General features: G+C 39.9%; 5 protein-coding genes across 7 annotated transcripts; 1 reads left to right on the forward strand and 4 right to left on the reverse strand.

The window, feature by feature from the left end:
• Positions 1-4,420: 4,420 nt before the first annotated feature.
• On the forward strand, positions 4,421-28,200 carry LOC135463833 (lysophospholipid acyltransferase 6-like). Its single transcript, XM_064741279.1, has 12 exons — positions 4,421-4,524; positions 10,801-10,946; positions 11,800-11,970; positions 12,720-12,830; positions 16,173-16,299; positions 17,414-17,464; positions 18,191-18,281; positions 18,603-18,704; positions 20,675-20,778; positions 21,800-22,000; positions 24,600-24,751; positions 26,408-28,200. The coding sequence occupies exons 1-12, from the start codon at positions 4,444-4,446 to the stop codon at positions 26,520-26,522; spliced, it is 1,452 nt and encodes a 483-aa protein (XP_064597349.1). The 5' UTR covers positions 4,421-4,443; the 3' UTR covers positions 26,523-28,200.
• A 12,830-nt stretch (positions 28,201-41,030) lies between these two features.
• Positions 41,031-54,947, reverse strand: LOC135463640 (squalene synthase-like). Its single transcript, XM_064741004.1, has 8 exons — positions 54,586-54,947; positions 53,864-53,961; positions 53,139-53,322; positions 50,205-50,333; positions 48,614-48,805; positions 46,396-46,572; positions 44,253-44,405; positions 41,031-42,852 (listed from the first exon to the last, which is right to left on the reverse strand). The coding sequence occupies exons 1-8, from the start codon at positions 54,682-54,684 to the stop codon at positions 42,631-42,633; spliced, it is 1,254 nt and encodes a 417-aa protein (XP_064597074.1). The 5' UTR covers positions 54,685-54,947; the 3' UTR covers positions 41,031-42,630.
• A 4,072-nt stretch (positions 54,948-59,019) lies between these two features.
• On the reverse strand, positions 59,020-74,619 carry LOC135463693 (probable peptidyl-tRNA hydrolase 2). 3 transcript variants are annotated; one of them, XM_064741076.1, is made up of 6 exons: positions 74,485-74,619; positions 70,197-70,297; positions 67,837-67,923; positions 64,349-64,563; positions 62,676-62,790; positions 59,020-59,847 (listed from the first exon to the last, which is right to left on the reverse strand). In XM_064741076.1, exons 2-6 carry the CDS (start codon positions 70,293-70,295, stop codon positions 59,758-59,760), a joined length of 606 nt encoding a protein of 201 aa, XP_064597146.1. In that variant the 5' UTR covers positions 70,296-70,297; positions 74,485-74,619; the 3' UTR covers positions 59,020-59,757. The 3 variants fall into 3 exon arrangements, with proteins under 3 accessions (XP_064597146.1, XP_064597145.1, XP_064597147.1); XM_064741075.1 differs by lacking the exon at positions 74,485-74,619 and adding an exon at positions 73,936-74,034; XM_064741077.1 differs by lacking the exon at positions 74,485-74,619 and adding an exon at positions 73,627-73,735.
• Positions 74,620-84,049: 9,430 nt separating this feature from the next.
• Positions 84,050-90,421, reverse strand: LOC135463385 (T-box brain protein 1-like). The gene is made up of 6 exons (XM_064740644.1): positions 89,631-90,421; positions 88,093-88,247; positions 85,642-85,757; positions 85,194-85,340; positions 84,713-84,774; positions 84,050-84,101 (listed from the first exon to the last, which is right to left on the reverse strand). Exons 1-6 carry the CDS (start codon positions 90,419-90,421, stop codon positions 84,050-84,052), a joined length of 1,323 nt encoding a protein of 440 aa, XP_064596714.1.
• Positions 90,422-108,771: 18,350 nt separating this feature from the next.
• On the reverse strand, positions 108,772-129,217 carry LOC135464072 (uncharacterized). Its single transcript, XM_064741556.1, has 12 exons — positions 129,107-129,217; positions 126,041-126,085; positions 121,126-121,259; positions 119,547-119,707; positions 119,025-119,212; positions 118,244-118,285; positions 115,980-116,161; positions 113,999-114,156; positions 112,389-112,573; positions 110,738-110,779; positions 109,438-109,641; positions 108,772-109,004 (listed from the first exon to the last, which is right to left on the reverse strand). Exons 1-12 carry the CDS (start codon positions 129,141-129,143, stop codon positions 108,850-108,852), a joined length of 1,533 nt encoding a protein of 510 aa, XP_064597626.1. The 5' UTR covers positions 129,144-129,217; the 3' UTR covers positions 108,772-108,849.
• Between the last annotated feature and the right edge of the window lie 14,962 nt (positions 129,218-144,179).

Raw genomic sequence — 144,179 nt, forward strand, 5'->3', positions numbered from 1 at the left:
TCCATACAATGACTTCCAGCCAATCGCTCATACCTACACATTGATATCCAGCCAGTCAAAATTACTGGTACACTAATGTCTAGCTGATCATATATGTCCTATTAATCATTAGTACCGGTTCACCGATCACTTCAGTCCAGCCAGTCAGATTGTCATATGTCTCACTTGTGTTGATGTATCATTCAACTTGGTTACCAATTTCACGAGATTGAATTTAGTGGAACAAATGTTTTAAATCTTAAAGAGTGTCGTGTTCTTTTTACTTGTCTTTTTAAGTACGTTAATTTCCTAAATCCTTAATTTAGCCTTATGGTTTGTTGTTTGAATTTCACACAAGGAAGCAAGAAGCACCTCAACCCTGAATTATAATTTAAATTAGTTTATGGGCACTTTTATACATTTAATGAAGCTTGTAGTTCATGTGCATTGTTGCCATTTTGTTTTTTTCTTTTTTTTTTTTTAATTATGTTGATACGTGCACAAGAATTGGTGTGTTTCTGCGCTAATTTCCCAACTCCTAGATATATACATGTATTGCTTTTTGCAAGTGAGTGTAAATCTGGTTTTATACAATAAATTATTGATGCTGTTATTAATAAGCCTGATAGTCGGTTTAGCGCGCTAGCGCAGCGTAATGACCCAGGAGCCTCTCACCAATGCAGTCGCTGTGAGTTCAAGTCCAGCTTATGCTGGCTTCCTCTCCGGCCGTAAGTGGGAAGGTCTGCAGCAACCTGCGGATGGTTGTGGGTTTCCCCGGTTTCCTCCCACCATAATGCTGTCCGCCGTCATATAAGTGAAATATTCTTGAGTACGGCGTAAAACACCAATCAGATAAATAAATAAATAAATAAGCCTGATATGTCTGTCTCCATCGTTAGACTTCTAGTCTTCAAGGTTCAAATCTGAGTTGAGGTTTTAAAAATTGGCAGCCTTAGCATTTCTTTACTGGATGCCCAACATAAAGGGATACGCCAATTACTGGTTAGTCCAGTGTGCGTATACTTTGACTGAATGGTTTGATTGAAAATGAACTTGTGTTTACCGGTGGTACACACTTGAAAAGCTGCATCCGAGGCTGGATTTAAACATGTGACATCATTGATACAGTAACCTCAGTTAACCAGCTGTCTGAATAGGGTGTCCGTTCTGGTGCCTGTGTCATGACATTCTTGTGAGCCAGCACTATAAACAGACTGCCCTGGTGCAGAGAGAGTGTTTATAATGATTATTTATTTATTTATTTGAATGTAGTTTTACGCCGTACTCAAGAATACACGTATTTCACTTACACAAGGGTGGCCCGCATTATTGTTGGAGGAAACCGGACAGAGCCCGGAAGAAACTCGCAACCATCTGTTTAGAATGAATTATTAGGGTTTAATGTCACCAAGGACTGCTGTGGTTGCCTAATGGTTAAGGCATCCAGCTCGAATTCGGGAGAGCTGGGTATCCATAGGGTCACATCAAAGGCTTCAGAAAGGCTTTAAGCAAAAACCAAAGGCTTTAAAAATGGCACTTGTTTCTGCCACGTTTGGTGCTCAGCCATGAGGGGTTAAACATGAGGAAACCTGACTAGTTGGCCTGGTGTCAGTATAATGTGACTGAATGGGGTGTCATGTTCGGTGTCTTCGGCATGATACTCCAGGGACGGTAGCACTTTGGCAGCATGGGCTCGACAAAACGCAATATATATATATACTACACACGCCTAATCTTGTTAAAGTACGACGTAAAAAGCTGAGCATACATGAATAAAGTTGCAAGTGACGAATCACAATCAAAGAAACCACACTGTATAAGTGAAATATTTTGAGGGCGGCGTAAAACACCCATGAAATAAATCGAAGAAACACCTTTTTTGAGCGCAGTGCATCTAACATTCGAGCTTCGGTCATTCGGGCCAATTCTTCATTGCTCTGCCTCTAGTGTTCCTCGAGGCCTGGGTTGACAGCAACTTTCAGGCGATGTAAATGAAGTTCATTAAGATCACTTGCCTTCCATTAATGTGGCATACACTCGAAGCACGCTCAGCAAGTGAAACCTATATACGTCACCTGTTAGATGGGTGGTTTAACTGTCCACTTTCCGCTGACATTGACTTCCGCCGTATAGGTGAAATATTCTTTTTATACATTTAATTCATGTAAAAACCACGTTTGGCTGTTAAAAATGTGGTTATAGGCCTAGTATTGGTGACCCAGTGAGACAGCACTACTAAATGACCAAATATCTCCCCCCCCCCCCCCACCCACCCCCCCACCCCGCCCAAAACAGCATTTTTAGAGGCAAAATAAATGCCACCTCTAAGTAGACATCTTACTTTTCTAAGAGGCTGCAAAACGGCTTTCCGTGTTCAATGGAACTTTCGGAATCAGACAAAACGTGCAACTAAGTCATGGAAGAAGTTTTAGGTCAACAATTGGCCTGCCTGTCACCAGGAGGCCTTGGGGTCGAAATTAACTAAAAGATAGCACCGTGTAATGCTAGGTTCAGTTTTACAAATTGATTCCAGACTATAGCCTAGAATTGTAAACAAAATTAAACTCTTACATACATGCACCAAACTGATAAGGCCGTGACCGCTAATTCTGTGATTTGGTAGAACGATTTTCTGTTACGTTTGCGCATTCAGCTTCCAATAATTATTTATTCACAGTTGGTAGAGCGTCCACTTCGGGAGCGGTAGATCCAGGGTCAATCCTGGCTCGAGTCAGACCTAAGACATTAAAAGAGGAAGCTGTAACTTCCTCGCTTGGCGTTCAGCATGAAGGGGATAGCGCAACAACTGGTTGATCCGTATCAGTATAATGGCTCGGGCGGGGCGACTTACTTACCCTTGGTAAGTCGTCTCAGTGAATCAACACTACATAAAAGAGCCGTGGCAGTCCGTTCTGCAACAAGGAGGCACATTAAATGCACTCTAAGTATTCCTTCGTCGTCATACGACTGAAAAAGAGTAAGATGTTAAGTAAGACGTTAAACCCCAAGCACTCGCTCCCTCACTCCATAATCATTACACAATAAGATTAATATTTTTGACTTTCGCCCAAAATAGTTTTCTGAAACGGGAGCCAGTACCTCCCTCACAGAAGTTTGAAAACATGATCAAATTGTTCTATATATATATATATATATATATATATATATATATATATATATCCTATGTTTAGTGGAAGCCATGTTTATAGAATTTTATTTTTTAAACAAATGCACGAAGGTTATTCGTACTGGTAACCGAATCAATGGTTAATAAATTACAGTGTTTGAAGGCGCTATACCGGAAATGTTTGACCAAAATTTGATTAGAACAAATCCAGTCGAATTATTGCTATTATTTTAGAATTCCGGTAAATTAAATAATTTGACAAAATATCCCCACGGGTACTGTTCACAATCGGCAGTAAAGTTTCTAAAATGTATAAAAAAATAAGCAATAATTTGAGCTTATTTATAAGCCAAGCTATTGTGTACTTCCCTTTCAAAGACATTTGGAGTCACCGCACCTTTTGTAAATAGAGGTAAAACACTGCCACAGTGCTTGTAGCCACCTTGGTACATATACATGGTGTTGGAAAATTTTGCCAAAGACTCCACATTTTTATAATGCATACGTAGATTTAAAGGGAATATATATTCATTTATTTCTGTGATTTGTGTTTGACGCCGTTCTCAAGAATATTTCACGAATGCGAAGACGGTCAGCAAAATAGTGGACGGAAACTTTGCAGATCCCGGAGGATACCGGTACATGGAGCACATTCTTATGAATTAAAACGAAACAGTTCAGGTGTCTTTATTTCTTGATATCATTTACATATTAGGCCTATTTATTCTCTGTTCTTCTTGCAAAAATAAATAAATAAATAAATAAATAAAAAACGTGACCTTAACATGAATAATTCTTGAGTGTCGCATTAAATTTATTTATTTATTTCATTTGCGACGAATATTTCACTTTTCACTACGTCGGTTTGCATTATGAAAAGCGGACAGAGGCCTCAGGGTGATGGAAAACTTTGGTGGGCGTGAACTCACAGCAACCATATTGGTGAGAGGATTCTTGGTCAAGTGTCAGTGACCCCCGCCCCCTCCCCACCTATTTTTTACATAATAATTTAAAACCTTTCCATTTCTTTTTTTTTTTTTTTTTTTTTTTTTTTTTTTTTTTTTTTACATTTGAACAAACGGACGAAAAACGGCATTTACTGCAGCTACAAAATTGTCTGAAACCTTTAAAGAGAATTGTTTGCAAATATGTCATAAACCACGTGGTTTTGTTTACGTCGCCATCTTGACCGCGGTGCATTGTGGGGAGATGCTGGGTAACCCGGTTCGCGACAGGAAAAGCGTTTTGCAGTCAGGTCCAGCGAGGAAATTTGGCTGTGTTTTGTTTTTTTTTTAACTGAGCATTTTGGCTCATAGATGCAGGGCTGACGGTCCAGGATGGTGATGAAAAGCAACTTTTACGCAGGCTCCCGACTTTTTACGCCCATATCGGACGTAGTCGGCCTGCCGATCGACAAGGTAAACTTCATTTGGGATGTTGTTGTTGTTTCATATTGTTGCTGTTTTCTGTTTGGATCTTTTGTACCAGTGCTGTACGCTGTCAAGACTTTCTTACACTGATGATTATTTGATTAAGGGCGAGGGTGCATGATTTGAAAACAGTAGCAATCTTCACTGAAACCTCCCACCTGTAATTTAACCTGAGTTACTAAGGAATCATTAGTGAGTTCTTATTGTTCACCTGTTCGACAGAGAGTAGTAAGACAGTCGACTTCAGGTATTTGTACAAGCACCATATTACAATTTATATTGATAACTGCGCAGTGAAAGCTCCAGTGACCTAAAAGCCATAGTCATTTCTGATTTGTCATTTCTCTTTTTCCCCTCGACCGTAAACCTATAATTTATTTACACCCCCCTATGCAATATTCAAACAGGACATGTGCCACTGGCACTATTAGAGGGCTAGTATGAGAGCTACATTATGTAATATTACAAAGGCTACATGAATATACATGTACATATATACATATATAGATGCAGTACTGAAGCTCTTCTATGGCAGGCTGATGAACAGAGAACCACAGAGTGAAAGGTGACAGAATTGGTCGGGTAACTTAGCTATTTAGATACGGATTCTTGGTTAACATTTCCAGCAAAAGTAAAAGCCTGCTTTTCATCAACATTAAAGTCCCATCTTGCATTGCCTTTCAAGGTATAGTTATAATTCATACACAACAGCATCGTATGCTAATATTTATGCTACCACGAGGGGTCTCTGTGGCTCAGTTGGTTAGTGTGCTAGCGCACCATAATGACCCAGAGGTCTCTCACCAATGCGGTCGATGTGAGTTCAAGTCCAGTTCATGCTGGCTTTCTCTCTGGCCATACGTGGGAAGGTCTGCTAGTAACGTGCAGATGGTTGTGGGTTTCCTCCCAGGCTCTGGCCAGTTTCCTCCCACCATAATGCTGGTCACCATCGCATAAATGAAATATTCTTGAGTACGGCGTAAAACACCAATCAAATAAATAAATAAATAAATTATACTACCATGACTTCTAGCGAGGTAGGCCTGTTCCTTGTTGCAATATACATAGCTCATGTATCTAGATCGAGTACTGCAGCCATGAGAGTTACAATGTGAAAGTCTCCCTAAAATCTTTCTGATTAAAGACGTTTCTAGGTAAATATTTTCAAAAAATACCATGCTGGAAAGCAAAAGTTTTAATTACAGACCACAGAGTATATACAGACTTAGCGATGCCAAATGATTTCACTAACAAGCTCTTGTTTTCATCTTTATGACATTTATGCTGTATTTCAAAACATGTTGTTGCTGTTGTCTTCAGTCTGAACTATGATCAAAAATAAAATCATAACCATTAAAAGAACAAGCTTGTCACTGGGATTTTTGACCTCAGTCAGTCTGTATATACACTCTGGACTCTCAGTACAACTTTTGCTTTGCACCGTGACTTATTTTTGAAGATATTTACAGATAAATCTCCACAATCAGAAAGTTGATATTTTAACTAAAATAAGATCTTGCATAATAGAAGATTATTATAATATATGTATCACAAGTGTTAAAATTTTGGTAAATGACTTTCAAATGTCACTCTTCCATAAATGTGCTTTGCATTGTGCATAAATCCATATAATGATCTAATACGTGTATCAAGGGATATTTTCTGGCAACAAAGTCGGACATGCCAAAGGGGAAGCGTCTGATTCTGTTTATGGGACCCAAAATTAATCTAGATTAGGCCTAGATGTATTCAACTTTTGATTAACACGTGATGCAGTATGCAAGTTAATGTATGACTTTATGACTCCATTAATCTAACAGATTTGTCAAGCTTGGTAACTGTTGTACATTAGTAGTAGCCAGCAGTTCAAAAACTTTTTTTCTATTTGAATTGACAGCATAATACTGGAAATGTATTTCTCTCTATAATTTTTATACAATGAACAAACAAGTAGACAACATTACAAGTACAACATTGTCTTTTGTCAACAGAAAATTTATTATGTATGGAATGAATTTGGAAATTGTACAATTGTATACCACTCCTATTCATTACGACACATGCTTCAGTGTATTAACACTGTGTATGTCACTGTGTTGTGACAACAAAATGTTTCACTAAGCTGTCGCACATATCTGTTCGTACTTTCAAAGGTTTTAATGAAGAAACATTCCGATTATGAGTGTGTGAGCGCTTGGGGTTTAACACGGTACTTAACAATTTTTCAGTCATATGATGATGGTATCCTTAGGGCGCGTGTAATGTGCCTCCTTAATGCAGGAGGATGGATTTCCACTGCTCTTTTTATCTTGAGCTGCTACCCAAGGCGAGTAAGCGGCACCACCGAAGCCGTTATACTGATATGGGTTAACCAGTTGTTGCACTATCCCCTTCATGCTGAATGCCAAGTAAGGAAGTTAGAACTTCCTCTTTTAAGGTCTGTGACTTGACCCAGGATTGACCCTGGATCTACCGCTCCCGAAGCGCTCTACCGCTCCCGAAGCGCTCTACCAACTGTGCTATCTGAGCCGGTCTGCTCAGAGGAATGCTATGACTCAAATGCCACCCACCCAGAGCCATTATACTGATATCGGTCAACCAGTCGTTGTACTATCCTCTTCATGCTGACATTCTGATTTTGTATACTTGTTTTACTATGTAATTATTCAGTGAAAGCTATGATATTGTGATGATTTGGCTTACATTTAACATCTAGTTTCACAATTTACCCATTTCTGTATTATAATTTATGTCACAGGCTGCCAGAGGTAAGCAGACTTCATAATTTGCCCTACTTATAGATTGGTAGGCAGATTTGTCTCCAAACATGAGGGAGATGTGTACATATACAACCAGGTGTATGTATGATTTGGTAAACGACCTAAAATTTTGTCCCAAAAATTGGATTTTTAGAGACAAATGAATGTCTTAAAATATTACTTTTTGTGCTGAGACTTGTAGTTTACTCTCCAAATAAACCCCAAATAACCTCTGTAAGATCTATACAACTCTGAAAAGCAGGTAAAATGATCGTTGTTATGAACGAAATTTGAAAAACAGAACAAAACACAAAAATGATTCAAAATATCAGATGAAAGAGCGTGGAAAGTTAATTGCAAATGTAATGTCTAATATTTTTTTCGTCTATTTTTTCTTCCAAAGAAAAGGGTATTTGAAAATATTTTTGTATGGTGAATATTTGGGACCACCTTTTGGTACCTATCGTCCTTGCATTATAATGCTCTATATAGGGATGTGATGGCGTGCCCCCCTTAAACAACTTAGTTTCAAATGTCTTTTCTCATTGAAGAAAATTGCCCAGAAAGTGTTTATCACCACATATATAACTAACAGTTTCAAACTCTTTCATCTAACGTCATGTAATTTTTATGTTTTCTCCACCTAGTTCAAATTATTTACCACATGTACATGTATGTGTACATACTATAATTGCACTAAAAAGTAGTCCAGAAAAGAGCAGTTTTGAAGCCAGATAATAGTCATAAATATTACTAATGGTGATAAAACCTACATTTTTCAGTAGTATATTATTTGACCTACATGTAATCCAAGTAAACCTTAAAAAACTATTTTGAGTTAAATGTAAAGCAGAAAAAGGTAAAAAAAAAAAAAAACACCCCAAAAAACAAACACCAAAACTTTTTTATGGCCGAGATTTTAAGTGAAGTTCAGTACAGTATTTGGAATAGCCTCCTGGGCTTCATGTTACATGTGTCTGTATTGAGGAGTTCATTATGTAGTCATGTGTGTATGTACTTAAACAAACACGGCAGATTATCCTGCAAGAATAGGAAGATGTGACAAATTTATATGTTGTTCTAATAATGAAGTCTATTGATAATGTCAACATTAAATCTGTCCCAGTCATGAAAAATGGACACACTCCAGTGTTAACTGTTATGCGGCTGGAGTTTGTGAGTATTGTCTTGATGTTATTGAATAAATGAGTATTCATTTGGACAGAAATATGGATATTTGACCCTGGAAATCATTGTAACCATTTGGAAATCACAGTAAATCCCATGCACGTGTAGGGTTGTTATTATTCATAGGTATTGTTGAACTAAAAAACTATGTTATGTGAATTGTTTAAAGGCAGATTGAACTCCTGGTGGGTGATTATTAAATGGTTTAGAACTGCTGTAGCGGTGTTGGTTGTGTAAACCGATGCTGCTAAACCTTCTTTTGTACCTCGTCAAATCCATTGAATCCTCGGTCAAGGAATTTAATGAGGCGTGAAATAAGGTTCAGGTTAGATATCAAACACCAAGATTTTGACAAGGTGCCAAACAAGGTTCAGCGCCTTTGGGTTACACAACAGACACCTAGGCAAAGGTGTTAAAGTCTGTTCTGCCCCAAAAAATTAAGGAAATGAGGCAAAACTGCATATTTCACGTAGCTTTTTTCTTCCGTCCTCTTTCATTCTCTCCACAGAAGTCATGCATTTTAGCCCAATCAGCGGCGAGCTTAGCCATTGAACTTGACTTAGATACATCATAGCTGCGTATGCATGACGTCGTGTTTTATTATTGCATGATGTAAGACAGTAAAAGCTTACCGTACATGTATAATGACGTCATACCACTGAGCTCAGGTTGGAACGTCATGAAACAAAGGTTTCTTTTTCCTAGCTATGGCATCGAGGTATAAAATATCAAAAATGTCAAAACAAAGGCGATATATATATAAAGTGTGCGAAGTAACACTTTTATCACTGAAGGAAATTCCGATAGTTTGCCTTTATATAAATCATAAAAGCAAATATAACAAATAAACAAACTCAACTTCTTTTATTTGCATTAGCGTGAATAGTTGACATATCGGTGTATGCAAATTAGTTCATTTGTTACCTTGGTCATATTTTTGGCAACTTGTTGTTACTTTTTTAAGCAAATAATGAGAAAATATGTTAAGGCATTTGGATGATAATTTTGCTCGGGCAGAGCATAATATACAGGTCTATTCGCCAGGGCTCTGTTTGGAATTGGGGCCTCCGTGGCTCAGTCGGTTAGCGCGCTAGCGCAGCGTAATGAACCTGGAGCCTCTCACCAATGCGGTCGCTGTGAGTTCAAGTCCAGCCCATGCTGGCTTCCTCTCCGGCCGTAAGTGGGAAGGTCTGCCAGCAACCTGCGGATGGTGGTGGGTTTCGCCCAGGCTCTGCCCGGTTTCCACCCACCCTAATGCTGGCCGCCGTCGTATAAGTGAAATATTCTTGAGTATGGCGTAAAACACCAATCAAATAAAATAAATAAATCTATTTGGAATTACATGTAATCCCTTTGATCTTTTTCCTAATTTGCAGCCACAAATGCCCCCAACTGGGAACTAATTTCCCAAAATGTACACTAGCTTGACTGTAAATACTTTTTGAACAATGGGTCTAGTGTGAGGTGTAACATGACAAATGAAGTTTTGTGTGTGTTTGATTATGGTTAACATAAATAAGGAAATCAGTATTGTCCCTTTTCTTGTAGTATGTGAATTTGTACATTTACCTTACTTGGAAAAGTAGGCAGGATCGTTCAGACTGTCCAGCTTAACTGATTTCATACGTGCACATATTCATGAGATTTTTCTGAGGCTACAGTGCCCTTAATTTCACATCTGCACTGTACATGTATAATACCTTTGATTGAAGATTAAAGGCCCGTGTTCAAACCCGACCAGGGAATTTGTAGATTCTAACCCTCTTATCCTGTGTGCAGCCTTAGTGACAATAAGCAGTCAGCAAGCTTTTGTGGCCGTTTCTGCCGTCTAATGCTTGTTGAAGACCACTTGTCCTTCACCAGTGTGGTGTACATATCTGTATGTTTGGGAAAGTTCGTCAGTAATTGCTGAAGGTCAGTGGTTTAACCTAAGTGCTTTGGTTCCCTCCATTCAAAAACTCGCCACCGTGATATGTACAAGTGAAAATTCTTCAGTATGTGGTTAAACAGCATTTAAATACATGAATAAATCTAATACATGTAGTCCTCGAACAAGATCAAATACATAAATAAATCAAGTCCTGTCATTCTTGAGCAAAGATCAGCAGTGATCATTCCTGAAAAACTTGGTAGGATAATCCTGATGAACTGAAGGATTAATCCTGCACAAATGCTCAGCACCTCTTTATCTGCATGATGCACATGTATGTGTATCATCTGTGTTTCAGATTAGCTTCTTGGTGTGTCAAATTGTAGCACTGGGGCTGACCATCCTGTTCCGCATCGACTTTCAACTACATGTACATCTGTGTTTCAGATGAACTTCTTGGTGTGTCAAATCGCAGCGCTGGGGCTGGCCATCCCATTTCGCACATACCTGTCGCCCTCCAAAACCAGCCCTAAGATCCGCCATTGTGTTGAGCTTGTCACTGGCCTCCTTCTGGCCGGTTTTTGTTTCGGATAGTAAGTTCTCTTTTGCATGTAGAACTAACCTTGTGGTTTGTCAACCCTGTTCACTGTGCTCAGAAGCTTGGCATCCATTTTTTAGGCCATAATTAAAAATATGTTAATGAATGCCCGACCCACCCTTCTATAGTTGGACATACTCTTAAATTTTTATTATGCTTTTTGATGAAATTTCTTTTTCTGTTTTTCTCTTAATGTTCATATCCTATAACCCATTCTTTTCAATTAGCCTGAATAAAGTTTACTGACCGACCTACCCTTTTTTTCTGTCATAGGGGTTGGTGCTTTGTTGGCAAGAAACGATTCACAATAATTGTATCACCATTAAAGTGCCTTTACATCGTTTGAGATACATATTCTTATCAGTACCTCGACCAGTATGGCATACAGATTTCTTTCTGCAGGTGAAAAATCAAATACCAATGCTTGCCAAAGGCCAGTGGTTTACTCCTGGCACCTCCTCCTCCCATACAACTGAATGCCGTAGAATATAAAGAAAGATTACAACTCACTGACACGCGTGTAACAGATTGCCAATAAACTGTGGAGAAGTAAATCACCAAATTTTGGCAAGCTACTATCAAACTTTCCCACTTGTGACATACTTCTTATTGGTGGAGGTCAACTACTCTCTGGCAAATTTCATGCAGAACTGCAAAAGAACGCTTCATGCCACCAAACCCTTGAAAACAATGAAGAGACAGTAATGTTGAAATTCTCGGTCAGAGAACGGGATTGAACCCAGAATGTGGGTGTTTGAAAGGCAAGCATGTTAACCAAGCCTCCACAACCTTCCTGAGTTGGTAATTCATTGTAAATTACACTTTCACTTTCACGTTTGTCTTTTCAGTCAAGTGTTACACCTCATCGTGCCCTCCAGTGCCAGCTATGCCATCATGAAGTTTGTGAACTGTCGAATCTCGCACAAAGTGGTGTTTGTGGTTGTCCTGGGTTATCTCTCTGTGGCTCACATCTACCGGCAGATTTATGACTACGGGGGCTACACACTTGACATCACAGGGTACTCTTTTATTCCTCTTACATACAAAGTGTATACTATGTAGTTTGTTAGGTTTAAGTGCAAATTAAGCTTTAGTTTTCCAGGCTGATTTTTAAAAAAAATAACATAATGAAGTTAAGAGACCTGGGTTTTATCCCGGGTCATGTCACAAAGACTTAACACTCAGCTAACAGGTTAGGGCAAGGAAACATGACTGGTTGGCCCAGTGTCAGTATAATGTGACTGAGTGGGATACATACATGTACATGTTAGTCTGTTGACGGTTTCGGTTGCCTAACAGTTAGAGGATCTGCCTCCAAGTTGGGAGACCCAAGGATCAAATCCGGGTCAGGTCACATCAAAGACTGTGAAAATGGTACTTGCTTCTGCCTCACATAGCGTTCAGCACTGAGAGACTAGAGAAAGAAAACAGGACTGGTTGGCCCAGTGTCAGTATAGTGTGACTGGGTGAGGTGTCATGTCTGGTGTCTTCAGTATGATACTACAGTGGCAGAGCACTTTGGCGGCATGGACTTGCCCTTCCATAAGAAGACACAGTACATATACACACACACCTAATGACTCCTCGTCGTCACATGACTGAAATATTGCTAAGTGCAACATTAAACCCCAAGCATTCATTCATCCATTCATTCCAACAGTAGGCACATGCATGTATATGATGCCATTGTATAAGTGAAAACTGCTAGAGAATGGCTGTCTCGCTGACCAGCTGACCTCTCTTGTATTTCTGGGTGTGTTCTCTACAGGCCTCTGATGATCATGACCCAGAAGTTGACCAGTATGGCGTTCAGCCTCAGTGACGGCATGCTGGACGACAACACCAAACTCACGGAGGATCAGCGCAATCAGGCCATCAGGTAACTGACACATTTATCTCCCCTCCCTGCTCCCTCCCACTTAAAGAAAAAGAAAGTTACAGATGACTGGAAACTACGTAAAAATACTTTCATTTATTTTTTCAGATGTTTTTAAGAGTGTTGAAAGGCATTTAAATATTTGAATACTATGGTGGGCTTTATGGGCCATACTGACGATATCGAGGAACATCACCTTTTTTCCTGATGTTCACCAGAAGGAAGGAATTTTTGGGAACATTTTTCAGTAATCTTGTAGTCATGGGTAAAAAGAGTTATCCAACTTTCAGTGTCATGCTTAAAGCTGGGTAAACTTCCTGTGACGTCAGAGTTCTTAACCTCTGATAGAATGGCCCATAAAGCCCACCTTAGAATTCACATGTTTGAGCACTTTAACTCTTTAACTCACAAAAATATAAAAAAATAAATGACTATTGATGCATAGTTTTAAGTGGTCTATTTTGGAGATGCCTGCTTCAGTTTTTAGAAGTCTTTTTCTTTAACCAACTATGCACATGTATATAATACATAGTGATATGCATGTGTTGTGATTGTACTTTATGGTGTAAAACACCAAAGGAAAAAAATAAAGAAACAAATGATTCTGTTGACTATACGTACCCACGCAATATGCTCGTGTATTAAATTTATCGTTTTTGAGAGCATTTCTTTAATTCGTGAATTTCTTTAATTCTTCAACTGTTTTGCATGTTTACAATGCGTTTATTCATGCATTTTCTGAAGGTAATACTTGATGTAGACTGATAAAATTATGTTTTTTGTGAATCCCTGAAGTTGGCCAATCCAAGCAATGTAGTTTTATCGCAATAATCAAATTAAAATGTTGGTTAGAGCTCTAGCGCAGCGTAATGACCCAGAAGCCTCTCACCAATGCTGTCGCTGTGAGTTCAAGTCCAGCTCATGCTGGCTTCCTCTCTGGCCGTAAGTGGGAAGGTCTTTCAGCAACCTGCTGAAGGTCGTCGGTTTCCTCCCACCATAATGCTGGCCGCCGTCGTATAAGTGAAATATTTTTGAGGAAGGTGCTAAACATCAATCAAATAAATAAATAAATAAATAAATCAAATTAAAATGTGGATAAATTGCACTGAGAAGTTGTTCTTTGATATACGAAAAAAGGTTGAGGAATTAGGGTAAGGTAGCACAGCTTTAATCTATAGTTTCTGAACTGATTTTTGAACATTTGTAATATACCTGGTGACATATTGTACTCTGCTCACGAGCTGCAGATTCTGATTCTGGAACGTTGTGCGTCACTGGTATGACTTTGCACTTCTACATGTACATACGAAGACACCCATGTAAAGGCACTTTGCACTCATGCTAATACAAAGAAATAGTTCAGTGACTCCTATTTTTTATTTGTTTTTCTACGTTTCCTGGATTAATCCTGTAAATTTTTAATTTCAACAAACTTGTGTGTGTTATAAGTGAAGTGAAAATCTATACATATAGATATATAGTGATGTTTTTAATAGTTGTGTGTAGTATGTCGGAGTAAAAGGATAATTATGAAGGCATTTCTTAATTGTTAATTAGTCAGAAAAGTATTTCAGTGACCCCCATTTACTTTTCTGTATTACTTGTTCTCACAAAAAATGCTGTCATTACACAATTGAAGAAAAGAAAAACCCTTAGCCTTACAGTGGGATGGTATATCAGCAACCTGTGGATGGTTTCCCTGGGCTGTGATTGGTTTCCTCGCGCCAAAAATCTCTGGCTGTCGTCGTAAAAGTGAAATATTGCTCAGAGAGCATATACTTACCTTAGATGGACAGCCAGTTAGTTTCACTCAATTAGTTTATATGTATAAATATATTGTAATGTTCAAGGACAAGCTACACAAAAGGTCCAAAGGGGAACAGAATCTGAATTGCAGTGCTTGTGCACTACCTAGGCGTTTCATGAGCACACATACACTGATAATTGTGATGTAATAAAGCGCTCACCTGGGGACCCCATGACGTCGGTGGTTAGCATGCCAGCTCGGCCGATGACCCAGGAGCCTTTCACCAATGTGACTGTTGTTAGTTCAAATCCAACCCATGCTGGCTTCTCCTCTGCCCATACATGTGAAGGTCTGCCAGCAACCTGCAGATGGTTGTGGGTTTCAACAGGGGTCTGCCCGGTTTCTTCCCATAATAATGCTGACCTATGCCATAGAAGTGAAATATTCTTGAGTAAGGCGTAAAACACAGTTCAGATAAATCAGGATAGTTCATAGCTTTGCACCGTATTGTTAATGACGGCAAAGAATTTTAAGGGTTGCCCATTATCTAAGAAAGATGTTACAAGATGTTTATGGGATGTTAGTCTGATGGGATGTTATGGGACATTGACTGCACAGAGAGAAAATACTTACCTACCTTAAGTGGACTGCTAGTTGGTCATTTTGACCCATTTTGCAAAGATGTACAATTTGATTGGCTAAAAAAGTTCTGCTGCATGTTGTTGTTGTCATTGCTGAATCATTAGAACTCTTTTGAACATGAAAACAAGAAAAGTATGTCAAATGCAGTAGCTTATTCAAGGCAGATTGATTAATCAGAAGCCTAGAATTTTCTCTGAATCGTGCTAAAGTACCGTACCTGTACAGCTTGTGAACTGATGGATGGAGAGTTAATACAGAGTGAAAACTGACGTACACTGTATATAACCATTGTAGGTCATGATGTTAAAAAAAGCTAGGATAAAAATGATTTCATTTAAAATACATTGTTATTATGTACTAAAGGTGAAGAAAACATAAAAATGATGCCAAAATCAGATGAAAGAACGTCAGAACTTAATTGCAAATATGATATTTTTTGGGATTTTTTTGAGAGAAAAAGGCATTTAAAAATATTTTTGTGTGGTGTGTATTTGGGACTAATTTTTGGTACTTATCATTGTTGCATAATAATGTTTTAAATAAGGATGTGATGCTTGTCTGATAAATTTATTTGAATGTAGATTTGTTGTTTATATTGAAACATATGCATTTAACCTTAATTATGATAATATTTATGAACATATTAAAAGTTTAAATATAATCCAGGTTGAAGTTTAATACATTTGTTAGCTGAAAAGAACAGATTCTAGTGCAAAAATCCTCATTTATGACAATATTAAACAAAGACTATAAATACCAAAAGGTGGTCCCAAATGCCCGCCATACAAAATTTTTTTTGAAGTGTCTTTTTCTCCTTATTTAGACCACATTTAGGGAATAACTTTTCGCGCTCTTTCATCTGAATTTATGTCATTTTTATGGTTTCTCCACCTTTAAATGGACATTTGGTTATCTCTACCTTCAGATTTGGTTTGATGGATGGGTTTTGGTTTCAGGAAGTTACCCGGCCTCTTGGAGTTTTTCAGCTTTTTGTTCTGTTTCCATGGTATCATGTGCGGTCCTCTGTGTTTTTACCGGGATTACATCGCTTTTATCGAGGGAACGAATTATACACCTCCGAAGGTACTTGTAGGCAGTTATCTCCCTTTGAGAAGTTCATAGTAATATGAAAAACTTAAGATAATTCGGTCTCAAAAAAAAAAAAACAACCTTTTTATAAGATATTTTCATTTGTGGCATTTCTTGGTAAGGAAAAAATGTAAAAAAAAAAAAATAGCAGAATTCAAAATATTTTCCGGACAGATCTTCTTCCACTGATTCTTAAAAGTACATGTACTTGAAATTTGTTGAAAGAGTTGTGTTGAATGAATTTTGGGAAGTTTTCAAAGTTCAGTGTCATATAATATCATTATGTATTCAAAATGATTGGTCCTTGAAAGTGCTTGGAAAACATTATGCCTTCTTATATGCAGGCCACAGTAATTTGAATTTCTTGTTTTATGAGCAGAATGAATCTTTTTCTTAATGTTGCTGTACGATATAAAAATGAAAATAAATTTGTTTGAAATTTGATTTGAGATTTGATTTTTTTCCTGTTGAAGACATATTTACGTGATCTGAATGCCTTGAAAAGTAGAAAAAGAATAAAGAAAGCAAGGGATTTTCAGTTTTATTTATATTCCATTTTTCGATTTTTATTCTTGGCTCACACGTAAAACACAAAATACAGTTCACCTACATTCAAAATTTTATAGGTTCTTGTCTTTTTATACCTTTCTTTCACCTAAGCATTCTGAAAGTCTACATATTACATGCGTTTAAATATTTTCTTGATGGTGTTTCTGGAAAAAGCAGTTAAAGCTTACACTCCTTTCGTTTGGTTCCAGGACCTTGTAATTGTGTTGGTATTGTCTCAGCCATGAGTCTTGATGATTCTGAACTTATATTCAATGGTGTGTTCCGTTGGTTAGCTCCCTAGCGCAGCGTAATGACCCAGGAGCCCTCACCAATGCGGTCGCTGTGAGTTCAAGTCCAGCTCATGCAGGCTTCCTCTCTGGTTGTACGTGTTAAGGTCTTCCAGCACCCTGTGGATGGTCATGTGTTTCCCCCGGGCACTGCCTGGTTTCCACCCACCATAATGCTGGCCATCGTCGTATAAGTGAAATATTCTTGAGTACGGCGTAAAACACCAATAAATAAATAAATAAATATTCAATTATGTTCTTTTTCCATGCAGCCAAAAAATGGAAATGATGTTAAAATTCAGGCAGAGCCTCCATCACCCAAGGTAAGTCTGTGTGTTTGTCAGTCTGTGTATTTGTCAGTCTTTGTATCTGTCAGTCTGTGTGTCTGTTAGTCTGTGTGTCTGACAGCCTGTGTGTCTGTCAGTCTGTGTGTCTGTTAGTCTGTGTTTCTGTCAGCCTGTGCGTCTGTCAGTCTGTGTGTCTGTCAGTCTGTGTATTTGTCAGTCTGTGTATTTGTCAGTCTGTGTATTTGTCAGTCTGTGTTTCTGTCAGTCTGTGTATCTGTTAGTCTGTGCGTCTGTCAGTCTGTGCGTCTGTGTATCTGTCACTTTCTGTGTCTGTCAGTCTGTGTGTCTGGCAATCATAAAATGTTTTTATTCAGGCTTTTACAAGACGAGGTGAAGACAAAACCGAGTTGAGGCTCTTGCGAACTAACGCACATGCTGACAAGGCTGTAGAGCCAACTGACCCGGCTGTGCGAGATGTGTATTCAGTCTAGCTAGTAGTGTAAAATCTCGCTTTTTAGCAGCTTTAACTTCACAATAATGAGTTACACATGAAGTTTTGGCATGTGCTGCTTAATACAGTATCAGCCAATATAGTTACATTTTGGTCAATTTGTTACATTGGTAACAAATAGCCATTTAAATGTAGTCTCCCCTGTTACAGTGGCAAAAACTCACTTAACATCCTAATCATCGAGTTACGTGTAACAAGTATTAGCAACAAGTTTCTCACTGCAGTAACAGTCATGTTGTCAATGTTTCCAGGGTCCTGTGATTGAGAAGTTGACCATTGCCGCAGTCTGTGGCCTCCTCATGATGTTTGTTGTACCTTATTTTCCCCCCGAAAGACTTACAAGTAAGTTGACGTGCAAAAATTTCTTACAAGACTTTTTAAAAGATGTTTCATTTTCTACCTCAGTGTGCAACCAAGTATGTTTTCAAACTTTCATACTCATCAGAGACATGAGAGAGGTTAAAAATTGGGAATGTGTTATTGTTTGTCCTCCACAAGGACACAATCGCGATGTATAGCTATTATAAAACTGGTGTAGAAGACGTTGTGAAGACAATCAAACAAACTTTTTGATATTATAAACAATCGTGACAATCTTCTACTTTCATTTTTTTTTTTTTTTTTTTTTGTGTTTGATTACCAACCCACTGTTCTTTTTTGCAGCCAGAGAATATCTTGAAGAGACAACGTTTTTACAGAGATCTATTTTCTTGCTCATCTGTGGTACCTTGGCCAGATGTCAGTACTACTTTGCCTGGGTGTCATGTAAGGGTTTGTTTTCTCATTCTTTTTGGTGTTGAGACTTGTTATGTGCTCGTTCTCAGTGTTTTTTCTCATTTTGATTCTTGTGGTTATTGTTACAAAAGATAGTAGTAAAAGAAAACTGAAGAATTTTGCCAGTGTACTATTAATCAAGGAAAAAAAAAAGAAAACAACAGATGTCTGATCTAGTCACAGGATGTAACATACATCCCCTAATTTTTCAGCCTTTCCAACCTCCTCAGTAACCAATATTTTGAAACATTCTGAGAGAACTTTGGGGTTTAGAGAAATAATAGTTTTCTGAAGCTGTTACCTTTAGTGACACGACAAATCATTGTTACATTGTATTTTCATAAAAAGTGTATGCATAAACTTCACTGAAAAGAGGGCTTTAGTGGGTGAAAAGATTTACAGTATGTGTATTTCAAAATTGCGCCCCCTCGCCCCCCATACTCTAGAGAGAAAATGCCACCCCCCCCCCCAACCAAAAATAACTGACATTGATTTCTATAAAATTACAACAATGTTTTATAGAAATACTTGATTTGAGGCAAAAGTTGGGGTCATAAACTGTATCTTTTCCGTGTATGTACGAGTTAGAGGTGACTGTAGTTCTTCGACCCTTTTGGATGGATGCAAGGTTTTTATTTTTAGCATATTCTGAAGGTGTTGTTCTTTTTAGAATGGTAAAATTATCCTTACAGAAATATCCAACCAAGGGTAAAATTATAATATTATACGCTCAGTGGTACGTGATCGACTCTTCAAAAAGGCCCCGACTGAAATTAATTTTTCGTGTTTTTTCAGATGCCAATTTTTATTTATTTTATTTCATTTAATTACTTGTTTTTAGGGGTTTTTTTGTCGGCCGTTTGAAACGTCCCTCTGTTTACAGGTGACAGGCTTTCTTTTTGAGATGTAAAATTTGTCTCCTGCTGTTAATGCAAAGCTGGCCTTGTAGCACTTTGACGGGTATACGGTATGTGATATCAAGTAGATGAAGATTCCCTTCAAGTGTTTTCACTGGTATTCATTTGGATACCCGTAAAGTAGTGTTGCCATCTTTTTTGGGGGATGTATACTTTACTGAACTGGCCAGTGTTCTTGTGTTCCCATAGGGAGAGGAGATTTCAAATAAATTACTCATCGTGTGAGATAATCATTGTAAAATGTTCAAGGAGATCTCAAAGTAAACATTGCAGCTGTCAGCGTCTTACAGCGGCAAAATATAGAATTCTCCGTGATCCAATTGTTTTTCCTACGCTATACCTTAACAATTCACTCCTAATCTCGCGAAATTGAATTGCTGAGAATTGCTGCGTTATCAAAGAATCCCCAACAGAGCCCCATTTACATGTTGGCATCCACCATTGTGTTTCTCTTATTTCACACATATCAGTTGTCAATCAGGTGTGTTTATACCTTCACTCCCTGTCAAAACTTTATGTGGGGGAGCATGTAGCTGGGAATATGTAGCGGAGAAAACGACGAGCGATAGTTGATTCTTGAACAAGGCAGATCGATTCTTTTTCAAGAATCAGCTGTTGTATGTTATTTCTCCTACATAAAGAGGTTTGTAGTAACGTAACAACTATTGATTTTTATTCAAGAATTGCGCGGTGTCATTTCAAGCAAATAATAAAAAAAAACTGTTACATCACAATTGGCGTCAGTGAATGCTCTTCCGTGCCCGCTAAACCGCATTATTTGCGTAGTGGAATATAATATGTAACATGGTTGATCTTTCGTTACAGTGTTACATGAAGTTGTAGTGTAACAGCATTAGAACTTTTTGGTGGGGGGTGGAGTGGGGGGGGGGTAAGACCCGAAAGATACATGTAGCTAGTACATTGTATTGAGGGAACTGAATAAATGTGTGGAAAAGCCTGTAACCAGGGTGTTACAGTACGTATAGATTAGATTAACATCTAGGAGAATATGCACCTATTATCGTGTGTCCTCTACTGTTGTAGCGGATGCACTCAATAACGCCGCTGGCCTGGGCTTCTCGGGGTATGATGAGGAAGGAAAAGAAAAGTGGGACCTGATTAACAACGTGGATATTTACAGATTAGAGGTGAGATGATTCGAACAGCCAAGTGTCTGGTAGAATCTGGTTCATTTAGAGAACGGACTGGTGGCAGAAAACCCTCCCATTACCACAACATACGATCAAGTGACTTCTTTTTTGTTTTGCCGAGTACGACCTACTGTCATGCCAGATTTCTCCGTGTTTAGTGGTTTATATACAAAGATGGCTCAGCACAAAACTCAGCAGCAGTCGGAGTATAAAGTGGGTCACATTAAAACATTTTCAATCATTTTAATACGATAAATACTGTAGTACAGGTACAAATCTTATATTTACTGAAAGTCAAAAATTCAGGCAGGTTGGCTTACTTGCCTTCGGTAAGTCATGTTAGTGAAGCAGCACTAGATAAAAGAGCGTTGGAAATCCGTCCCGCAACATGGAGGCACATCACACATACATGCACTGTAAGGATTCCTTTGTTGTCATATGGCTGAAAAATTGTTAAGTACGACGTTAAACTTCAAGCACCCACTCACTCACTCACTCTCTGGGTAAGAAGAAAAGAAAAAAAATCTGTGTCCATGGTGAAATCGCTAAGATCTTGACACTCAGGTTTCTTTTCCTCATAAATCTACATGACCTCTATTCTGTAAGTGAAAAATTCTTATGTGTAAGTACCCAAATTCTTCTAATTTTTGGGACAGATATTAGTAGTGTTGAATGTAGAATATTACATTTTCTTTACCAGCCTTTTGGAAATGTAAGGAAATAAGTGTGTTAGCAATTAGATGGTCTTACCATGTGAAAAAAAAGAAGTTCAATATTCCTGTTACAATTACGTGTATATTGGCTTAAATGAGCACACCAGGTGTCCGCAAAATTAGAAGAAACAGGGTTCATCACAGATTTGTAACTTGTAAGATGGATGTTACAGTGTTGCACATTTTTCTTGATTCAGACGAATGCGTCTCGGTTTTCACTTTTTCATAATGAGGTCCTGGCTTTCTAGGAAATTGCCTGTGCGATATTTGGACTTTTGCGACAGTTTCTGATGTCTTATTTTTAGATGGCCACAAGCTTGAAGGTCAACATAGACTGCTGGAATAAGATGACGCTGATCTGGTTACGTCGGGTCGTTTATGACCGCTCACCCAGAGCCTACAGCACATTGACCGTGTTTGCCGTCAGCGCCATCTGGCATGGCTTCTACCCAGGCTACTACTTGACCTTTGGCTCAGCTGCTCTCTGTACTGTAGCAGCAAGATTGGTGAGTTCTGCCTGGTTGTCTGCCCCTGAATGCATGGTGGTCCAGCTTAGCTGCTCTCTGTACTGTAGCAGCAAGATTGGTGAGTTCTGCCTGGTTGTCTGCCCCTGAATGCATGGTGGTCCAGCTCAGCTGCTCTCTGTACTGTAGCAGCAAGATTGGTGAGTTCTGCCTGGTTGTCTGCCCCTGAATGCATGGTGGTTTAGCTCAGCTGCTCTCTGTACTGTAGCAGCAAGATTGGTGAGTTCTGCCTGGTTGTCTGCCCCTGAATGCATGGTGGTCCAGCTCAGCTGCTCTCTGTACTGTAGCAGCAAGATTGGTGAGTTCTTCGTGGTTGTCTGCCCCTGAATGCATGGTGGTCCAGCTCAGCTGCTCTCTGTACTGTAGCAGCAAAATTGGTGAGTTCTGCCTGGTTGTCTGCCCCTGAATGCATGGTGGTCCAGCTCAGCTGCTCTCTGTACTGTAGCAGCAAGATTGGTGAGTTCTTCGTGGTTATCTGCCCCTGAATGCATGGTGGTCCACTCCTGAATTGGACATAGGGTTTGTTTAGATTGGACGATGGCTTAAAAGGAAAGACAACAAATAATGTAACTCCAGTTATTTCAGATGAGGGATGGGAACATACCTTAAAGGTGGAGAAATTTTTCTTTAAGGAGAAAAAGACACTTGAAAATATTAAACCTTAATTTGGATCATATTTATATTTTTAATATGTTCATAAATGTCATCATAATTTAGGTTAAATGCATATGTTTCGATATAAACAACAAATTTACATTGAAATAAATTTATTAGACAAGCATCACATCCTTATTTATAACATTATTATGCAACAATGATAAATACCAAAATTCCGTCCCAAATACCCACCATACAAAAAAAAAAAAAATTTCAAATACCCTTCTCTCTTGAAAAAAAAAAAATCCCCAAAAATATTAAAGATCATAATTGGAAATAAGTTTTGACGCTCTTTCATATGATTTTAACATCATTTTTATGTTTTCTTTTTTCTGATGTGCTTGGTACATGTACCCCTGTAAATCCACTTTTAATCAGGAGGTCTTACATGGTTTTGGGATGGGTCAAGTTGACGTGGTTGAAGCTACTGGAAACACTTATTTATTTATTTGATTGGTGTTTTATACCATACTCAAGAATATTTAACTTCTACGACAGCGGCCAGCATCATGGTGGAAGGAAACTGGGCAGAGCCCAGGGGAAACCCACAACCTTCTGCAGGTTGCTGACAAACCTTACCACATACGGCCGGAGAGAAGCCAGCGTGAGCTGGACTTGAACTCACCGCCACCGCTGGAAAAACTATGTGACATGACTCATACCCCACGGTTATATGTTTGAAAGGCGAAACAGAGTTCAGGTGATGTAAGCAGAAATAGTTGTACCCTTGGTTTATAGAGATAACTTGTACCTGATTGGTAAAAACTGATAATATGGTGGAGCTTTCAATTGTTTCATTTTACATGACTCTGCTTACTTTGAACTTTGGTATCTCTGTTGTGCTACATGAGAAAAAGCTTGAAGTTATGCTTGTTAGACTTCACTTAGGATACTTCATCTATGCGTATGATGTAGGGTTATTGTCTTTTGTTTCAATGGACTGATTTATACAGAGTTGGCATGAAGATGTTAAGTGGAAAATAAGCTACTGCCATGCGCAAAACAAACTTTGGGAAGCAGGTCGAATTGGCCGAATGTTTAAGTCTGGAAGAGGGAATTTGTGGATTCCTCAGCTCTCGGTAAACATGATGCTTTGTTGGCGGTCACCAGCTTTTGTGGGGTCGTTGCGTAGTGTAAAGTTTGTTGAAGACCTCTGATATGATGTGCATATGTGTATGTCATACATGGTATAGATCATCAATAACTGGCTAAGGGTGACAAGAAATGTTTGTGGATATTTCCAGTCCTCTTGTAATGTCTCAGTTTTATCTGTTTTAGGGGAAGAGGAATGTCGAGGGATATTTTTGGTCCTCCCATAAAGTGTCAGTTTTGTCCGTTTTAGGTGAGGAGGAACGGCCAGGGATATTTCAAGACCTCCTGTAATGTCTCTGTTTTGTCCGTTTTAGGTGAGGAGGAATGTCCAGGGATGTTTCAAGACCTCCTGTAACGTCTCTGTTTTTGTCTGTTTTAGGTGAGAAGGAATGTCCAGGGATATTTCAAGACCTCTCTTAGCGTCTCATTTTTGTCTGTTTTAGGTGAAGAGAAATGTTGAGGGATATTTTCAGTCCTCCCATAAAGTGTCAGCTTTGTCTGTTTTAGGTGAGGAGGAATGTCCAGGGATATTTCAAGACCTCCTGTAATGTCTCTGTTTTGTCTGTTTTAGGTGAGAAGGAATGTCCAGGGATATTTCAAGACCTCCTGTACTGTCTCTGTTTTTGTCTGTTTTAGGTGAGAAGGAATGTGCGGGGATATTTCAAGACCTCCTGTAATGTCTCTGTTTTTGTCTGTTTTAGGTGAGAAGGAATGTGCGGGGATATTTCAAAACCTCCTGTAATGTCTCTGTTTTTGTCTGTTTCAGGTGAGAAGGAATGTCCGGGTATATTTCAAGACCTCGTGTAACGTCTCTTTTTTTTGTCTGTTTCAGGTGAGAAGGAATGTCCGGGGATATTTCCAGTCCTCCCCGAGCCTCGCCTTCTTCTATGACTGCGTGACCTTCATGTTTACTCGCATTGTCAATGTCTATTTAGCAGTACCCTTTCTTATACTGGAATTGGTCCCTTGTCTGCAGTTGTTTTGGTAAGTTAAATAGAAAAGAACCCCTTGTCTGGTTTTGGTAAGTTATATAGAAAGAACCCCTTGTTTGCAGTTGTTTTAGCAAGTGAAATGGAAAAGAATCCCTTGTTTGCAGTTGTTTTGGTAAGTTATATAGAAAGGAACCCTTTGTCTGCAGTTGTTTTGGTAAGTTATATAGAAAAGAACCCCTTGTCTGCAGTTGTTTTGGCAAGTGAAATAGAAAGGAACCCTTTGTCTGCAGTTGTTTTGGTAAGTTATATAGAAAAGAACCCCCGTTCTCACTGCATAATTGTTGGGTCTTGGTGACAATAAACTGTTGAACACGACGCTCGCTGGGAAGTGTGCACAGTCTAATGTTTGTTTAAGATCACTTGTTATCCACCAATATTGTGTGCATACTTGTACATGACATACGGGGAAGATTGTTATTAACTTGCCTGGTTTTTTCTCCTCACCTGTGAAACAGACCACCATCATAGAAATGAAACATTCTTGGGTATGGCGTTAAACAAGTATCCCATAAATATACATGTATGAATTAAAAGAAATAGGTACTCTGATATCAGCAATAGCTCAGGGTCACAAAATGCTGTTTTATTATGGTACTAAAGATGAAAATGTTAAAATGCTTCCATCCAGTTATCATAGGCAGTTTGACTATGTAGGTGTAATAGTTGAAATGAAATATGCTGTTGCCTATAGTCCATTACAAAGCAACATGTTGAAACATTTTCTAGGCTTAGTAACAGGCCCCAAAGATAGAAAATAACTAGCAAAGCAACATTGTCCAGGGTACTGATCTTCAGGTTATAGGTTTTTGATGGCGTGTATTTTTAGTGTCTTCCAATTTGACAAAAATCATAAAATTGACTTCAAATAAAATTTCGTCCTCAAAAGTGCATTTTTAGGGGTCAATAAAACAACATTAAATATTATTTTTTGGTGATGAAACTTACAATTTTCCATCAGTATATCATCCCGTCTTGCAAGCAAACTGCAAAACACTTTTCTAAAATCAATAAAATCGAGTTGGTCATGGATAAAATTTATGGTCATTTAGCGTGTATCTTGTATTTAGTAGATGACCCAAAATTTTCTCCTTGGCTAAGTTACTCATTTTTCCGGATTCCGACAGTTCTGTTTATCTTATTAAGATGTAATTGAGGTGTGTTTAGAAGGTTGGATGTACAAACAAGAAAAACAGGAATCCAACAAGAAAGACAGGAAAAAGGGTTATTTTATAACGTTTATTTTCCCATAAAAATTCACTTTCTTGGAAGAAATTTTAGGGAAGTTACAGCACTGTATACGGCAAGGTGACCTAAAATTTGGCCAGTATTTCTAAGATTAATAAATCTAAATTAATAGAATCAAGCAAAATGAGTAACATTTGTGGTGGCCAAAATTTTAGATCACTTACCTTATAAACCTGTGTTTGACTGCCCCATATGTGGCCGTCCTAAAAAGTTCCCTATTGGGTGTAACCCAACCCAATCAGGAAAAATGGTTTCAGTGAATAGGGGATTGTTCTAATGCCAAAAATTTTAAGGAAAATTAACTCCGAGAGAAGTCATTTACTGCATTTACATATAAATACCTTGAGCTTATCACATGTATAAGTGTGATTCTTTATTATCTATGTTTCTATTTCTGTTTCAGGGCTTTTTATGCCTGGGTACATTTTGGCAGCTTGGGAATTATTATTTTCTTTATGCTTATCTGGCCGAAATTCACTAAAAGGAAGTCACCAAAACTGGAGGAGAAAACACAGTGAGAGTGTATTGCGTTTGGAAGTTGTGTCGCCAATATTTGACAGTTTCAACATGGAGAGAAAGTGAACAAAAACTGTATACACTGGAAAGCAAATCCAGTTAACATCACTTGACATTTTGTGAAACAAAGTGCAGAAATACTCAAAGAGATATATTTTAGAACTTTCTCAGGTGTGGAATTTTCTAAGTTCCGTCTAATTTGTGTGCCCTGTCATGGTATGGAATCTCTGGTAACCATGGTAACAAGTTTATATTTGGTCTCAGGCAGCCATCTTTAAAAATATCCACCATTTGGGATTTTTTTTTTTTTTTTCTCCATAACTTGGCTGTGATTGGCTGCTCTGAGGTGACCAACACCAGGGTGATTTATGTGAGTTATACTCTTTGTGATGCTCATTGGCCACCTACTTGTACAGTACTTGTGACAAGTGTTTTAATTGGCTATGCTGTAATAATCTTGTGTGTATATGTGTGTGGGTTTTTTTTTCTGCATATACTTATTTATACACTGACATGATAGTTTTATTTTGATGATGGAGCTGGAAATCAAAATTGTTTTAAGACCAATTGGTAATTTTAAAACATTGTATAATAGCCTTTGCTGGATCTACTGGTTTAGAGAAAACCAGTCAACATGCAGCTCAAAACACCTGTAGTTGATTCGTTAGTGTTTGGCAGATCTGGTCATGGACAACCACAACGACACATGGCAGCATCAGAGTTAGCTCATGCCTTTCTTTAGGCCTCACAAAACCCATTCTTATATCCTGGATAGTGTGTAGGACCATCCTTGTTGTTCACGACGTGACTTGCTCATTTCACCTTATTCTGAGAGTTCTTTTGAGTTCACAAAGGTGTTTAGTAGCCCGAAAATCTGGTCTAGTAAAGGATGGTTTTTATGACACGCGGAGACGGCTAGCCGCCCTATGAATGGTCATTACTCAGCGTTACAGCTGGATTCTTGGCTAGGTGTTTGGAGGTTTGTTTGATGATATCATATTGAAAGGGGCCTGCGGGGTTCAGTTGGTTAGCGCGCTAGCACAGCGTAATGACCCAGGAGTCTCTCACCAATGCGGTCGCTCTGAGTTCAAGTCCAGCTCTTGCTGGCTTCCTCTCCAGCCGTAAGTGGGAAGGTCTGTCAGCAACCTGCGGATGGTCATGGGTTTCCCCTGCGCTCTGCCCGGTTTCCTCCCACCATAATGCTGGCCGCCGTTGTATAAGTGAAATATTCTTGAGTACAGCGTAAAGCACCAATCAAATAAATAAATAAAAAAATCATACTGAAAAAATGTAAGTTTCTGCGGAAGAAGTAATATTTTATGGCATAACCCCAATGTTATAAACCATTCATTATCTTCATCTATGTATTAAATAGTAATATCTCCATCTAATCAGGTTAATAGACAAATATAGCATCTAAATTAAAAAAGTGCGCTTTTTAAAATTAAAATGATATATTTACATAGAGGGATGTATGGAATGGTTTATTATGTTAGGCGTTTTGTAGTCGTTAAAGCCATACGTGAGAGTTACACATGAATGCCAGTGGTTATGACCATGGTTATGACTATTGCCCTTAATAAATCCTGGATATACATACATGTGTTACCAGTTCTCTTTAAAAACCAGAAAAAAAAAAAAAGAAAACACATTTAAAGGCAAGGCACAAAAAAATGTGGAAGATGCAATATGAAGCAAAATTGCTTTTTTTGTTTTTTTTTTTCTTTCAATATTTAAAACAAACGTGTTGACTGACATTTGCTTGCTGTCATTTTCCTAATAGGTGTGTTCATTGGTGGAGAATACATTTTAGAACTGTGTAGATAAACACGTAAACACACGTATAGAAATATGTGATAGCTGTATATATACGTAAATGTGAACTACTGTATAGTGTACAGGATATGTGAACTTGCATGTACATATACACAGTCTAAATAGTATACACATGTATAGATATATATATATATACATACACATATATATAAGAAAAAATTCGACATAATAATAATAATAGTTTTTGACTGTCCATAGTTTGCTTGGACTGTACATTTTAGCATGTGATAGAAGTAAGTGTTTTATCGACAGGCATTGAGGAAGTTTTGTGTTACTTGTATTACATTAGTTAGTTGCTATAGTATATGTGAATGTGATGTTGTGCTCGGAGGTAGATGTAGTTGTAGGTAATTGTTAATAGGACTGAATCAGAGATGTTTTGGGTGATGTTGTGATATTTTACCATTATTGCTCTGGCTACAGAGTATGTGTAAGTACGTCACTTCCTCAAAAAAAAAACACACACACACACACATCAACATAACACATTTATGGGCTATTGAATGAGTTTGGTACAAGCTTGTTCACGCTTCGGCACCACCCCAAAATAGAGTGAGTCCAGTCAAAAGTGTACCCTAAGTCTTCTGATTTTGGGGACAGATATTAAAAGTAGAAAATTACATTTCTTTACCAGCCTTTTGGAAAAGTAAAGATATGAGTACGTTGTTCATTAGACGGTCTAACAGACCATGTGAGAGAAAAACAACTCTAATCCTGCGACAGTTACATGTATATTGGCTAAAAAGAGCAGATCAGGTGTCCCAAAAATGAGAATATCTTTGATAGATCAGTGTCTCAGGTCAGCGGTGTCGTTAACAGTGACTATAAAATCATGCCTGTTAGCCGTGTTAGTTTGCAAGAGCCCCTACCTTATGTCACCTGAACATGCGTGAGCTTGCAGGCCTCAGAAAATGCTAATTCAGCTTATTTAACCAGTGGCGCAGTGAAATACACTGATTTGGCTTACAGTTAACTCAATGGATTTATGCTGTTTGTTGAAGTCAGGCTATCATTGCTCAGCTACCCTGATATAATTTCTGTTTTATCAAAGCACACACATTTGCCACTGGACAACTGGGTTGTAATGAAGGAGAGATGTAAGCAGGAAAAATTCTGACATATCTGTCAAGTTCGGCCAAAGGAAATTATCATTGTTGTATGGTTAGAAAGATGAAGTAAGGATGAAACTATAAAATGACTCCGTTTGTTTGAACTGCTCTGGATGAATAACACTGAATGTTGTACGTTTGGATGGACGCCCTGTAGATTCTGTCCTAGGCTTGAGTCATTTCAGTCATGTGATGAATCAATACATAACAAAAGCCACCTCTGGGGCTGATAAAACAGGTTAGTAAACCTCTGTGTGATTTTAGCTGATCGAAATTTGCCTTTTGTTAACATTGTAACAGTTGATCATTGTTTTTGGGTTTTTTTTTTTTTTATTGCATTTCACGCCTGTATTGAGTTAGAACTACTCATACTTAGGTTTTGATCGGAATAAGCGATATTCCACTTTTTATGACCAACAGGATTTTGCAAATAGAGTTAACAGATGGTGGAAGATTGGTTTGGTGCGGGATTCAGCTTTTCTCGCAGTATCTCGACAGATCGGCGATGGTCAAGCCTACATTGCCTCCAAGAATCTCTGAGTCATATGAAGTAATGTTATCACCTGTAAATTTGTAATCGCAACAGGGAAGGGGAATCCCCAGTGATAATGAAACAAGGCTATAATCTACTTATACACACAGCTTAACATGGCATTCTTCTCTGGATAGATGAGTAAAGTCTGTAATCAAAATACCTGCCTCAAATGTGCCTTTTGACTTTCAGGCAAAATACATTTACTATGCCAATCAGTGTTGATTCTGGGACTTGACCAAAGTCTATAAGCTACATGTAAGAAAGGGTATAAGTAAGCTAGCATAAGGGACAAATGGAAATACCTGTAGTAGTGTATTTCACCTAAGTTTTGGCCTGTACTTTCAGAAGCACATACATTAAAGGCGTTAAAATGATACTTTTGAAACGAAGACTTAATCAAAGTTCATGAAAAACTCTCAGTTGGACGAACAAGGTTGAGGAATGGATCAGGTTAGAGCAATTAAAATGTGTCACTTGAGAAAAGCTAAACTTTAGGTGAAATATGATAATTAGTAATGCCTCTATCAGTACTTAAGGTTTAAACTTGCTTTATTTATGTTGTATACATTTAGTTTTTTTTTAGCAGAAACAAGCCGCTGTGTTATAGTCACTCACAGTCATCCGTCGGTCTGTCAGTCAGATTTTTGAAATCTTACATTTTAACATGGGCCATTTTGACTTAATGGGGGATCAGGAAGCAATTCCACAAAGCCACTTCTGACTTAAGTCAACCTTCAAAACCTTGTCAGAATGCTTAATATTTGGTACTGCAAGTTGACATTTTAGCAGGTTTGTTTCCAGATAAAATTCAGGAGGTGCTCAAAATTTGAATCTTTACAACCCAAAAATAAGCTACAAAATGGTATTTTAAATTTTTAACTTGAGGTCAGAAATGGCTTTGTGGAATTGGCCCCTGCATGGAGACAAGATGGCATTGAATTCTGGCAGAGTATTGCATCTATTGCTAACTTGCTCCTGTGAAGCATACTGGTGGAGAAGTGCCTAGAAGTGTGGGAAGATTAGCTCTGTATATGTACATGTATCATATAACATGTACCCGTGTCCATCTAGGTGTCCATGCAGGTGTCACAAGGTGTCTACTTTAAGCACACTACTTAATTGCCAGGTATTGAAGTTTATCCCGGCCACGGTTATTAAAGTACCTAAAAACATTGCCTGTTTTAATAATTATGGAAGTCAGTTTTATGAGTACTGGCTTTGGTGAGACTTTTCAGCTGGTGTCACATGTCCAGCTTGTTTAAGGTGTGTTATCCGAGACTGTAGTCTGGCATAGAACAACGAGTTTAAGGTGTGTTATCCGAGATTGTTGTCTGGCACAGACCATCTAGTTTAAGCTGTTATGCGTGACTGTACTGTGGCATAGACCGTCTAGTTTAAGCTGTGTTATGAGAGACTGTATTCTGGCATAGACCAGGTGATTCAGCTGTTTTGTGTGTGACTACAGGATAAAATGAAGACCTATCTCATTGAGGCTGTGTTATTTGAGACTAGTATAACATGTTGATCATCTCATTTACATGTCAGCTGTGTTATGTGAGACTACAGGGTAATGTGTAGACCATCTCATTTAAGCTGTGTTATGCAAGACTGTACTCTGGCATGGACCATCTAGTTTAAGCTGTGTTATGAGAGACTGTTGTCTGGCATAGACCATTTGATTCAGCTGTTTTGTGTGGGACTACAGTATAAAATAAAGACCTGTCTCATTGAAGCTGTGTTATGTGAGACTAGTACAAGATGTAGAACATCCCCTTTACATGTAAGCTGTGTTATGTTGGACTACAGTGTAACATGTAGACCATCTCATTTAAGCTGTCCTACCCTATTTTTTCTAATTTTTAGGACAGATATAAGTAATGCTGAAAGCAAAGAATTACATTTTTCTTTGCTTTTTGGGGAAGCAAAGATATAAATATGTTGGTCATTAGATGTACTAACCATGTGAAAAAAAGAAACTAAATATTCCTGTTACAATTACATGAACATTGGCTAAAAAGTGCAGACCAGGTGACCCAAAATTAGAAGAATTAAGCTAAATTAGAAGTACTTTAAGCTATAGCATAATATGCACAGCATTTGGTTTAAACTGTGTTATCATTTGGTTTAACCTGTGTTATCATTTGGTTTAACCTGTGTTATCATTTGTTTTAAGCTGTGTTATACGAGACTGCTGTACAACATTTAAAGTCTTGTCTAGACCGTGTTATGGCTTTATGAATGTGTGATCATAAAGCTGGGGTATTTCCGGTAGCGTGTATGAAGGCAGTCTTTAGTTATTTTGTGAAGTTGAGAAAGTCACAAATAAGCTGGGTTGAGGATGATTTTACCATGGTACTTTAGTCATGTTAATCACAGACACAGGCCACTGACATGTACAGTTTGTTAACATAAGTACTTAGCCCCATCAGAGTCATGTGTACATTATACGTACACATTATGCTTTTATGATGTACCATCAATGCTACCCTACTTAAAATGGTTGCCAACGGCTATATGCTGAAGTAGTTTACAAATATTTTGACCACGAACTGTTGAACACGATCTGCTGTGGGTTTTTGTGCTGAGACATGTTTTTGTTTTAACCTTTTAACTGTATGAACAGGGTTCCAATAACACACGTTTGTTATTGCTATAGAAGCTGAAGATGTCTGCTTTGGGGCCAGAAACATGTATACTTACCATTGCCATGGATATGCCTGTTGGCCCAGTGCCAGAAACATGCATGTTTGCCATTGCCATGGACACCTGCTGGCCCAGAGCCAAGAAGATGCATATTTGCCATTGCCATGGACACCAGTTGGCTCAGTGCCAAGGACATACATGTTTGCCATTTTCATGGTTTAAACATGGGAAAGTAAATATCTTTACTTTCCCAAAACTGTTGGCCCAGTGCCAGGAACCTGCATGTTTTTCATTGCTATGTATACGTGTCTGGCGTGGTGCCAAGAATATGCATGTTTGCCATTGTCATGGACACCTGTTGGTTCAGTGCCAAGAACATGCATATTTGCCATTGCCATGGACACCTGCTGGCCCAGTGCCAAGAACATGCATGTTTTTCATTGTCATTGCTCATGTTTGGCCCAGTAGAAAGGACATACATGGTTACCATTGCCAAGGATATATGTACAAGTGTTCACTCTTTGACAGTTAAAAAAAAAACAGTGTACTAGCACGTGTTACCAAACAATTGACACTATCTAATATTGGATATGGTAAACTTAAATACAGAAGTAGTAAACTCAGTGTGACTTTTATTTATACTGTAGACTTGTTAAGACAGATGTGTAATTTGTGGACACAGTGGATTGTTGTGTAACCCGAGTATCACTCCGTAGCTTCAACGTTATTCGATCTAAACATAGAAGTATGGCCTGAAGGATTTAGAACACAGTAAGGAGACAAGCTCCAGAGAGCACATGGGAGATTTCTTAATACGGGGAAGAGACATATCCAAATATCCATGCTTCCTCAGTGGTAATTTTATTGCTCGGTCTCACCTTGTTTTGCTGTTGTTTTAAACGACCACAGCCAGAAATTTGATAGGTTGATAACTAATGTCATACTACAAAGGCAGGCTTTTTTTTCTCACAGGATTTTTATTTTCTTCATGTTTTAGACCAGAAGATAGTTTGTCATGACCCATACCTGTTTATGTCGTACGTTGAAGCACCAGACTGAAAACAGTGGACTGAGCCTCAGGCTAGTATGTTACCGACCTGTTTTTTGAGTAAACTGGACTTTTTGGTTGTGCTTAGTAAATATACTCAGAACTCAGGGTTCTCAAGAAAAGGGTCACTTTAAATGTCTCATATTTCTTTGCTATCTTTTTCTCCACCTTGTTTGAGAAAATAAAAATTTCTGTTGTTTCATGCCTCTTTCATGTATCCTGAATTTTTCAACAGGTTTGCTTGTCAGTTCAGATCTTTTTTTTTTAGGTTTCTAGTCCGATATTATTTTCACGTGTAGTTTTTACACTTTTACAATATAGATGCTTTTGATCAATCCCGTCAGCATTACCCTTAAAGTTTGAATAATATCTTTCATTAAAGCAGAACATATTTTGAACTGCACAATTCTTTATGTAAGTAACCCCAGACTTGTCCAATTCAAGTTTGCTGATATAATTAGCATGTGGTCAAGTTTGTTTGTTTGATTAGTATGGTCGAGTTTGCTGGTCTAATTAGCATGGTCAAGTGTGCTGGCCTGAATAGCATGGCCGAGTTTCCTGGTCTAATTAAATGTATTATGGGCAAGCATATCATCAGCTTGCTGATCTTATTTAAGATTTTGGTCAAGGTTGTTGATCTAATTAGCACATGGTTAAATTGTCTGTTTTGGCCAGCCAATTGCTTTTAACATTAATATTAAAGCAAATATAGATAAGAGAATATCAATACCGTTTATTTTCACTTTTTTTTCACAATTTTAAATGTGCCACAAAAAATATGAAATATGGTTGTCTTTTCCGACCAGACCTAAGCGATTTGATGTCACATCACTTTCTTCATTAGAATTTCCCTTACATATCTATAAATTAACAAGGCATTTTCTGTAAAATTATGAGCTTTCTCAGCATAATTTTAATGGGTTTTTAGGCTCTCAAAGTAATGTGAAAAAAAAAAAATTGCTTTTGTGGAATTTCTTGGTAAGAAAAAATGTAAAAAAAAAAAAGACAACACACACAAACAAAAAATAATTAGTTCTGTGCTTAATTTACTTTCATTAGAATCACACATTATTTGTGACCTGATGTACATTTCAAGGTATGGTTTTGTGAGATTCTAGTTGTGCAATTAACCCTCATCATTTTAGCGTCTGCCAAAGAATTAGGGGCCTCTGTGGCTCAGTTGATTAGAGCGCTAGTACAGCGTGATAACCCAGGAGCCTCTCACCAATGCAGTCGCTGTGAGTTCAAGTCCAGCTCATGCTGGCTTCCTCTCCTGCTATACATGGGAAAGTCTGCAGCATCCTGCGGATGGTCGTGGGTTTCCCCCAGGCTCTAACCGGTTTCCTCCCACCATAATGCTGGCGGCTGTCGTGAAAGTGAAATATTCTTGAGTACAGCGTAAAACACCCATCAAATAAATAAATCAAAGATCATTAATTAGTCATGAGTAATCAATTAATTTGGAATTACCTGTATGAAGCATGTAATTTACACATTACTGTAGGATTAATTTACCTGAAAGGTGCCTGTTCTTTACCCATTAATTTAGGATTACATGTATGATGTATGCACTTTGCACATAGATGCAGGATGAAGCATTTTACCTGTATAATGTGCGCACATTATCAAAGGATGAATTTACTTGTATAATGCCTAGACCTCGCACATTATCAAAGGATGAATTTACCTGTATAATACCTGTACCTTGAACATCGTATAATGATGAATTTACCTGTGTAATGCCTGTATACCTGGAACATTATCAAATGATGAATTTACCTGTACAATGCCTCTACCTTGCACATTATCAAAGGATGAACTTACCTGTTTAATGCCTGTACCTTGAACATTATCTTAGGATGAATTTACTTGTACAATACACATTATCAAAGGATGAATTTACCTGTATAATGCCTGTACTTTACACATTATTAAAGGATGAATTTACCTGTATGGCACATGTATGTTACACATTATCAAAGGAAGAATTTACCTGTATGGCACATGTTACACATTATCAAAGGAAGAATTTACCTGTATAATGCCTGTACTTTTCACTTTATCAAAGGATGAATTTATGTGTATAATGCTTGTAATTTATACTATAACAATACTTTGCGTGAGATATTTGGTCATAATATCAGGTTACCCAATGTAATGTTAGGACATGCATATATAGGCCTGTGTAGCCTGTAATATTTGAGGCAATTTTTATATATTTTGTATTGGTTTGTGTAATATTTGTGAATGATAATATATATATACATCGTTTGTCAGTTACTCTGAAAATTTAGTGTTACTTGTCTTCTTTGAGGGTGCTGCTTGTACTTTCTGTGGGTGTTGCTTGTCCTTTCTATAGGTGTTACGTCCTTTCTGTGGGTGTTACATGTCCTTCCTGTAGGCGTTACATGTCCTTTCTGTGGCCATTGCTTGTCCTTTCTGTGGGCATTACATGTCCTTTCAGTAAGTGTTACTTGTCCTTTCTGTGGGCATTACGTGTCCTTTCTGTGGCCATTGCTTGTCCTTTCTGTAAGTGCTACTTGTCCTTTCTGTGGGTGTTACATGTCCTTTCTGTGGGCATTACTTGTCCTTTCTGTAAGTGTTCTTTGACGGTGCTGCTTGTACTTTCTGTGGGTGTTATATATCCTTCCTGTGGGTGTTACATTCCTTCCTGTGGGCGTTACATGTCCTTTCTGTGGCCATTGCTTGTCCTTTCTGTGGGCATTACATGTCCTTTCAGTAAGTGTTACTTGTCCTTTCTGTGGGTGTTATATGTCCTTCCTGTGGGTGTTACATGTCCTTCCTGTGGGTGTTACATGTCCTTTCTGTGGCCATTGCTTGTCCTTTCTGTGGGCATTACATGTCCTTTCAGTAAGTGTTACTTGTCCTTTCTGTGGGCATTACGTGTCCTTTCTGTGGCCATTGCTTGTCCTTTCTGTAAGTGCTACTTGTCCTTTCTGTGGGTGTTACATGTCCTTTCTGTGGGCATTACTTGTCCTTTCTGTAAGTGTTCTTTGACGGTGCTGCTTGTACTTTCTGTGGGTGTTATATATCCTTCCTGTGGGTGTTACATTCCTTCCTGTGGGGCGTTACATGTCCTTTCTGTGGCCATTGCTTGTCCTTTCTGTGGGCATTACATGTCCTTTCAGTAAGTGTTACTTGTCCTTTCTGTGGGTGTTATATGTCCTTCCTGTGGGTGTTACATGTCCTTCCTGTGGGTGTTACATGTCCTTTCTGTGGGTGTTGCTTGTCCCTTCTGTGGGTGTTGCATGTCCTTTCAGTAAGTGTTACTTGTCCTTTCTGTGGGTGTTATATGTCCTTCCTGTGGGCGTTACTTGTCCTTTCTGTAAGCGTTACTTGTCCTTTCTGTAAGCGTTACTTGCCCTTCCTGTGGGTGTTACTTGTCCTTTCTGTAGGTGTTACTTGTCCCTTTCTGTGGGTGTTGCTTGTCCTTTCTGTGGGTGTTTGCTTGTCCCTTCTGTGGGTGTTGCTTGTCCTTTTCTGTAGTGTTACTTGTCCTTTCTGTGGGTGTTGCTTGTCCTTTCTGTGGGCATTGCTTGTCCTTTCTGTAAGTGTTACTTGTCCTTTCTGTGGGTGTTACATGTCCTTTCTGTAAGCATTACTTGTCCTTTCTGTAAGTGTTACCTGTCCTTTCTGTGGGCGTTACTTGTCCTTTCTGTAAGTGTTACTTGCCCTTTCTGTGGGTGTAGCATGTCCTTTCTGTAAGCGTTACTTGTCCTTTCTGTGGGTGTTGCTTGTCCTTTCTGTGGGTGTTGCTTTTCCCTTCTGTAGGTGTTACTTGTCCTTTCTGTGGGTGTTATATGTCCTTCCTGTGGGCGTTACATGTCCTTTCTGTGGGCATTGCTTGTCCTTTCTGTAAGTGTTACTTGTCCTTTCTGTGGGTGTTACATGTCCTTTCTGTAAGTGTTACTTGCCCTTTCTGTGGGTGTAGCATGTCCTTTCTGTAAGCATTACTTGTCCTTTCTGTAAGTGTTACCTGTCCTTTCTGTGGGCGTTACTTGTCCCTTTCTGTAAGTGTTACTTGTCCTTTCTGTGGGGCATTACTTGTCCTTTCTGTGGGCGTTACTTGTCCTTTCTGTGGGCGTTACTTGTCCTTTCTGTAAGTGTTCTTTGAGGGTGCTGCTTGTACTTTCTGTGGGTGTTGCTTGTCCTTTCTGTAAGTGTTACTTGCCCTTTCTGTGGGTGTAGCATGTCCTTTCTGTAAGCATTACTTGTCCTTTCTGTAAGTGTTACCTGTCCTTTCTGTGGGCGTTACTTGTCCTTTCTGTAAGTGTTACTTGTCCTTTCTGTGGGCATTACTTGTCCTTTCTGTGGGCGTTACTTGTCCTTTCTGTGGGCGTTACTTGTCCTTTCTGTAAGTGTTACTTGCCCTTTCTGTGGGCGTTACTTGTCCTTTCTGTAAGCGTTACTTGTCCTTTCTGTGGGTGTAGCATGTCCTTTCTGTGGGTGTTACTTGCCCTTTCTGTGGGTGTTACTTGTCCTTTCTGTGGGTGTTACTTGCCCTTTCTGTGGGTGTTACTTGTCCTTTCTGTGGGCGTTACTTGTCCTTTCTGTAAGCATTACTTGTCCTTTCTGTGGGTGTTACTTGCCCTTTGTGTGGGTGTTACTTGTCCTTTCCGTGGGTGTTGCTTGTCCTTTCTGTGGGCATTGCTTGTCCTTTCTGTGGGTGTTGCTTGTCTTTTCTGTGGGTGTTGCTTGTCCCTTTCTGTGGGTGTTGCTTGCCCTTTCTGTGGGCGTTACTTGTCCTTTCTGTGGGCGTTACTTGTACTTTCTGTGGGTGTTGCTTGTACTTTCTGTGGGTGTAGCATGTCCTTTCTGTAAGTGTTACTTGTCCTTTCTGTGGGTGTTGCTTGTCGTTTATGGGTGTTGCTTGTCCTTTCTGTAAGTGTTCCTTGTCCTTTCTGTAAGTGTTCCTTGTCCTTTCTGTGGGCATTGCTTGTCCTTTCTGTAAGTGTTACTTGTCCTTTCTGTGGGCATTGCTTGTCCTTTCTGTGGGTGTTACTTGTCCTTTCTGTGGGCATTGCTTGTCCTTTCTGTAAGTGTTACTTGTCCTTTCTGTGGGCATTGCTTGTCCTTTCTGTAAGTGTTACTTGTCCTTTCTGTGGGCATTGCTTGTCCTTTCTGTAAGTGTTCCTTGTCCTTTCTGTGGGCATTGCTTGTCCTTTCTGTAAGTGTTACTTGTCCTTTCTGTGGGCATTGCTTGTCCTTTCTGTAAGTGTTACTTGTCCTTTTCTGTGGGCATTGCTTGTCCTTTCTGTAAGTGTTACTTGTCCTTTCTGTGGGCACTACTTGTCCTTTCTGTGGGCGTTACTTGTCCTTTCTGCAAGTGTTGCTTTGTCCTTTCTGTAAGTGTTACTTGTCCTTTCCGTGGGTGTTGCTTGTCCTTTCTGTATGCGTTACGAGAGCAGAGCCCAATGGTCATGTTGGATGACCACAAGAGAGCAAAATAATGAATTTAACTGAACAAACATGTCATGGTAAATTTGATTGTTTAAAGTAATGCTCAAGACTTTTTCACTTGCACAATGGTGGACAATTTTATGGGGAGAGGAAACCACCAACCTACTGGCAAACTTTCCCACGTCACATACAGTTATGCATACCATATTGTGGTGGAAGCTGCCTTAATTCACCCCTGAACAATTTACATTGGAGAAAGTATAGTTTTCAAAAAAATGAAGAAAGAAATTTTAAAAAAATTTTTAGCAGGCAGAAATTAGCACTAGGTCGTTGTTCAAATGTTGAATTTTGTGCTAGCACCACAATTGTTATTAGAGTTTCGAATATTGTGCTAGCACCAGATTCGTTGTTCAGATCTCAAATAACATGCTGGAGGTACAGAAGTTAGCAGGGCATTCGTTTTTTCGTTATTTGTTTTATTGGTGTTTTACGCCATACTCAAGAATATTTCACTTATATGAGGGTGGCCAGCATTATGCTGTGTGTGAAACCCATGACCATCCACAGGTTGCTGGCAGCCCTTTCATTAGTTAAATAACAACAACTGTGCTAGCAAGACATTCATTGCCTGATTCTAGAATTATGTGCTGGCAGTACAGTATTTAGTATTCAACCTGTTTGTTTTAATTCGAATAATGAATATCATGCCAGTAGTGTGCTTTTCTACGGTATGTTGCTGTCACAGTATTCAAAACAAGAAGCTTGCTCGAAGTTTGTGGCTCAACGTTGTTTGCGATTTGGTTAGACAATAATGTGCCACCCAGAGTGTAAGAAGTTCACACAAATATGGTTCTAGCACATTTTTCGATATTCCGGCCTTGATTAACGTTGTTGGCCTAGCATGCCAGAATGTTTTTTGTCATTCGCATCTGAAATAAAATCTTATGGTACATATGGTGCAAACTGGCTTTTTGGTAATGGGATCTGAAATAGGACATTTTGGTAAATATCACGAATATGGTGCTGGCGAGGTTTTCATAATCTGGGCTTCAGTAACGTGTTGGCTCTAATATTGTGATAATACGTTTACAATGTAAATATTTTCGGTAATGTGCTGGCTTGAAAAATGGTGCACCATGTTTTTCATTATTTGGGGCTTCAGTAACATGTTGGGCTCGAATATTGTGATAATACGTTTTACAATGTAAATATTTTCAGTAATGTGCTGGCTTGAATATGGTGCCACCATGTTTTTCATTATTTGGTGCTTCAATACCATGCTGGCTCGAATATTGTGCTAGTTCAAGCCAGCATGTTATTGATGCCCTGAATACAGAAAAACATGGTCGTACCATATTCAAGCCAGCATATTATCGAAAATATTTACAATGTAAAAAGTATCCATTATTGTTCGAATAACCAGAAATGAATATGAATATGAATTCTACATTGCGACGTGTTGTTCAAATTCGAATATGATAGCACCATATCAGAGATAGCATCTTACTGGAGGCAGTTCAAATGGTGAACATGATGCTAAATTCTGTACCTCCAGCAGATAATTTATGATCCGAAAGTTGACTCTGGTGCTAACACGACATTCGTTACGCAAATAACGGAAAACGAATATGGAGCTAAATTCTATGCTGACAGCATATTATTCGAGGTTCGAAGGTTCAAATAATGAATATTACACCAGCACGATAACGAGAAACAAATCTGGTGCTAACTTCCAGTCCTCAAAATTTTTTTTCACATTTGAAGCACACTTTATGTTTCCTAATAACCCTTCTATTTTATGCATATTTTCCGTCAGTGCAATGGAATATTTGGACAGGACGTCATCGATGGACGTACTGGGAACCAGTTTATTGCTCACAATTCATGCTCTCCCCTAAAGTTGTTTTGACAGCTATCACCATTGGCATGATCACAGTAGGCTATTTAATTTCCAGATTGCCCTCGGGGGAAACCCGCCGTATAAAGCCATTTTTACACCCAAAGAAGAAAGCCAAGAAGCTTTATGGTACTTTTGCATGTCAGGCCACATCCTGAACTCCATATTTATTTTGCATATCCATTAACCGTGTTTTGTGTCGCCTAGCGATCAAAAGGAAAGCACATTTAACATTTGGCCAAGCCTGTTCCCTCCAGGTTTTTGAGAATGATACAAGCAACTTTGGTTTTGACTTTAGACTTGGTTTTAATTACTATTCTTATCACCATCTAAATAAATTAACTGACTATCAAGGGGAGATAACTGCAACTTTTGAGATTAACTTGTATTATCATCATACATGTACATCAAAAAAACAACAACAACAAAAAGGAGAAAATGACATGATTCAACTGTTAGCCAACCAACCACAAAATATACACATCACCGGGTACATAAATAATTTAGGATCACAAATAAATATCCTTGGTAAATAGTTATTTGAGTAAACAGCTCTAAAGGATGCTTGTACAGGTATTACTTCACGGAGAATTGATTGATTGATAAACTTTATCAAGTGAGGTATAAAACTGATGGCAATGGTGAGAGCTCATAATGTAAATCACCTTGTCAGGTAAGGATAGTACACCAGAAAAAAAATAAACATATGACATTATTAATTTAATCTTTTCAGGTGGTAAATTTGGACAAAGAACCTACCCCATTCTGGCACGACGTTATAACACGATATTACAGCAGATTGATGATATTCGACCTCATGCACATCTGGGCTCTTCTCTCACAAAATTGTGAATGTCAAGAAAAGCTGCTTTTTGAACTGAGGCAGTCAAGCATAGTTTTGTGTTAACTCTCATGTTATTTAGGCAATGTTTTCACATTGTTTTGGCATGAGTTAAACATGCAGATGTCTGCAGTCTTGATTACGCTAGGACTGGGATATGTCAATATGTTTCACAATATATTTAATGTCATGAATACTGACTGGCACAATCTGGAAACATACGAATGCTGAAATAATCAAGCTGGGAATAAGATACTGACTTTGGTGATCAAATGCTGTCATAGACTTGGAGCTGGCAAACTACAAACTACATTAAGAAAAAAAAAAAACAACAAAAAAAAAATTTAATACAAGTATTAACAACATTGTCCTTCCTGTAAGGTACTTGTACTCTAGAAACTTATGGCTTACATAATGCAATTTATGGGGTTTTTTTTGGGACAGTCCACAAAACTATTAAAGATTTCAAAATTTTTCCACTTAAAATTTTAAACCTTCCATAAAGAAAACAATGTTGTGAATGAGTGTGAAATACTGTACACTCTATTTGGTCTTCATGCTGTGCTAAATTCACAGTTTTCGCACTTTTAACACTGTCCAGGTCACTGTGTTCAGTTTTCACACGGTGTCAAATTCAATGCATTCAGTTTTCACACGGTGTCAAAATCAATGCATTCAGTTTCCCACTCAATGTATTCAGTTGTCACAGTGTCAAATTCACTGCATTCAGGTTTCACAATGAGTTGAATCCACTGTATTCAGTTTCTCCTTGGAATGGAATCAGTTGTCAGAGTTATCATTTGAGTAAGAGTAAAGAGTTGCCACGCTGGCCCAGTACTTCCAGAGTATTGCAGAGACCAGCATAGCGCAGGACACGTACAAAGGGGGGTAAATACTGACAGTGGTGTACGAATGCGACGTCTGCGTCATCTGGAGGGCCTGGGTGCACACTGATCGCGTCTTTTCGGTCGCACGACCACTACCTGGTATTCTCTTGTTTATCTAAGAAACAAAAATTATTATAACATGTACGCCATGCATGCGTTTCGAATAATTGAATGAATGAATGAATCATTTGTTTGGTTTTTTACGCCCTACTCAAGAATATTTCACTTATACGACGACATGAATGAATGAATGAATGAATGAATAAAATGAATGAATGAATGCCTCTACTCAAGTATCATGCCGAAGACACCAGACATGACACTCCACTCAGTCTCCTTATACTGACACCAGGCTAACCCATTCTGGTGTCGTTTCCACACAGCCATTTCTGACTGAAGCCAAACTTTAAACCGCCATACTGAAGCTTATTTTTGGGCTTTGGGATTTGTTAACCTCGTCAATTTCACCTCGAGACAACTGAGGTGCATCAAAATCTATACATTCAGAAGAAGTTTTAAGTTTTGACTTAAGTCAGAAACAGCTTTGTGGAATCGGCAAAGGGGCCAGTTTCATGAAGCTCACTTTGCAAAGTTTGCCCTTAACTACCATGGTGACATATGTTGTAAAGATATAAAGTGCACTTAGCTAAGGGCAACTTAACACTAAGTATGCTTCATGTAACTGACCCCTGTTTCTTTACTCTAACCTCTCAGTGCTGAGCGCCAAGCAAGGCAGCAACAAGTACCATTTTTAAAGTCTCTGGTATTACCTGACCCAGTTTGATCCTGGGTTGCGTTTCGAGATATAACGTCACAACAACAGTGGACTCTACAGCATGGTATGTTCAATCTCCCAATGTTAACATGGGGTGGTAGATTTATTTAGAATATCGACTTATCTAAATTCTTTCCTTGGGCGGGGTTGGGTGTCAAATACCCAAATAATATAGTGAAACTGAGCTGGTAGTTTTGTCTTATCATAACCACTGCTAAATTCATTTATTTTAGTTTATGTAAATTGTTGATAAATACCATACTCAATAATCTTTCACTTCTATAAATATATAAAGTCATTTTTTTTTTTCGGAATGGAGGAATCCCCAGTTCTAGAGGTAAATCAGTGAACTTTGAAAAGTTACAGAGAATATTTCTCACGTGTGACATACAGATATGCACACCATACTGCTTATCTTCAACAAAAGTTAAACTGAGCAAAAAGCCTTCACACAAGTATGATCGGTCGATTTGTCACCAAGGGTGCGTTCCATTTGTGGATCTAAGCACCACTGGTTCAGTGGCCACAGGAGGACACAGTGTGACATTCCAATGTTTCTGAAGACACTTCAAGTCTCGGGAGATGACTGTGGTGGCACCACTGGTCTTCTCCACTAGCCAATCGAGCGACATGTCAGTGCCTACTACCTCCTCCAATGTCCACGGGGGAACGAATGGAACACAGTACAAGATGGCAAAAGCAGCGAAAGCAGGGGAATCTACAAATTGCGTGATAGTCACCTGGTTCAGAAAGTAAGCAAAGATCGCTTTTACGCTGTCCAGGGAAGTCGCCTCCATCATCATACGGACGGCTTCACCTTTACGAATCTTCACCACACCTGTAAACACACCTGGGTTGTCATAGCAACGCTCCAAGGTGGCTATTGCCATAACCTGTAAGGCAAAAATAGATCAAAGAAAAAAGGCAATTATCACTTGTACAATGGAAAGAAGAATAACAGACAATGCCATGAAGAAAACATTCCAATTGTTATCAGTATACTCAGGATCGTCTTGTTTCAAACCCCTCCTAAGTAAAGCATTTTAATGGGTGTATTGGTGAGAATCTCCATAGGCCCAATATAGAGGCAAGAAAAAAAAGTAAGGAAATTACCGCAAGTAGTTTCTTAACAAAATACAGGGTGTGTTATGGTCAAATATTAACTTCCTTTCGAAGCGTTTTCTTCACTGTTTTGTTGGGATTTATGTGTTATGATTATGCATTGAATAAAAATTTTGATTTTCCTCGGGGTCGTGCTTTCATTTATTATTCATTTATTTTCATGTCATGACAGGTTATCGAATGCTCTAGCACTATTTTGAGGATCGTGACGGTAAATGCCACATACCAGTCGGTATCTTGATTTCTTGTGATAGCGCATGTAGCGAAAAGATTTACACCATGTAATGTAGCCCACATTCATGTATTTAACAGCTCCTAATGATATTTAGGCCTACCTTGACCCCAGTGCTATAGACAAGGGGCGTGCAGGCGTAAATGCGCTTAAAAGCTAGGTGATACGCTTCTAACATTAAAACAGAGCATACTGAATACGCTTGACAATTTGTATGTACACTTAAATTGCTGAAAGCTACATAGTACATGCGAGATTTAAAGCAAACAGTCCTGTTCGAAATTGAAAGCAGACCTCCATGATAGTTCATGCGCAGGACGCTCTCCACGATGTGTTAGTTTTCAGGAACTGAAGGTTACAGCAAAGGCTCATGTGCCACGACCCACGGTCGTGTGTTCACGACCCAGTGTGTTTGCCATGAAAAAAATGTAGCAAGGGCTCAAGAAAATGGACATTTCAGTTACTGTACAGCAAGTTCTGCTACTGTACTGCATTAAATCATCCTAATATTGCTCCCAATGTATGGTTTTAATTCTACACCGATCCTCAGTTATTTGTGCTATGTTAAAGTGTCAACAAAGATCCAGTCTCTAAAATGAACATGAGTCCATGATTTCTGAGAGGAGAAGCTAATGCAATGACATACAATAATCACGAGAACAGCTAGTGTTCAGAAACACTTCACACTTATAATGTATACTGCCAAAAAATAAAGCATAATACATTTTTGTCTTTTAACATTTTGATCATGTTTTGATCTCAAAACTGCAGTTGTTTGTGTATACATAAATCTTTCGACAGGTAAAAAAAAAATTGCCAGTCACATTAGGCATGTTACTGTAGAATGAAATAATACTGCAACGCCTGCTATCAAAACAAAATGAAATGGTAAAGTTGTCCGTGAGTGAGTTATTGGAATAAACCCAGTAGGCCTACAGCTAGGTTGAGATGTACCAAATTAAATAAATGTAGGTCTATGAGCTTCATTCAGATTCACTCCTCTTCAGAAAGAGTTGAAATAATTAATTTATTCTAGAATGTTATGACAAGTCGTTATTCTGGACAATCAACATGTACATACATATACTTGTAGTTCTATATGTAACTACAAGAATCTCTGTACCGGTAGGTGTATGTAGGCCTATATATATATATGGACATGTATGTCTTTTGATTTTCTCAATCCCCTTAACGAACTTCACACTCTGCCCCCCCATCCACACAAGTCCATTTTACATTCAAATAAAGGTTATGGAATATTAATTTTGGTGGTGAAACTTACACTTACCTAGTAGGATATCAATCTACCTTCCAAACAAACTTAAATGTACCTTTCTACGGATAAAATAACCCTCTTAAAATCAGACAAAATGAGTCACCATGTAGAAATTTTGCGGGTAAACTTTTGATTATAATTTGCATCTACGAAATTGACTTCCTCTCTAAAAACTCAGTTATATCCAAATATTACATCTTTTCCTGTTGGATTTTATATTAAATAATGCATGTATAATGCTGGTAATATGTACCTGAGGAATGGCACAGAAGTTGAAGATGGACTGGTTTTTCAGGCGAGACATGTATGTCATGAGATCGGGCACCAGTTCCAACGTATTTGTAATAAGCTCGTTAAGACACAATACTGCATCAACACGCTTTTCCGGCTTGGCCAGATCCGACAGCTTACTGGCATACTTTCCCCATGCCTAAAAAGAAATCAGCATTGTTGATATTTATATATTTATTTGATTGGTGTTTTACGCCATACTCAAGAATACTTTCACTTACAAACGGTGGCCAGCATTATGGTTGGCAGAAACCAGGCAGAGCCTTGGGGAACTGGTGACCATCCGCCGGTTGCTGGCAGGCCTTCTTACTGTACGGCCGGCGAGGAAGCCAGCATGAGCTGGACTCCCAGTGACCGTACTAGTGAGAGGCTACTGAGTCATTGTGCCGCGCTGCCCCACCTTCTTTATAATCTGCTCAGCATTTGCAGGATAGAGGTTGAACGATCATTTGTGAATAGTTCCTTTAGGAAAAAGAAAACAATAAAATGAAGTATGTTTCAGATGTAAGACAACTAAGAACTGTTCAAGTAAATAGTTTCATTTACTTTCCTTAAAAAATGCTTCCAACCAAGTAAACTTGTTCAAAACTACCAAGTTCTACAATTGTTCGTATTGAACCAGAGGGTGTAAGTGAGTGAATGAAGGAGTGATTGGGGTTTAACGTCGTACTTAACAATCTTTCAGTCATATGACAACAAAGGAATCCTTACAGTGCATGTAATGTACCTCCTTGTTACAGGGCGGATTTCCACCGCTCTTTTATATAGTGCTGCTTCACTAAGACGACTTACCAAAGGCAAGTAGGCCGCCCGCCCGGGCCTTTATACTGATACGGGTCAACCAGTCATTGCACTATCCCCTTCATGCTGAACACTTTTAGGTGTGACTCGAGCCAGGATTGATCCTGGATCTACCGCTCCCGAAGCGGAGGGTGTAAGTGACAATCACGTAGATATCTGTTGTATGAACAAGCTCGTTTCAAGGTCCGTTCCAAGAATGTATTCATAAATATGTGTATATAATATGCATTTTTAATAACAAAATCTATCAGTCCATGTAAGTTAAGTGGCGAAAACATGATGTGACGTTATTGGTCCAAATACCGTCAGCAAAGTCCACCGCAGAATCCAAATTTGTAGGCTCAAAAAGTTCTAAAAAAATTAACTGAACCTGTTCTTTGGACACTGTTTAATGGTCTTTCATCTGATACACACCTCACCTTACTGTTTTCTTTGTCTTTCACATGAAAATCATGAATTCCATGACCCCTTTATTGATTTAACACCATGCTCCTGAAGTTTTTAATGCCATGCTCCTGAAGTTTTTAATGCCATGCTCCTGAACGAGCGAGTGTTTGGGGTTTAACGTCGTACTAAACAATTTTTTGTCATATGATGAAGGAATCCTTAGAGTGCATGTAATGTGCCGCTCTTTTATCTAGCGCTGCTTCACTGCGACACCTTACCAAAGGCAAGTAAGCCGCCCTGCCCGAGCCATTATACTGATACAGGTTCACCAATTGTTGCACTATCCCCTTCATGCTGAGCCCATGCTCCTGAAGTTTTTAGTTACATGAGTAAGGTTTATAGGTGTGGGAGCAGCCAGCGAATGCTTTAACAATCTGAGCTAGAGAAGCTTCCATCAACTGGCTGAAACTGATCTAGAACAAACACCTGCACCCACCTGTATGTACTATAAATCTTCAACCTTTTCAACCACATTTTTTAGTGCACTTTATGAATACAATTATTATGAAATGACATGAAACATGATTTGTTTGTGTCATTAAAGATGTTATTAGCTGATTTTATATTGGTTACATGATTCACACTCCTTTCTTCAGACGACTGTAAAGAATTTATAATGACATATCAAACCAAACCAAAAACATTAATAAATAAATAAATAAATAATCATTTCCAAGGAAACTGTTCAGTTGTGTTATATCTAACATAGTGTAATTCTTCCATTTTTTGTGACATCTGGTATGCTCCCATTTAGCCAATAAACGTGTAACAACAATACAGTTTCTCTTTCATCACATGCTTCGTCCAACTAACCAATATGCACTTCTTAAGTTTTCCAAAAAAAACGTTCAGAAAATGTAATTTTGTCTTTCAGTTCAAGTAGCATCTGTGCTAAAGAAATGCATTAAGTATTGGGAACTGAGATAACTCACAGCTTTGGGCCAGAATTCTCTCCCTTCCACAGAGTCCTCTAGATAGTCCCTGATGATGTTTGTTTTCTGTAGGAACAGCCCCATGTTGTTTGCTAGCCTCTGATCCTGTCCCACAATGCTACCTTCAAGCCCTGAGGCTGAGAACAGCTGTGACAGGCCAATACCCACCAGACCCGCCACATAGTGACAGTACTGATCACAGAAACAGAAAGTCAACAATCTTAAAAAATACATGATAAACTGTACGGTAAAAAATATAGCATGATTTTAAGGAAAATGAGATATATATATAAATATGTGAATTATATATATGCATATATGCAAAAACAAATTTCCGAACAACTCCTCTATTTCATGCATATTTTCCATCACTTTTCAGAAATATTGGGCAACGACGTCATCAAAGCAGTACCACCTCAGTGCCTCGATTAGGGCTCTCCCCCGACCTCCCCCAAACAAAGTTGTTATGACGGCTTCCACCACTGATGTCCCCACAGAAGACTGCTTAGTTCCCGGACTGACCTCTAGGGCCTTAGGAATACTGCAGTTAATACGGCCATTTTTATGTACCAAGAAGGAAGTCTGCCAGCAACCTGTGGATGGTGAAGAGTTCCCCTGGGGTCTGCCCAGTTTCCTCCACCACAATGCTGGCTGCTGTCGTATAAGTGAAATATTCTTGACTACGGAGTAAAACATCAATCAAATAAATAAATGTACCAAGAAGGAAGCTGAAGCTTTTTTTTGTACTTCATGTTGGCCCACCTCATATAATCCACTTTAAGAAATAAAAACCAAGCATTTCATTTTTCCTTTAAATTAGAGTTTCGGAATACAAAGAATATGCCTGCCACTGCTTACTGATTGGTTGCTAAGACTTCCACCCTGGGCTCAAGAATTTTTCACCGACATGAGGACAGTTAGGTTTATGGGTGGAAGAAAATAGTGGCTGGAGTACCTTCACCACTTTTTGAATTGCCAGGTACCTGTCAATCCTCTTGACAGCCAAAACCAAAACAAAATGTCGTTTTTAACCAGAGAATAGTGTTTTAACAAGAAGTAGTCTTTTGAACTGGAAACCAGCTTTTTAACCACAAACCAGGGAAACACATTTTAACCTGAATTTTCATCAGAATGATACAACACACGGACACAAGTTTATCGGACTGGTGAAAACATCAAAATTCTAGTCATTTCTAGCCAGAAACCAGATCTTCACTCAAACAAAAGCTTTTTAAAGAAAAAAATAGTAATACAGTTTTCAACATGAAAAACAGGCCCAGAATGATGTATTGATTTTAAGCTTCTAAAAAAGTCAAAATTTTAATCAGTAAGTTTGGTATTGCCTTTCCTTTATTGAGCTGAAATTTGTTCCACAAAAACTTACCCAGAATTTACCTTGTCAAGTAGTAATCTGACCTTGTTACATCAGAAATAACAATTTTAAGGCAATTTGAAATACTGACATCAGATATTGCTTTGAGATCCCGGGGCCAGGAGTCTATCTGATAAGTGAAAATCTAATATCTTGGGATTTTATCTTGAATGAATTTCACACCAGAAACCAGCTTTTAACCCTTAATGTTCGACTGACCTCATTCCATTCCTCCATGGATCCGACTCCCTTGTCCAAGAACACAGTCATCCCTTTGCCCATCCTCTTGGTGATGTCTTCAATGACCACCTGATAGTGTCTGGCTAACTCAAGGAACTCGTGTGTAATCTGGGCAGAGGAAAATGACAATATACTCTTTAGTTCTTGTTCCTCACACAGAGCAGTGGGGGACACAGTAGGTTGGGGTGGGGATGGGTTGGGGGGGGGGGAAGAGTTGAGTGTAGCGATTCGTAGTGAACTATGACCACCGGATAGCATCTGCTACGACACATGAGTTTCTGCTCAGAGGAGTGAGTGAGTGAGTGAGTGAGTGCTTGGGGTTTAACATCGTATCTAACAATTTTTCAGTCATATGACGACAAAGGAATTCTTAGATTGCATGTAACGTGCCTCCTTGTTGCAGGACCAATTTCCACCACTCTTTTATCTAGTGCTGGTTCACTAAGGCGCCTTACTGAAGGCAAGCAAGCCGCCTTGCCCGAGCCCTTATACTGATACGGGTCAACCAGACCCACTGAGCTTGGATCTACCGCTCTCAAAGGGGACGCTCTACCAACTGTGATATCTGGGCCGGTCTGCTCAGAGAAATGCTATGACAAAAATACCACCCACCCAGAGCTTGTAAGGCCATTTCTTTTTGTGTGTTTGTTTGGGGCCGGAGGGAGGGGGGGGGGGGGGAACCAACCCAATCAGAAAAAAATAGGGATCGGTAGCAAAATGTTTTTTTTCTCTAACTCATGAAGAAGATAGGGACTGTAAAGAAATTAACATTGGGAGAAAAATAACAAAGAAATTCCATCAAAAATTCCAAAAAAAAAATTTAGCTTGAGGTTTGGTTGATGTGGTTAACCCAATGATCACATTTTTAACTATGGCCTCACACAGTGCCTATTCCTCCAATCTTTTTTTATACATTTTTTGGTGTATCTCTCCACCTGTTCTGTTATTGTACTTTTTTTTTGTCAAGCGACAAATGTTTTCACTGCTGAGAAATGTGTTTTTCTACACACACGTATATAGCTCAAATAATGCAAGTGACAGCTTGTACTTGTACCTATATATACATATATATATATATATATATATATATATATACACTACAATAATCCAGAACAGAGCTTGCTTCCTACACGTATGTAATACCTGCTGTTACAGGTCATGTATTCGTGTTGCACATCTACAAAAAGTGGGGGCCTCCATGCAGGAGATGTTAAGCATGCCAGCAGCGCGGCGCAACGAACCAGAAGCCACTCATCAATGCAGCCGTTCTGAGTTCAAGTCCAGTTCATGGTGGCTTCCTCTCTTGCCACAAGTGGGAAGGTCTGGCAGCAACCTGTGGATGGTCCTGGGTTTCCCCCAGGTTCTGCCCGCTTCCCTCAAATCGTATAAGTGAAAAATTCTTTATTGAACAAACTGTGCTTTCCTCAGGCCGTCTTTAAAAGGATTTTACCTATGTGTAAGATTACATACTGATCAGCCGTATTCAAACGTTTGTTTATACTGAAACATCCTCCAGAATTCTTCCACATCAAGAGTAATTTACCTTTTAATGAGATATTTAAAATAAAAAAATTAACAAAGAAGAAAGAACAAAACAAAACATGAATCCCTACTGACCTCCTCTGATTTCCCAGACAATAGTAAGTTGTATGATACAAACAATTTTTAAATTTATTGAGGGGCCTCCGTGGCTCAGTTCGTTAGAGCGCTAGTGCTGCGTAATGACTCAGGAGTCTCTCACCAATGCGGTCGCTGTGAGTTCAAGTCCAGCTCATACTGGCTTCCTCTCCAGGCATACTTGGGAAGGTCTGCAGCAACCTGCAAATGGTTGTGGGTTTCCCCCAGGCTCTGCTCTTTTTACACCCACTATAATGCTGTCCGCTGTCGTATAAGTGAAATATTCTTGAATATGGCGTAAAGATACCCCTAAGAGGCCATTCCCCTAAGAGACGCAGAGGCCATGCCCAAAATAGACTCAGAGGCCATGCCCATAAGAGATTCAGAGGCCACACACATCAGAGAGGTCATGCCCCTAAGAGACTCAGAGGCCATACCCATCAGAGAGACGTCATGCCCCAAAGAGATTCGGAGGCCCTACCCATAAGAGAGTCAGAGGCCCTACCCAAAAGAGGCTCAGAAGCCGTGCCCCTAAGAGGCTCAGAGGCCATGCCCATAAGACTCAGAGGCCAAACCCATAAGAGGCTCAGAGGCCATACCCAGAAGACTCAAGAGGCCATACCCATAAGAGACTCAGAGGCCATGCTCCTAAGAGGCTCAGAGACCGTGCCCCTAAGAGGCTCAGATGTCATGCCCATAAGACTCAGAGGCCAAACCCGTAAGAGGCTCAGAGGCCATACCCAGAAGACTCAAGAGGCCATACCCATAAGAGGCTCAAAGGCCATGCCTATAAGGCTCAGAGACCATGCCCATAAGACTTCAGTGGCCATACCTATCAGAGACTCAGTCATGCCCATATCAGACTCAGAGGTCAAGCCCATAATACTCAGAGGCAATGCCCAAAGAGGCTCAGAGATCTTACCTAGAATTTTACCAGGGCTTTGGTAATAGTTTGTCAAATATTGATGGTTTACTTTGTGCTCGATGCGATATTGAATATTAAATGAGAAATTCTTGGAAAGTTTTACTTATTTTATTTATCTGATTGGTGTTCTACGCCATACTAAACAATATTTCACATATAGATGACGACGGCGTGCTTTAATATGGTGTGAGGAAACAAGGCAGGGAAACCAATAACCTTCTGCAGGTTGCCGCAAGACTTTCCACGTACGACTGGAGAGGAAGTAAGCAGGAGCTGGACTTGATCTCACAGCGACAGCATTGGTTCCTGCAAATACCTAGTTCAACCCCAATCAAATAAACAAATCTTTCAACTTGAGCGGAGGGACTTACGGTAGGGAAATCTTCCAGAACCATTCGATCTTTCTCTTTGCTCTCAGTGAAATTCCAGCTTCTGTCGTAGAGATTTTTGTGAAAGTTCATAAGCATGGGCACTTTCACTTTCACGGGTATCGTCATGTCATCTTCTACTGTATCCAGAGCCCTCAGTACCAGGTAAAATATACACACAGCATGCCTGCAAAATGAACAGGGACAACATCAAATACAATGTTATTACAGTAATTTGTCAGTCTATTCACAAGTTTGCTAGATGTTTATTCCTGCATATTCGTCAGGCTTTTCACTAGTTTGCAAGAAGTTTATTCCTGCATATTTGTCAGTCTTTTCACAAGTTTGCAAGATGTTTTATTCCTGCATATTTGTCAGTCTTTTCACAGGTTTGCAAGATGTTTATTCCTGCATATTTGTAGGTCTTTTCACAAGTTTGATAGATGTTTATTCTTGCATATTCAGAGGCCATTATTCTGTGTGGACAGATAAAAGTATACCTTTTGCAAAGCCTAAATTTAGCCAATCCAACCAATGTAGTTTCATCTCCAAAATCAAATAAAAAACGTGCATAACTTTCGATGAAAAGTGAAAAGTTTGAGAAATTAGAGTAGCTCTTTATTCCCACAAACCCATCTTTGAAGTAAATACACAAAAATAAATTCCAACATATAATAAGTACTTTACAGTATTTCAATTTTTGAAATTCTTCCCAAAATCATCCTCACCTGAGGTCGCCTTCCAGAGCTTGAATTACAGCAGCAAAACTCCGACTTGTTTTATTTAAGTAATCATAGCACTTTTGTAAAGTCTTCGACATCTTGTCCTTAAAAAAAAAAACAACAACAAAAAGTCAAGGCAACAAAGAAAACTTGCACCCATAGTGAACAAGACATGTTCAACATGGAATATATAAGCTATCTTTTTCAAATTGGTTTTATGTGTGATAGACGTAAAAAAAAAAAAAAAAAAAAAAAAAAAAATCAATCATGCAGAAAGCTTGTAACAGCTACATGTACATGTATATAAAGAAACACTTTCCTGAACAAACTGAACAACGGAGAGGCGTATTTAAATTTGTTGTTAAAATTCAATAAGCTTCACGGCTGGATACATTCGAGAGGATTTATGTATAAGATAAAGGACAGAGTTGACTACTTTTTCATATGTTCACAAGGTTTACTGATAAAATTATACTTTTTGCGAAGCGCTGAAACTGGCCATTCCCACTAATGTAGTTTTGTTTACAAAATCAAATTATTTGATTTACTTATTAGATTGGTGTTTTATGCTGTACTCAGCCAGCATCCATAACGGCTCCAGTCCAATATCGCAATTCGTTATTGATAGGCTACACAGTATCTAGCGCTGGGTAGATTTCAAAATGTTTCCCCTATTTCAGAAGAAAGACAGCGAACTATAAGCAACACATTCTCTACCCAGTACTTACATAGTCATTCTTCGGCATAGTTTTCGAATATCCGCCAAGTTTAAATTTGAGCAAAGCCACAACTTCGTCAGGGTGGGCGAAAGACTTTAGAAGATCCATGGCAGTGGTAACCGGTATCGGTAATGAGTATATCAGTACGACTCGAAATGTTGCTGTCCAAATGTTACAACAACAGCGGCACGTTGAAAAGGCCTGTTTGCGCTTGATAAAGCCAATCTACGTTGCCAGTTTTACATCGGAGTGAATATATACATAGTTTCACACAGCTGTCACTTGTCGTAACTAATGCGAATACATCCCGATTGGATGCGGCATGCCATTTCTCTGTTTTCTTTACATCCTCTCTCCACATGACTTATCTGCCGGGATGTCGCACGAGCGCTTGTATCTTGTCACACGCAAGGCGATTGGCAGAGCTGGCAACAGCTGACAGTTCGTCCCACCAATCAATTCACGCGATACAGCAGCCAACCTGTATGGCCGTGTCAAAACTAAACATGCTAAAAGTTGATATTTAATAATACGTGTAATATTTTCTTGTCTTTTCTTCTGTGTCCTAAGGCAAGTAGTTTCAGTATTTATTATCTAATTATATTGTACAAAGCAGTTCTACTACAATATTTGCATAAGATCCAGTGATATTCATAGTTTTGCGGTGATATTTTGGCTTCTCTTATCCAATCATCAGCATACTTTTTGGTCAGGTGACAAAAGCACGGAAGGTGAAAACAAAGCGAAATTAACCCAGACGTGATAGGCATTTAACAAGATTTTTGCATAAAAAATGTTATAGAGAAGGTAAGGAATTCTTTTTAGAAAAGTCATTAGAATGTGTCGAGCATTTATGACAATTTCAATGTCCTGTAGTACTTTAAACTTAGGAATGGGCAAAAATCGGCATTTCGCCCATTGAGCTCCACGTTATTTCAATAATTCACCTCGTGCTCCTTGCAAGGAAATGGGTGACCTCATGCCTAGGCCTATAGATACGATATTCATGACACTGTGTTTTATAGTTCTGACTTAACTCCCATTGGAACTATAAAATAAACACTTAGGCTTGAACCATGGGAACCAAAAGTGAATGGAATTAAACCACTGTACATGGCCAGGTTAACCAGAGAAGAGGAACTACTGTACATGGCCAGGTGAACCACAGGTGAAAGGAAACCACTTCGCCTGGTCAAGTGAACCACAAGTGAGGGGAAACAATTGTACATGGCCAGATGAACCAAAGGTGAAGGGAAACCACTGTGCATGGTCAAGTGAACCACAAGTGAAGGGAAACAATTGTACATGGCCAGATGAACTAGAGGTGAAAGGAAACCACTTTGCTTGGTCAAGTGAACCACAAGTGAAGGGAAACAATTGTACATGGCCAGATGAACCAGAGGTGAAGGGAAAGCACTGTGCACGCCCAGGTAAACCAGAACAGAAGAGAAACCACTGCACACGGCCAGGTGAACCACAAATGAAAGGAAACCACTGCACACGGCCAGGTGAACCAGAGGTGAAAAGAAACCACTGTACATGGCCAGATGAACCAGAGGTGAAGGGAAACCACTGTGCATTGCAAGGTGAACCAGAGGAGAAGAGAAACCACTGTACATAGCCAGGTCAACCAGAGGTGAAGGGAAACCACTACACATGGCCAGGGGAATGAGTTAAGCGAAACCACTACACATGGCCAGGTGAACCAGAGGTGACGAGAAACCATTGTAACCAGAGAAACCACTGTACATTACAGGTGAACCAAGAGAGATGAGAGACCACTGTACAATGGCAGGTGAACCAGAGGTGAAGGGAAACTACTGTACATGGTCATGTGAACCAGAGGTGAGAGGAAACCACTTTACATAGTCAGGTTAACCAGAGGTAAAGGGAAACCACAACACATGGTCAGGTGAACCAAAGGTGAAGGGAAACCACTACACATAGCCAGGTGAAAGGGAGGGGAAGAGAAACCACTCTACATGGCCAGATGAACCAGAAGTGAAAGGAAACTACTGTACATTGCAGGTTAGCCAAGGGAGAAGAAATACCACTGTACAGGGCCAGGTGAACCAGAGGTAAGGGGTACCACTGAACATGGCCAGGTGCACCAGAGGTGAAGGGAAACCACTTACGGGGCCAGGTGATCTAGAGGTGAAGGGGAACCACTGTACATAGCCAGGCAAACGAGAGTGAAAGGGAAACCACCGTACATGGCCAGGTGAACGAGAGTGGAAGGGAAACCACTGCACATGGCCAGGTGAACGAAACGGGAGGGGAGACCACTGCACATGGCCAGGTGAACGAGAGGGGAAGGAAAACCACTGTATATGGCCAGGTGAACAAGAGGGGAAGGGAAACCACTCTACATATCCAGGTGAATGAGAGGGGAAGGGAAACCACTGCACATGGCCAGGTGAACCAGAAAAAGAGAGAAACCACTGTACATGTACACGTACCGTCTTAATATTTTGAATCATACAAATCCATGACAATTTTCAACAATAAAATTTATTTCGCATCAGCACAAAACAGTTGTTCAGATAATAGTTGAAGTTAAAGCTAGCGTGTAGATTCCGTTGCATGGCTAGCAAAGATCTTGCTTGTATTAGACATATGAATGCAAAACTGCAGCTCAATACATTGAAGACAAATTTACCCTAGCATGGATTCCAATACAGAAAAGAAGAGGGCGTCCGTGGCTCAGTTGGTTAGCCCGCTAGCCAAGCGTAATGACATGGGAGCCTCTCATCAACGCTATCGCTGTGAGTTCAAGTCCAGGTCATGCTGGATTCCTCTCCGGCTGTACGTGGGAAGGTCTGACAGCAACCTGCAGATGGTCATGGGTTTCCCCCGGGCTCTGCCCGGTTTCCTCCCACCATAATGCTGGTTGCCATCATATAAGTGAAATATTCTTGAGTACGGTGTAAATCACCGATCAAATTAATGAATAAATAAATACAGAAAAAGAGGTAATTTTTAGTTCACAGCACACAAGCAGGGCATCAGCCATTTAACATCCCCTTGTGTTATGGTGCGTTACTTGTATGCACAACCTAAGCGGAAATACGTACAGTACTTTTAGAGATAACACCCTTAATATTTACCTTAATACTCATTCTAATACACACATGGATAAGTCAAGGTTTTTGTACTTTAAAGATCACACCGTTAACAATGACAGAACATCAAATTGTGCTTTTATATGTATGTGTACATGCATATGCAAAACATGAGCTCACATAAGCTTAGTACTTTCTTAACATTTACCTTAACAATACTTCAGTTGTTACTGGGTGCCGATACCAATTTTGATGCTGAAGCTAGATAGACTAGGAACTATGATGTGCTACTTATTGAGGAAGGGAAAAAAGGACAACAGAATTATGAAAAGTATCATAAAAATTATTATATACCAGTAAATGTTGTACGTATAGAGGATAATAAACTACACATGGACGGAAACAGCTTTTTTATAATCTGAGAAAGAAAACAGGATAAAGTAACATGTAGTTTACATGTAAATGTAATTTTGTCAGCAATACCACGGACATACCATTGAACAAATTTAGCGCAACTGCAATATCACAAACAAAGCCTTACTACTAAAAAAGAAATTATTTGTAAGACATATATTATATGGTGTAATGACATTAGTCACAAATGCACATCATCCCTAGGACACTGATACTTAAACAATGCCAATCCTCTAACATCACAAAACTTCAGAGAGAGAGAGAGAAAAAAAAAGGCCAATATATGTAATCAACACATGCACAACCAAAAATAATGAATTATAACTCCAAAAGGTCACAAGGCATGACGGCTAGATGGACACATAATCATGAGAAAAATCAGAACTTAAGGGATGCATGAAGCGTGTGGTTTTTATTTCTCATTACCAAGTTTATGATGCCGCCTACCATACAGAGGTATAAAAAATCTTCTATGCTTTCTCCCTGGGGCGTAAAAATGAATTTAAAGTACAGATTTCCCATGGCTCCAGCCATCAATCCGGAATTTAATTAAGTACCAGTAGCCTGCTGTGATGAAGTCAACAGTGATAGCTGTCAAAACAGCTTTGTTAATGGGGAGAAACAGAATTGGGGGCGCTAAGCTAGTGCCGCATTCCCAGTATGTTCATTAGCGATGCAGTTTCCCAATATTCCACCATTTTTCAAAATTTATAAGACCATAAGATGATCAAAAGTTTACTACCTGTGCAGGTGAGATGTGAAATGCATAAGCAAAGTTAGCTTCAAGTGTATAATGTATCAGACCTTTTATTTATTTACTTGATTGGTGATTTATGCCATACTCAAGAATATTTCATTTCATTTCAACGGCTACCAGCATCATGGTGGGAGGTAACTGAGCAGGGCACAGGGGAAACCCACAACCATCGTCGGGCTGCTGGAAGACCTTCCCACGTCTTCAAGGAACCTTGAAGATCTTTTATAAACTGAGAACATTTTTAACATTTACTGATATACATGTTTGATTGGTGTAAAATAAAAAAAAACATGTCTCTATTAGATTTAAAATTGTGTACATGTCCAAGTAAAATCTGTGCTTTTATAATCACATTACAAGGCAGACAGATAAAAGCAGGTGTTACCTGAAGTTCATTCTATTCACAAATATAAACTGTAAAATAAGAAGAATTCTGTCTTCAATAACCCCCACATGCAGGCTACTAATCGCTGATCCATTTAAATATTTTACAGATTTATGAGGAAACTGATTAGTGCTTTAATCACTTATATATGAAAATAAATATGACAACAATAATAACAAAAAAATAAAATAATAATTCCCCCTAAACCCATACATCAACCAGTCAGAAATAGCCACAGGAAGATTGTGGACAGGTTGTTGTCACTGCAGATCTCATTACCAGTAAGAGCTGGCAAGTACATGGAGGACATTCAAAAATTTAGCTGCCAATCATATCGGCTACCAAACAATGAAGCATCACTTCAAAAGCATACAACAGACCCAACAAATAGGATATTCCATTCACGACATCGTTTATAATTGCAAACTCTTATTCATGGCAAGACATTTGTCTAAAATTCTTTGCAATTTCATTGCTTGCTCGAGGTAATGAAAATCCTTTGTCAAGCCTCCATATTAAAACAATATTATTAGATGTATACATAAACTCGTATGAAATACAAGTCAGGAAAGTAACTTTAATTTCCCTGTCACCAAATCCACTTGATCAACTTTTCCCATAATGCCAAGCACAGTAAACGATCCAGCAGCGACCTACAACAAAATAAACAAACATCATCCTTCAATTTTAGTGGGGGGGCTTCCGTGGTTCAGTCGATTAGCCCGCTAGCGCAGCGTAATGACCCAAGAGTCTCACCAATGCGGTCGCTGTGAGTTCAAATCCAGCTCATGCTGGCTTCCTCTCCGGGCGTACGTGGGAAGGTCTGCAAGCAACCTGCAGATGGTCGTGGGTTTCCCCCAGGCTCTGCCACCATAATGCTGGGCGCCGTCGTATAAGTGAAATATTCTTGAGTATGGCATGAAACACCAATCAAAAAAACAAACAAATCAATTTTAGCCCTCTCTTTTTAAAACGCATAGTTTTCTCTCTCTTTATTCATTAAATACCTTTCTTATACTCTCACTGGTGCACATGTATTTGCATCTCGCATCCATATCCACTACCTATCATCAATTTCCAGTCGATACTTATTTATTTATTTTTATTTGATTGGTGTTTTACGTTACTTTACGTACTTTATGAAAGAATATTTCCCTTATACTGCTGCAGCCAGCATTATGGTGGGAGGAAGGAAACCCATAACCATCCGCATGTTGCTGACAGACCTTCCCATGTACGGCCAGAGAAGCCAGCATAAGCTGGATGTGATCTCCTAGCCACCGCATTGGTGAGAGGCTCCTGGATCATTGCACCCCTCAGTAACAGAGGCCCCCCAGTCTTTACTGGAAAGGAATACAAATATTCCCCATCATACAGTGAACATTAAATTTATTTTGGCACTCTTTCTCTCTTTTGCTTTCTTTACAAGCCAAAGTACAACTCAACTGGGAACTTTTACATGACAATGATCAGCGTTATGTGTGGATAACTCACAGTATGTACTGTAAGTCTTCCAACTTTTTGACCTCTAAAGCACTTTTTTCAGTGAAATCTAAACATACAATTATTATGAAAATGACACCAAAAATTGATTTGTTTGTGTCGCTAAATTGCGAACTTCAAAAAACTGTGCCAGTTATTTCTCTACACCCCAGAGTTCCCTCAGAATGTTTCAAAATGCTGGTCTCAGTGTTGGTTGAAAAGGTTGAAGAATTAAGGTATGTACACGTATATAAGCTGGGAGTGTTAAGTCATGCCAATACTTGACAATTTTTCAGCCATAGACGACGACGAGTCATACATGCATTGTGTATTCTTGTAGCAGGGCGAGTCCATGCCGCCAAAGTGCTGCCATCACTGCAGTATCATGCCGAAGACACCAGACTTGATACCCTACCCCGTCACATTACACTGACACCAGGCCAATCAGTCCTGTTTCCTTGCTCTAACTCTCAGTGCTGAGTACCAAGTGAGGCAGCAACAAGTACCATTTATAAAGTCTGACCCAGGATCTCATGACTCGCTTTATTGATTTGATTGGTGTTTTACGCCATACTCAAGAATATTTCACTTATATGACGGCAGCCAGTATTATGGTGGGAGGAAAACAGGCAGAGCTTGGGGGAAACCCATGACCATCCACAGGTAGCTTTCCCATGCACGGCTGGAGAGGCTCCTGATTTGAGCGAACGGTCTGACTACAAGACCACTGTAGTGGTCAAAAACTGGGGCTTGGCCTGGGGGCTGTTTCTCAAAAGGCTGGAAGCACTACTCCTGCCTTATCACCATCACATTGCATACTGTTCATCGCCTTGCTATTTCCGACCGGCGTAAAGTTACAACCACTTTGAGAAACAGTCCCCTTAGCATTATAACAAGCATGGACCTATTGGCTAGACTACAGATGCCAGGAATCTGACGCATCCACTGACTTAATGACATAGGTGAAGCAACAAAAGTTGAATTTGAGTTTTGAACGCTTCAGGCAAGTCAGCTGGGAGAGTACCTCTCTTATACTTATCTCAAAATTTAATCCTGGTCTACTCTGAAACCAGTTTAAATCAAAGCCAGTAGTAAAAATGCGTGCGTTCACATGACCATGTCAGTTCAGGCATTTGTCACATTTAAGACGGTTTAAAGATTGCAACGTTACACTGAACTACCCGTATCCGGGGCATTTAATCCAGTTACCATTCACACGACACAGATAATCTGGCTTAAGACCTGAAACTGGCTTAAAGCCATATCGCTAGCAGGGGGCAGATAAACGGGATTAAATGTCCTCGCTTTGCGTTCGCACAAGCGACGTCAAACTGGCTTGAACCCTCTTTCGGATTTAAGCCAGCTTAACTTTGCCCATGAGAATGGATATTAGGTACATGTCATAAGACTATACAATTTTAATGATGTACTGTGAATTGTCAACTTTTTCAACCTCTAAAACAGTTCTCAGTGGAATTTCTGTATGATTATGAAAATGACATTAAAATGATTTGTTTGTGTCATCAAAGATGTAAGCCTCGTAAAACTGTGCCAATTATTTTTTTCGACCACAAAGTTGACATATAATATCAGTTACATGAACAGTTGAAAAGACTGAAGAATTTGGGTACGTTTGACACGGCTTTCAGAAGATGTCAAAGAATACAACCTGTTCGAGTTCACTTCAAGCAATTATATTGAAAACTGATGCATTCTCTGGCAATGACTGCAAACAAATATATACTCTATTTCTTCTAAAATGTGGGACACCTGGTCTGCTCATTTTAGCCAATATATATGTAATTCTAACAGGAAGATTGAGTTCCTTTTTTCTCACATGGTTAGATAATCTAACGAACAGCATACTCATATCTTTTCCAAAATGCTGGTAAAGAAATGTAATACTCTACTTTCAACATTACTAATATCTGTCCCAAATTTTAGAAGAATTAGGATAGGCATCTTCACACATTTAATAAATGCATTGGCATTTGCATACCTGCGTCCTACCAGCGTCTTGTACTATGTAATGTGGCAACTCCTGAGAAGTCGCCTTGACCTTCAGTTCCATTAACTCAGTTGTAGAGTTGGCTCCGAGTACAACTTTCGTCTCTCTGTTCGAAATAAAAAAGATCATTAAAGCTAGAGCGCATATGACATAACCTAATTCTTTGACCTTTTCAGCCTTCTCTGCAACCAATATTTTGAAACTATTCTCAGAGAGCGATGGTGTGTAGAGAAATAATTTGCTCAGTTTCATGAAGTTTGTACATGTATCTATAATGACACAAACAAATAAACTTTTGAGTCACTTTCATAATAATTGTATGCATAAATTCCACTTTCCAATTGCTTTAGTGGTAGAAAAGGTTGAAGATTTACAGCATGTAACAATGAAGGCTATTAGACATCCAGGTTAGCACTAGAACAGAGAAATTATTATAAGACTGGACAAATTGTATTTATTACTAACATTTTGTTTCTTTCTTCTTTTTTGGTTTCTTTTGGAAGCTTTGGATATTCACATGTTACACAGGTGTTTGTGGGATATGCAGTTACACACATTAATTTTTTTTTTAACATGTTCTGGTTGTTTTTTTTTTAACTTGACTGAGTTTATCAGCCTTTAAGCAAGCCTCTGTATCATGAATTGTAGTCACCTATATGAAAACAATGTATCCATGCAAACTTGTGAGACAAATTTGTTTACCTGTATTTTAAATGTTTGCCTTTTTGAGGAAATGTTTAGTGATAAGCAGGATGGTAATGACATGACAGTGCGAGACTGTTAATATATCTTGATTTTTTTAATAAACACAAGATGTGTCAAATATCTAACACATGTTGTAGTTGTAAGAGATTGATTACAATGCAGATAAATTAACAGTTTATGGCTTTGATTATGTGCCTAAATTTCAATTACCAGGTTAAAATAACGTGCTACCTGTCAGTTTAACTGGATTTCGGATCCAATATCTGGGTCTTTTCAATGCTAAACTGCGTAGGTGCCTTGTCATCCTACACTGGACGGCCAAGTTTGTTTCCAGTAAAACTCTCAAAATAAATAGTTTTGTTTGTACTCTAAAATCTATGTTTTAGGCCACAAATGTATCAGAAATGAAAATGTTTTAACCATTAACTTATCCATTCCATTCCCAGTTCTGGCCACTAACTTACCCATGTTTTCCCCAGTTCTGACCACTAACTTACCCATGTTTTTCCCAGTTCTGGCACCTAACGTGCCCATGTTTTCCCCAGTTCTGGCCACTAACTTACCCATGTTTTCCCCAGTTCTGGCCACTAACTTACTCATGTTTTCCGTAGTTCTGGCCACTAACTTACCCATGTTTTTCCCAATTCTGGCCACTAACTTACCCATGTTTTCCCCAGTTCTGGCCACTAACTTACTCATGTTTTTCCCAATTCTGGCCACTAACTTACCCATGTTGTTCCCAGTTCTGGCCACTAACTTACCCATGTTTTCCCCAGTTCTGGCATCTAACTTACCCATGTTTTTCCCAGTTCTGGCCACTAACTTACCCATGTTTTTCCCAGTTCTGGCCACTAACTTACCTGTACTGTTCCCAGTTCTGTCCACTAACTTACCCTTGTTGTTCCCAGTTCTGGCCTCTAACTTACCCATGTTGTTCTCAGTTCTGGCCACTCACTTACCCATACTGTTCCCAGTTTAGGAGCATTTCCCCATATTTGTACTGGTTCTCCAGCAGCAGGCGATACAGGCCGAGGCAGGCGTGAGCGGTCCGGGCAGCGATCTTCCCTATGCCCATCTTCAGCTCCTGATTCACGACAAACACCATCTTGAATAAATCCCCGCACACCGGGAAATTCCCATCCTCATCGTCTGTGCTACTGTCTCCCTCGTCTTCCTAAGAGGTGCAATTAGGCCCAGTTATTATTATATTGTTCCTTTCTCATGACCTTGTTTAAGAAAACACACATGCTAAATTCGACAATTTTATTATTAATACTTACTTATGCATTTAAAAAATTGTATTCGGATTTGAAGAAAAATGTATTTTAGTTGGTCACTGCTGCATGCATATTAATTACTTGCCTGCAAGTTTTAGATGTGAAGAGGTGATGAGAAATTAATAACCAGTGGCATGAAGGTTAACAAAAAAAGCCAAGTTGTTTGACCAGTTAAAAAACACAAAGGTGAAAAAAAAAGCCACCTTGAACAATAAAGTTTTGACCTGATTTCAATGACTGGTGTTTAATGTCATTCTCAATATTTTACTCATCCCAGTGTGGTCAGGCGAAAAATGATAGAAAGTGTAAGCTGGAGATTCCAGGACAAAACTCCTGCCAATGGTACACTAATTCCTCAATTTCCGATTTTGGAGACAAAACTACAATGGTTGGATTGGCCAGTTTAAGGGGCTTCACAAAAAGTATAATTTAATCACTCTACACACAATAATGCCTTTAGGATATCCTTGAATAAGCACCCTTGCAAACATGCTAAAAGGTTGAAGAATTACCGTAAGTGATTGACTCCCTCATAAGAGCTATAGCGAGTGGCCAGAATACCCTAATTCTATTATTTTTTATGACAGATATTAGTGTTGTGGAAAGCCACAAATTACATTATTCTACCAGTTTTTTCGAAAAGTAAAGATATAAACGTCTTGTTCATTAGACTGATTGACCATGTGAAAATAAGAAGCTAAAATATGCCTGTTACAATTACTTGTATACTGACTAAAAAGAGCAGATCAACTGTCCCAAAAATTAGAAGAATTAGGGTAGCAAAGGAAAGTATAAATGAGTTCACAGCTTAGGACCGCTGTGTTACAGAGCTTTATTGATCTTAGAAAGGTGTTTTGGTGATATTCTACTGGAAAATTTTAAGTTTCAGAACCAAAAAAAATATTTTGTGAGCTTTATTGGCCTGTAAAAGTGCAGTTTTGTGGGTGAAATCTAACATGTTGGTCATTTAAGGTGTGTCACCAAAAGGGACATAACTCCGCAAAATGTTGTTTAAAGCCATATGACTGGCTTCAATGGGCCTAATAGAATTGTGAATCTGTACTATTTGTGCTTTGAAATGTCAAAAAGTTTACTGATTTATTTATTTATTTATTTGATTGGAGTTTGATGCTGTACTCAAGAATATTTCACTTATATGCCAGCGGTCAGCATTATGGTGGGAGGAAACCGGGCAGAGCCCGGGGGAAGTTTACTGATAGACAACGCTTTACTGGCATATCAAAAATGTGGTCCTGTATCAGACAGCATGCAGAAAGTCATAGCTTTAAACTGGATGCACTTATGGCCCACAATAATGATGACTACAATTACCGTATTTCTCCTAAACTTTGATACACTTTGCTTCATTCTGATTGAACGATTCATACACCTTCTAGATTTATTCATTTGACTAGTTTTTTTATGCCGTACTCAAGAATATTTCACTTAGACGACAGCGGCCAGCATTATGGTAGGAAGAAAATGACAGAGCCCAGGGGAATCCCAAGACCATCCGCACGTTGCAGGCAGACCTTTCCACTTACAGCCGGAAAGGAAGTCAGCAAGAGCTGGACTTGAGCTCACAGAGACCTCATTGGTGAGAGGCTCCTGGGTCATTACGCCGCGCTAGCATGCTAACCAACTGAGCTACGGAGGCCCCACTACACCTTATAGACACTGAGGAATTTTAAATTCCTTATCAGAAAAAACGACCAGAAAAGTACATTTTTACAGGTCAAACTTTATGTGAAATGCAATAAATTTAAAGCACAAGAAAATGGTAATTTCCTGTCACATATATGAAATCTCAAAATGTCAAATTTCCAACAGGCCCCAAAACCTACATGTCATTGCATTTTAGACTTCGGAACATTGTTTTGTTTGTTGTAAGTGCCACACTCAAGAATTTTTCACCTGTTAGATCTCCGCAAAACTTCTCGTGAAGGAAATAGGTATCCTGGGATTGCACTCCATATTGGTGGAAGACAAAGTGGCATTCAACAAATATGTGGAAAAGCCTCATGAAAGTCCGTCAATCGCTTACTTAGGTTATGGGGAAATCTAGAAATTAGTGGTTCAAGGCTCTGACTGAAGCCGCACCTCGTGTTTCAGATGTTTGGAGATGAGTACCTTAGCTATTCAAAATTAATTTGCATATTTATCTGATTGACGTTTTACGCCACACTCAAGAGTATTTCACTTTACCACTGCAGCTAGTCTGTATTATCTCACTTGAACTTACGGCAGATATTGTGGTAAGTTTGCAGTTTTGGTCAGAAGTCGCTCCATTTGAAATCATCATACAATGCTGCTGCGTTGTAAAACTGAATTACCCACCTTATCTTCTTGTTTCACTGACATCCAAGCACTTATAGTCTGTCGTTCTCTCCTCGTCAACAGTTAGTTTTTGCCTGGTAAGTCCATTCTGAACTATTTTTTGAGGAGCGAAATGTTCTACACCTCTTCTCCATTCACGCATGACTTTTAGGCCTACCAGCCATTGTATGTGATTGGACTGCCTGTGTCACATGCTTCAAAAACACTGAAACTCTTAATGATTTCAAATGGAGTGACTTCTGACTATTGTCAACTGCAGCATACCGTCAGGTTTTATCACAAGATCTGCTTCAAGTTCTAGTCAAAAAATTCAGACTAAAACAAACAAGGTCAAACAAGGTGAGAGAAAACTTGGCAGTGTCTGGGAGAAATCCACGTCATGCAAAGGCCCGAGAGTGAGTGAGTGAGTGAGTGCTTGGGGTTAAACGTCGTACTCAACAATTTTTCGGTCATATGACGACGAAGGAATCCTTAGGGTGCATGTACGTGTAATGTGCCTCCTTGTTGCAGGACGGATTTCCACCACTCTTTTATTTAGTGCTACTTCGCTGAGACGACTTACCAAAGGCAAGTAAGCCGCCCCGCCCGAGCCATTATACTGATACGGGTCAACCAGTCGTTGCACTATCCCCTTAATGCTGAACGCCAAGCGAGGAAGTTACAATTTCCTCTTTTAAAGTCTTAGGTGTGACTCCAAAGGCCCGAGAGGAAGACAGCATAAGCTTGACTTGAACTCACAGCCTAGCAACTGCCTTGCCGACAGACTCCTGAATAATTGTGCTGTACCAGTGCACTAACCACGAAGGCTCGTTTCAGAACTGACAAGAACTCACCAAAGGTGTTTCCAGGTCTTTGTCTTGATTTTCGATGATCCATCCAGCTGCTAAGTCAGGATTACAGTTTTTGGTATAAAATAACCCCTAGAAAAATGAAAATGAACATGACTGATTTTGCTTTTTTAACATCACCATTAGGCAACATGAATTTATTTTGTGTTTTATGGGCGAGCCCACAAAAAAAAAAATTCCAGAAATAAAATAAAAAACTTCTGATCTCTTTGTCTGATTTTTTATGGTTTTCCTATCTTTTCAAGGCTTTCCAATCGCATAAATAAGTCCTTCAAAATGAAAAAACTGACGGCATAGTCCATCTTTCTCACGAATTAGATGATTTTTCACTTGTATTTTTAGACTCAGACAAACACTGACAAGATTCATTCTGCCCATAAAACAAAAAAGTTAAAATTTTGCGTGACCTTAAATCAACTTTTTGTTATATCCTAGTACGATCTCTCTAGCTTTAACATTTTACCTCAGGGGTCAAAGCGTTTCCTTGTTCACTCGTTTTTAAAAAGCTCAAAAGAAAAATAATGGCCTCAAATCAAAATTAAACCTTAGATCATCATAAAGATCACTTTGTATCATGTAAATATTCGTAAGTTTAGACTTCAAAATGATTGATTGTTATATTTTATTCACTTCAATCTTGTTTCACCTTGATGTAAATAAAATCTAATACACTTGATACCTGATGTCTGATGATGGCACTTTTTGCTGAGATCATCACTTCGAAGAGAACAAAATACGGAACATTTTGACCCCTGTACTTGGCATGTGTTTCTCATCAGAAACAGGATTAAAGCAGAACCTGACATCAAAACTTCTGATTCATGCATTTACATGTATAATTTATGGAAAACCAGTAGAGGACAAGTGTATCCTTATCATTTATAATGTTGTCTTCTAGCAGGAATAGCAGGAACAAGGTTGTATCGGTCGAGTTAGATTGGCCGTGTTTGAAAATCGTAATGGCCCAGCTGAAAGTCATATTGGCTGAGCTGAAAGTCATATTGGCTGAGCTGAAAGCCGTATTGGGTAAGCTGAAAGCTGAACCGACTGAGCTTCAAACTGTAAAGGCTGAGCAGAAAGCTGTATTGGATGAGCTGAAGGCCATTTTGACTGAGCTGACAGCTGTATTGGCTGAGCTGAAAGCTGTATTGGATGAGCTAAATGCCATATTGACTGAGCTGAACGTTGTGTTTGACTGAGCTGAACGCTGCACCGACTGAGCTAAAAAATGTATAGGCTGAAATGAGAGCTGTATTGGACGAGCTAAAAGCCGCATTCACTGAGCTGAAAACTGTATTCGCTGAGCTAAAAGCTGTATTGGCAAAGCTAAAAGCTGTATTGACAACGCTAAAAGCTGTATTGGCAAAGCTAAATGCAGTATTGGCAAAGCTGAAAGCCATACTGGCTGAGCTGAAAGCTGTACTGTATTTGCCGAGCTGAAAGTTCTATTGGCTGAGCTAAATGCCACACTGACCCGGACTCCAGCTCTATTGGCTGAGCTGGAGGTTTACTGGTTGCAGTCACGGGGTGCAGTTTGTCTTTGAGTCAGACACATGTGGCAGGCAGAATAACATCACAAATGAGGATAGCAGACAGCCTTTGCTAACAAACAAATTGCACTGTGAACAAAATTTACAGACAGAAAACTTTTATATTTATTTGTATGGTGTTTTATGCTGCACTCAAGAATATTTCACATATATGACAGAGGCCAGCATTATGGTGGGAGGAAACTGGGCAGAGCCAAGGGGGATCCCAAGACCATTCACAGGCCGCGAACAGAGAGAGCAGCACACGCCCTGTGAGGGTTAAGGCAGTATATGTAGGGATATTAAAGAAATTAACGTTGAGCAAAAAAAAAAAAGAAAAAAAGGAAATTCCATCGAACATCCAATAAAAACCTCAGGATACACATGCACAATTAGGGCTATAGGGTCTTGCCTCCGAACCGAAGAGTGAAGGAGCATTGATTAGGCAATGCCGCCACACAGACATTTTAGGTTGTTGATGTACTGTTAGTATGCACCAAGTTAAAATATATCAGAATTTTGTCTGTTTTGAACTGGAAACTATTTTCCCAGTGTTACTGCCCACCCCACTATTGGTCCCCAAGGTAACAAAATGCTAGGACTTCACTTCCAGCAACTTCAGCATTTTTCGATATGTTGTACAGAAAGTGTAAGTTAGGGGGTTATATATTTTTGAGGTTGCAATTGACAAAATTACTGCATAAATAGTAAGGAAAATCAATGAGCTCATCTAATGTTTAGCCTATTGACCCATTTTGGAATCTACCGGGGATATTTTTATTGATGGCCTCAGCCTTTCACTGAAGTTTCACTAACCTTAACGGAAGCATTTCTGGAGAATCCCATGGACATGAGTACTTCTAGCAGATCCTCTCTGGGTGTGAACATAGTAGGCTCTTCACTGCCTGCGTCCATGTCTGCAACAACATTAAAATGCCTTTTTCTTTACAATAAGAATCCCCCACATCAGCTTGTGCCCTAATAGCAGGGCCAGTCACTGAGATTATTTATTTATTTACTTGATTGGTGTTATACGCCATACTCAAGAATATTTCACTTATACCACGGTAGCCAGCATTATGGTAGGACGAAACTGGGCAGAGCCCAGGGGAAACCCCCGACCGTCTGCAGGTTGCTGCCACACCTTCCCACTTACGGCCAGTGAGGAAGCCAGCATGAGCTGGACTTGAACTCACAGCCACCGCATTGGTGAGAGGCTTCTGGGTTATTATGCCGCGCTAGCGCGCAAACCAACTGAACCACAGTGGCCCCCTTGTGAATATTTAACCTTTTAGGCCGCTGAAGGACTTCTTTCGGTCCAATTTATGCATACAATTAATGTATTTCACCTAAAGCTTGGTATGTAAAAACGAATATCAGAACCTCATGAAAAATGAGGATGCAAAATCCGGATGCAAAGCTTCATAAACGTTGAAGAACTAGGGTAATATAGGAAAATACATGTTATGAAGCACGATTTTTTAGGCTGAATTTTCTATTTTTCCAGTAGGATGTCATCCTCCCTTCAAAACAATCTGCAAAAACACCCCTGAGTTATAAGATCAGTACGAGTCTAAATGTCATAAAGTATTATTTTTTATGCTGAATTTTATCTCTCTCCAGTAGGAAGTCATCCTACCTTCAAAATAATCCACAAAAATCCTTTATATTTATTTATTTCATTGGTGTTTTACACCATACTCAAGAATATTTCAATTATACGACGACAGCCAGCATTATGGTGGGAGGAAACCGGACTGAAGACGGGGGAAACCCACGACCATCTGCAGTTTGCTGGCAAAATCCTTTATAAGATCAGTAGGCGTCTCTGAATCAGGCATAATCTGCCACATGGTTATGGACCAGATCTTAGGTCAAACAGAGGAGCAGGGGCCTCAGTGTGTCCGAGTGGTAAGAGTGTGACAGCGGCACAATGACTCATGAGCCTATCACCAATGTCGTCACTTCCAAGTCCAGCTCATGCTCGCTTCATTATTCGGTCAACGTGCGAAGATCTGCTTCCTCTCCGGCCGTACAAGGGAAGGTCTGCCAGCAACCTGCGGATGGTCGTGGATATCCTCTCGGCTTTGTCTGGTTTCCTCCCACCATTATGCTGGCTGTTGTCGTATAAGTGAAATATTCTTGTGAAACACCAATTAAACAAATAAATAAATAAATTAGAGGAGCAATATTTGATATGGACAGAGTATTTTCAGTTATGTTTTATTACATTCTTTGTTCCCTTACTGGTGACTGGGATAAAACGTTTACCATGTTTCGAGGTTTGTTTAGAAAATAGGATGTTATCCAAGTGGGAAAATTTAACTTTTAGCACCAAAAATAATATTTTATGATATTTATTTGACTCCAAAAATGCGCATTTTCGATCAGAATTTCAGGCTTTTTGACAACTTTGACAACATGTATGGGGTTACAACTCCTTATAAAGGGTGAGCTGAGGAATCTGAGTGAAGGGCACCTGGACCCAGTTGTTCATAAAAATACCAGTATTAAGTCATATTACATATTTACAATTTCAACAGAACCAAGCAACCAATACAGTTGTACACAGACCAAATTGCACTGCAGCACATTTAGTTCATATTTAATATATTGTTACGCAATTATTTTTAGGCTAAGTACAAAACTGAAGACTTGGATTAAAGTTAAAACTGGTATTAAATCTTCAGACACTTTTGAACAATCGAGCCCTGGGTTGATGACTACTTCACTTAGTGTCGTTAAACTAACATATAAGCTGTTGTAAAGACAAGGCTGTTGCTTGTGTTGGTCACTGAACCGCTTCTCAGATGTTCATACGGTGCTTTAGCTCTCCTACTGGTAAAGTGATGGACGCAGAGCTGCCAAACAATAGCCCAGCTGGACAGTCCTCCCCTTATGTAGGCCTATAGCCCTGATCGACTGCCTCTCTATTCCACAAGGAAATATCTCTACCCTATACCACTTGAAGCCATACTTACAGGTTTATTTGGTATACATGGTTTCCCTATGTCATCTAAAGGGTGAAAGCCTACCTCAATATACCGTCTTTCAAGAATAATCGAGCAGTTTAAAATTCTGACACATTTGATTTATTAATTTGAACTTCCTCTAAGTTCTGGCAAGGTACATACCAGCAGTTCTAAAATTTCTTCCCACGTGACATTTTACTGAGAACTTGTTTTGTATTATAATTTTTGATTTTCTTTTGGTCTTAAGGGTATAGTTTGTCACTTAGATTTGGTGGTTAATATTTCGAAAAGGATTATTGTAGTTATTCATTTCTTTCTTTCATTTGTGTTTTGATCAAGGAATCAGTGGAGTATCCAAAACAAGGGGCATTTGTGGCCTAGTGGTTAGTGTAGTAGTGCAGCACCATGATCCAGGAGCCTCGCACCAATGCGGTCACTGTGAGTTCAAGTCCATGCTGGCTTCCTCTCCTACCGTATGTGGGAAGGTCAGCCAGCAACCTGCTGATAGTCATGGGTTTCCCCCCTCCCTCTGCCAGTTTCCTCCCACCATAATGCTGGCCACTGTTGTATAAGTAAAATATTCTTGAGTGCGGCGTAAAACACCAAATACATAAATACATGTAGTAAGCATATTTATGCATGTGTACAAGTTGTAAAGGTCAGCAAAATTTTCCTCATGGTTTCAGGTAATTAATTACTGTCTCTGAGCTCTACATAACATGCTGCAAAGTAAGAACTAGCACAATGAGATCGCTCCTGTGGCAGCCAAAAGCCAAAACGATGATGGTCATACCAAGTCAGGTAAACCGTGATATTGGTGTTTTTAAATAAGGGGAGCCAATATGGTGGACTGCAGTTGGAGAGGGGGTCGACTGTAGTTGGAGAGAGGGTACCTTGCATGGATCCTTATTAGCATAAGGCTGGAAATAACTGGTACAGCTGGTGCAGGACATAATGGCAAATGGCCTTCCTGCTATTCACATCATTAAAAAAGTTACAATGTTGTTTATATGGAAGTTTTGCCTCGTACCAAACAGTTGGTACCCTATCAAAATACTACATGTATTTCAAAATTTGGTGCAGGTCCTCGCCGACTTTCTCCTTATTTATTTCCAGACTTGTAGCAGCATGTGTACATCTAAGTGGTGACGGATATAAACTATAACTCATAGTCTTGTGTCTTGAAAGGCAACACAAGACATTACTTTACTGAAAATAGGCATTGCTACTGAACTGTAGAAGGCCATTCCTTTTTCTCTATGTGTTTTACCCACCCAATTTCGTTACGGTAGCTTTCAGTCTGCAGCTCTTCGTCCATCAGCTACATAAGCCCTTTGATGCCAGTGGAACTCCAGTTAGCAACAGCAGTACCTGAGAATGGGATGTTTAATGTGAAGAGAAGATCCTGAAATTAACTGACATCATTTTACACGTAACAAAATACAACGACCTCAATAAAAATCGCAGTAGGTTTATGCTTGTGTTGTTGTTGTTGTTGTGGTTATTGACTAAGTAATTGGAACAGTGGAATTTCAAATGCCAGTGGCATCTATTTCCAGGTGTAATGTGAACAAAACACCTGCCTGTTTGTATTGGTACAAGTCGGCCAAGATCCGGCTTCGCTCTTACAAAATAACTGGAAACATTAAACATAAACTGGGTTAAACCGCGGTGAGGCTGCTTTGACTAGTCTCGCACCAACCATGCCTTCTGGAGTCATCTGGCGTCCAGTGGACAGGCGGAGGCAGCCAATCACAACTGCACTGCATGCAGTTTTAAGGCTTCCAGGCGGTCGTCACACACGGTTCAACTTCATCAAACTTCAAAGAACATTAACATATTTAAATTCAGGACATGAAGTAATTATATGCCTGAGGGTGTTTTATACATAAACAGATAGCCAAGAAAAATACGTATTGTTGAGAATATGCTCCTGTGTAATACAGCTATATAATCCACTGTGCACCGCTTCGGTGGCCTAATGATTAGAGCGTCCGCCTCGAAGCCAGGAGGCCGCCGTCGTATAAGTGAAATATTCTTGAGTACGGCGTAAAACACCAATCAAATCAAAGCCAGGAGACCCGGGATAAAATTCGGGTCGAATCATACGAAAGACTTTTAAAAAATGGTACCTGTTGCTACCTCGCTCGTTGTTCAACACTGAGTGGTGAGAGTAAGGAAACACGACTAGTTGGCCCGGTGTCAGTATAATGTGACTGGGTAAGGTGTCATGTCTGGTGTCTTCGGCATGATACTTCAGTGGCGTCAGCACTTTGGCGGGATGGACTCGCCCTGCTACAAGAGGACACAGTATATTACAAACAGTGAAAAATATGTAGTTGATATATAAGCATTCATTTATTCATTATGTTATGTATTGAAGAGTGAAAGTTACGGGTACCTGTAGGCTGCATTCTAAAACTGAACTAACTCTACTTCATTCGTCGGTCTGAGATGCAGATGTATGTATATATTGATCAATGAATGTCATGCACACAGAGAGATCTCAAGCTGGACGTTGATGTCGATTTATTTATGCTATCCGATGTACGATGAAAGCCATTTAATTGTCTCCCACCAATAGGCCTGTATGACCCAGGAGCCTTCACCTGAATAAGACCAATCGGCGTTTCATGGGTCTCGCGAGTTCATGCAGATATCGACGAGACAGGTGGAAGCTCTCGCAAACTAACGTAGATGAAAGACATTATTTTACGGTATTTGCTAGACTGAATTAACTATAGGCCGCACACGTCTGTCTGTCGACTTGTCTAGTTCCCTCCCCATAACATGACATGGCGCTAACCACATTCAAGGTACGCAGAATACGTAGGGAACCAGACTCTCCTCTCGATTCGACGCCGCCTTTGGCACCTAACGTAAAATCACGTCTTTTACCTGTCTCACCGATATCTGTGTAAACTCGCAGACCTCTGAAACGCCGACTGGGCTGATGTGGTGAGTTTGACGACAGGACAATCTAATCGCTATAATATATCCGCACGCATATTTGCCAAGAGATCAGCTGTTAACTTTTATATATTGAGTAAGGTCTAGTCGATCACTGCTGAGAAGACCTTCATTATAATACACCTGTGTGGAATCAGAGCCTTTCGCCGAACAAGTCGGCGGAACGGAAATACGAGCCAAAATGTGTCATGTGGAAAAGTCATTACATTACATTCGCGGACGGCTTGGCTGTCTTCTGGACAATTTTTATCTCGTTTTGTGGCGAATACGAGTGGTAACTCCATGATATATGGCTTTATTGTGCCTTACTCAGAGGTGTCACGACGTCGACATTTTACACCTGAAGCTATTGTTTTTGGCGCTATACCCATGTTTGACCTTTCGGTCGTGCCACGACACAACAACTCGCTGTGAAAGCGTCAATTCTTGTCACCTTAAACGTAGGCCTACCTGGCACTTCACACTTCTGCTCTAGCATAAACTTTCAAAACAACGTCGCTGTCCACCTTTGCCTCATGGCAAGCCGCTTTACTTTTTATTCCACTTTTCGTGATATCTTAAAATAATTTAAGATATCATGATTTATTTCATGATATCAAAAATGGATTCATGATATCCCAAATTGAATTTATGATATCATCAATTCATTTAATGATATCTGGAATACTGACCATTTTCTGATGTCTTGAATTTAATTCTTGATAACTTGAATTCTACTCATGATATCTTGAATTCAATTCATGATATCATTAAAGATGACGGTGCCATCTGTTCCAGAACTCACTGCTTGCCATCTAACCAAAATGGCGGACTTGCAAACTGCAGCTCGACCAACTCTTGATAGAATTCGTAGGACATTACGTGAAGTTCAGCGATTGTTTTCGGACAATGGTGACTTAAGAGTTGCTAGGGAAAGACAAAATTTGTCGCTGGCCATTTCGAGGAGAATATCTGCAACCCTTAGCAGGGAAAAGTATGAAGAAATCGTGAGACCAACACTAGAAATCGCCGAACTCGTGCTCGCCGTCATTTCAGTCGGCCAGCATCACGAGCGAAATACGCATGTCCATGAACCGAAATAAAAAGATCTAGGATATTTTTACAATAACCTTATGCCCCAAGACTTGGGCGTTAATTTTTGTGAGATTATTTCTGAATGTCTCAAGTTAATGTACTCATACTTCAAAATTATCATCACAATGCTGCTAGATAACATAAACTGGCATGAAACGTAGCATACAATTCAACTATATACTGAAGCCTGGGAATATTTTTTACTAGGAATCACATCCAACATCTGATGATATTCATGATATCTGGAAATGATTTGAAGATATCAAGAGATAGATAGTATTTGTTGATATCTTTAATTCTATTATTGATATCTAATTCTTTTTCTGATATCTGGAAAGTATTTTATGATATCTCAAAAAGACACCAACATATCAGTAATTCAGTTAAAGATATCGGGAATGAATTTATGTTATCAGGAATGAAATTGTGATATCTGGAATGATTTTAAGATATCTTAAATTATTTAAAGATATCATTAATTTATTTGAAGATATCTTGAATTCTTTTAAGATATCACGAAAAGTGGGCTAAAAAGTAAAGCGACTTGCCACATTGCCTGATGAGCTGTGCTATTGCCTAGAATAGCTCAATAAAGGGTTAATATGACGTATTTTTAGATGATGTAAGTTTCTCAACATGATTTCATGACGTACCAATTGTGGTCAATCGGGTAGACATGGCGTCACTCAGCGAGTAGCTCAAACCAGCTCGACGGAGATTTTCTGAGGAAACATCCGATAAGGTCAGTGTCAGTGGTGGCAAAAGGTGCATAAGTGTCTTAGCTTACGGACAGAGAGTATATTAAGTGGATTTGGATACTTGGCGCACATCAATCTCTTCGCTGTAAAAAGCTCAAAAATGCTCTGCCTATAGAAACAACTCAAATTGTTCACGGATTGGTCTATTCACTTTAGCAGAGAGCGCGAGACAAAAAATGCACGTCTACCAACGATCTACCATTTCGTCCCATCTTACAGATGTGATTTGACTAAAATATGTAAATGTCATTGATTTGCTTTTGATCGTTATATTCTGAAGAAGAAACTATACAGAAGCAATTTATTTATTTATTTATTTGATTGGTATTTTACGCCGTACTCAAGAATATTTCACTTGCACGACGGCGGCCAGCATTATGATGGGTACGAAATCCGGCCTCTTGTCACTTTACCTCACTCAAAGTTTTTTTCTAACCTTTCATTTAGTTCCAACTTATACGCCAGCTATCGCCGTGGCTTGAGTAGCTGATACATTTTCGAACAAATGGGCCCAGGGTTTTAAGGCGACAGTCATGACAGTCAAGTATATTATCTCTCTAGCACATTACACTCTCAAAATGTAAAATGTCTTGAGTGGGATTAGGTAAAAATTATGCAGTGATGTTATTTGCAACTTATCAGACGTCACTGGTCTAGAATTTGCTCAAAATCCTGCCTAGCCATCACATTTAATATACAATCACATTGAAATAATACAAAAACGCGCGAAAACGCTGTCATAACACAGACTCGGTAAATATGTCATTAGTTATACGAATTCTTCATTTTACCCTTAAAGAGCGCTGTCCGGGCGGCAAACCATCACGAAAACTGTTTTTATGATTACGAATACGGTCGTCCTAAGCTAGGGAAAGCTTAGTGTTCCTTGTTTCAGTGCTGCAGGAAGGAGCTACCACGACATGAGAACTTCGTCGAATCCCGATAAGTACGTAAAACTGACCCCCCGATAAGTATCTACATAACCCAACCCCTGACATGTACGAATAACTGAACCCCGACAAGTACGCAAACCTGGACACCAGATAAAGTACGCAAAAATGGGCCCCGACAAGCACGCAAAAAATGGTCACCAACAAATATGTAAACGGGACTCCCGACAAGTTTATGTAATTATTTATTTGATTGGTGTTTTACGCCATACCCCGACAAGTAGTCACAACTGAGGCCCCCAACAATTAGGTGAAAGTGGGCCCCAACCAGTACATGGAAACTGGACCCGACAAGTACGTGGAAACTGGACCCGACAAGTACGTGGAAACTGGACCCGACAAGTACGTGGAAACTGTACCCAACAAGTACGTGGAAACTGGAGCCGACAAGTTCGTGGACACTGGACCAGATAAGTACTTGGAAACTGGACCCAACAAGTACGTGGAAACTGGACAACAACAAGTATGTGGAAACTGGAACCGACAAGTATGTGAAAACTATACCCGACAAGTACGTACAAATCAGACCCGACAAGTACGCACACCGTGAACTCCCAACAACTTCTCACAAAATGGACCAAGAGGAGTATACGCAAAAACTCGACCGTCAACGAGTAACCAAAACCTGGACCTGGTCGAAAAGAACACAGCTGAGCACCGATGATTACAGGATTAGTGTTCAGATTTATTAATTACCCACCTCTGCCTATATTGTTGAATTGAGTTTAAAGAAATATTCAAAAAGGTACATTAATCTGAGTAATTTGACACTAACAATCGGTTTCAAATGAAGTTGGTTTTATGCATTTTTTCCCGCAAACTCTCGGTAGTCTCGATTTACCACAAGTCCAAGCTTTAAAAGGTGTCAGATCTTCGCCATCTTCTTCAGTGTTAAAAAAGCAACAAGGGCATATCAGTTTTCTTCTCGAAATGGTTTACTATTTTGAATACGGTTGTAAAAAGAGATCATCGAAGAACCCTGAAGTTGATTTTTCCAGTTTCCAGACGATTTTGTCCCCTGGAAGGCGTGGAATTACAGAACAAGGCGGAAGGAGTTTGTACCCACTTAAAGCAACCATATGTGCTCTCGCACATTGTACAGCTGAAAGCTTCTAGAGGAATACAGCTGAAGTGGAAAGAAATTACTATATGTGGGCCGTACTCGACTAAAACGTGAAGCTTAACTGATCTGGAAAATGATAGATGGCAAATCTTTAGACGCTAACACCGACGCCTTCATTGAACATGTTTTCATATTGTTTACGACTATATAGGCATTGGCTATTCGGAATGCCGAGTGAGTGAGTGAGTGCTTGGGGTTTAACGTCGTACTCAACAATTTTTCAGTCATATGACGACGAAGGAATCATTAGGGTGCATGCACGTGTAATGTGCCTCCTTGTTGCAGGACGGATTTCCACCGCTCTTTTATTTAGTGCTGCATCACTGAGACGACTTACCGAAGGCAAGTAAGCCGTCCCGCCCGAGCCATTATACTGATACGGGTCAACCAGTCGTTGCACTATCCCCTTCATGCTGAATGCCAAGCGAGGAAGTTACAACTTCCTCTTTTAAAGTCTTAGGTGTGACTCGACCAAGGATTGATCCTGGATCTACCGGTCCCGAAGCGGACCGGAATGCCGACAATAAGATACAGTTGTCATCGCATGTGTATATATGTATGTATTTAGAATACCCAGGGGAATAGAATGACATTTATTGTGAAATGGACAGAAGTCCGTATTGCCAGTGCAGTTGAAAATACCTGGATAGAGATCAAAATCGGCATCTGAAAACTCAGGATCTGAAATCTGTCCAGAAATTTCAGTGTGACAGATCGGAACTTCAACTTCGTCTACTATGGGATCAAATTGATTCTGCAGTACATTTGCTTCTTCATGTAGAATCCATGTTGAAAATGACATCGTTTTCGTGTTTGTTTATTTACTGGTTTTAGGGCCACTTTCCTGGCGGATATCGTGGCCCATCAAATCAGTGTTTTATTTATTTTTTTTTTTAACACATGAATATTTTAATATTGGTATACTAGACATCGTTTTCATCCAATGTCCCAATATATATATCCCAGCCAGCAATGGGTTGGCCAGCTATGACGTCACCCGCTGAGCTGCACCAGTGCGGCTGGCTGAAGATCGGCTAGGGCACTAAACCTATTGTTTTTGGTGGATATAACGTCATCATTACGTTTCTCGGAAAAGCTCCGGGTAATATACTGTATAAACAGGTTATAATCGTTATAACTAGGACCATTTGCAAAATCTGGACACTGATCCTTTAAGAATAACTTGACCCCTGACTGACTTAAACCATATTTCTTAAAGCGCATGCGCCGCTATACATCACTGCCACTACCACAAGCTTGACCTATTTAGCCTGTGCGACGCACGTAGACTTATTTCGGCTTAACCTCGCCACATGTGCCCACGCGCGGAACTATTTAATCAACATTTATCAATAAAACTGTTTGAGGTTTTGGTTAGAATCGTGTTGTATAAACTTTTGATAAAGAGAATGCATGTGCATTAAGTATTTTAAGAAACAAAGGTTGAGCCAGTGTTTTCATGTTTCCTGACATCACTTCCTACCTCATTACTGTGGCACCAGAGACCTTGGCGTTGGTCAAGATGCATAAAATTTGCTAGTCGTTGCAGAGATGTTTTACAAATGAAGTGAACAGCGCATGCGCTGTAAGGATTATGACATGGCTGTATTGTAGGCATATGCCTGTGTGCTACACGAACATGTACATAGTAAGCCTATAAATGCATTTAGATCCGTATAGTACATAATGTTATTATTTCAGAAATCATTCCCTTATAGTGACGCTCGTCGTCGTAGGCAGTAAACGTCTTATGCCAATGGCCTCGTGGTTAGTACTAGTGCTAGTGTTTCAAGTCCTATTGGACAAACCTGGTACCGGTTCGAACCCCGGCCTTCGATAGAAGAATTTGTATCCGGCTTGCCGTGACTATTTATAGGTCCTTGATAACAATAACCAGACGACGCTGCCGTGTTTTTTTCTTCTTCTTTTTATGCGGCTGTAAGGAATATTTGATATTTGATGTGGGATACCCTATTGTGGAATGGTCAAAATTCCACTTCCTTGTCTCGAAATTTAGACTTTTATGTGATGCGATGTGAGTGTATATCCCTCCTCAGATCTGAACTCTGTTTATTTCTTCCCAACTTAACTTTCAGAAATATATACTGTGGAAGTTATAAGCTGGGAACATGGTCGGCCGATCTCAGAGCTAATTCCTCCTGTATTTAAATGCAGTGTATGCGGTGGAGACAATAAATGATGAAAACAATGTATGTTTTATATCTGTCTAATTCTGTGCTGTCCTTACAGTCTATCAATATTTCACTTATACTACGGCGGCCAGCGTTATGGTGGAAGGAAACACAGAAAACCACAACCATCCGCAGGCTGCAGACATTCCCACTTTCGGCCGGAGAGGAAGCCAACATGAGCTTGACTTGAACTCACAGCGACCTCATTGATGAGAGGCCCCAAGGTCATTGCATCGCGTTGGCAAGCTAACCACCTCGGCAAAGGAAATAATCCCTGCTGCTTTAAAAATTGTATGTTGTCATACTCCTTACAGCGCATGAGCTGCTCTCTGTCCTCGCTTTATGTCACTGCAACCAAGACAGGTTAGACCTGTGGAAGCTGTGTAACCCATGCAGGTTTGTTTAGACTTAGCCTCACTACCGGTGTCCTCGCGCGGAACTATTTTATCATCATTCATAAATAAAATTGTTTTAGGTGTTGATAAGAATGATATTCTACATCTTTTAGATAAAGAGAATGCGGGTGTTTAAAGTATTATTAGAAACAAATGTTGAAACAGCGATTTTTTTTTGTATTCTGACATCACTTTCTGTCTCATCACCGTGACCTCGAAGCCGGGAGATCCCGAGATCAAACTCTGGTCGAGTCATATCAAAGATTTGAAAAATAGTATTTGCTTCTGCCTCGTCTGGTACTCAGCACTGGAAGGTTAGAGCAAGGAAAGATGACTGGTTGGCCAGGTGTCACTATAATGTGATTGTGTAGGGTATCATGGCTGGTGTCTTCGGCATGATACTTGAGTGACCGCAGCACTTTGGCGACATGGACTCGCCCTGTCACAAGAAGACATAATATATGTAGACACATCTAATGACTCCTCGTCGTCATATGATTGAAAAATTGTTATGTACGACGTTAAATCGTAAGTATACATACACATATTCATCAACCGTGACTCCAGTGAGATCGGCGTTATTCAAAATTTGCGCACAAAATTTGCTATCGTGTTGGTAGTGATGGAAAGCGAAAGTAAAGAGAGCGGCGCATGCGCTGTAAAGAGATTTTTCACTAACGTTGATTCTTGCTGAATGAAATGGAATATGTTTTTCTTTTCTATCTTGGCTACGCGCACGAAAAGAAAGAATTTTCTTTTCACGTCCACCAGAAAGAACAAAACAAACACGAAAGCAGTTAGGATGATTTGTAACGATTTCCTTTAACACATTTATTATACAAATTTGACTATATACAGTCCAGTATAATTTTTCAATATAAATATATACATATCCACAATATATACATACATACAAACATACATACATGATGTCATCATAAGACGTAGACAATACAGGTTGGCGAAATTTCCTAGCCATAACGTCTGAACATAGCACATTCAAATAATAAAAAAAGGAAAAAGTTTGTCCCCTACAGTGTCTAACAGATGATAAATGATTAAGCTGAGGGAAAATGTTTCAAATTAAGTCATATGCAAAGTTTCTTTGATTGTTAATGGAAACTAAATATCTGTCCGATTGTTTGGCGGAATAACTGATCATACCTGTGCTGCACAAGACATTGATGAAGTACAAGTAATGCCATGAAACAGTAGAGCGTTTTGACAATTACTCTTACTGCTGATTTTGCGCTCAAGCGATTCTAAAGTTTAAACAAATGTTCAAATGAACTATAAATGTTCCCCTATATTATTTGCGTATAGCAGCATGTTTTTGGCTCATGTCCAAAAAAAATCATTTCAGCATCCGATTTCAACATTTAGTAATATTGTTGAAATTAATATTAAGAATATTAGCAATGCGGCAATAGGGCCCTTTTAAAATGTTTTTAGGGACTCAGAATTGAATAAGTTAAACAAGATAAAGCGTCTCTATAGCGCCATACAGCATTCAGTATGCGTTTTGCGTTGGTATTGTTCTGTACATTAGAACAGTACATAGGAAGGCTGCTTTCTGATGTGTACGGGACTGAACTGTACGACGTCTGATTATACGTTGTCGTATCCGACGGCATCCCTATTCCGTAGGAAGAGTAGCCACTACCCATCATGCCTTGCGCATTAGTATTTCCGTAATTCTCATAATATGTGGGCATCTGGGGAACCAGGTTTGTTCGATTCCAAATCGTCCAGACGTCGTTTCTTGGCCGGCTGTTCGTGTGAATAACACCTCTCGTCGTAATCTCGCCCCTGACGAGAAATTTGCTGAATCCAGTGGACGTCAACATTCGGCGGCATCTCGCCAATATTATCATCTCCGTAACCATGTCCGCTGATTTCTGCCTCATTGCCCGAACCCTTCGCTGCCATCACTTTCTGCGGACCAGTCTCACACTTCGGCTGTATCCGGCATTTCCGGAGAGACGGGCTTATACCGAGAACCATAATCCGGCATGGCCTTGTCCATGTAACCATTTGGCTCGTACATTGCTCCGCTTTATGGTAGAAGGCTTGATTTCCAAATGTCCGTTTTGATTAGCCGTCCGGGATACCAACATCGTTGCTTCTGTTGTACTGAAGAAATCCGGAAGTTTGCGGCATTCCGTATGGCCTGAACTGTTGTTTGTGCATGTCCATGTGGGGGTGGGTCATGTTGTTGGCGTTAAGTCCCACGGGTTACATAGTGTTCATCTGTGGGTACATCATGTCACTAGGCATGCCTTCAGACCTGAAATATACAAATCAAACATCGAATAATACAGTGTCATATAAATAAATGAATAAATAAATAAATGTGGTGGGGGTAAGTTTAATGTGTGAAGGAGACCCTAAAGCCCGGCCCAAACCCGATCTTTGGCAAGCTAGTGGCAAACTTTCCAACATGTGACGTACAGATGTGCACACCGTATTCGTGGAGGACAAATAATCTTCAGCAAACATCACATTTTACAAACGGCCACCGCTTACTCTCATTGCCCCATAAGCATTTAGAATGTGTGAATCTTGAAATTCCCTGTACAAGGCAGGGTTTGAACTCGCGCATCGTATGTCCCAGCTACTGGAAGACATAACACCCTGAGATAAATGACGATGTCATTTAATATAGACAGTCACCGATTCCAGAGGGTATACAGTCGCTGATTCCAGAGGATATACAGTCACTGATTCCAGAGGATATACAGTCACTGATTCCAGAGGATATACAGTCGCTGATTCCAGAGGATATACAGTCACTGATTCCAGAGGATATACAGTCACTGATTCCAGAGGATATACAATCGCTGATTCCAGAAGATATTTCTGAAGCGCAACGATGAGGAATGTGATCGTAAAACCTACCTGTCGTAGCTGTCACGAAAACCTTTAGCGAACGGGTTATGGTCGATTTTCAACTGGGTGATCTAAAATAAAGTAAAAATATCGTAATGAAGCAAAGCGGTTATAAGTCAAGAACAACAACAGGATGTGGATGTGTCACCCATATACAGAAACTAGCTCTGAAGCTTGGAAGCGTATTGTTGAAAAATCCTGGGATTGATTCCACAAAGCCAGTTTTGACTTTAGTTAAAATTTGAAACATGATTTTAGAGCTTATTTCCAAGCCTAGTAAATTAAAATTTTAACCACCACACAACAGTATTATATCAAGACGACTTTGTGAAAATGTCAACTTCATAAAACAGAAACTAAGCATTATGACTACGTTTTAAATTTTGACATTTTTGAAATGTGAAACTGACTCCAGAACTTAAATGGATAATACATGTAATATTGCCAATATTGCTAGTTACAACCGATGGAGAAGTACGAGATTACTCACGTCTGTGTTCTGATAGGCTGTCACGGCGATGAACTGGGTCTCGGGAAAGCTATGAGTCTGCAGATTTTTCTGGTCGCCTGGAGAGCTCGTGCCGACTTCGATCACGTGAATTCGAGGCTGGTATTTGTGCATCGAGTGTAAAACGATCTGAAATATTAACAATGTAAAAAGTGTAAGTAAACAATTTAAAATATTTAAGACACAATCATAGCTATGTACAGTCTTCTTGTTTTAAAGAATTAAGCACTTTTTTCCCCAATAAAAACACATAGTCTATCATTGATTTGTGTAATTACATGATAATATAGTTGAAAGTGTTGTATTCTATAATATAATTACATTATAGATTTTTGATTTGCACGTTCTCTTTACACATCAAAAAAAACCCTTTAATTTGAATACTAAAAAACAGGAATAAATAAAAAAGAAAACAAAATAAATAACTTACATGTCCTTGATCATTGTTTTTGTTGTTTGTCAATTTTAGTTTCCCAAAAACAATGTCTTGTTTCATCCAGTGTGCTCCGGTGTTCGGAGAATCAGGGTGTAGATAAACTCTGCCAGCTACAAAGAAAGAGAAAGGAACTTGATGTTGTATTACACATACGGAGAAAATAAAATGTCTTTATATATTTTCTCTACTTTCTCCCACATACAAATGTATAAGGAAATGAAGGTGTATTTATAGCCCTGGTGTCATGAATGGCAAAAATATAGCGGAATTTGATAAGAATAATTAAAATAACATGTATTTTAATACACGGCACGTTCTTAATGACGTCATTTGATATAATTTCTGATGTCAAGACTAGGGAAATTGAGCAGAAAGCATTATCAGTCATGTCATTTGTGATTGATTGTGGACGTATGTCAATCACGAATAATTAAGGATGGGATCTTTTTTGACTTCACTCTGTAAGAATTTTGAATCGTTTATCACAAATTGCAATTTATTCCCAAACAAGTGGCCAGCGTGGCTGCCATAGTAGAAGGTATACAAGTGGTGCCAATTGGGTGGAAAATGCGTATTCGACATCGCGATTGCCCCACCTTTGCATTTTCCCCTCTAGAGTGCATAATGTTTTTGGGTGAGGGAATTTAGCATGAGTGTTACAAACAAGGTAATTGACGCAAATCTCTGTGGGCTTTAGTAAATATTATGCCAAGGAACAATAAGATCTCAGCGGCAAGGGGTCTTGTGGGACTCTAACCCCTGCTAGGGTTCCATGTACCAGTCATCTTAATCTGTACATGTAGCCTTTGTGCGTCAAAGTGGCAGTTTAGAAATTTGTGAAAAACTCAAGTGTGTAATTACTGTTTGATGAATAGAAAACAGCATGTGGGGTGACCGAGTCGAGAAAAGGGGATCTGGACTGGCATTTAGAGGTCAAGGGAGATACATGTGATAGAATGCGTTTTACAGAAGGCCTAAACTCGATAACAACGAAAGAATAACAAAATATTTAATTCTGAAGTAAGTTATTGATTAGCATTAACATAGAATTCTGTAAAAAGAAAAAAAAACTCTTTAAATTTTTTCGAAATTTAAATTTCTCGTGCAAAAAATAGATAAATGGAATTTAGAATTGATGTCAGAGTGCTAAGCTTAATATGTCACATTTACCAAAATCCGTACAATGATCCACGTGCGTTTATAATGACAGAACCTGCAGGTGCCCGGATACATATGGTGGATCAATCAACACATTAGCCAACAGTTTGCTTTGTCCGTGATAATATTTTCATCGCCTACTAAGCGAGAAGCTCCGGGGAGCAGACAGAAAGATAATGCTTAGAGAGGTGCTAATGAGTCTGTAAGAGACGGTAGATAACGACTGATCATCGCTAAACGAGCGAGCGCTCAGGTATCCCTGCACACCTGCCTAGCTACCTGTTGACCGACGGCTCGATTGTACGCCGACAAAGACTAATTACAGGTACTGATTGAGCAGGAAGGGTCTGCAGCAGGATAACAGCGTGGAAAACGAGACGGTGGACTGTGCATCCCCATTCCGTTATTTATGTTATATAGTAGCGAGCTGAGATGTGCACCTTGCGGTCTGCCTAAGCTATTGCATAATCGTTAGGATGTATAGGAAAATGATAGCGGGCTTTAACGGTCAGAAAGCACTGATGCTTCATTTGCCTCTCATCTTTTGATCTACCGAAATTTACAGCTGTCCCCACAAATCAGCCTTATGGCAATAATAAAACGGCAATCATTGCAAGTGTGTAATTACTTTATTACGCCCACATAAGAGTGTATTTTAAAGACTATTTGATCGATTGTTACGATTAAATAGTAACTGGGGCACACCGAAATGGGACACTAAATGTTTAGTGAAAGAGAATACGACACATTAAATACAAATTAAAAGATAGCTCTGATGTCAGCAGCAGAGTTAAACAATTAGTTTGACTTTTAGGTTTTAATGACTACTTGCAAAAATATATATGTTGTAAAAGTGCAAAATAATACCGAAACTTTTTCTTTCACCATTCACCCTGATTTCAGGTATTAAATGTATCTTTAAATGATCACCTATTGCTATTCATGGAATGGCCAAAGAGAGAAAGATGGCTAAACTGTGGGTTTAAATGCCTTTTATCACATTCCCGTTTTCCAGCGGTGAATGATTTGTGTTATAAGTGTATTAGTATTTTCGTCACCCGTGAGCCCCATAATTTCCATCAAATAAATATTTTGAATGAGTATATATTCTAACTGAAAACAAATGAAACCTCTAAAACACGGATAAATCGATATATGTTCAATAATATAATTAGATCAAAGTGAAACTTTCTTCTACGGATAAATTTACCGCCTTCATTTTCGTTCAAATTCCGCGATAACAAACATCAAATAAGTGAACAAATAATAAAATAAACGTGCACTCACTTCGAGGGAGTTGTTCAGCTTGTCCACATGGGACCCATTTGCCACCCTGGAATTTCCAGTGGTTAGGATCTGCCAGAACCATGTCAACAAATACATTATACTGCTTCTGGGGGTTTAGTCCACTGAGACTGAACTGCAGAGTGGGAAACATTCGCCTGGAAAACATGAAAAATGTAGAAAATTTGGAAAACAGTGCAACACAATGACCAATACCAACAGGCGAAAAAATGTACATGTAAATATTTAAAAAAAAAAACAACAAACATTTTATTTACCCACGAGAACGCATAATCAGTAAATAAATTATTCCGCGCTTAGAATTTATTATTTACAACATTGTGTTTTTATATTTTCTGCCGCGGAAAATCATTTCTGATTTCGCATATAGTTCTGGATTCCTAAGAGAAGTCATTTTTCATATTTGTTTTATGCTATTTTCCATTTCCTGGGTTTGCCATTGTTTACGGTTGAAAAAGCCTGAAGAAAAAAAAATGCCAGTTTTAAAATACACAGTTATTGCTGGAAATAAATACGGTGAATATTTTCTCGTTTCTTTCCGATGTCTTTTTTATTATAGGATGTTTTCCTGGGTATTTCTTGCGTATACAAATAAGCGATAATGTACAAATGCGACAACAAGCCATTTGTTTTAATGTTACTTAGTGTTTATGTAAGTTTCTTGGTATTCGTATTCATTGGTATTTCTTATCTTCTTAATCTGTTTTTCACCACGTCAGTCATTATTTCCCTGAAAATATTTTAGATTCAAAATATAAAAAAAAATTTTCTGAAACGCAAACATATTTCTCTCTTGAACTTACCGCCTCAGTCATAATGTTTACTTATACCATTATCAAGTACAGGTGTTAAAATATCGTTAAAACTTAAACAGTGTTAACCAATGCTTAAATACGTGTGTTGTCAAATCAAATACATCTAAATCGGATTGAATACCATTAAAACCGCCAGTTGTTTATAGTGAAAACTTAAATCAAATGTTATGGTAATTGCTCAGAAGTCCAGTACTGATCTTGTTCCCCGCAAAACTGGGGTTAAATGTATATTGTGAAACAAGACACGGAATGATAATTTCTACATATTAGAACTCATACTTAGACTTCAAAGTGGTTTAGAAACTAGACAAACCAAACATTTCTTAGGAAAATATCGACATTAAAAGTTAGCGAGAAGGTGAAATTCCACTTAAACCAAGTATATTTTAGTACATAAGTAGATTTCAAAGGCACACAGATTATTATTTTTTTCACGTACTTTCAGTTCGGCTTTTGTAAGTAATAATGTTTAGTTAATATAAGTCTGGTGCAATAATTTGTTTGCAACAATGCTAGGTCGGGTAATACAACATTTAGCATTCGGAGTACCAATGTAAATCTCTTGACACACGGAACAAAAGCAAATGAATTTTGCCTTGGTTGATAAACGGCGTCCTCATGTGTATGCTTAAGAACAATGCTTCGGATTTTAACATTTAATATTAGATATAACCTGTGATTATAACTTCAGAATTTGTAACTCACCTTCCTTGCTTTGTAATGATCATTTCTGTCGTATGTGCGTGAAATTTAACCCAAAGTTGGCGGTTGCAAAGAAAGACGCAGGCTCCGCTATTTTGATACTGACGGCCTTCGCTGTTCCGGGCTACGGGGGCCTGGTGCTGCTGAGGAATTGCTGCTGCAGGTGGGGCTGAGTAATATCCCATCCCTTCTTCCGGGTACCCCTGGGGCTGATAATAGTGACTGGCTGCAGACGATACCGGTACAGAGTTAGTTGACTTGTATTCGATCTTTACTGCCGCTGGGCCGTATTCAAGAGTCGTATAAGATGGCGGTGAGGAATGCCTCTCCAAGACGGGAGCGGCGCTATTGACCTGGGGTGGAGACGGATAACTGTACTGTGGGTAACCGTTCTGATGCTGGGGAGGTGGGGCAGAGTAAGTGGAATCCTGGGGTATCCCGTAGGAGTCGATGGTTGACGACGGACTAACTTCGCTTCCGTCATCTTCGTTGGAATCGTCCAAGGTAGACGCTTCTGGTCTGGCACGCAACCCGTCGGTGTACATGGCGTTTGCGGAACCATTGTCTTCCGTTGCGGAATATCCACAGTAATAAGGCTTGAGACTGCTCAAAGATGTATAGGTTTTGTTGGTGTCCCACGTGTTGCTCTCTTGCCTGGGAGGCGAAGAATGACCGACAGTGTCATAGCATACCGCAGTTTCTTGAGGCCGGGCTGTGTACGTCTGTAAGTGTTGAGACTCAGTTGCGACGTTGTCGTCAACTTTACCACAGTTTCCGATCTCCGTTGAAGACATTGTATTATAAATATAAGTGTAATCAATTACAGAATGTCCGGTTAAGTATGTTAACACTTTGAATCTGTGTACTTCTCACCTCGATGCGTTCAGCGTAGTGTAAGGTAGAAATCGCACTTTTGCACACCTCCTGTGATTATCACTTGATCGACTTGTCAGTGGCGGTTAGGGCTTCCCTTGTTACCAAATATCTAGCACTCAGTTCACGTTCTGTATCAAAAAGCACCAAGCGTTTAGCACTTTTGGCTTCTAATGCAAAAGCTGTTTTTCATGAGCCACGAAGTTTCTTTGCTGATTAATGTGGCTGTACAGTGGAGGACAGGCCAAGTCGATGTTTTTCAGACAGGTCCACATGCCTACTTATAAGGCTCGATCAACAAGTGGTCATTGTTGCGCCGAAACCGTGGGTAGCAGAAAGCTGAATTCTGATTGGTCCGTGCAAAAGCAGTGACACACGGGGCGATCAGTTGCGCGTGCGGTATTGTTTCCGGTAAAGCTCTGGCAATCAGGTTGACTGACCATCAGCGAGCTCGTGCTGAGAACACAGAGTGACCACTGGCTGACCAAATGACCATCCTAGAGTCGCTATAAACCCGGGGACAAGCAGCAGGGGTGCTTTTGTCTTTCAGTGGAACCCTGGCAAAGCCATATATTGTCCACGAAATGTCTGGATATTAACCTCTTCCCGCTGTCCTATTTGCACCCCCTTCCCCGTCACCCCCTGCTAGACAACAGCCCTTGTCCAAGCCGCATGATCATAATAAATTATTTCGAATGAGGGCAAAAAAGAATCTATTCACATCAAGATTATATACAACATAGAAGACACTGTCTTGGATTCGGGTCTTCTTCCAACGAACTTTACGGCATTATGAATTGCCTTAACAAAGGGTACCATACAGTACAAGGTTTATAGGGCTTTTATTTTACCAGATTACATGTGTGTGATTATAGTGCCGCTGGGTTCTAAAATTGTCTGTGTGGTTTTAATAAATTGCAATTCTGTACTGACAAAATTGAAGAAGAATTAATGTACGTAATTATGTAAGTAACAAGCCTATATGGTACAATGTAAACTAACGCTATTGCACTTTTTTTCCGTTTCGTGCATACCAAATACACTGCACAGAGTGTAATATATGCGTATATTTGTTAATAAATTGAAAAATGTAGAAAGATTACCAAATTTGGCCATAAGGATGTTTTTATGAAAATGTCCTAACGGGAGACATCGTTTGGGTAGAAAAATGCCCGTAACAATAGACAGCATATACGTCAATATATATGGTATACTGTATATGTCAGTGTGGTTAAATCTTTATAGCAGACGACCAACTAAAGTACAAAATGTTTAACGAAACTGACTTAATTAGTACCTGCAAGTGTCTCACTGCTTTTGGCAATTTGAGGTTGGACTGTGTGTTTTCATATCAGCAACACGCAGCAAATTCCACAAACATGTGCTCTGAAAACTGAAGTGTCATATATAACTGTAATATAACGTTAGGATAACACTTTCTGCAGTGTTTAAAAAAATGTAACACTTCACACTATGCTTTGAAAACGTTATAAACTGAAATTATCTAGTGCCAAATTTTTAAATACTTTAAGTGTTGTGTTCCTCATTCTGAATGTTAAAAATGTTGTAATCAAACAATATGACACATTCAATATTCAGCTTAACGATGTTGCCACTAACATTTTTACAAAATTGAACCGTGTATGATTTGTAGGCTCAGAAAAATGTGGAACATTCGAGTTTTTAAGAGAGTGCGGGAAAACTGGAACGTTGAAAAAACCTAATCAAAAGCAAAATTATGTCAGTCTTCGTGGATCTGTGACTGAATCTACCAATTAGACGCTCTGATTGTTGCTCTACGACACAGAGCAGGTGCTCGTATTCCGTAGTCGGTGCTTCCACGTTACACGCGACTCTAGTGTACAGCCAGACAGTGTGTAATTCCTGAGCAACCCCAGGTTTGCTGAATTCTGTTACTTTAGCACTTTAGCTTGAGCGCAGGTGACTTTATAAGTACAACAGATACGTTATTTTAACGGCGATATATTGGCATACATAGTTCCTGATTCACTGCTCTATGCACGTATAAATCTACTTATACATTACATGTACAGTTCGAAGTTTCAAAAAATTTCCAACGGTTTTTACAGTAAAGCTTCATCGACATTTTTTTTTGTATTATATACCATATCCGTCAAAAATTTTTTGAAATATATCAATATATATCGCACCATGCTACATCCAATTACTTCTGTATACCACTACGTAGTAGTAAAAATGGTGTTTATTTGTATTGAGTCTAATATATAACATAATTATACCATATTATTGAGCTTAACATGAGCGTAACTGTACATTTATAAAAACAATGCAGGATTTTTCTTAATTATAAGACAGCAGTACAACTTTTAAAAAAACCAATGGTTCAAGACTACCAGTATCACTGTAGCTGTACACAAATAACAAAAGCAATATCTTTCTTAGATAATAATCCTTTGGACAAAATTAGTGACGTCAATTTTTACGCAGACATGAATGCAGGCTGTTTCATCCACGTATACAAAGTAAGCAAACAAGCAAGCAAAGTAATGATTTCGGCATGAGCCATGCCATGACTGTGTTTGACGTCAGGCTGCTGAGAGCGAGTGACATGTAATCGGGGAGCTTCCATGCAGTCACTGTGACACGGAACTCAGTCGTTCGTGTTTGACGTAAGTTTGAGTTTTTGAATGAATTCTTATGACGTGACGTGACATGCGTCATATGACGGATGAGCGGCGTGTCATCATGATGAGATGAAGGTAAACAATGGTTTAAGCTAGGCCAATATACAGATGAAAAAAATTTTTGAAAAAGGGGGAAAAAAGCAGAATAATTCAACCAAGAATTTTATTTTGTTGTTTTTATATAATAGCGCCTTTTTACAGCAGAACTCTTTGATCGCTTTTTTATCAACTCATATAAACTTATAACTGGATTTGTAATTAATTTTATCCCTAATACAACTGTAAAAAGGTGAATAAATATTGCCTTCACTAAACTGTGATGAAATTTGCAGTTATGTTCACATTAAAACTGTTGGGGAATTTATTTGTTTGTTTCTCACCTTTTTTTACTATTTTTATTGTTATTTATAGACTTCTTTCATCTTTCTTTATTTTGATCATTTGCGCGATTTAAAATCAAGGGGCAAAGAATTATTGAATAAAAATATTACATAAAATACAAATTGACCCATATCGATGGAAAATTTGAACCTGGTGACAGGCACAGCCAATCCCCCACCCAACTCAACCCCAAAGCCACGCCCATGCACTGTTGGCTATGAGAAAGGCAAAGGAGACCATAGCTTTTGTGCCTAAGTGTGTTACGGATTTAGTGGTTCTTTCACAGCCACTTTCGGGCTGTTCATCTACCGTCATAATTATACCTGAATTAACCCGGCTTAAGAGGTATGGAGCCATAAAGGTCTTCCTATGTGGTGTGAAATATCCATCGCCAATTGCATCATGGCAGAATAACAAGCCCAATTAGAACACGTTGTGTACTGACATACAGATTTACATTTGCGTTTAAATGGAATCTAAATTGAATTGGGTTAGTTATGTATATAGTTATGGTTTAACTCCACGTGTACGTCATGGTATATTCTGCTTCAGTTTTAGACACTTCTGAGCATAGGTAACAACGGGGAATTCTTCACGGGAATATATTAATTTTTTCTTTCACAAAGCCCAAATTTAATGCCATTCATGTCACACAGCGGCTGGAAGCAGTAAATGGACTTTCGCATTTACCAGCAGCAAGACGAGTTTGTAACAAAATCATTCAACATAAAGTGGGCCACGGAGTGTGATCCGTGGGGGCTAAAATAAAAGGCAAAAATAAAATTTGTTTTAAAAAACATCACAATTATTGCAAGAATGATTTTATTAATCAGTACTGTGTTTTGCTTCATCTTCAAATTACAAAAGAAAAAAAAAAATTAAAAAACCACTGACCGCCATAATGCTTTGAATCACAAGCTCCTCAAACAATTCATGTCTCAGTTTCTTTATTTTCACGGGTATCTTTATTTAAACTGCATATCGTTTGTTACAACTTGTAAACACAGACACCATGTAACAAAAACAACAAGTTCGTGAGATTTTCTTACTCGTAAATCTTTAACAGCTTTATTTCTAAAGACATTCACAATAATGAGAGTTTGAATCTTCTGCTACATAAGCATTTACTTGAACAGTTAGAATGAAACTCTAGGTGAGGTAAATGGACAAGATGCCGGGTTTTAGCTGTTGATTGTGACCATGCATTTGGTCTGTCGTCGCTGCTCTGGTTTTCGTTGTGTGCGGTAGTCTTTATTATTGTATTCGTTGTTATTGCAGAGACCAGGATCAGGGGACGCGTAAGTTGCTTCTGTTTAAGCATTTACTTGACCAGTTAGAATAAAATCATAAATAAGGTAAACAACGTGCTGTATTTTAGCGGTTAATTGTGACTATGCATTTACCAACTATCACACTGTCGTCGCTGCTTAGGTTTTCGCTTTCGTTTTTTTATTGTATCCCAGCAATGGCCAGATTTAGGGGATGTATGGGTGGCTACTATATAAGCTTTTACGCATACAGGGAGAAAATAAAACAATGGCTTGAGCTAAATGGACAAGATACCAGTTGCGCGTGTGACCATTTGTCAACTATTAGACTGACATCGCTGATCTCGTTTTACTCTCCGGGCTGTAAGTGTTCCATTGTATTACTGCATAAACCAGGGTAAATGGGAAGATCTTCCAGCAACCTGCGGATGGTTGTGAGTTTTCCCCGGGCTCTGCCCCATTTCCTCCCTCCATAATGCTGATGGCCTTCGTATGAGTGAAATATAGTATGGCGTAAAACACGAATCAAATATAAATAACTAAATCTTTAGAACGAACTTTAGTCTGCACAGACGGCCATAGAAGTGTTGTCGACTGCTTAAAGACACGTGTTCCCAACAAACAGCGAAGAATGGACGAATTTAGAAATATAAAACACCAAACAGACTAAAACGAGAGCAGTGACTACAAGGTGATAGTTGGCATGTCATCACAAGGTACAGCCGGTGAAATCCGGTCTCTTCTCATTTTACCTCGGCTAGGGTTTTATTCCAACTGTTCATGTAGTAGCGTGCTTAAATATTGGCGACATACACGTTCCCTAGCACCATGGGTTAAACAGAGCTGTAGGTAAACAACGCAGTGAGGTTAGTTCAAATTTGTTAGGCGTCACTGGTCTAGAATTACTAGGCTACAATTACTATTTTTTTTTTTTTTTTTACCGTTGAACAAGCCAGGATTGAACTCACGAACATCACAACTTACCACCGAGCCACGCCAAAGTCTGCCTTTATTTAGCTCGTTTTGTCCGATATCGACAGGTGTTAATTTGTAAGGTAGCAGAATGTTCTCCATGGTAACCGTATCTAACTGTATACTACTAACTGAATTACAGACACGTGCGTATTGTGCGTTTTCACTTCTGACCAGACTCCGTGATTCCATTGTTCCAAGTCAAAAAACTGGAGGTCTGTAATTAGTAGGCACTGAATTCTAGTCTATCGTTCTGTTAGCAATATACATATCGTGCCAGGCATCCGCAATCTACGGGATCGACAATACTAGCAATATATATATAGTGCCAGCCATCTACTAACCAACGGGATAGACCATGTTAACAATATATATATATATATATATATATATATATATATATATATATATATATAGTGTCAGGCATCCAAAAACTAACTGTATAGACCATGCTAACAATGTACATATCCTGTCAGGCATCCACACACTAACGGGATAGACCTTGTTATATATATAATTATATGTATAATTATATATAATATAACAGGTGATGCTAACATAAGCTAGCATCCTTTATTGCGTCAAAACAGGTAATCACTTTAAAAGATTAAATATATCAAACGTAGATTTTGTCATTGCTACAAATCATATATTCATATATGTATATATATCATATAAGATTTAGCTTTATTTTTTGGCCTAAAGCACAAATGAGCCAACAACATGGGAGTTTTGGGATGGAACTCTTTTGTCATTAGAGGTAAAAATTGCTACTGTATCAGGTGAATGCTCAGAAATGTTGGCCTCGGACCCCCATTAATTTTCCATAAGCGACAATGTTAACGTCTAGCGCTGTAGCTCAGTCCCAAACATTCCGTGGCCAATAAGCTTTGGTGCATACCTGGCCCAGCCTGTGAGAAAGAAGCCATAAAAATCTTGACATGGGTTGACCGTCAAAATCTGGACCTTTCCATGCCGGCAGCTGGGAGGCGTGCCTAGCAACGCCAAGGGGACGTCACTCGCAGCCTCATCACTACCTCACACCTTGTGTCCTCTCACCCAGAATTTCAAACTTTCATCAATAAAGCTCATACCTCCTCAAAGTTTAGACAGTTTCCAGCATTTTAATACCAAGCATGCACCTGTGCACCAAAAATGGACGCCTGGGAGCAAAAAAAGACTTTATACCCTAAAATTCACAGAACTACAACCGAAAAACGGAAGTTGTAATGGGGGTCTGTGTCCTATCACACCAGCCAACTTTTTTCAAAATCAATGATTTTTGCACCACATAATTCCTGACACTTCTGAACCTCACAGGCAAAATTAGGGCTTGATACATGCAGAAACTTTGGAGTTGGATGAATTCAAGTTGGGGTACCCCCATCTTGGACATGTGTCTTTTTTTCAGGGTAAAATATCTCTGAAGGGTAAACTTTGAAGCTTTGCAGTGCATATACCGTTCAAGATATCTCCATCAGGTCAACTGCTTTGGAAAGACAAGATGTTTATCTGCAAGAAAAGTTAAAAAAATCACATTGACAGAGCACTTTAGACTTTTCAAAAGCAACCATTTAGAGAAATATACATTTTTAAGAAGACTTTTCTACTCAGAGCAGCTTTAAATATCAAAGTTACAAGCCAAAAGTGTCAAAGCATACATCAAAATATAGGCAATTTATCTGACAATTAAATGTCAAAATATAAGACATTTACTTTAGCAACTACGTGAAAAAAATTGACTGACAATGTGGTAGGGGGTATCAAAGCAGATTGTCACAATTTTGGAACAATCATTTGTGACCAAAATCAAAGCAAGAATAATGCCTCAAGGTGATGAAGACCTACTCACAGGCACTTTTTCAGTGGACAGGACTTAAGAAAAGACTAGTATCCCAGTTCCCCACTGAAACACATGATGAAACCCTTTAAAAGACCACCCACATGCCCCCTGGTCCGAGTATAATATGGGGAACGAGATTGGCGAGGGATTGGCGAGGCAAGGTGTTTTAGCCAAGCACGTAACCACGGACGGTGACTCCAGGTCAGCCAAGGGCGTGGAGGACGGCATCCGACTGGTCGAGCCACTGTGGGAGGTCGAACGGTTAGCAGACCCCACGCACCTTGGTAGATCCCAGTTCAAGAAATGTAACCAGGCTAAGTTCAGCGATGCCATGTTCGAAGGACAGGGCCGAACGAGGGAAGCCAGGAAGAAAGCACAGAAGGTGTTGAGTCAGGATATTAAGGCCAGGTGTAGCTTGATATTTTCTCAACTTATGTCTTAGCACATTGGTGACATGAGGAAAATAAAAACTTACCTACCCAGGGTTGTGGATGCAACGGTCAGGTGTTACGGTGGTGACTGTTCCAAATGCCACAGAAACAGTGTGGTTTGCTCCAGAGGGGAAACCAGCAGCTGGTGGGAGAGGTCCCTGTTTTTATCCACCAGTAAACTCTGCCCTTTCAACATGGATGACAACGACAGGAAACTATTGACCCAAGTACTGCACATGAGGTTGAGCGAGACAGCCGTCGCCAGTCTCCGGATGAACACCAGCACTCAAAAGTGCGAAGCTGTCAACAGATCACTCAAGAATGTAAACTACAGCAGAAATATGGAGGGAAGGGCGGCGTCCACAATCCACAGACTTAACAATGGCCAGGACAAGTCCACGGCTGCCAAACTCCAAGCTGTCAGCGCCAGTATTTCACTTAGGAGCGAGAAAACAGTACAACAGATTGAAAGGGTGAACCAGTACCACAAGGTTTATAAGAAGCGACAGTTAAGGGGAGATCACTCTGCAATACGGCCAGAAAACTCCGAGAGCACATTGAGTACAGGCTTTCAAATCCAGAAGAGAAAACTGACTATGCCAAGGGATAACTGGACAGCACCCCAACAGATCACACATACGCTAGATATTTGTAACCGCCAGTTTTGTATATAATTTGTCACTGCTGTTGTCGCTTATGAAAGAAATTAAAAAATGATAACAGAAATTGAGCAAAATCTGAAAAAACATCTGTTATTTATTATTTTTAATGAGGGGAAACCAACCTGCTCAGTCTTAAATGCAGCATGCACCTTGCATACTGCCCATGGCCGAGACAGCGCCCTACGTTGCAGCAGCGCTGCCTGTTATTGTTAACACAGTGCGGTTCCAAGCTTATGTGGTCCACATTTACACAGCGCGTGTTGTGGCACACGTGTGAACAATCAAGCTCGGGATCTAAATGTGACAGCCGCTGTCTGGCCATATAAACAAGTCTGCTGATGTGTTTCTTCTTCCATCGATGTGTGACGGGGTCTTCGTAGGAGGCAAGGCCATATCGACCATCCCTCATCAATGGTCCAGTCCACACTCGACAGGCTGCGTTTTCGCTATAAACACTGCAACTTTCAATTTTTGCAGCAATTTCTGCTCTGAACGTCTCCATTTTCAAGCGTAGGAATACTAGAACGTTTCATGTTGTTCATTTCAGGATGCCTATACACATGCTACCCTACACGGAACAGCATTTTACCGATTTTTCATCAAAATGGATATTTTCAAAAAATGAATAGCCCCAAGAAGCTATAAAATGGCTCAATCAATGCAAAACACATCACAGACATACCCACCAAAAATTATCAGGCTGCTGCAAAATCTAAGCGCATAGTGACAATTTTCACATTTTGGTGACTTCGTCAGTACAGGCCTCGGACCCCCATTAATTTTCCATAAGCGACAATGTTAACGTCTAGCGCTGTAGCTCAGTCCCAAACATTCCGTGGCCAATAAGCTTTGGTGCATACCTGGCCCAGCCTGTGAGAAAGAAGCCATAAAAATCTTGACATAGGTTGACCGTCAAAATCTGGACCTTTCCATGCCGGCAGCTGGGAGGCGTGCCTAGCAACGCCAAGGGGACGTCACTCGCAGCCTCATCACTACCTCACACCTTGTGTCCTCTCACCCAGAATTTCAAACTTTCATCAATAAAGCTCATACCTCCTCAAAGTTTAGACAGTTTCCAGCATTTTAATACCAAGCATGCACCTGTGCACCAAAAATGGACGCCTGGGAGCAAAAAAAGACTTTATACCCTAAAATTCACAGAACTACAACCGAAAAACGGAAGTTGTAATGGGGGTCTGTGTCCTATCACACCAGCCAACTTTTTTCAAAATCAATGATTTTTGCACCACATAATTCCTGACACTTCTGAACCTCACAGGCAAAATTAGGGCTTGATACATGCAGAAACTTTGGAGTTGGATGAATTCAAGTTGGACATGTGTCTTTTTTCAGGGTAAAAAAACTCTGAAGGGTAAACTTTGAAGCTTTGCAGTGCATATACCGTTCAAGATATTTCCATCAGGTCAACTGCTTTGGAAAGACAAGATGTTTATCTGCAAGAAAAGTTAAAAAAATCACATTGACAGAGCACTTTAGACTTTTCAAAAGCAACCATTTAGAGAAATATACATTTTTAAGAAGACTTTTCTACTCAGAGCAGCTTTAAATATCAAAGTTACAAGCCAAAAGTGTCAAAGCATACATCAAAATATAGGCAATTTATCTGACAATTAAATGTCAAAATATAAGACATTTACTTTTGCAACTACGTGAAAAAAATTGACTGACAGTGTGGTAGGGGGTATCAAAGCGGATTGTCACAATTTTGGAACAATCATTTGTGACCAAAATCAAAGCAAGAATAATGCCTCAAGGTGATGAAGACCTACTCACAGGCACTTTTTCAGTGGACAGGACTTAAGAAAAGACTAGTATCCCAGTTCCCCACTGAAACACATGATGAAACCCTTTAAAAGACCACCCAGTTAGGCCCCCACCCCACCCCGCCCTCCTCCCCCATGACTGCTGATTGGCTGACCAGCTCACCATGCAAAAACCTCCCAGCACCATTGCTGTTGTCTCACAGCAGGTTATTACTCTGCACAGTCACATCAAAAGGTGTCACATTGGCATCTACAACATATAAACAGAGAGGAAAAATATGAATTTAACATTTCCAATCAGGCAGCCACCAAGTACACCTATATTGGCAAGTCTGACAGTTAACAAGGCAAACAATCTACCCCAAAACACCATGAAGGGAGACAGAAAGAGGAAACAGTCTAGATTTCAAGCTGGAAAGGCCCAGGATCGCTCAAATAACCTGTCAGCACTTCCAGACATGCTGAACCCTCTGCCTGGGTGTTCCTTGATGGACACAGATTTTCAGCCCAATCAGGAGGCTGTAAGAACACACCAGCCTGACACAAAGAGAATACAGCGGCCAAGACGGTGAAAGGTAGATTCCAGGGCTGGATCAGACAGAGATACACATGAGCGGGAATAGGCTGCTGAAGGAATGCGACTCATAGATATACAGAAAATGGTGTGCATATGGAACAAAGTTATGCTTGAGCACAGTGAGACCAAGGACCACTGTCCACTGCCCAGGTTAGAGATAGCTGCAGAGAAAAAGTGGGGTTTAGCCTGGGCGTTCAGTTTTAAGTGCTGTGACTGTGACTATGTATCTGGCTTCCACAAATTCTACAAAGAGGTAGAATGCAACAGACCTGGCCAAAAAGCTGCGGCGGTGAACCGAGCTCTTCAAGTAGGCCTCCAGGACACACCAATGGGGAACACCCGAGCCAGACTCCTATTTGCAGCGATGGACGTGCCGCCTGCCACTCGTAGGAACATGAATCGCACTGCAAACCATGTCGCATCTGCAATCGCAAAGCTGAACAGAGAGGATATGGCAAATAAGGTGGAAGAGGTAAAGGCATACAAAAGGCAAAGAGGAGAGGATGACAGCACAATAGATCTGGCCACAGACACTCGCTACAACAGCATTACCATAACCAGTCCCAAGAAACCGAGCCAGAATGCTTCACAAGCCATTTCCCTGGCTGTGGAGACATCAACAGACAAGCAATACATTGTCTCTGCAGCACTGAAGAATAAATTGTGTTGGACTGGGTCCTGGCTGAGAGGAAAAGGCTTCCAAGTAAAGTGCTCTGGAGGACACGAGGAGTGCACAGCGAACACAAACCCACATGCCTCCTGGTCCGAGTATAATATGGGGAACGAGATTGGCGAGGGATTGGCGAGGCAAGGTGTTTTAGCCAAGCACGTAACCACGGACGGTGACTCCAGGTCAGCCAAGGGCGTGGAGGACGGCATCCGACTGGTCGAGCCAACGAGGGAAGCTAGGAAGAAAGCATAGAAGGTGTTGAGTCAGGATGTTAAGGCCAGGTGTAGCTTGATATTTTCTCAACTTATGTCTTAGCACATTGGTGACATGAGGAAAATAAAAACTTACCTACCCAGGGTTGTGGATGCAACGGTCAGGTGTTACGGTGGTGACTGTTCCAAATGCCGCAGAAACAGTGTGGTTTGCTTCGGAGGGGAAACCAGCAGCTGGTGGGAGAGGTCCCTGTTTTTATCCACCAGTAAACTCTGCCCTTTCAACATGGATGACAACGACAGGAAACTATTGACCCAAGTACTGCACATGAGGTTGAGCGAGACAGCCGTCGCCAGTCTCCGGATGAACACCAGCACTCAAAAGTGCGAAGCTGTCAACAGATCACTCAAGAATGTAAACTACAGCAGAAATATGGAGGGAAGGGCGGCGTCCACAATCCACAGACTTAACAATGGCCAGGACAAGTCCACGGCTGCCAAACTCCAAGCTGTCGGCGCCAGTATTTCACTTAGGAGCGAGAAAACAGTACAACAGATTGAAAGGGTGAACCAGTACCACAAGGTTTATAAGAAGCGACAGACAGTTAAGGGGAGATCACTCTGCAATACAGCCAGAAAACTCCGAGAGCACATTGAGTACAGGCTTTCAAATCCAGAAGAGAAAACTGACTATGCCAAGGGACAACTGGACAGCACCCCAACAGATCACACATACGCTAGATATTTGTAACCGCCAGTTTTGTATATAATTTGTCACTGCTGTTGTCGCTTATGAAAGAAATTAAAAAATGATAACAGAAATTGAGCAAAATCTGAAAAAAACATCTGTTATTTATTATTTTTAATGAGGGGAAACCAACCTGCTCAGTCTTAAATGCAGCATGCACCTTGCATACTGCCCATGGCCGAGACAGCGCCCTACGTTGCAGCAGCGCTGCCTGTTATTGTTAACACAATGCGGTTCCAAGCTTATGTGGTCCACATTTACACAGCGCGTGTTGTGGCACACGTGTGAACAATCAAGCTCGGGATCTAATGTGACAGCCCCTGTCTGGCCATATAAACAAATCTGCTGATGTGTTTCTTCTTCCATCGATGTGTGACGGGGTCTTTGAAGGAGGCAAGGCCATATCGACCATCCCTCATCAATGGTCCAGTCCACACTCGACAGGCTGCGTTTTCGCTATAAACACTGCAACTTTCAATTTTTGCAGCAATTTCTGCTCTGAACGTCTCCATTTTCAAGCGTAGGAATACTAGAACGTTTCATGTTGTTCATTTCAGGATGCCTATACACATGCTACCCTACACGGAACAGCATTTTACCGATTTTTCATCAAAATGGATATTTTCAAAAAATGAATAGCCCCAAGAAGCTATAAAATGGCTCAATCAATGCAAAACACATCACAGACATACCCACCAAAAATTATCAGGCTGCTGCAAAATCTAAGCGCATAGTGACATTTTTCACATTTTGGTGACTTCGTCAGTACAGGCCTTGGACCCCCATTAATTTTCCATAAGCGACAATGTTAACGTCTAGCGCTGTAGCTCAGTCCCAAACATTCCGTGGCCAATAAGCTTTGGTGCATACCTGGCCCAGCCTGTGAGACCGAAGCCATAAAAATCTTGACATAGGTTGACCGTCAAAATCTGGACCTTTCCATGCCGGCAGCTGGGAGGCGTGCCTAGCAACGCCAAGGGGACGTCACTCGCAGCCTCATCACTACCTCACACCTTGTGTCCTCTCACCCAGAATTTCAAACTTTCATCAATAAAGCTCATACCTCCTCAAAGTTTAGACAGTTTCCAGCATTTTAATACCAAGCATGCACCTGTGCACCAAAAATGGACGCCTGGGAGCAAAAAAAGACTTTATACCCTAAAATTCACAGAACTACAACCGAAAAACGGAAGTTGTAATGGGGGTCTGTGTCCTGTTAGCCCACATTTGCCGATCATGTGACTCACGTTTTTACTTTATTTAGGAACTTCTCAAGTTCACGAACGGTTCTCTCAATTTTCTCCATGGTTCTACTCTATCCAATTCCCTTTTCTGAAACTTCTTTTCAGGCGACCATTTCATAGTAAATGTAATCAAAAGCATGCACGTTAGATAAAAAACACCTTCCCCTCTTAAATAGTTATATTAGTCCTAGTTGCAACCGAAATTCCCGGATGTCCGCAGCCTCGATATCCTTTACTTGTGGGTTGTATATTGTTTATGTGACCTTACATTTATGTAACATTTTTCCATATAACAATGTTTGTTCGCGGTTTTAATTACCTGTAGCTTAAATTGTGGGTAGTATATCGATTTCTTATTATCCTGCCTCTGTGTAACACTTCTCCTTATAGAAGTGTTTGTTCGCGGTTTAAATTAGATGTAGCTTTTCTTTATGTTGTGTTTTGTTTTGGTATGATCTGCTTTTGTCTAATTCTTCGCCATACATATATTTTGTTGGCGATTTGATTTTTTTATTTGATTGGTGTCTTACGCCGTACTCAAGAATATTTCACCTATACAACGGTGGCCAGCATTATGGTGGGTGGCTTATTTAATACAGCGCCATGCAGATAACAGTAGGGGCCTATATGGCGCAGCTTGCTACTCTGCTCATAGTTTCGGTTATATTCTCTAATCACGGGAGGTTTTTGATAACCTCATGTGCACTGCATGCAATTACCGCATAGTGCTATAGGGATTTACGCAGTCTCTCAACACACCGATATCAAATAGTGGAGATTGAACTTTTCTTTTGATGGCTTGGCCTTACAGCACTTAATCTGTATACCTGTAAAATATTTTGTAATTTAAAGTTGAGGAGATGCTTGAATCCTAATTAACCAATTGTTCAATCAAATGTACTAAGCGACGTGAACTAATTAAGACACGTGTAACGTTCTAATTTTTTCCAGTCAGCAGGTGATAAAAATCTTAATTGGCGATAACAGCGGTAACGTAAGCTAGCATCCTTTAAGGCGTCAAAACAGGTAATCACTCTTGAAAGATTAAACATATCAAACGCACATTTTATCATTGCTATAAATTATATGTTCAAAATATATAGCTTTCTAGGTGGATTTAAAGCACAAATGAGACAACAATAGTGCAGTTTTGAGATTGAACTCTTTTGTCGCAAGAGGTAAAATCTGTATTGTATCAGGTGACGGCTCAGAAATGTTAAGCAACACCCACCGATCACCTGGCTCACGTTTTTCCTTTATTTAAGAACTTCTCACGTTCACAAGTTCACAAACAAATCAACTCCCAATTTTCTCCATGGTTCGACTGCTATAAACAGATTCTTGTGAATTTTTTTTCAGTCGACCATTTTGTAGTAAATGTATTCGTCAGATGAAAATACCACCTCCTTTTAAATGAGACACACGTTTATGTAACTTCGCATTTCAGACCACATGAGTTGACGGCACATGACTTTTTTCAGTATGGTTTCCACAAATTGCAAAAACAATAAATCCTCCAGGGTAATTCTTTAAGTAAATCATTCTTGTAGAGAATGATGTAAAAAATTCGCCATATGGTATATGAGGTGACAGGTTGAAATATCGTTGCATTTTACATAACAGACTTCAGCATAGAGAGTAAATCTAGTGGAGCGAAGACAATGTGAACCATTCAATTAGCAAATGATCACACGTAACTTTTTAAATTCGGCCACTTAATTTCATATTTTATGTTGCATTTAAATTTATGAATATTGATTCAATTAAACTGTCTTTGGATTATACGATTTAAAATTGGTAGATCTTAACAATTCTGTGTTATATGAAGACAGATATAACCAAATTTGAAATTCTTTTGACACAAACTGTGTACCACATGTATTTTGAGGTTTTAAATTTTGAATTAAGAAGAGATAAAGAATCTACGTTGACAGTGGTCTTAGGGTTTCCTGGGTTAAAAGTTGCAGCCTTGGTGACGCTTGAATAAATCTGCTTAAAATTTAGCTTAGGCTAGACATAACCTATCTCTCATATCAGAATCGATCCCTTTAAGTGAAAAACTTGTTTTGCGGACTTTGGCCCACAGCTTGCTAAAGATAACCTGGTTACAGTAGGTCAATAAATCAACAAAAGCGCCCAACAGAAGAGGTCTTTCTAAGCCTTTCCAGCGTTAAAGCACACTAGAAACATAGTCTTTTTAATCACTGAAAAGCTGATCAAATAAGCTAAAGCTCGTGTGCTTTACAAGCACTGGCAAAACATTTATGAAGAACATGGTGTTCCGATAAGAGAAAAGATTGTAGCATTTGCAGTTAGCAGTTTTAGAAATGCAACGTAATTATATGTCATATGACCTGGTTATGAATTTAACAAAAGCATATAATACTTTATTGCAAAATTCAACAAAAGAAACTTTCTATCTCAAATTCAAAAGAACTTGATCTCTCCAATCAAGATCTGCTGTATTATACATATATATTACAGGTGGGGGCCTCGGTGGCTTTGTTGGTTAGCGCGCTAGCACAGCGTAATGACCCAGGAGCCGCTCACCAATGAGGTTCGCTGTGGGTTCAAGTCCAGCTCATGTTGGCAAGAAAAAGTTGAAACATGAAAGCAATTAAAGATAATGAAGGACAAAAAAGTCCTCGATATGATCCACGATGAACAATTTAATGGCGTTGTCTGCTACGGACAGCCTTGGGCACTGATCATGCCCTGCACGACTGTCTGGAATATCCGTCGGTTACCGGGGTACCCTAAAGAGTGTAACGACACCTCGTGCTAACAGTTTTTCCAAACTTAAAAATTTCGGGGGAAAGTGACATTCAAGTTTCATTCCTGTTGACTGTGTGTTTTGTTTCCACGATAGAGTGCTTGCTTATTACAGACAACAATAGAATGGATGTACGTAGTTGGTTAGGTCATGTATTTTGGTGAACTTCCACGTGCAGTGACGAACTTCCACGAGCAGTGACGAGCAAAACTCGCGCATGACAATGGAGTATTTTCTTGCATAAATATTCGCCTGACCCACTCATGTGGAGCGTCTCGTGTTTCACATCTTGACACTCCCACGCATGTGTTGGGTAAAACTGGCGCATGACTGAAGTATTTTCTTGCAGAAATATTCGCCTGATCCACTCATATGGAGCGCCTCGTGCTTTACATCCTGGCACTCCAACGCATGTGATGGGTAAAACTGGCGCATGACTATGAAGTATTTCCTTGCAGAAATATTCACCTGAGCCACTCATGTGGAGCTTTAAATCTTGGTATTTACCTTGTCTTGCATACACGTGAGGGCAGTATGACATTCCTTTGTAAGTGATTAGAATGCTCTGCTTATGACCCAATACTTGGTGAGCGAAAAGCCATGAAAGGTAGCAAGTGATGTTTCTGTTTGACACATGTGAAGCATATGCTGGCTTACACGAACATGACAGGCAACACAATCATGACAGCCTCACGAAATGTAATTCAAGCAGTTTTTCCTTCTTCCGGTAGGGAAGAATTTCGAAAATGAGAGAATTTTCGTCTCCCGTTGGCAAACCAGCAATGTTATCCAAACACACCTTCAAACTTACCTGTTGCGAAAACGAGGCTGTCATGATTTAAAGAGAGATTTGTCAAAAAGTCTGTCACGTTTCCTCGGAGTACTGTCCGGTTTCCTCCCACTAAATGCTGGCCGTCGTCGAAATATTCATCCGTCGAATAAATAAATAAATAAACTATATTTAATATAGCTATAGAAATAGGTTCCACACGAGTAATATCTTAATGGGCTCTTATGATGTAAATTAGAATAAACTGGTTCACAAAGAACGAAAACAACTTGAAGTTGGTATCTTTTCATAAGGCGACAAATTGCAAGTCTATCGTAGCTATACGGAGAGGGAAACCCAAGACCATCCTCAGGCTGATCACGCATGGCCGAAGAGGAAGCCAACATGAACTTGACTTGAACTCACAGCGACCGTAGTGGCGAGAGGCTCCTGGATCATTGCGCCGCGCTGGTGCAGCCACAGAGGACCACTTTATGTTTTATCATGCATTTTTTTTGAATTAAAGTTAATAAAAATGCCTACGTCGGATGTTCTTCCACCCCATTACAAATGGCACCATGTAGACCTTGACAGTGTTATGGTTTTGGTAGTTAGACTAGGATAGTTGTTGGGGTAAGCAGAATAGCGGGCCTATCTATGATTGCAATCAGTTATGATAAAAGCTGGTCATATATTTATTGATTACTCGAATGTGTGGGCTGCCCCTGGTTTCTAAAAAGCCTTGTCGAAAAGCTATTCACCTATAAGGGTCGTGTTTATGGCATGTTGTTAAGGCAGTTAACTTTCTATTCTACATATGTGTGAGAGAGTTGTAGATTTGTCCACTTCTCTGTACATATCTGCCAAAGAAGGGGACAAACATGTATTTGAGAATCTGTTGCTCATGTATGCAAGTGAAACTTTGTTCTACATCTGTACAAAAGAATTGGATACATGTACAGATAATTTTCTTTATTTGATTGGTGTTTTACGCCATACTCAAGAATATTTCACCTATACGACGGCCGTCAGCATTATGCGCCCCCCCCCCCCCACCTCCCAAGGCTCCGCCCGGTTTCCTCCCACCACATTGCTGGCCGCCAGCGTATAAGTGAAATATTCTTGGGTAAAATCCCAATCAAATAAATAAATCAAATAAATAATTAGAGAAATACCAATACGGCTTGCCATATATAAGTGATAGTCGGTCAAAACAGAGCCAAGCGGCATGTTCCTGTGAAGTTCAAACACAAATTAGACAATCACAAAAATTGAGATGCAACTGTTCTTTTATTCGCTTAATTTTACGTAGTCTTCTTGACAAAAAATATGAAAAATTGCTTGTTAGACTAACATAAGTCTTCGCGTCCACACTGCGTGCAGTTGTGCCCATCATCTGCGCACTGGCAACCGTCGTTATAGCAACAGGCGCAAGTCATGTCGCCAGGGTGATTTCTGCAAGGACAAGTCATGTTTCCGGTCCACGCCCCAGGGACAGCCTCGGCTGAAAAAGTAGTGGTAAATAACGTATCACGTGACGCTCAATGACCAAAGGTCTAAATGTTGAAAAGAAAACAGCTGGAAATGTTTTTCTGCAAAATGTTTCAACGGCAAACGCAATCGTATAGCCCGCAGTAATCACCTTTCCTTTACCTTGTGAAAACAGCAATAGCTGTGAATATCGAGGATCTGCGTCTTCCTTCCGTAACTTAATACACAGCAATGTTAAATAAAATTAATTTCGAAGTATATGTTTTTATTTATGTTATTATGTTATTATCGAGAAATGCTTAAAAAAATAAATCAAAGTATTTTCCGGGACAATAATTAATGGCTTTTCATCTGACATGTACTTCATGCTAGTGTGTTCATCGCCTTTATACACAACCATCCCCTTCCCAGGAGTTTTATTGCTGTCGTTGTAAGTTTGCACTCACGTAGTCCACAGCGTTCGTTGTAACCACACTGCACACACTGATGCTGATGCTCAATCGTACACTGGCAGCCACCATCAATGCAGCATGCGCAGTCGAACCTTTCCGGGTTAAAGTAACACTGACATCCGGTTCTCTGACGCGTCCAAAAGCTCTCAAAGTCCAAGTAGTTCAGGGCTGGAACGAAGTCCTCCAATGGCCTCTGCTCTGTAGGAATAATTATTGATAAAGTGTGAATAAAATCCCTATTCAGAAGAAGCGATTGTCAGTAGAATTATCAGGTACAAATCGTGTGAAATAGTTGTTTTATTGTATTTCCCCTCGTCGCTTTCGACAAACTGCACTTCATTAACACCGCTTATGCGATTAAAACTGTCTGCAATTGCTGTTTGAGCAACACCTTGTTCATTTGATTACTTCCTTACGTGAAATAATTAAATCATTTAGAAATTCTTAAAATTTTTCGACAGATACTTACAATAGTCTTTACTTTTCTCTCGTAGTTTTTTGCGGAGTCAATCTCGCTGCGGTTTTAGGAGATGAACTCAAAGTTGCATTTAAATCCATTAAAACAGGCGCCATGTTCAGTGAATATGATCAATAAATTAAATTCATTTTGTTTCAGCTTTTGATAAATTTAAATTACGTTTTCTGCATAAACAATATACTCCAAACGCCAAAATATACAAAGTTGTTACAAAGCGGTTGCTTGGCTGCACCATGCGAGATAGTCTATCCACCAAAAAGGCAGCCGTTTGTTTTATTCAGAGACATGATCCTGGTCACTGGTCAAACATTTTGCAACAAATCTGACGCCTCTTGGATTCGAACTCTTGTCGTCACTTACCAAGGGCTAGCACCCTAAACTGCACCCTAAGTTGTAAGAAGGTGTGTGTTATAATATGATGTTTAGTTATCACTCAAGGGGGACAACTATCGGATACAGATGAACACGCATTGTGTAGGATATTCGTCAGTGTGTCGCCATTGAACATTCGTTAACATGTCGATATTGTACAATCTGTTCTGCCTCATTTCTGTTAGCTTCCCTCTTACACTGGTAACTCCTTTCACCTTAAATTATACGAAGAGTTTTTTCCTGGAAATAAGGTAAACGCTTAACCACGGAGTGAGCGTGTAATTATGAACAGTATATATGTTGTATTATTTATATATTTTATCACAGAGTAACAGAATTTTCACTGACACATCTTGCAAAATGTTCCTAATTTAAATTATGTTTTTTTAAGCGGCATACTAAAAGGGAATTACTGTTAAATAGGCAACAGATCAAGGAGCTTACCTTTGTTGAAATAAATGGCAAAGACATCGGCTCTAGAAAAGTCTGTAACAAAAAAGCGGGAAAATGATTCTGTGTCCTATAAGCGTAAAGATTGGGGAATCGAACCTCAATTAGTTATACTTCAAAGTAATAATTAATGTCCAGTCAAACTGATTTCTTTGCCAGATCTGTGGAGCACCATTTTCCCGCGCAATGGCGACTCGGGCCGAAGTTACACTGACCGTTGTTCTCTTGCAATCTATCGTATAAGTGAAATATTTTTGAGCACGGCGTAAAACACCAATCAAACAAATAAATAAATGTTTTAGCTGCGAGAAGCAAATCTATAAATCGCTGTATCTGTCTGTTGGTCGGTTGGCTGTCTTGTCGATCTACCAATTACTTTAGTATCCTATCTTTTAACATGGACAACTTATTTGAAGAGGGGTCTGAGTGCTACATGACGAGAGAAACCATGCATCGGGCTATCGCAGCTATTGTCAATTTGCGCATGTTTTGTTTCTTTCGCCGAGAAATTAAGGACGAGAAGTTTATTTCAAAGTACTTCGCTTATAAATTATAAAATGACTTCGACTAAAGACAAATCGTCCCAATTAGTTACAAGATATTATTGACTGGGTTAATCCTTTCTTCTCGTATTTAAATCTGTGTTGCGTGGCCATGTGACCTCGTCTGCCTTGCACACGTGAGACGAACAGTCTGATTGGTCACAATGGGATTGGTCACTTGCTGTGGCCTTTCATTGGTCGAAACAAGTATTTGGACCGAACTCGTGGTACACACCAATGATGCTGGAGCCAATCGCATCTCGGTATACCAGATGTCATGTTCCTTATCCTCTTAAGGACTGTCTATGGCAGCTCAAATATATGTCACTCTTATCTTAAATTTAAGTGCTAGAACGAAGGAGCTGATGTGATTAATCAGAATATCCGTCTTAAGTGTTCACCGCTGAGGTCACATGATCAAACTACATGGATTTCTATGGGAACTGCATGTGAATGAAGACATGCGTGGCGAGATTTCATTGGTTGACCGAGTTAATATAATAGAGTCAGCACAGAGTGTAAAACCAGTGCAGCGATGGCAGTGTGATAATTACGTACGGCCTCTTGTCAGTTTACCTCAGATAAAGTTTTATCCTAACTGGATTTAAGACTAACCTTTAACAGGGTCGAACCAAACTCAACAAACATATACACAGCAGTTTTTTATTGTTTTCTCTCAGCATTAAATAACGTGTAAGTGTTTGGGTAAATATTAATTATCAACTGTGGCTTCAGTGTTCACCAGACTTTCACATTTTCAGGCAATAACCCAGGAGTTATGTCAGTGTGAAAATAGAGTGTTCGGTAATCACGTACAGTTCACAGTACTCAGTACCGAGTGTGTCCACTGTTAGCATCTTGAAAAGCGTGAACTGAATTATTGCACTAATATGTGAAAATCTGGTGGAAATTGAAGCCACAATAGATAATAAATGCTTACTCTGTTTGTTGAGTTAACACGTTATTTAATACCGAGAGAAAACAATACAAAATTGCTTCGTGTGTGTATATTTTTGTCGAGTATACATACATCGTTCTATTCACTCAAAGGCCCTACTGCAGAGAAACAAAAAGACAACCGTTGATAACTTAGGGTAGCTTACCCGCCCCCACCCCAAACGCTCTGCTGGGACTGTACAGGAAGGCAGGGTTAGGACCCTGAACATCCCAGTCGCAGCCTCTACCCGAGTCTTGATCCAGCACTACCATCCAGCCGTAGTCCACACAGAATGAGCCGTAGTTCTTCATGACGTAGAAACGTCTCTTGATGCCGCGGTCCACAGCGTGTCTGTTGATAAATATGATGGCTTAGAGGGTACATAAAATGGCATTATGAAGCAAAGAGTATAGTTTTAATGAGGAAGGAAAGTAAAAGATATACCAAACAAATTAGAAAAAAATTTCAGGCATATTTTATATCATCAAAATAAAAATTTACAATCGCTTCTGGATTGCATGGTTTGCAGTATGTCTGTTTGATTTATGCTACGACTAAAACGCCTACTAAGGACTAAAATTCAAAACGAGTTATGTTTTTATAGTGAACATAAACGATATAGGAAGTACATATAAATACTATTCACAGCGCCGGGAAAAACTGCCCCTTGTGACACTATTATAATTGCATTTTCCGATTTTTTTCTGCGCCACAGAAGGTATTTAAAACTGAATAAAATACGATGGACTTTCTGTAAATGATGTAACGCCAAGCACATATCTTTCTTTTTCCATGTTTGTCATGTGAATATTTTAAAAATAGTTAATGAGTGTAAAATAATCTATTTTATGGCCATTAGAATAAGTGTTGATGTTTTTTCAGTGTATCAAACATTGGGGAAAATCTTTGGAAAACATAATCACAAAAAGCCTACATTAGAAAATAATAATAAAAACGAAGGTGAAATAAATAATTCAAAGCATTTCTACACGCAAATGTCTGTTGCTTTAGATTTCAGAGAAATGAGTTGACATGAGTTGTCTTCCGAACTTATAAACAAGTGAGCGACCCGGGATCAGCACCAAATCACAACTAGATGATTTCGACGATGACTTGGATGCTGATAATGACGGCGACGACGGCAACATTAGTGATAATGACATCAGCGATGATGACCTTTACGATAACAAGGCCCATGCTGGTCACGAAGTTTACGATGTAAGGCTCACTATGCCCTTGTCATTATTAGTAATGAAAAGAAAGATAATGAAGACTGTGATGAGGTCTAATGTTCAAAGGCGTTTTAAATGTGAAGTCCAGTTTTAATGTGAACTCCTTTGGTACCGTCGATGAAAGCGTCGACCCTTGATCAATAAGACAAAATACTACTGTATTGCGGCTTGGAGTCATTGGGATTGTCAGCCCATTTGTTCCAGACATTCCAGTTTCTTCATTGACAAACCAGGCCCTCTGGTATAAGTACAAAAATCGTGATACACACCAATAAAATTTGAAGAAAAAAAAAATAAACGAAAAAATTTTTAGCAACCGACGAAAGTCGATTATCTACCACAATAATGTTCTTGAAAATGAAGACAATGATGATAACATGGATGGTGATGATGATGACAACAATGATGACGATGGCGACGACAATAACTACGACGACGATGATGCCGATGACGGTGGTTCTCTGGCTGATTATGATCTTTTACGCTATACGTGACCGAAGGTTTTGTGCTAGTGACCGGTTTACAACGGTGACATCGCTATTACCCAGATATAGAGAAGTAGTTGTGGCCGTAGTCCATGATGTCTGTGTAGCTGGCGCTGGTCAGCCTTTCGGGAGAGAACCATGACATCCGGTCAGAGTCCGTGGCATCAAATATCATGTACATCTCCTCTACACCGTCGCGGTACATCGCAATCTTCACCTGTGAGAGAAGTAAATCAAAAAATAACGGGCGTTTATTTTTTGGGGCCGTGAATTTCTTCGACTGGCTAGACGAATTTTAAAAATTACAGCTATTAGAGTATTTGAGAGCAAAAACCAAACCAGCGACGACAGCGTAATAGTTGGCAGATGGTCACACCTGAGTGGTGAAACACCGTCTCTTGTCAGTTTACCTCACTTAGGGTTTTATTCTTAGTGCACGTGTAAATACTAAAGAACGTAGCAACTTATACTCACCCTATCACCATGGTTTTGAGCAGATTTGGGTAAAACAAAAAACTGAGCGATGTTAACAGCAATTTATTAGAAGTCACTAATCTAGAAACACTCAGAATGATGTGTAGTCGTCGTATTTAATATAACAAGGTGAAAACAATGCAAAGGAATACCGAAGACATACGGAAATATTGGTATGTAGACTTCGGCTTTGATGGAAACAGGACCCCATCAGCACTTCCGTTTCTCGAGAGAACGAATGTAATCCTGTGTATTTTAGGGTCTAAAGTCTTTTTCACTGCCAGCGTACCATTTTTGGTGTACAAGTGCATGCTTGGTATCAAAATGATGGAAATTGTCTAAGCTTTGGGAAGGTATGGGTTTTAATGATGACAGTTTGAAATTCTGGGCGAGAACACACAAGGAGACAGGTGGTAATGAGGCTGCGAGTGACGTCCCATTGGCACTGATAGGCACCCCTCCCAGCTGCCGACATGGAAAAGTCCAGATTTTGACGGTTAATCTTTGTTAAGATTTTTATGGCTGCTTTCTGACAGGCTGGGCCAGGTATGCACCAAAGCTTATTGGCTACGGAATGCTCGGGACCGAGCTATAGCGCTAAACATTAGCATTGTCGCTTATGGAAAATTAATGGTGGTCTGAGGCATAAATGTATACTTCACACTGGAAACGTTCCTCTCAGGTGATATAAAGTAAATGTCAAAATTCTCACGATCAAAGAAAACGGGGCGTTCTATAACCTCTTGCACAAGCCATGCGGGATTGTACCTACACCCTGATATACGGTCCCAGTTGTTCGAAAGTGTTTTAGTTAAACGGGAATTAAGTTGTATTTTATATTTAGAATTTCAGCCAAACCCAGCAACCAAAGTAGTTGTCCAAAGCCAATGTATCAGCAGCATTCTCAGTTCATATTTAATGTACTGTAACACAATTTTTTAAGGTTAAGTACAAAACTGACGACTCTAAGACTTAAAGTTAAATCTGGAACTAAGTGTTAAACCTGTTTTAAACAACCAGACCCTGGGATTTAAAATTTTTAAAGAATGAGAGTAAAAATTTTCTACTGTCAAGCTGTAAGCAAGGGCTTATTTATCTCATTAACCTGTTTCTTTCCACAGGGTATTTTACTGAACGGATTTAGTGAGGCAGCCATCCTGCGGATGGTCGCGGATTTCCCGTGCTCTTCCACGGTTTCCATAATGCTGGCCGCATTGTTATCAATGAAATGTTTTTGAGTGCTGCGTAAAACATTAATCACTAAATAAATAAATAAATGAGTTGAGGAAGGAGTATAAAGCCTCGCTGACAATGGACAGTGGCAGGCGCTCTGGCATGAGGCAGTCTTACGTTCATTTAAGAACGTGTTATCCACCAAAAAAGCACGTTAGTGGTTTGCCACAGGTCGATGGTTCTTCATCGGCCGTCCAGTTTCATCAACCCATAAACTGATCGCCATGGTATATATGAAAAAGTATTGAGTATGGCGTTAAGGAACAATTAAATCAATCAATCCATGAACTAATCATGCAAGTAATCAATCGATAAATAGATATAAATACGAACCTTGCTGACTTGAGACCACGAGTTCACTCTGTCGGATTTGAAGATGCCAGCCACATCCGTAGATGTGCTACGTAACTCAACGTCATCAACGTTTTTTGTTTCATTAGACGTCCACAGATGAAAGATGTTAGCGTCCACGCCAGGCGTCGATCGAAAGATCATGTCCCAGGAAGAAGGGTCGTCTGTAAGACATAACAAACGGTACAGGACACAGACAGGGAAAATAGCCGGATGTGCTGCGTAACTCCATGTCAACACCATCAACGTTTCGAGTTTTATTAAACGTCTATAGATATAAGATGTTGGTGCTCACGCCTATCGATCGAAAGACCATGTTCTTAGCCAGTAATATGTAACAAACGGCCATACAGGGCTAAGTCAGTGAGAATATTTATTGCATAAGTTTGGTTCTTTGGTGATTTTACGTTGCTTTCAGTTTCAGTTTTTTTTTTAAATAAATACCTATCCCAGTGGTGTCTCTTTGAAGGATGTCTATACCAAGACTAGTGTATTCACGTCACACTGTGATAACTGTGGCGAAAGGATCACGAATCTTTTAAGTTTCATCTTTTGGTATTATTCTGACCTTAGAATTTATTTATTTATTTCATATGTATTAGTTAGATGTGATTGGTATTTCTACGCCGTGGTCAAGAATATTTGGCTTATACAACAGCCGCAAGCGCGACGTCAGCATGAACTGGACTTGAACTCAAAGCGTATCGCATTGGTGGGATGTTTCTGCCATTTGTGCTGCGCTAGCGCGAACTCAACTAGATTGTCATTTTAAATTATTGCTATGTGGTGTGGGTTGTTTTCCTTAGTATTTAAACCAAAGTTCTTAATGTAAGTCACAATTTCAACGCGGTAAGCTCCGAATCCCATGCACCCTACAGATAACTGGCTACTGTATTATTTTCTCTACCTATACAACTGACTATCTAAACGACCATATTCCCTCTCTCACTATTCATGGGGTCAGTGACAAAAAGCTGTCCATCATGTTCCTGTGGCCGTCTGTGTATTCTAGCGTTCGTTGAAGACCCCTTGTCTATCTATCCCGTTAGTGTGTGGATTTCTATATATATATATATATATATATATATATACGGTACGGCTGGGGTATTCCCGGTTCAGGTTGTAGCCTACTTGGTTGTTCTGATACCAATAATTCTTATCACTATTAAATATTTACAAAATTGCAATAGGATGCTCAATTCTGACACAAATGAAAATAAATCTAAGCACCACTGAGGCTGATCTAGGGATTCGACTGTTGCTGGATGTTATGCTTCAGTTTTGTAGTGGTGGATTCTAAGAGGAGAGCAGTGTTGATCTAGTCATCGCGGACGTCAGAGAAAGCAAATCGGCTTAAATAAGGCGTTTCAATAATTTTACTGTATTTTGTAAGAGAAAAAAAATTACTTGTATGCGAGAAAAACAAATGGCCAAATTTAAATTCTTCATTTCTAATAAATTCAGAGAAAAAAAACTATATCATAAGATGTAATTAACTTCAAGCCTTGTCCGGTGAGATGCCGTCTTCTCATTCCCATAAACCTTCGGCATCCTTAGTGATTTTTTCACCGACAGATATTTGTATTTTGCAACTACAGGTTGACTAAACGCTAACGCATGAACGACAAATAACGTTTTTGTATAATTTGAACAGCGTGTCTAAGTAGGCCTAAAGTCTATCTGGGAGATGAATGCGGTTTGGGCCGACACAGTATGCTGTTGTGTTCACATAATTTATGATACTGTCTTTGAATGTTACACTGACGGCTGATTGTTACACAATCAACTGATTTTACGTCTGTGGTAGTCTGTAAATGATACAAACCTGTCCCACAACACTGTGTGAAATATAACCCATTGGCTACACGTAAATAAATCGTTGTAAACGATCTCAAAATGATGTCTTATGCTGTAGCTCTATATTATCATTTGTTACTTCATGGAATGACTGGGTAAAGGTTACGTCACAGCCTCGGCCACGCAATCAGACAGCATCGTGTTTGATTGGATAAAATTCTCAGGATGGCTGTCTCGGTTCACACCAGTCATTTGTGCAGTGTTGTCATTTTGTTCTACATGTTATTTGGTGAAATATCATTACAATAACAAAGTACATTTTTTAAAAAGCTCGAATATCCTGCTTTTTAGCCAGGTGCTGTCTCGGCCTTTAAAGAGATAAGGGGGATTTTTTTTTTTTTAGAAATAAGTTAATTACTGGCAACAAAACAAACAACTATAAACCTTACCTGCTTCGACAGAAATTACAAGGGCTTCAGCACGTGAGAAATCTACAATGAAATAAATTCAAAACGTCTTTAAACGATTTTTAATACGAAAAAATTGTACCGTTTTTTATTTGTTTAAATAAACAGACCATGTCGAATAATGAAGTATAAGTCAGTCGTACCATATCAAGCAATAGTACACTCAAAAAATTAAGCTATTAATTTAAACAGAAAGTCTGTTGTTTGAGTGATGCTAGAATGTATTTTGCTATTGTAACAGATTATTCTGTTAAATATAGATCCTTTTAAACTAACAGAATATTATCATGAATATAACACAGAATTATGTTACAATAATAGAATACACATTCTAGCATCACTCTGACAGCAAACGTTCTGTGAAAATGAACAGATTAATTTTTGAGTGTCCAGAAAACAGCTGTACCCTGCATCAGCTTCTGTGGAATTATTTAACTGACTATAATTACATGTACTTGGCTATTAGCGCTATAATTGCAAAGCGCTAACTGTTTTCACAGACATACGCATATCAAACGTTTACCACAAGCCTTATTTAAATCGCTGAGTGTGTATTTTAAGATTATGCTGTTCGTGGGAGTTGCATTGCTTAATTTTTCACGTCTGGTATGGAACTATGATTGGATTTTTTCTTGTCGACTGCCACTTGCATGTTTCGTGGACTGTTCATTAAATTGCTTTTCGAACGTCTGTTTTCTTTAAAGGTCTTAGTAATCAACTCTGCGTTAGAACCTCATTAGAATATAGATTGATATATACTTACGCCGAGCTCGAGCGTATCCCTGCCATTGGCTGTACAGAAAGGCTGGGGCGGGACCCTGTTCATAATCACATCCAACGTCAGGCGATGACTCGCTGTCAATCACAACAATCCAGCCTTTGTTGTCATAGCAACTGCCCGAGTTCCGATTGATGTAGAATCGTCTGTTTGTCTCTCCTGGGACGTAGACTCTGCAAGAACATAAATGAATACCTGATTGTCTGATAGAATAATTTCCTAACAGTTTCGTAACCCCTCCTTGAATGAACAGCGAAGAGCTTTTCAAAAATATTGTGGTATATCATTTCCTAAACTACGGAATGAAATTTCGATTAGGTGAGCAGCTGACTGGCTAGGATTAGATCTTAAGCCAGGCCTAGTGTTTCTTTATTTCACTGAAGTTTAGCAAATTGTCTTAGAGATTGAAAGACACGAATCTCAATCATGTGCCATACAACTGTCCCCTTACGTTTGAGCTCTCTTTCTGTAATAGGTTTTTAAAACTATACATAAAGGGCGGCATACCCGTTGATGCTAAAGTAGTCCATGTGCTCCCACTTCATGTCGACATAAGGGGAAGAGGAGATAAGTCTTCCGGGGACGAACCAGGACATCCGGTCCGTTTGTCGACCGTCGAAGACAAGGCTCATCATCTCCTCGCCATGTGACACCATGGCGAGCTTGACCTGTGGTCAAAAAACTTCATTCTTATCTATTTAATTAGATATGTATGTGTGTAAAATATTTTGGGGTTTTTACGCAGTTTTTAAAAAAATTTTCAGTCATATGACGAAGAGGAGCCATTAGGTGTATATACATATAGTGTGTCATCTATAAAATTGTGGCAGGGCACGTCCATGTCACCACTACTGCCACTGAAGTATCATGCCGAAGACACCCCACCGTCCTTAATGACACTAGGCCAATACTGTTTCCTTCCTCTAACCTATCAGAAATAAACGACAAGCAAGGCTGCAACAAATAACATCTTTGGTATGACCAGGTTTAATTGTATTGATTTTCCGACTTCGATGAAGACGCTCTAATCATTAGGCCACGGGAGTGGACATTTAATTATAAGGTTTAACGCCGTACTCAAAACTTTTCATTACTTCGATGGCAACCGTATTTATGGATTCACCATCCTTCGCCGGGCATATGACACCACTCTTGAAGCAGAGAGAGTTGGGTTTGAACGCGAGACCCCACTGGTCAAGTATCAATCGGCATTCAGAGGAATAATGCTTGAGCAGATTGACGATTTGATCAAACATAAGCATTCGGACAAGGCCATCATCTTGTCATCATTCCATCGAAGTATCACGGACGATAGCACGAAGCGATCACATAACATCGTGCCATCGCTTCGTCTCATCGTACCATCGCTGTCGTCGCTTTGAGGCATTGTCGGACGATACTATGTTATTTATTATTTATTTATTTGTTTTACGCCGTACTCAAGAATATCTCACTTATACGACGGCGGTCAGCATTATGGTGGGTGGAAACCGGGCAGAGCCCGGGGGGGGGGGGTAACCCACGACCATCCGCAGGTTGCTGACGGACCTTCCCACGAAAGGACAGAGAGAAAGCCAGCATGAGCTGGAATTGAACTCACAGCGACCGCATTGGTGACGGACGATACTATGATGAAACAATGGTAAGATAATAGCCCACAGACATCGGGAAGTAGCTGAATGTTAAGCGTGGTAGCCAAAGAATAATGACTCAGGACTTTCTCACCAATTATCATTCTGAGTTCAAGTCCAGCTCATGCTGGCTTCCGCTCCGGTCGTGCGTGGGAAGGTCTGCCAACAACTTCCGGGTTGTCTTGGGTTTCTGCCAGGCTTCTTGGTGCCATAATACTGGCCGTCAGCGAATAGGTGAAATATTCTTGAGTACGGCGTGAAACGCCAATCAAATAAATAAATAAATAAATAAACATTAGGAATTAAACCTGGAATCAGCAGTGGTTTGTAGAAGCTATAGGTGGGCTCATTGTATGCTACTACTCTTACTACTTGGTAAATAAAGTTTTCATTCCTTAACGTTAAAGAATCAGGCAAACAGACGAACGTATAAATCTACACGTATGCAGACGTACCTTCTTGACTCCCTGCCACGTGTTGGCCAGCGACGCCTTGTATGCGCCGGTGACGTTCACGGTTGCGTCCCCTGACCACAGGTCGTAGACATTATGACCCGAGCCACTGTTTACCCGAAACACTGGCTTCCATTCTAAAGATAGAGGGGGAAATAAACAAAAGTCAAAGATAAGGCCATTGTTTACCCTAAACACTGACTTCCATTCTAAACAAAGACGGGAAAATAAAATAAAATGAAAGTCAAAGTCACTATTTACCCGAAACAGAGGCCTGCATTCTAAAGATTAACGGGAATCAAAGTTAGTTTGTTGACGAATCGTTTGGTAGAGCTACAAATAAATTCCTTGAAAGATGGAGAAAACATAAAATTACAAGTTTAGATGAAAGAGTTCGATAAGTTAGTTGTTTATGTGGTCTTCAATATTTTTTGGGATTTTTCTTTGAAGAGAAAAAGACGATTGAAAATACTTTTTGTACAATGGTGTATTTGGGATCACCTCTTGGTATACATTGTATAAGCGTAATGATGTTGTAAATGTGGATGTAACACATAATTTAGTTTCTGAAACAAATAAATGTGTTCATCATGGAATTTGATCACATTTACATTTTCAATATATTCATATATATATATATATATATATATATATATATATATATATATATATATATATATATATATATATATATATATATATATATATATATATATATATATATATATATATATGATCATAATGCAGATTAAATGCATGTAATTGTATATAAAGAACAAATTTATATTCAAATAAATGTATTAGACATACATCACATCCTGATTTAGAACATTTACAGCAGGGCGAATGCATGCCACTAAACAGCTGCCGCCACTGAAGTGTCATGCCGAAGACACCAGTCACATTGTACTGACACCCGGCTCAGCCTCTTTCCTTGCTCTATATCAGTGATGAGCGCCAAGTGTCATTTTAAAATCCTTTGATATTGCTCGGGTTGATCCCGATCTCCGGACTTCGAGTGAGTGCGAGTGAGTGCTTGGGGTTTAACGTCGTACATAGCAATTTGTATATGACGACCAAACCTACCAAACCGTCCATGTGCGATGGCGGACAAGCCCCTGATCAGAGGCGGCGCACACCAAGGGGGAACAAGCAGTAAGAGTCCCAACCGGTACGTGATGCTGCTTACCCTTATGATCAGCGGCGACATTGAAATGTGCCCATGACCCACCTATAAGCTTTATTGCCAAAAACAGAGAGCATATCGGGTGCAGACAGTTCAATGTGAATCTCAGCGACAATGAATACGATTTTATATCTATCACCGAATCCTGGCTGCATGCTCAGAAATCCGACTCCGAAATCTTAAATGGGAGCTACAACATATTCAGAAAAGACCGTCAGACCTGTCTTACTGCTACTAGTCGTAAGCAGAAAGGGGGAGGTGTTCTGATTGCCGTGCGGAATTGCCTCAGCGCTCGGCAAAGACAGGATTTAGAAACAGATATTGAGTTGGCCTGGACACAAATTTATTTCCAAAAACTGAATGTTTCCTGGAATCCGTGTATATTCCGCCATGGTCTACATCAGAAACGTGGTCTGAACTAGATTTGTCACTTTTGCGATTATATAATGCCATTGGCTCAGATCGAGCCAGTCTGTTGTGATTCTGACGGGTGACTTTAATCGTGCAGATATCCAATGGCGGTCAACAAACAATGGGTTGAAGCGTTACGGTTGGACCATGGGCCAGTCTTACAAGTGCACGGATATTTTAGCTGAATACGCTTTAACTCAGTTCAATAACAACGCGACATGCAATGGCAAGGTGTTAGATAATGTGTGTGCTCGGGGTACGAAATGTGACGTTTCACTAGCAGAGAATATTGTGAGTTCAAGACACCAAGCGCTTCACTGTGAAGTACATCTCCAAAGTGTGACTAAATTAACCTACCCCAACAGGCGCGTGTAAAATTTTCGAAAGGCTGACTTTTCTCATCCAAAACAGCTTCTTTCATCAGTGTACTGGAACTCTCTCATAACAACACAGACGTTAATGGAAGTGTGTCAAATTTTTATGACATTCTGTATGCGTCAATCTCTAACTCTGTTCCAAGTGTTCTAATTCGTGGGCGCAAGTTTCCACCTTGGTTTGATCAAGACCTACTAGCCTTGCTTAAAGATAAGGAACAGTCTTATAACATCTACAAAAAAGCTAAAAGTGACATTCATTATTATAATTTCGGTGTTCTGCGAAAAACATTCAAAAATTTTAAACGGGAAAAATATACGGAATTTATTTCAAATGTTGAGTCAGAAACGGAAAACAACCCGAAGCGATTCTGGGGATCGTAAAAGGCAAGCAATCAAAAGGCTCAATTCCGGGGTCTGTAAAGTATGAAAATATTGAGGCTAATGATGTTAATTCAGTCAAAGAGTTATTTAACGATATTTTCTATACTGTTTTTATCAGACCCCCAAAAAAGGAAATGCCTCCACTCTCTGTTCCGTGTGATGACATAATGAGCAATGCTATATTTAATGCCCATGATATATCTTGTTTACTGAATTCTGTAAAAATCCACAAGATCTGTGGATATGACAATATTTCAGATCTACTTTTGAAAGAGGAACTGGCCGTGCCCCTAAGCTTTCAATGCATCTCTTTAAAATGGGTGCTTCCCAACAGATTATAAGAGAGCTAACGTGATTCCAATTTTCAAAAAAAGCGATCGACTGACGTTACTAATTACCGCCCTATATCTTTGTTACCACTCTTCAGTAAAATTTTTGAAAAGGCTGTATATGAAACACTGTTTCAACATGTTCGAAACAAATTAGCCTTAAATCAACATGGATTTTTTCGTAACCATGACACAGTTACCAACCTAGCCTGTTATGTTGATGGTATCACTAAGGCTTTTGACGCAAAACTGTAGACCGATGCTGTGTACCTAGACCTATGTAAAGCCTTCGACAGCTTCTCTCATGCTATGCTGATACATAAACTGAAGCATTATGGCTTCCAAGGCCCACTGCTCAAATGGCTGTACTTTTATCTCGAAGGCCGTTCGCAACGAGTTGTCCTACCGGGCGCAGAATCTTCTTGGAAGCCGGTATTATCCGGTGTACCGCAAAGGTCGTTGATTGGTCCGCTACTGTTTATTTTATATATAAACGACATGTCTTCTTGTGTTCGGCACTCTAAATTGTATGCAGATGACAGTAAACTTTACAAAGCTGTGCGTTTCGCGCAAGAATATGAGCTATTACAGGAAGACCTTGCACGTGTAACAAACTGGTATTCAGTTTGGCAGTTTAAATTTAAACGTGGACAAGTGTTGTGTCATATCATTCACGAATAAGATCGACAAAATTATATCCAATTATAGCATAGACGGACAGGCACTTGAAAGAGCTGAGACTGTGAAAGATCTTGGGATAACATTAACCAGTTTTAGAGTACATGTCGCCAATACCTTTAGAAAAGGTTATAAAAATGCTTAGTTTTCTCAAGTGATCGTGCATTTCTTTTACAAAAACCAAGTCGCTCATATCTCTGTACAGATCTTTAGTTCGGTCCAGCTTGGAGTATGGGTCAATGATATGCCCCCCCCCCCCCCACCCCACCCAAAAATATCTCTCAGACAAATTAGAGCAAGTTCAAAAAAAGTTCATCAAATGTCTTTGTTTTAAAACTAATGGCGCTTATTCCTCTGAAAAATACAGTGCCATGTGTAAACATTTTCAGCTGCCAACACTATCTGATCACCACGGAGCTGCCGATTTAAAGTTCATACATCAAATGTGTTCACTCTATCGTTGACTTGCCTTGCTTAGAAGAGCAGGTCAACTTTAATTTTCCAGCCCGGGCCTTACGACAAACGGCAACTTTCCGGCCTGCATCAACTAGAATTGACGCTCAAAAACATTCTTCCTTCCATTGAGCCATGAATTTCTATAATGACCTGAGTTCTAATCATTCCATAGAAATTTTTCCTTCACAACAATCCTTTAGAAGGTCAGTTCACTTGATTCTTTTTTAGCGGTTTTTCTGTGATTAACATATTTCATCTCCTTAACGTTTGATTATAATGGTTTACAATTCTTACTTTTTATGAAATTTCAACAAGAATAGTTTTATATATTCACCTATGTTTACAAACAGGCTTTAAACATTTCTGTATGAAGAATTACGTCATATCTTTACCTGTGTTTACACTATCTTTGTACAAAAATTTTATTGTATATTTACCTAGCTCTACATATGTGTATTATACGCTTCTGTTACTCTGTATGTAAACCAAATAAACCAACAAACGACGAAGGAAACCTTAGAGTGCAGGTAATGTGCCTCCTTGTTGCAGGACGGATTTCCAACGCTCTTTTATCTAGTGCTGCTTCACTGGGACGCCTTACCGAATGCCAGTAAGCTGCTCTGCCAGAGCCATTATACTGATGCAGGTCAACCAGTTGTTGTACCATCCCCTTCATGCTGAACGCCAAGCAAGTTAGTCACAACTGCCTCTTTTAAGGTCTTAGGTGTGACTCGACCCAGGATTGAACCTGGATCTACCGCTCTCCCGACTTCGAGTGAGTGAGTGCTTTGGGTTTAACGTCGTACTTAACAATTTTTCAGTCATATGACGACGAAGGAATCCTTAGAGTGCATGTTATGTGCCTCCTTGTTGCAGTTCCCGACTTCGAGGCGGACGTCCTAACCATTAGGCCAGTGTATGTGGTGTAAGAAAGTTCTGTAAAAGTATACATGTGCAACTGTGCATATGGCTCGTGACTTTTTCAAGTCTAGCCTCGATCCCGTCAAATCTCGTAGATAGGTTCGTAATCTCGAACAACTAGTATGTAGAAGAAAGAGTAGAAGTTAGATTTCGTTAGAAATACGCAGATGATATCTTACCCACTTTGTCCAAAATAGACGCTTGAATGGGGCTGACGATCGTCACTAAAACACAAAGGATTTTGCAAATTATGTTCACTGCAATACTGTTTACAAAAAAGAAAAACAGACATGAAAGAAACAAACAAAGCATTCTGACAATAGTGAAATCATAAGAAAAACAAAGAAGGCCGAGCGGAATATACTCCTTACAGCGCATACGCCACTCTCTACGCTTACTTCACATCCCTGCCACCACTAGACAAGATTGGCATTTCGGCTTCTTTAGGATTAGTCTCACCACCGGTGTTCTCGCGCGGTACTATTTACGCAGCTATCGATTCATGAATAAAACTGTTTCACCTTTTGGTTAGAATCGTGTTGTGCCTACGTTAAATAAAGAGAATGCACGTGTATCAATAATTCATAGAAACAAAGGTTGAGACAGAGCATTTCTGAACAAAGTTTGTTAGTGTTGGCAGTGATGTAAAACGAACGTAGTAAGCGGCGCATGCGCTGTTAACACCATTTTACAATCCTCTTTTATCATGTGATAAACTTCCGGATGTAAGGATCGACAGCTGTAGTGTAAACAGTTACAGTTGTGTGGGGATGCATTTACTTCTTCGTAATTATTACTGAATCCACACACGACTACACGTAGGTCTAAAGCGGTACATACATGTATATACAGTTGTACAGGATACTTTAAACATTTGCTACCGATATATATATTTATTTAGGCTTATCTATTTGGTTAGTGTGTAACGTATTACTAAGAATAAAAGCTCAATATACAAAACAGAAAGTAAAACTAGAGCAGCGACGATAGTGTGATAGTCGTTAAATGGTTACACGTAAAGCCCCATTCATACTTAGAAGAGTGTTGTGCCGAAACGTAACGGCATAAGATTCGTATTACATCGTGTCGCAAGATGTCACGAACAAGTTGCTAATCCGTTACGAAACCGTTGAGGACATTCTTTGAATTTTCGAAGAACATCAAAAGAATGATAACGATATATGCAGTCCTTTTATGACAACCTTACGAACAACTGAGAATGAGCTTACGACACTATCTATAGTAAATTAGTTTTCACTCGCAAGTATTTATTAACTTATTTATTTATTTGATTTGTGCTTTACGTCGTAGTCATCATTATTTCACTTATACGATGGCGGCCAGCATTATGGTGGGAGTAAACCGGGCAGAGCCCGGGAGAAACCCATGACAGTCCCCAGCGCAAGTAATCGGCTGATTTGAGAACCTTTACGACATGATGATGCGTGCGGAATGATTACGTCACCTTGCGGATTGCAACCGAGAGGTTCGCGAAGATCTGTGAAACTTTTACGAATCATTACGAACATTTCTGTAGTTACGAAATTTATGAACTCTTTGAAATTGCAGCCGACATGAAAATAGAACACGAATGCATTAGGAACGCTCACGAATCAATAGGGAACACCACGAATGCAAGCAGATTACATTACCGGTACCGTTCGACGTCAATTCGTAACGGCTCGGCAAAATATTCGTCTAAGTGTGAATGGGTCTTAACCTGTACGTGAAATACGGCCTCTCGTCAATTTACCTCGATCTAAATTATTACGATTTTATGGTAGCTATTCATGTTATTAAATTCTTACACTCCTGCCACACCTACCACTTACGACTACTTGTTAAACATCTTGCTAGCGAAAAATCTCGCTTTATCACAGTAAATCGTGGATGGAGTGATCGAAGGTAGTTTTCGTGTATGCAAGGCGGTATAGGACCCTGTTGTAAATTATTTAGTTTGAATTGCATATAGACGAATGTGCGATCTTCGTTGCTACCTACGCTGAAGAACGCTGCAAAACCCGAGTTTTGCTCGTCATGTAATGTCAGCGATTCACGTAGAGCGCACTAATCTTTTCGAAGGGAGCAATTCCGTTATACAAAATTGTTGTATTAGGCAAAGAATGTATATTCTATAAATAGTTCAGTGGTTCTGATTGGCCTACATCCTGACATAATATTACGCAGTGTTGTATTTATGCTGTTTACAGGAATGGGAATTCATTGTCAAAAATAAGTCTGCAGTGCCTCAAGATAGTCTGAAAATATAAGCGTCATGTCCGACATTCATATACTATTCGTAGTCCGTAAAAGGCGTTCCAGGTCGATAATCGCAAGATCCCTTTCCAAAAACAACGTTTAACACTAGCTCCCAAAGACAAAGGTATGTAAGAAATTATACAAATAGGAAATAAAGCCAGTAACACACAAGAGAGAAGCGGTCATCAGTTTTCAATGATGCCTCACCTTACCTCCAAATTACCATAACAATTAACAGGTGTGATGAAGTTTGTTGCTTTTTTTACATTTTAAACAAAAATGTCTGAAATCAACCAACTGGAGGAAAATTCCCATGCCTGACTTTAATTCATGGAAATACGAAATGTTCGCCGACTTCTGAATGCACGTTCTTTTCTCGTGTGTTATCTCAACACTGTTTGGCAAACTGTTGTTATGTATCTGATGCCTATAATTTCCTGAACACAAGACGATAGACGAGAATCGACTGCGAAAAAAAAAAAGGTTAATTGACGCCATAACTGCCGTTGACCCTAAAAACCCAACTACATGAACATCTGGGAGTTTATAAATATGGCATTACGCAAAATCGGTTTTGTATTGCTAGAAGACATAAAAATCTACGATGCCAATAGAAAAGAAAACTTACAGCACAGCAAAACAAGTGAAGACATAAAAATCTACGATGCCAATAGAAAAAAACTTACAGCACAGCAAAACAAGTGAAGACATAAAAATCTACGATGCCAATAGAAAAGAAAACTTACAGCACAGCAAAACAAGTGCAGACATAAAAATCTACGATGCCAATAGACAAGAAAACTTACAGCACAGCAAAACAAGTGCTGACATAAAAATCTACGATGCCAATAGACAAGAAAACTTACAGCACAACAAAACAAGTGAAGAAGTAAAAATCTACGATGTCAATAGAAAAGAAAACTTACAGCACAGCAAAACAAGTGAAGACATAAAAATCTACGATGTCAATAGACAAGAAAACTTACAGCACAGCAAAACAAGTGCAGTGGACGTAGAATACATTCTGCTGTGTCCACCGGTTCTTCTTGACTAGTTCGTGTTTCCAAGCGGCGACCACCACACGAGTGTCGATTTCACAAGGAGTGACAAGACTTTATGTAACTGTCTGCCAGAAACTGTCGATTTCGTGACAAAATGCCTTACAAATTGCGTTTAAAGTAGAAACAGGTGATACTGGCCGACCAGGTGTTCGGTTCAAGTACAACAGGATCAATCGTAATTGATTTCATGAAAACCTGGACACGTTTTGAGCTTGATACAAGGTCACCGCCTGGCATTGATGGATATTACAAAAAAACCCCAAAAAACCAACAAAAACACACACACACACATGCCAAACACATGCCCTCCCAGATGTGATCATATTGTCAGCTAATGACGTCACCATATCGCTGTATAAAAGCACATGAGTTTCATAATGGTTAATAGCCCAGTGCTCTCCTTACGTAGGAAGAAGTCAGCTAGCTGGATTTGTTACTGGTAAAACTCATGTAACTCTGCATGTGACAAGGTTTAAAACGCATTTTTATGATAAAACTATCACTGGTCGCTATACGGTCAAAAAATGAAGAGCAGTATAGTTGATCTACTTACAGACTAATTTTCAGCCTAACATCACAGCGGAGGTTGTCCAGATTGATAGATTTACTCCGGGCACTCCGGTTGCCTCACCCATATAAACCGTCGTCGTGTAACTCAACAATTCTTCAACACAGCTTATATAAACGATTATAAACAACTAAATAAAGAAATTTACAAAAAATACAGTAAAGTAGAAATGGACCTTGCTGGACATGCTTATTTTACTGGAACAAAATGTGGAAAACACAAAACCTAAAACCCGGCAAAGCAATGGCATACTGACAATTCACTAATCAGAGCTTGTCCTTTTAACCTAGGCTGAGGGTCAAGCTAGGACAGTGCGAAGCATGCCGAATTAAAACCTCATGAAATACTCTCGCTCGAACCTGTACGAGGCGGAAGCGTTTTACTTTTCGGCCACTACAGTATGTCAGGATTAGTCTGGGACCAGTATAATTGTTTACACACATTCCAGTGCCTAGGATGTCTGATTTATCGCCACATAACCCAGTGTTCTGGTTACAGTTTGCAGTTGTGCGGCACTTAGACCAATCTAAACCCAAACAATATCAATATATGATTTTGATTTCCATCACTACGTTTTTCGCTCGACCAGTGTGCCGCCTTCTTCATAGAGATGCCTCAACTAAGCAATGCGTGGAGGACACAGGAAATGACACCAGACATGACACCAGATAAGACACAGTACCAATAACGTACAATCTTCAGAAACCAGTTCGTGTGTATAGCTCATCCATGCCATAACCTTGGACACACGAAAGCAAGGTCACGTGAGTCTAATGTATTAATCAATTAATCGATCTTCAACGCAGACTGGATTTTATGTCTATCAGTCAGCCTATCAAACATCGATCGATTTCAACATTTCACATACAGGATATGTTTCAGTTGTGATTAGCGTACTGTCAATAAAAGCAGGGGCCTTCGGTGCTCAGTTGGTTAGCGCGCTAGTGCAGCGTTATGACCCAGGAGTCTCTCACTAATGCGGTCGCTGTGAGTTCAAGTCAAGCTCATGCTGGCTTCCTCTCGAACCGTACGTGGGAAGGTTTTTAATTTTCGTAATTTTATTCCAGAGGATCAGTAAAAAACGGAAACTAGTTCCAGAAATTTGACTTTATCAATTTACTATAGAAAAGCTATATTTCTACAGATCTGTACCTTTATCAGTTTTTTTTAATCAGCTAATGAATGCAGTACTGAAATCCAGGTGTGCTTAGCCCTTTTCGGGTATTTTTCACTTATACTGAACAATGTTATCAATCAGGGTGGAAGAAACCGGAGTTTCCTAGGAAGAGCACCGTCTTTCGTCAGAAACCCAAAACACCTCCTGACTAAAGTATGAGTGTATGCTTGGGGTATAACGTCATACTTAGTAAATTTTCAGTCATATGACAACTAGGAATCATTAGGTGTGTGTATATTATATATACACACACATATGAAGACATATATTGTGTCTTCTTGTGGCAGGGCGAGTCCATGCCACCAAAGTGTTGCCGCCTTGAAGTATCATGTCGAAAACATGGCACCCCATCCAGTCACATTATATTGATACCGGGCCAACCAGTCATGTTTCCTTGCCCTATATGCAAATTAGCTGTATGCAAATTAGCACAACAAAGGAACATTCGTCTAACGGTAAATGACCTATCTCGCTCGCATTTTATCAGGGTAAAAAATTACAGAAACAGGACAGAATTCCTGACAGCTCGTCGAGCTCGAAACAAAAAACATCTACATTAATGAAGCCCTGACTAAACGCCGCTATTTCTTACTTAAAGACCTGTTGAAATTAAGGAAAGGCTGAAAAGTGCTCACCCCGTGGATAGAAATATTTTCTACCGGAAAGTTGAAAACAGACAGAACGTGGAGTCGAACCTAAGGACGACCTGATCGACTTCTGAACGTTACACCTTCCCTTGCATATCAGTTTACAGACATGACTTCAATGTGTTTGACTTCTGTCCTTATTTCCGCCTATATCTTATATAGGATCTCAGCCTAATTGAGTATATTCTGTACTAATGGAGAGTGGAGCGAGCACTGCCCATATCGTTTACTGCACCCGACCTCTACGGACTATGGGCTATGGACTTGCCACTGGCATAAGCGTTCTTGAGCAGTTCACTAGGATTCCAAATTTGTCGATCGTGTGTCCGGATCTTTTGACTCTCTCCCTGATTCTACTGCATGAAATTCAATCATTTACGTTACCTCACGTACGCTATACAATTCTAACACCGGTGTTCGGGTTCTCAGATACCTGTTCTATGGGACAGCCTCCTCCCACCTCGGTGTTGTATAAACACAAGTGGAAAGCATTCCTGCATGTATCCATGAATATACATGGTATATCATCTGCCAGTCCCTTCTGTCTTGATTTGACCTGGCAGACCCCACCTTTCCTTTCCTACTTGGCCTTTACAAAAATACTAACCAAATCACCCACACCATATACCTTTACATAAAAATACTCTGTGTAAATATTTCAAATCGAGTATATGACCATGACATTACAGTTGCTAACTTGTACATATCATTGCGGTATAACCCCCAATGCCTATGTATTTTTGAGTACGTATCCTTCCATGTATGGCTTCTCTCTTATGTCGTTGTCGTTTGACTGAAAAACTGTTAAGTTCGATGTTAAACCGCAAGCACCCACTCATTCTGTCTTGTAAAATTATACCTCTTGAAGTATGGAAAACTGATTAGTCGGGTATTTGCAGTCAGAATAATGAAGATATAAACAAGCATGTGCTCTCTTCCTTGATATTGTATCATTTACTATGTATGACTTATATCAGTATCAAGCGTCAATACAAGCCTGTCAAGACATATAGAGATAGCCTATTCTTTGTGAAACTTTGTAATTTGCTTAGCCTTGCATGTATTCTTCTCCCCCAACCCTCGTAACAATAAGATTTATTTATTTATTTGATTGTTGTTTTACGCCGTACTCAAGAATATTTCACTTATACGACGGCGGCCAGCATTATGGTGAGAGGAAACCGGGCAGAACCCGGGGGAAACACACGACCATCCGCAGGTTGCTGCAGACCTTCTCACGTACGGCCGGAGAGGAAGCCGGCATGAGCTGGACTTGAACTCACAGCGACCGCATTGGTGAGAGACTCCTGGGTCATTACGCTGCGCTAGCGCTTTAACCGACTGAGCCACAGAGGCCCCCGTAACAATAAGGGGTCGTGTTCTTGTTAGTTTTATTGCCTTTTGTAATCAACATTTCCTTGCCATTTAGTTATTCATCGTTATATTACGCTCTGACGTCCGCTTCGGGAAGGGTAGATCTAGGGTCAATCCTGGGCCGGGTCACACCTTAGACTTTAAAAGAGGAAGTTGTGGATTCCTCGCTTGGCGTTCAGCATTGAGTGAGTAGTGCAGCGACTGGTTGACTCGTATCAGTATAATGGCTCGGAGGGAGTGAGTGAGTGCTTGGAGCTTAACGTCGTACTTAGCAATTTTTCATACGTATGTTGACGAAGGAGTCCTTGGAGTACATGTAATGTGCCTTGTAATGGGCGGATTTCCACGGCTCTTTTATCTAGTGCTGCTTCACTGAGACGACTTACCGAAGGCAAGTAAGCCGCCCCGCCCGAGCCATTATACTGATACGGGTCAACCAGTCGTTGTACTTCCCATTACTTCCCTAAAAATGGAACTATCCGATATAATAAAAGGCAAAAATATGTCCCAATTAATCAGAGAACCGACCAGATATACTAAAGAGAGCGCAAAACATTCTTGACTTAATAATTACTGACAGCATAGGCTATATACCAGAATCGGGTGTTGCCCCTCCATTGTCGAATCTTGATCGTTGCACCATATATTGTATCGTAAATATCCCATGTAATGATGAAATGATTTCTTGTAAACGACATGTTTGGGATTACAAATCTGCTGATATAAACGGATTAAACACACTTGTAAATTGCTCCTTTTCGAAACTGGTTTCACATGTATTTTTAATGGTATTGATGATAAAAGTTTTTGCGCGAGGTAATATGTTTTTGTCATGTCGTGCAGAGGCCATACCAAATAAAGTCATCACCATCCGGCCTAGAGATAAACCATGGATGATCAATGATGCTCGGTACAAGTCGGAAAAAAGAAATAGATGTTTTAAAAGATGTAAAAGAACTATGTCTGAAGAGCATAGAATGTTAGTTTACGTAGCCAGAAAGGAGGCGAATGCCTGCAAACGCCAAGCAATAAAACGTTACTCGGTAAAGCTGAAAAACAAGTGGTCAAATCCAAGACTGAATCCAAAAATATCTGGTCTACCATGAAATCTGTCCTTGGCTCCAAATTAAACCTCCTGTACCAACCTTACTTGTGGATGGTAACGCATTATAGCTGACGCTGAGAAAGCTCAAATATGTCGCAAATTCTTCGTATCCCCGATAGCACAGTTGGTAGAGCGTCCGCTTTTTTGAGCGGTAGATCCAGGATCAATCCTGTGTCGAGTCACACCAGATTGTCACTAATATCCCTGTACTGTCACCAATATCCCTTTACGGTCACTAATATCCCTGTAATGTCATTAGTATCCCTACGCTGTCACTAATATCCCTACTGTCACTAATATCCCTGTAATGTCATTAGTATCCCTATGCTGTCACTAATGCCCCTATACTGACATCAATATCCCTAGAATGTCACTAATATCCCTGTAATGTCATTAGTATCCCTATGCTGTCACTAATATCCCTATACTGACATCAATATCCCTAGAATGTCAATAATATCCCTGTAATGTCATTAGTATCCCTATGCTGTCACTAATATCCCTATACTGACATCAATATCCCTAGGCCTCCCCTGGAGCTTCGAAGAACTAAACTATCCTTACAGTATATCACCAAGCTTAGAGCCAATCCATCCAACCCAGCCTTTGATTGTGTCTTCCATCCGGAATTTGAAGACTTATATGCTCAGAAGTCATCCATTGTTCCTCCACTGGGTGTCCGCATCCAGGAACATGTGCAAGCAGCTGGACTTGGGCTGGATACTATCACCCCCATACGCATCCAGGAAGATCCACCGTGGTTATGTCCTGAGCCTCAGGTTGATACCTCGCTCTCCTCCCTGAAGAAATCTTCCACCAACCCTTTAGTATACCAGCAGGAGTTTAGTAATATGTGTTCAAAGTATCCATTTTATCACCGCATATTCACTGACGGTTCCAAGAATGATGATGGCGTGGCTTCTGCCGCTGTCCTTGGACCCAGAACCGTTTCAACTCGGTTTCCAAATTCCTGTTCTGTATGTACTGCGGAAGCCAAGGCAATTTTGTGCGCACTTCGGTCCATTCCAGAGCTAGGAGGTAGCAGATTTCTCATCTGCTCTGACTCCCTTTCCTGCCTCCAGGCAATTCGGGCTAGTTCGCCTGTACATCCAGACATTCTGTCTATCAGGGAGATGTTTAAACGACTTAATGAAGATTTTATCATTGTCTTTTGTTGGGTGCCCGGGCATATGGGTATCCCTGGGAATACTGCTGCAGATGAAGCCGCGAAGGCGGCTTTGCATTCCGTTACTACCCAAACTGACGTTCCATATTCGGACTTGCGTTCACTTATTTGCTCCTATATCAAGCGCTTGTTTCAGGCTCAATGGGATGACCAGACAACCAACAAACTGCATGATATTCGTCAGTTTGTTGGTCCAGCGCCTTCCCTTTCACGGCATCGTCCCCGCTCTTGCATTTTGAGGAGGTGTCGTATCGGTTACACACGTGCTACGCATGGGTATTTGTTAAAAGGAGAAGATACTCCTCATTGCTTTGCTTGTGATCAACGGTTCACAGTCAAGCACATATTGCTTGACTGTGGCGACTTTGCTCCTGTACGAGATTCCTTTTATCACGTGAGCTCTCTTTCAGAACTTTTCAATTCTGTAGAAAGTGATACTATTTTTGACTTTCTCTCTGCCATTGGTATGGCAGGAAAGCTGTAATTTTAAACTACCGTCTGTGTTTGTTATGTGACTTCTGGTGTCCTTTTTGACTGAATAGTAAATGAATTATCCGTAGTAGATACTTGACGTTTTATTGTCGCGATAAAACTGAAATATTGTTGAAAGCGACGTTAAAACTTTCACTCACTCACTCACTCAATATCCCTAGAATGTCAATAATATCCCTGTACTGTCACTGATATCCCTATGCTGTCACTAATATCCCTGTACTGTCACTAATATCCCTATTGTCAATTAATGGCGGCTTATTAAGCAAGTGCTGGAAAAGATGAGGTTTGGTAATGACAGTAAAAGATGGGTAGAGCTTTTCCAAACAAATATTTTTGCTTGTATTCTACAAGATGATAACATATCCTCTCCATTCTGATTCAGTTGAGGCAAGTAGACAAGGAGAACTGATTTCGCCGTATATTTTTCTGCCATGCGCTGTGGTTCTTGGTGGATGAAAAAAAAGATGGGAAAATAAACGGTATAACCATACTTGGGACTGAACATAAAATGAGTGAATATGCTGACGACCCTCGAGAGATCCTGGGTGAATTCCACAACACTTTAGTAGAAACACTGAACTGTCTAAATTATTATTACAAAATTCAGAGTTAAAATTGAATAGAGAAAATAAAAACAAAACAGTGTGGATAGGCTCTTTGTTTGGCTCCAATCTATAGGTATGCCAGGACGTAAAACTAGACTGATGTGAATGAGCTAAATATATTAGGCATTAATTTCTCAATAACTGATTTCAACAGCATATCGAGAACTTGTGTTGGAAGAATAGAGGAATTAAAATTAGAATTACAAAAAATGAGATTAAAAAACCTTACCCTCCTGGGTAAAATAACGATTATCAAATCTTTGACACATTTCAAAATGATTCGTCTATTCTTTTCACTACCTTGCCCTACGTTGCATATTTTAAAAGAATGAGTTAACTAAATAAATTTTTTTTTGACTGACGGTTCAGAAAGGATACAGAAAATAGGAAAAAACACATACAAAAAATTATGCCCATGGGGGTCTAAGTATGATTAACATTATGCCTTTTGTCCAATTTTTTAATATCAACATGGATGAAACGGCTGGTTTTTAAAGAAAACATATGGAAAATAATTTCAGTTACACCTGTACACTGGAATAAATTGAAGAGAGTTGGAGGTACGTACGTCAAAAATATCTTACAGTTAATAAAAGTCCCTTTGGGATTGGAACACTGAAAGCTTGGGATGTTTTTGTGGAAAAAATTAAACAACACCGAAAACACCAAGCATATTAGATGAACACTTATGGTACAACCCTAATTTAAAAAAAAACATCACACCACATTCAGAATTGGAATAAAAATAAGATATTATACAGTGTGTCTCAGAAGTCGGGCACCATCCAGGCTGAGGTTGAATGCTTGAGCTACAGAGATGTGTGTTGCCCCATCTCTTCCAAACATAAAAACCAATTCAGCTCTTTCGTGTACTGTTAGTTTATTAGCCATAATTAACTCTGAAAGACAGAAAAAAAAATTTAAAATTAGTATTAAATCCGAAACACAGAAATGAAAAATCAGGATGGTGCACGACTTCTGGGACACCCAGTACATTAGGAACATTATCAATGTTAATGGTGATATTTTAAGTTTTAAAGACGTTAAGGACAAAGGACCCTTTGCAACCAGTTTGGAAATCGCCAACCTGCTCACAGTGACAAATCGCCTTCGAAATGACGCAAGGGCTTCCCCGGTATGTGGTTGAAGTTGTTATGTAACCGTGGCCGATAAAATATGCTGAGCTAAAATATCCTTTTCCCCCAATGTTGGTATTTGAAACAAGTTTTGTCTTACGAATTATATCATGAATATATGAAAGTGTCTTTAATAGACATTTATTACCAAGCTAAGCTGATAAACACGTGCCCCCTTTCTCAATGTAGGCTTTATTGTACGATATGCTATTTCAACACACGCATGTTATCACTGGACCAATGCGGACAACGCCTTAGAAGCCATGAGATATTATGATGAGTTCCTCTAAACTTTCAAATTATTATTTTTTTTCGATTTATAATAATATGATTGCCTGAACCAACACGATACTTTGTTATAGCTTACTACCCCTTAACTGGACATCAATCATGTGGAAATGATTTTTGTTCACGTAATCATATTTTTATTATGAAGGGATTTAAATATTAATGCTTTAAATAGTAAAATCAGCTTTTGACCCCTACTTTTGTGTTTTGATAAAAAAGGAAGCATAAATCGAATCACTCCAAGTTTTCACACACGCTCTCCAGTAAGTGTGCTTCATATTCAAGTAAGGTTTACTTATTTTTCTGCATGAAGAAATACACCTGTACCGAAGTGGCACGATTTCTTATCTACTTGTAAGGCGTCCCGTGGAATAAAACGATTATTTTTAGATTGCAAATGGCCAAAGGAGTGGATAATAATATAAAACTAAATACAGATATGAGTATTTGATTGATTGGTGTTTTACGCCGATATGAGTATTTGAGAATGGACCGAACGTGTCGCATTGCGGAGGAGGGATTGCGGAGGAGGGAGTGAGGATGTATCGTTGAGTCCGCGCTTCCACGAGCGAGGCGCATGCGTCTGACGTCACACGTTACGCGACGCGCGCCAACGGACCAATGAGCACACCTCCTTCAGCACCCTGACCAATAGGTGTGGGTTACGTCACAGCTCCTTCAGCTCCATTTCGCGCCAAAAACTGACCCATGGGTGAGCTCCATTTCGCGCCAAAACTGATGTCACGCGCGAGAGCAGCTCCTTCAGCTCCATTTCGCGCCAAAACTGACCAATGGATGAACTCTATTCGCGCCAAAACTGACCATTGGGTGACCGTGCGGTTTTGGCGCCTGAATTCTCTGGATTTGGTGCCTTTTTTATGTAAAACTGAATAAAACAGTAACTATTGAACGTCATAGATGGCGTTGTAGGGCTAATCTATGCCCACTTGCCATAATGCTTGCTAGGTCATCATCCGCCGGTATTCGCTTCTGCACATACATGTTAAGGTATGACTGTTGACACCAACAGATAATTATGTGGCGTAATAAGCTATTATATACGACAACCCAGATGCAAGAAACCACGTGATTTCCCTGGTTTCAAACAGGGTGGGTGAAGAAATTCGTCTCGCAAAAAACATTACATAGGAAAATGCCTGTTGTCAAATCGATGTTAGCGATAGTGTATTAGTTGGATTTGTGTAATTTTGTGAAAATTTGGTAATTTTGTGTGATTTGTGTTAAAGCTTATGTTTTTACCTATGTTGCCTAACACGTTTCTGTGGCCATATTCTCTGGATTTGGTGCCTTTTTTGTAAAATGGAATAAAATAATAACTATTGGACATCATAGATGGCGCTGTTTGGCTAATCTAAGCCCACATGTTTAAACAGAATGGTGTCGGTTCGTGTTGTGACACTTTTAATGTCCGAAGGCGCGAAAAATGGGTTTGTAGATTTTATAGGTTGTGTTGAATGTTTTGTTCATTTTACTTGGGGAAATCACTATTGATGACAATTAAACAGTTAATCATGTTTAAAAAATGTAAACAAATCAGAGCTTGAGTGTGAAAGACGATAGCTCTCGGGTTTTCACCGAACTCTGGGACATTCTCGCGAGCTTGTCAGGCCTACAGTTCGGCAATTCGGTTCGTCGCTTCTCGGTACCATAATGCTGGCTAGGTAATCGCCCACCACTTTTTCCATCTGCACATAGATGAAAAAGGTATGAGTGCCCGTACCAATTCGTTTGCTGTAAAGAACATTTTATACGCCCGTATTTTGAGCTAAGATCAGTGCATGTATAAATTTCTTCACGTTACCTTTTCTCTCCGGCTGTATGTGGGAGGGTCTGTCAACAACCTGCGGGTGGTCGTGGCCGCGGGCTCTGTCCGGTTTCCTCCCACCATAATGCTGGTTGCCGTCGTATAAGTGAAATACTCTAGAGTACGGCATATAACACCAATCAAATAAATAAATAAATAAACGGTACTTTGCATCTACAGAACCGCTTCACTTAGACTTGCAAACTTGTTTTTCACGTTTCCTCCGCCATATTGCTGGCCGCTGTCGTATAAATGAAATATTCTTGAGTACGGCGTAAAACACCAAATAAATAAATAAATAATATCAGACAGCACTAAAAGTAAAACCAAACAGAATATGTGAACATCATTGTCCATCTTGATTGACAAGACAAGCAAAGTATACAATAATACATATATCTAGAATCTGTGCTATACTCAGAAAGTGTATTCCTTTTTAACGATAATACTGTTACTTAATCCACTTTCTAAAATGACATCTGTAGTTGTGTGGCTTGGGTGACTCTGACTCTGAGCGGTAAGTCGGACCTTCCGTTTTATAGACGTCCCTCTTTCAGTCCGGCACGTAACGCACCCAACGCTTTAACAAGGGCTGCGCCATTTTGATGAAACTGCCCAGGAAGTCGTAACCTCGTTGTACAACCGCACCCCGAAACACAGGTAACCCACCTCAGCCAGCTTGCTTTGTGTAATGGTCGATGTAGGGTCGGTACATAGCGGGGTTGTCTATGGCAGTCACTGCAATGGTGAAACGCGCCGATGTCGAAAGTGAAGTGTCAGCACCATTTTACCGTGTTCAAATGCGACGGGTTGGCCCGTATCGTACCTAATATCATTTCAACCATCGAGAAATGCTTGCGCCGCACGGGGATGTATTTCACGTTTTGGAAGGTCTTGGAGATGTGCTGCCCGTACTTCCCTTTCGTGGTAACCTGCCGCAGCAGCGGCGCCAGCGTGTCTCCCACCACACGCGGCTCGACAATGTCCGTGTACATGTAGAGCGTGGGTGTGGTGGCATGTAAATCCTTGGCACCGATATGCAGCAGATCCACCGGCCCCATGAGCCAATCGTACGGTAAATTCATGAGCTGGTTCAGACTTGGGCTGAAACTGAGCCCCAGTTGTTTCTGAAACCGCAGGCTGTATTTCCCCTGCACATCATCGAAATCGAACGACAAATCACCGGCGTGATCCTTGAGTAAAGGGATGTTTGGTGGGTCAACAAGTCGGTCAGGTCCATGGCGAGGTCTTTGGGTGAAGGGTAATAGCCTGCTGGCAATGTTAACTTATGCTTAGCGCGGCGCGGGTCGTCTTTGGATTCTAAGTCAAACCACACTTCGTCTTGCCACATGTTGGCCCAGGTTCGGCGGTACTGAAAATGATTCCTACCAACCCACATTCCCAGTCACCAATCAAATGTATGGGCTGTGACACTTGGGTGATGAAATGCTTCTAGGTATTGCTGGGGAACTAGTCGAGCGAGCTGTTACTGAGCAGCGTGACGTAAAACATGTTGGTGAGGTGATCTCCTCCGGGCGGACTGACCATTTTTCCATCTGGCGCCGGTATTTAAGACGGGCTCCACTTGAGTGGGGGTACATTGGCTGGAGACGGACGCCGCTATTGCCGGGTCGCCGCTGTTGTCCCTTGGATCGGCGTGGTGTGGTGATGGCAGTTTTGGTGGTAGTGGTTTTGGCGGGAGGAGGAGGAGGAGGGCGAGAAGGGGCGAACAGAGACCATGATGTGGTAGGGATTTTTTTCGTCTCGGATGGTCCATCTTTTCCCGCACCCAAACGCGCCACTAATCGTGTGATCGCTCGGTGTCGCCCCAAAACAAAGCAGCCCTTCGCCGTAAAGCGTCGGGGACGCTGTCTAAAATCTCCCCTCTCGCTCAAACGACCGACGGGCTTGGCGGTGGGCAGGTTCGTCGTCGGACTTGGCTGCAGCACGGCTTGGTATTAATATTGAAACACACGGTACCGTTGAAGGGTGTGGTGATACCGCTGTATTTTTTCATCGTCCGAGAGAGTCGTGTCATGGAGGATCGTTGGTCGAGAGCGTTGAGGGCTTTAACAGTACTGGGCAGGGGGTACGGAGAGACGGTGTATGGGGTGGTGTCCGCATGAGCGTGTCTAAGAGCCGCGACTGGACCAAGGCCATTTGCTTGGCGTGCTGCATTACCTCCCACCAGCTATGCTCTTAACGATGCCACCGATGAGGGCTGGTGCGTCGGTGAGGAGGGGGCCGAGCATCGCTCCAGTGAGACCACCGCATTGAACAATTCGCACCACGGCGTTTACATGGGAAACACTTTTCTTGACCAAGGTGCGAAGACCCGTCTTGTGCCGCTGTAACTTCTCCTTCTGAGTCCGCGATAGTGGAACGTTCCCATTTAACACATTCTTGGCACATTCACACAAACACCGAAGTAAATCCGGAACGTTGTCGCGCAGAACGGTGTGTCGAATAGCGGGGGTGGTTCGAGCCAGCAGGGGGCCGTAATGTCGGAGCCGGCGTGACATCGCGGGTGGTTGAGGTGGTAACAACTAATTCGGCAGATCGTGTGTATAAAGTTTACGCCTTGCGGGTGGGCGTATTGAAGATGTGGGTGCGAAATCGCGGGTGGTCGGGTGTGGCTTGCTTGAAATCCACCAGTCGGTGGCATCCTCAAAAGGCCTCGCGCACGTACTGCGTCCGCCCCAGAGCCATCTGTTTGGCGATCGTGGTAATTTGAGACGCGCCTTGCGCGCCGCCGTCACCGCGGAAGGGGAGGGCGAGGTTTACGGACTGCTACTGCGACTGCTGCTGCTGGTCGCCGTGTTGGGTGAAGAATAGACGGGTGTGGATGAACGGTGATCGGTACTGAAGTGTTGTTACGGAGCGATGGTCGATGACGCCGGTGGAGTTAGGGTGAACTGGGAAATCCCGTAAACTTCAAGCGGGGAGTGATGGCTTGGTCCGTGGACGCGTCCTGCTGGGCGGTAAACTCCGTGGTGGGTAGCGGGTTAGAGGTCAGGAGGAGCGTCTTGTTCAAATGCCCTTGTAGATATTGAATGGTCGACTGGTCCTGGAGGAGCTGCACGCTGAGTTCCGCACCCAACCCACCCACTAAAACTCCGATGTACAAGAGAACGGCCGTCACCGGTTGCAGTTCGGTCTCGTGAAACGTCCCGAGCAGGGACATCGATGCAGGTAAGTAGGTAACGGTTGTCGCCGTTCTCTTTGGCAAACGCTACCATGTCGGCCAGGTCCGCCTGCCACGGACTATACCCCCATCGACAATTCGGTGACGAGGGTAGCGCCGTCGACCGGGACAGTGCAGCGTGTACGTGTTTTACTGGGCCAGCCAAGCCGACACGCGGGCCCAACTCACTTTGAGTCCATATTGCCGGGCTGCCTTGAGCAAGGGCTGAACGCCGCTGTAAGCCTCTGGACTGTCGGGGTCGTAGTAAAATGCATGGAGAGCGGTATCGACCCGGCCTGAGTCTCTGCCCGCGAGCGTTCTCTGACCGCGCTCCCGTCCCCGCCGCCGACGCCGCCGCCGCCGGGGCTGCTGCTGGCGTGGTGGCTGGCGGTTGGTGCGAGGCATAGTTCTGTGTACATCAGCTTTCTATATAAGCAGCAGAGGTACACGGTATTTTTTAAATAACATTTTGAACGAAGGTAATTGAGATACACAAATAGTAAGTAAATGGGAGCAAATCTTACGGCTAAATTATTTGAATGTAAAAATTATCTTCTTATCTCCCTGCGAAAGTACTAGAGATATGAGATTAAGAGATTTTGGCTATAAATTTTTGCACCGGAAATTTCCTGTTACATTTTATTTTTTACAAAATTTACAGAAAAGATGATGGCGTTTGTGAACTCTGTTCACAAAGGAAAAGAAACCATTGAAAATTTATTTTCCCAGTGTGGAATTTGAAAGGTAGTTAAAGCAGGAGTACAACGTGCAAAATTGACACTGCTGCAGTACTTCTAGGCTTATCCTACGAAAAAACAGTAAGAAACACTCTACCTATATAACGAACAAAGTGGATTTTTGAGACAACCCCCCCCCCCAAAAAAAAAACAACAACTAAAACACCATTACCTATAGAAAGTCTACTTTGATAAAACATCAGAAAAACTGTTCACCATCCAAAATTATTTCTCGAATACAAAATTAAATGACAGTAAATCTTAATCAGCTTTCATTCAAACTCCGGCATTTGATAGAAAATAGTCCGAAATTGTGCGTCGCATGATTTTCAACGTGACAGTCAGCGTTAAGAAAGGAATGACTGTATGAACCTTGACTGGTGGTAATGAACAAAGGATATTATATCTGAAAAAATAATAATACCGATACAGTTTTTTGGCGATGGCCTCATTACTACAATAAAATAAATCGAACGATGGATTTACATACATACGGATAAAGTTGGATTAACCTGTATCTCAGTATTGATCGTACTATCATAAAGCTGGGAAATGTTTGTAGTTGTATAAACTTACTGTGACTAAACGAAGCAGGAAGGTGAATTCGGGTTCAATTGTACCGAATTCATTGGTAGTGATGGGGTTTTAGGTATGGAGACCATCTATATATT

The sequence above is a fragment of the Liolophura sinensis genome, chromosome 3 (genome assembly GCF_032854445.1).
Source record: "Liolophura sinensis isolate JHLJ2023 chromosome 3, CUHK_Ljap_v2, whole genome shotgun sequence".
In the NCBI taxonomy this organism is placed as follows: Eukaryota; Metazoa; Mollusca; class Polyplacophora; order Chitonida; family Chitonidae; genus Liolophura; species Liolophura sinensis.

Bases quoted from the DNA above. Each gene is read 5' to 3' on its own strand.
- LOC135463693 (XM_064741075.1), bottom strand. From the start codon at position 74,005: ATGTTTAATGTTTCCAGTTATTTTGTAAGAGCGAAGCCGGATCTTGGC. The intron at 64,564-67,836 runs GTGAGTTCTTGT...TGCACCTCTTAG, and splicing joins AAGACCTGGAAACACCTTTG to GAAGACGAGGGAGACAGTAG. The intron at 62,791-64,348 runs GTAAGTGAGTGG...TATTTCGAACAG, and splicing joins CTAAACTGGGAACAGTATGG to AGAGACGAAAGTTGTACTCG.
- LOC135464072 (XM_064741556.1), bottom strand. From the start codon at position 129,143: ATGTATTCTACGTCCACTGCACTTGTTTTGCTGTGCT. The intron at 119,213-119,546 runs GTATGCCGCCCT...ATGTTCTTGCAG, and splicing joins GACTACTTTAGCATCAACGG to AGTCTACGTCCCAGGAGAGA. The intron at 110,780-112,388 runs GTAAGCTACCCT...TTTTTGTTACAG, and splicing joins AGCGTTTGGGGTGGGGGCGG to ACTTTTCTAGAGCCGATGTC.
- LOC135463833 (XM_064741279.1), top strand. From the start codon at position 4,444: ATGGTGATGAAAAGCAACTTTTACGCAGGCTCCCGACTTTTTACGCCC. The intron at 20,779-21,799 runs GTGAGATGATTC...TCTTATTTTTAG, and splicing joins TGGATATTTACAGATTAGAG to ATGGCCACAAGCTTGAAGGT. The intron at 22,001-24,599 runs GTGAGTTCTGCC...TGTCTGTTTCAG, and splicing joins GTACTGTAGCAGCAAGATTG to GTGAGAAGGAATGTCCGGGG.
- LOC135463640 (XM_064741004.1), bottom strand. From the start codon at position 54,684: ATGGATCTTCTAAAGTCTTTCGCCCACCCTGACGAAGTTGTGGCTTTG. The intron at 48,806-50,204 runs GTCAGTCGAACA...TTCTGTGATCAG, and splicing joins CCATGGAGGAATGGAATGAG to TACTGTCACTATGTGGCGGG. The intron at 46,573-48,613 runs GTGAGTTATCTC...ATTTCTTTTTAG, and splicing joins GAGAATTCTGGCCCAAAGCT to GCATGGGGAAAGTATGCCAG.
- LOC135463385 (XM_064740644.1), bottom strand. From the start codon at position 90,421: ATGTCTTCAACGGAGATCGGAAACTGTGGTAAAGTTGACGACAACGTC. The intron at 85,341-85,641 runs GTAAGTTATTTA...TTAATATTTCAG, and splicing joins AAAACAATGATCAAGGACAT to ATCGTTTTACACTCGATGCA. The intron at 84,775-85,193 runs GTGAGTAATCTC...ACTTTATTTTAG, and splicing joins CAGCCTATCAGAACACAGAC to ATCACCCAGTTGAAAATCGA.